The sequence below is a fragment of the Parasteatoda tepidariorum genome, chromosome 12, assembly GCF_982258835.1.
Source record: "Parasteatoda tepidariorum strain Cologne lab strain chromosome 12, Ptep-v5.0, whole genome shotgun sequence".
Lineage (NCBI taxonomy): Eukaryota > Metazoa > Arthropoda > Arachnida > Araneae > Theridiidae > Parasteatoda > Parasteatoda tepidariorum.
This window is the reverse complement of record NC_141766.1, coordinates 33700721-33822911: the sequence shown is the minus strand read 5'-3', so window position 1 is coordinate 33822911 and position 122191 is coordinate 33700721. Positions and strand designations below refer to the sequence as shown.

The 122191-nt window shown below is 28.2% G+C and overlaps 1 protein-coding gene, 1 long non-coding RNA gene and 4 other non-coding genes across 6 annotated transcripts; 1 reads left to right on the top strand and 5 right to left on the bottom strand.

Annotated features, from left to right (window-relative positions):
- Positions 1–5957: 5957 nt before the first annotated feature.
- On the top strand, positions 5958–61603 carry LOC122269162 (uncharacterized). Its single transcript, XR_006225011.3, has 4 exons — positions 5958–6263; positions 18223–18276; positions 18439–18491; positions 60951–61603. It is a non-coding gene; the product is annotated as an uncharacterized LOC122269162 (long non-coding RNA).
- nan (transient receptor potential cation channel subfamily V member nanchung) lies at positions 13042–121018 on the bottom strand. Its single transcript, XM_087155666.1, has 16 exons — positions 120863–121018; positions 119667–119868; positions 119397–119573; positions 118095–118284; positions 117243–117396; positions 116316–116417; positions 113354–113506; positions 112273–112355; positions 111947–112163; positions 108068–108175; positions 107222–107373; positions 93868–93977; positions 33778–33932; positions 31760–31876; positions 16410–16535; positions 13042–13298 (listed from the first exon to the last, which is right to left on the bottom strand). The coding sequence occupies exons 1-16, from the start codon at positions 121013–121015 to the stop codon at positions 13188–13190; spliced, it is 2310 nt and encodes a 769-aa protein (XP_087011792.1). The 5' UTR covers positions 121016–121018; the 3' UTR covers positions 13042–13187.
- Positions 78490–78562, bottom strand: TRNAR-CCU (transfer RNA arginine (anticodon CCU)). The gene has a single exon. It is a non-coding gene; the product is annotated as a tRNA-Arg (tRNA).
- Positions 79069–79141, bottom strand: TRNAR-CCU (transfer RNA arginine (anticodon CCU)). The gene has a single exon. It is a non-coding gene; the product is annotated as a tRNA-Arg (tRNA).
- On the bottom strand, positions 83517–83589 carry TRNAR-CCU (transfer RNA arginine (anticodon CCU)). Its single transcript has one exon. It is a non-coding gene; the product is annotated as a tRNA-Arg (tRNA).
- Positions 85502–85574, bottom strand: TRNAR-CCU (transfer RNA arginine (anticodon CCU)). Its single transcript has one exon. It is a non-coding gene; the product is annotated as a tRNA-Arg (tRNA).
- Positions 121019–122191: the final 1173 nt, after the last annotated feature.

Genomic DNA, 122191 nt, shown 5'->3' with positions numbered 1-122191 from the left:
ATTGAGAGGAGGATAACATTAATTCACATTCGTCGGAACCATGAAACATTACTGTAATAGAGGTAGTTACTGTTGTATCGGATATCGTAGTAGTGAGAGTTCACTGTATTAGACTGTTTTTTTTTGATTAAGAAATACTAAAATATATTTTGCTTGTAATGATAGAGTTAAAAAATTTTTACATGAAAGGGACACTGATGTCCTACTTGCGTCAAAGAGTTAATTACCTTTGGTTTTTCATAATATAAATTTCAGATTTAAAAGAATGCTCGTTTGACTAAATCCAAAAGGAAATCAGCAGTTTAGGTGAGACCAAGATTTATGAGGAAGCCGCGTGGGCACATAAAGTTTCTTTTTCATAAGGAGGTCATGAGGCCCTTTAATGTTCGAATCGGAACGTGGTTGTCGATAAAACGGTTTCTTCTAAAGCCAAACAATTTAAAAACAAATTTTTTCTGCCCTATAGAATAATTTTTAAAGGAAGATATCTCTAATAAGTTTCAAATCTAAGGGCTTTCATATGTATTTTATCGAAATCTGATTTTGCACAGTGCTTTCAATTTTATGCCATTCTGTTTAAAGTTTTCAATTGTCCAAAAATCAAACATAAGAATTTCCAGACATCAAAATTTTCTTGATCTACCGAATAAAAAGTTGAATTGTATCTAATTTGTACGCATTGTTCGCTACGGTAGCAGTTCGTCAATTACACACAATCTTATGTGCTTTTAAATAAAAGATACGTTTGTATGATTCCTTTGGACTACATGACTAGCTGCAATGCTTAAAGTTAGTGAAGTTTTTTTTATTGCTATGCAATCCCAATTGTTTAAACATCGCATTATTTTTTTTTTTAAAGTTTGGATTATAATATAATTGTACTTGTTACGTAATATTCAAGAAAAAAGGATATAAAATGAAAAAAATAAAGGATAAAAAAAATCAGGATAACATACAATTGGTCATAAATAGGGTGATATAAAATTGGTAATAGGGTGATTTATAATCGGTAATAAAAGCTAAGTGCTCAGGATTGTGCATATGATTTACGCATACACGGTCCAATTTTGATATGCCAGATTGAAAATTCCAGCTGGACAAACATTCATTTCTATCCATTCTCTATTCTATTCTAGGTTTCTATTCATTTCAGAAGCCAGTTAACTTTCAAAATGCCTTTCAAGGTTTATTTTAATATGGAACATTTAATTTCGAATTATTAGAATGATTTCTCAGAAGGTCTGGCAATTGAAATCATTATAGATAACACTTTTGCAACAGAGAAATTTTTCACATATAAATATATATATATATATATATATATATATATATATATATATATATATATATATATATATATATATATATATATATATATATATATATATATATATATATATATATATATATATATATATATATATATATATATATATATATATATATATATATATATATATATATATAAAGAGAGGTTAACAGAGAAAATTTAGAAAAATAATAATAAATTTCATTTACTGTTTATATGCTGTAAGTACATAGAACTTATCAAATTAGTTAAAATATAGAGAAAATAAGGAAAAAGATCTAAATATTTTTTAAAGGAGAAAAAAAAATTATTGAAAAATGTTTTTTTGAAAAATATTCACAAATTGAAAAAATTTGAAATTCAAAAAAAATATTTTTTTCTTTTTTCAAATTTCAAAATATTTTAAATTTGTGAATTTTAAAAAAGTTTTTTGTTTTTCTTTTCTAAAAAAATCTTCACAACCTTTTCCTTGTTTTTTCTATAGTTTTTCTTCACTGTTGGATATGTTTAGCGTCTTACTTATTTATTTATTTTTAAAAAATAGGCAGTACAAGCCTTTAACAATTACGATTTATTTTTCTGAAACATGAGAGTTTTACCTATCATGTTATGTAAATAATTTAAATAATTGTATTTGGATCTAAAATGGGAGCACAATTCTTTTTCAAAGCTAAAGTGGTAGGTAGCAGAAAGAAATATCCACTTAGTATAAACAGATGTGCATTGATATAAACACAGGAGTCGTAGTCCCTAACAATGTTTAAAGTGATAAGCGAAATAACAATTAATATAATTTTAATTTGCTTCCTTTTGCCAGCTATTAAACTTCACAGGTCTGATACAGAGTACATAGGACATAAGTACATAGAACTTATCAAATTAGTTAAAATTTAGAGAAAATAAGGAACTAATTAATATTTTTTAAAGGAGAAAAAAAAATTCATAAAAATTTTTTTTTAAAAAAATATTCACAAATTAAAAAAAAAATTAAAATTCAAAAATTTTTTATTTTTTTTTAAATTTCAAAATATTTTAAATTAGTGAATTTTTAAAAAAAACATTTTTAATAATTTTTTTCTGCTTAAAAAATCTATATATCTTTTTCCTTGTTTTTTCTACATTTTTTTTAGCTATAATTTGTCGGGTATGTTTAGCGTCTTTTTTTGTTTATTTATTTATTTTTAAAAAAGAGGCAGTACAAGCCTTTCATTATTGCGATTTATTTTTCCGAAACATGAGAGTTTTATCTGTCATGTTATGTTAATAATTTAAATAATTGTATTTGGATCTAAAATGAGAGCAATTCTTTTTTAAAGCTAAAGTGGTAGGTAGCAGAAAGAAATATCCACTTAGTATAAACAGATGTGCATAGATATAAACCCAGAAGTCGTAGCCCCTAACAATGCTTAAAGTGATAAGCGAAATAACAATTAATATAATTTTAATTTTCTTCCTTTTGCAACTGCATGGTAATGACAGTTTCTTGTAAAAAAGCATTATTTTGATTAATGAAACCAAAATATACTGTTTTGAACTATTCATTTGGTAATTTTTCCCTTCATATTTCAACGGTTACGGAAAATTTTAGTTTACACAAATATAGTTCTTACATTTAGCAAAAAATACAAATCTGAAAAATAAATTAAACAGAATAAATTATTTTATTGCCTTGCTCTAAGGCATTATGATAAAATCATAAAACTTTACCACATTTACCATGTAGATTGAGACCATACTTTTTTCTTCCTGCAAATTGTATGGTTTACTACCTTTTTAAATATTCAAAAAGATTCATCGTTTAAACGGGAGTTGAGATGCATAAATATATATTACAGTTTATTATATAGGCGTTTCTCATATATCGACCACTAATGGTCATATATTGTAGACGGATATGGGTTAAAGCAGTGTTAGGTAAACCAATCATATACAAATAAAAAATTTGCATATTTTCATATTTTTTTAAATTATTTCTAACCAATTCACGGAACATTAAAGGAATACTCTCAGTTCTTTAAAAAAATAAATAAAAGTTATAAATTGCTTGAATTTTTTTTCTCAGTTTAAATTGTACGATTTACTAACTTTTGAAATATTCAAAAAGATCCCCCGTTTAAACGGGAGAAACTGACAGATATGGATGTATACCACTGCTTATTATATAGGTGCTTTTCACATATCGACCACTTTTTATAGCCGGGCATGGGTCAAATTAATCCTACGATTTATTGACTACAAATTAAATGTAGGCATATTTTTATATTTTCTTTATTTATATCAAACAAATTTATGGAATATTAAAGCAATAGTCTTATTTTCCTTATTAAAATAAAATGAAAAGTGATGAATAGTTATGTTTGTGTTCTTAGAAGATGTTACGGTAACATCTGGATTTCGTAAACCTGATAGAGGTCATTAATCTATTATCAAATGCCTAGTTATTTAGAGTTTAAACCATTTAAATGTTTCGAAAATTCCCCAGACTTTTTAAGAATAGAAGAGAAGCGGAGAAGGCATGGCGCCAATCTTTTACGCACTATATAAAGAAGTAAAATCTAGCAAACGATTTTTTTTGACACGTAAAACAATTACTGGCAACGATAAGATCCTTAACTAGATTACCACAATAAAAGAACAAACAAAGCGCATAACTTTCAGTTTAACGTTTTCAAGATCCCGAAATTCTTCTCTTCCTATTTTTAGGAAAAAACATGTGCTAAATGTGTATCCCTATCTTGACCGCTTAAAAGTTAGTTAAAACAAAATTGCGAAAAATATATTTGGGAGGTTAAAACTCAAAAAAAATCGTAAAAATATAGCGATTTTTTTCATTATTTATTCATTTTTTAATATTGGCAAGCAAAATATTTTTATATCATAACTAAAAACACGAGAAAGTTTTTAAAACGAAAGTTTTATTACGTTTTTTTTTTTCGTTACATAGAGCGTAAGTGATATTTAAACTTTACGCTCTTTTTCTTCTGCGATCAGTTTTTTCCATTAGGTTTTATCATTAGCTATATAAGGCAGTTTGCCGGTGAACTATTTATTTTGAACATAGCTCGAAAAGCGTGCTTAAAAAAATAGCCCCAGCTCAAAATGCGTGTTTAAGAAAATCAACACAACGCGTATAAGAAAATGGACACAACTCGAAACGCGTGTTTAACAAAATTGACACAGCTTGAAATGCATGTTTAATAGGGATAAAACTTGAATTGTGGGTTACATAAAATTCTCCCCGGTTCGAAAAGGGTGTTTAAGAAAATAAGCACAGCTCAAAACGAGTGTTTAAGAAAATAAACAGAGCTCAAAATGCGTGCTTAAAAAAATGGACACAGCTCAAAACGAGTGTTTAAGAAAATGACCACAGCTCAAAACGAGTGTTTAAGAAAATAAACACAGCTCAAAATGCGTGTTTAAAAAAATGGACACAGCTCGAAACGCGTGTTTAAGAAAATGAACAGAGCTCGAAACGCGTGTTTAAGGAAATGGATGGAGCTCGAAATGCGTGTTTAAGGAAACGGATGGAGCTCGAAACGCGTGTTTAAGGAAACGGATGGAGCTCGAAATGAGTGTTTAAAAAATGGACAACGATGCATCTCAAGCGATATATCTATTTTGTTAATTCAATTGTAAAATTAAATTTTTTTAAAAAGCTACTCAAAAAAAAAATGTTAAATGCAAATTAAAATTTTTTTTAAGAGCTACTAAGAAAAAATGTTAACAGCAAATCAATATTTTTTTTAAAAGCTAGTAAGAAAAAATGTTAAATGCAAATTAAGTTCTAAAAAAATTTTGGTTAAAATAGATAAAAAATTTAAAGTAAATTTTTTAATGCTTTTAAATATTACATTTCTTCTCAAAATATCTCAGATAAAATTTCTGTGCAAATGTATGCAAATTAAATAGTCAAGAGCACAAATTTATTCTTTTCTTCTATTTTTATTATAAATAAACGATTTTGTGCAGAACTCAAATGTTTTGGAAACAAACTTTTCACTTTAATAAACAATATTTTCCAACGCTGCACCAACACTATTTTTTTGTCACTTTTTCCTCAAAATAGAAATTTATGTAAAATATACAATTAGAAATTAAGAATTTGATTGGTGCATTTAAAGTAGAACGATCAAACTTCATTCAGTAGGAATGATCCCTAAGTTCGTAAAAAATCGCGAACTGTATTTTATTATTCTTTCAGATTTTAAATTTTTTTTCTAGTTATATTTTCTGAATGAAATATTTAAAATATTGATTCACGGGAAAATTATAAATTGAATCAATCAAAAAATCAAAAGTTAAACTATTAGAAACCATTAGCCGTCGAACTAACTTTCCAAAAGTTGATGAAACTTGGAGCAGACTTCAAAAGCTCCTTGACACAGAACAACCCCATTTTAACCACAACTAAACCAAATATAATATAAGAGGCATAATGCTGATAAATTTAAAAACTTTTTGCGAAGTTAAACAAGTTTAATAATTAGTTTACAGCAAAGAAAATTTCAAAGAATTATTTTTAGTGTTTTGTTTACCAGAACACTTTATTAAAACGATTTTCGCCCATAAAAATAAATGTATACACATTTTTCTAAAAACAACACCTTACAACGAAATGTTATTTGATTTCATCTTACTTATAGATTGCGTTGAAGTTTATAAGTGTATATCTACAAAGCTTCCTATGCATAAGCCATATTTGTTGTTGTTTTCTAGCGAAAGAACCGACAACAAACATGCAATAAGTTTTTCTTTTAAATGAAGTAAAACATATTTCATAAAAAAAAAAAAATCGAAGAGGATATGTTTACGACTTAGGAGTGATTCACCCAATAATGGAAATGCGTTGAAAAAATCTTTCAAAGCAATAACAAGATGAAAGGATAACATGCAAGTTACTCATTGTTTTCGTCGGGGCCAAAGCTCGGAATAGTTTCGTCGTTTCTCACAATAGGTAATTTAGTTCGTTTTTTCCCCAGTTCAGTTCTTGTTTCGTTAACTAAGTTTTTGTTCTCTAATTTTATCTTGGATTAGAAAAGGGTTTGAATTTCGTTTTCTGGAATAAAAGATTTTTTTTGGAGAAAAATGATAGAATTATTCTCACGCGGAGTTCGTTGAGAAAAATAATAAGAAAAAAGAAATATTTATTATGTTTCTTTGAATATATATCCAAACTTTTTCAGCGATTTTCACTACTTATTCCTTTTTTTACATTATTTTTTGTTCATTGCAATAAACATTAACCTTCATATTCATGTTAACACAACTTAAAAGACAAGAAGACTCCAGGATCCAATTATTGAATCAAACTGTCTTTCATTGATTATATTTCCGCTTGCATGTCTTTGGTGGATATTTCAAGATATTTTTTGGATATTTTATACTTTTACTTTAGTGGTATAAATAAACCTTGGGTTAGATCCATTGTCATTAGTTAAGCCGGACAGTAAAAAATTCGGGATCAAATTACGCCAAAAAAAAAGAAAATAAAAGCCGGCGCTTAGAGTATTGGTACTTTTTTACCTTAAAATTCATTTTTACCGGAACATGTTACGGTACAAAAAATCTTATGTACCGCAATTTTAAGAGTAAAAATTATCGTAAAATCACTGAATGACTCTAATTAAATAAAAATTGCAGCATAATATTTTACGGTAAAAATGGATTTTATGGATGATGCTTCCAAGGAACCGGTACTTTCCACTATGATTTCATATGGAATTTTTTACAGTACGTGTAAATGTTTCGTGTTTTCTATGTCTTTTATATATAAAGCAAATATAGATTATATATATAAAAAAAAACACTTTTCTCGAAAGCTTAAAAATGGGATACATTGTAAAAGAGTCCTGAAATATTACAGAAAATCAAGAGCAGCACAGCTCACAGAGATTTTCTGATTCAGTGCAGATTCTGTACATAATAAATTTTTTTTCAATATAACAGAGTAGCATAAAATTCTGTACATTGACGCGAAGAAATTTTACACTGATTGCTAACGCATCAAAATATTATATTTTTCGGATTCGGGGAACGAAGTGATCTCTTTAGAGAACGTACTAACAAACTTCCAAAAAATAATTAATTTATCCTCCTAAATTTAGTTTTATTAATTAAATAATATTTATTTCTTGAAATAAAAGGTCTTATTTATAATTCAATTATTAATTTTTTCACTTAGCGGCTTAAAGGAAAAAAAAAGCAGCATTTAATTCCCTTTCTTCTAAAATAGCAGAAAGTAATCTTATTTTTATATTACCTACGAATGTTTTGAATATATTATTCAAAAAGACTTGCTGCTTTACTAAATGTAATAAATTACAACTGACATAGGTATAATTTTCAAATCTCAAATATGAAGAATTGGTTAAAGAATACTTTAAATTTACAATTTAAATATTATGATATTTTCACATTTTTTTTTCAAGGAATTGTTTTACTTCGTCATGAAGAAAAATGAAGGTGTGTGATTTTGTTTTTAAACTTGTTGAAATACAAAAATATGAATATAGATGCAGGAAAAAGATTTTTAAAAAAGAAAAAATATTTAATGATGCCGTATAATGATATGTATAATACATAGAGTCGCTGAAAATAATATGCAAGTAAACCAAACTTCTAAAAAGATAAAATAGCACAAATAATGATGCCTTGTAAGGATTTTGTGCACTATTTCTTGAAAATAAAAAGGAAAATAGTATTTAAGTTAAAAAATCTATCTATACACACTGTGAGAAATTAAGAGAATTTGCAGACTTGGTCGACTATCTCTAGAGCTACTGGACTGATTTTAATGAAATTTGATATGTACATACATTGATACAATACAAAACAAATAACCATTCAACAATTGTAATACACACTCATGATCGTGCATAACACTAATCGGAGTCTGTAGGTATGAAATTGCCGCAGGACGATTCAGGCCAATTTGCTACAAGAAATGATAAACTGAGTAATTTCAAGTATGAAATCACGCTGCAAGGTCTGTAAGAGGGGATCATACCCCCTATTAAACGCACGAGCATGAATGTGCATTACAATTGTTGAAGGGTTATTTATATTGTATTGTATCAATGTATGTACAGATCAAATTTCATTAAAATAGGTCCAGTAGTTCCAGAGATAATCGACCAAGTCTGCAAATTCTCTTAATTTCTGACACCAGTGTATTATATATATATATATATATATATATATATATATATATATATATATATATATATATATATATATATATATATATATATATATATATATATATATATATATATATATATATATATATATATATATATATAAAACTACTAGACTCAGTGGCGTGACAGCCCATAGAGGGCCAAGGCCTACTGTGCCCATCTCAGTTTTCTTGACCTTGGGCTCTGGGGTGCAGGAGCAGATGTTCCAGTCAGGTGGTCAGCCGAACGTGGAACCCCCAGTGTTTAGTGCTTGAGTGCATGAGTACCAAGCATGCTTGGTACTCATTTATCGACCCACTGAAGGGGTGAAAGCCTGATATATATATATATATATATATATATATATATATATATATATATATATATATATATATATATATATATATATATATATATATATATATATATATATATATATATATATATATATATATATATATATATATATATATATATATATATATATATATATATATATATATATATATATATATATATATATATATATATATATATATATATATATATATATATATATATATATATATATATATATATATATATATATATATATATATATATATAGCTTTGGACCATGTGTTCTGCATCATGGGATAATAGTTTGTAAAAGTTTCAGAAGAGAAGTGTTTCAGAGAAAAAAAAAGTTTCTGTTCCGCGCGAAGAAAATTTCTGGTAAAATTACCGTATTGTATGGTAATGGCATTTCTGGTAAAAAAAAAATCATAATTCTGTTTAATAAAACCAAAATATTCGGTATTTAAACCATTCATTTGGTAATTTTTCTGTTCGTATGTTAACAGTTTACCGGAAATTCTTACTTTCGAAATTATAGTTCTTATTATCACATATTAGGTAAAAAATATGAAACGGAAAAGTATATTTAACCGAATAAATGGCTTTTATGCCCTGCTATAAGGTATAATGATAAAATTATCAAATTCTATTATATATTATATTTAACAACTAACGATATTTTATTGTTAATTTTACCTAGCAGTGAAAATTGCCGAGCTTTTTGATGTTCCCATAGAGCCAGAAACACGGTAAATTTTACCATATTCAAATAGTACCATACATTTTTCCTTAGTATATATTTTGTAATTATTGGGATATTTTAGGGTGATCAGCCTAATTGTCAGTCATGCTTAATAAGACGTTTTTGCCTGCATATAAGTCTCAAATTCGGATCATGGTTTCTGCATAAGATAAATAGAAAAATTAAAAAAAAGTGTCATTTCGATATTTTGCAATTTTCGGGGTAGTTAGTCTCATTGACAGCAATGTAAATAAAACATTTCTATCGAGATCAAATTTGAACCACTATGAATTCATATCAGATATAGGGAAAAGCTAGAAAAAATTACATTATGTTATTTTGTAACTATTTTTGTAATTAGGAGTAATTAGACAGAATTGCTAAATTAACAGAACTGCTAAATAATGCGTTTTTAACGAGATAGATGTCTACAACTTACACAATGTGTTTCTTATCAGATATAAGGAAAATCTAAAAATAGGTTGCTTCTGCATTTTGTAACAAATTAGGAGTATTTAATTGAACCCAAATTAACCCTAAATTGAAAGTTATGCTAAATAAAAGTTTGCTACGATGATTGAAGTCTCAAATTTTGACCTGATACTCCTTATCAAATAAAGGACAAAACTGAACAAGATTTGTTTCCATATTTTGTATCTTTGATCAGAGGAAGTGTTGGGAAAATGATATCCCTCAATTGTTTCCAACGCAAAGTAAATTTGAAGGTGAACTTGCTGATCACCGAAGACGGCTAGAAAATAATTTAAATTTATTATTTATTATATTGGCTGGGATAGCCTGATTGGCAGGGCGCTAGACTCATGTTCTTCAGAACGGGAGTTCGAATCCAGCAGGCCGAGGACTCCGCGTGTAGTAAATGGTGACTGGTGCACGATAAATTTATCGGGTCACAAAGCCCTCCATGTTCCCATAACAAATCATACCTCTGAGGATACTGAATTAGAGATTGATCGTTCTCTGATTCAGACCAAAATTACGATCTGTGGATAAATGAACGGATGCGTGAATGGGATCGCCCTATAAACTGGTATGACGTATGGGTGAGGCAGAAGTCGAATTCTTCGCAATAGATGGCGCCACTGGAAAACAAGAACAATCGCACCCCCTTGCCTCAATGGCCTACGACAACAGCAACAACAACATTTATTATATTCTTATTAAGAAAAATGTTACTTATATATTTTTAATTTTTAAAAGAGTAACATTCTGAAAATGTCATTGAAATTTGTAATTCAATTAATAAAACATTAGAAATTTTCGACTACAAGACATCGAATAATTAGTTTGCGAATTGAATAATAATTAATTGAATTAGTTAATAGAATAATAATTAGTAGTGAGTTCTATTTTTAAAAATACATCAGGAATATTTTATTATACTTCTAAACTGCTGTTTGTAGAAAATGCAACACCATGAAGGAATCATCAGAATCAAATGAAATTCGCAGCAAATGTCAATTATAGGATATTATGCAAATTAATAAAGTTTCAGAGCCATCGCGCGTGCGTGGCGCGCGCAGCGCCCTCTGAATTGATGCTGAAAGCGTATAAATAAAGTGCTATAGCGGGACGTTGAAAATAGTCTATGATTATTTGTTAGTGGCAAACGTTTAGTGAGACCTGAGTATGCCTCCACGACGGAAGAATAAGAAATTCAAGCAACTTACGGAGTTTGAACGAGGGAGGATAATCGGCCTTCGAGAAGGAGGATTTTCCTATCGCGCAATAGCAGCTCGTATGCAGCGGAACAGTTCCACAGTGATGCGAGTTTGGAAGCAGTGGACCGACGAGCACCGAACAACTCGAAAAACAGGCACTGGACGACAGAAGGTGACGTCAGAGCGCGATGATCGACACCTGCTCCGCATGGCGGTGAATGATCGCACAGCTTCCTCCAGGCAGCTGGCAGCACATTGGTCTACTGCTACAGGTGTACAATTGTCGGCTTCGTCAATTCGTCGTCGTCTGCTGCGCCGTGGATTGCGTGCAAGGGTGCCATTATACAGGATTCCCCTCACGGCGGATCATCGACGGCTGCGTCGGCAGTGGGCTCTTGAGCACAGAGACTGGCGAGCTGATTGGCACCAAGTTGTCTTTTCAGATGAATCACGCTTCAATTTGTGGACCCATGATGGCCGTGTTCGTGTTAGACGTTATGCCGGTCAACGCTGCCTTCCTGAGTGTATTATTGAACGACATAGTGGTCGAACACCCGGAGTTATGGTCTGGGGTGCGATTTCGTATCATGGACGATCCAATTTGATACGAATTGAGGGTAATCTCAATAGCAACAGATACGTCCGTGAAGTGCTACAGCCCGAAGTCGTTCCTTTCCTTCAAGGCATCCCTGGAGCTATCTTTCAGCAGGATAATGCACGCCCACATGTTGCGCGGACTGTTAGAGACTTCTGTTCAGCACAACGCATGCAACTTCTTCCTTGGCCTGCTTATTCGCCGGATATGTCGCCTATTGAGCACGTGTGGGATATGGTTGGTCGGCGTCTCACTCGTGATCCGCGTCCTGCAGTTTCCAAAGACGAACTTTGGTTGCGCATACAAGCGATATGGAATTCTCTTCCTCAAGCAGATATTCAACATCTGTTTGACTCCATGCCACGTCGTATAGCAGCACTTATTGCAGCGCGTGGTGGCTGCACCAAATACTGATTTCGGACGCTTAATTTGTTTCTTTTGTTTTGAAAATTTCATCATTTATTTGTATCAGTACAAGTCGTTTCTGCATTAAATTTCATTTGATTCTGATGATTCTTTCATGGTGTTGCATTTTCTACAAACAGCAGTTTAATATTGTTGTCATAAAAATGTAAAAAAGTTTTTTAAATGAAATGTATTTGTTTATATTAATGCAGTGAAAAGTGATATTAAAAAAAAAAAAAAAAAAAAAAAAACGAAAATGTATCTCCTTATGTGATATATGTTTTATTTTTAATACTAGAAACACGAAACAGTCTTTATTTTTATGTGACAGATGTTTTATTTGCATTGATGTACTTAAAAGTGATAATAAAACACAAATCAGTTATTATTTTTATGAGATAGGTTTCTTATTTGCATTGATGCTGTTAAATTTGATAGTAACAACACAGAACCGTCTTTATCTTTATGTGATAGGTTTCTTATTTACATTCATGCAGTTAATTGCGATAGTTAAAAACACAAAACAGCCTATAGTTTTATGTGATAGGTTTCTTATTTGCATTGCAATCAAATGTCATAGTAAAAACAGAAAACAGTCTTATTTTTTTATTGATACGCTTTTTATTTATATGTATGCAGTTATAGGAGGTAATAAAAATATAAAACAGTTTTCATATTTATGTGTTATGCTTTTAATATATAGTAATGCAGTGAAACGTAAAAATGAAAATACGAAAAGGGATTATTTTTATCAGATATGCTTTTTATTTATATTGACTCAATTTAATAAGACAATAAAACACTAAATAGTCTTTAATTTTAATGTGATATGCACTTTCATATGCTAAATTAAATTAAAATTTAAGGAGATAGAAATTAAAATTAAAATAGAAAACAGTTTTTTGTACTATTCTAGGTAATATGACATAGTATTAAGCATCCATTATTTTATGTTTCGTTTTTTTTCTTCGAACAGTTTTTTCCTTCGATTCCTACTTTCTAAGTTAGAGGTTCGCATTTCAGAAATACAACGTAGTTCTTCTTTCTCAGCTTCCTAAAAACAAAAACAAATAAATGAGATAATAAATTAAGACAAAATATTTAGTTCAATTTCAAAACAATAAAATATGAAAAGGAAAGAAACGGTAACAGTTGTGAAAAATGTAGTTTTTGTGATAATTTATTTTTGTAAAACTCATGCATATTTACAAGCATCTGGGATGCATTATTTGAATCATTTTTAAAATATAAATGAATTCTTTAATACTGCTAAAACATATAAAGAGTAGTACACAAAAATGCTTAAAATTCTCTATGAGTCTTTTTAAAAAAAATAAAATTTAAAAATTTATAAAAACTGATGTTTATAATTTTTAATACAACTGATGATATTATGCTGCAATATTAAAATTGTTTGATTTATTTTATTGTGTTATTTTATGGTAGTTGGAAGAAAAATAATATTTTCGTCAGATAATATTTTCTAAAATTCCCGAGCCGAAAATTATGCATTTTCTTTTAATTAGAAACATCATTACCATACAATACGGTAATTTTACCAGAATTTTTTTTCTCCCGGCAATTGTTTAAAATTAAGCTTTCATAAAATTGTCTTATTTTATGACAACTGGTAGAAAAGTAATATTTTCATCAGAAAAAATATTTTCTAAAATTCCCGAGCGGAAAATGATTTATAGTTTCTAAGTCTTTAAGAACAGTTTGAAATGATGTTTATTTGTAATGTGTTGGAGGAAGATAACAAAAGAGAGGTCTGACATTTATGAGAAATGAAAAGAGAATATTGTCAGGAACAGAAATATATGAAATGTTGTTATGATTTAATATTTTTCTGTCTTTGTTTGCTTCCATAAAATATAGTAAACAACAATTTCCGTCAAAATGACACGAAGCTAAATTGCTTTTAAGCACAGTAGAAGTAATATGCAATTAAATGCAGATGGGTTTAATTCTTTTCACTTTTATTATTTCATTACTTTTAGGAAATATATTTTTTGTTGTTGTCGTTGATCATTAAAGCAGAGGGAATACGATTGTTCTTGTTTTCCCGTGGCACAATCTAGGGCCAAGAATTTGACTTCTGCCACACCCATATGTCACACCCGTTTATAGGACCGAGTCATTCATACATCCATTCATTCGTCCTCAGATCGTTATTTTGAAGAGAACAATCAATCTCCAATTCAGTACCACCAGACGTATTGATTTGCTATGGGAACATGAAGGACTTTGTGAACAGACAGATTTAATGTGCACCAGTCACCATTGAATACACGGGGAGTTTTCGGCCAGCTGATTTCACGCTCCCGGTCTCACAAAGTGAGTTCAACGCCCTGCTGACCAGGCTAGCCCGGCCAACGTAGAATATCCTCAGTGATAGACGGATCATGGGTTCGAGTCTCCTTGCCTTCAGGCTAACCGTGAGAGGTTTTCATGATTTTCCTCTCCATATAAGGCAAATGTGGGTAAGTTCCATCGAAAAGTCTTCCACGAAGCCAAATTTTTTCCAATATATGATCCAGGAGTTCCCTTGTCTTCTGGATCAGATTCAAAATTACACAGCGACTGAGTTAGTTGAGCATTAGTAGTCGTAAACCCAATAAATTGGGTCGGCTGTTCAACGATGATTATAAAATAAAATAATGTTTTCACTAAGAAACTTTGACTAGCCTTATCGACAAATTCCCATGGCCCCAATATGATGGTATTCTAAGTAACGCAAATGTGGGTTAGTTCCATCAAAAAGTCCTCCACGTAGGCTAAATTTCTCCCAATACTTGATCCAGGAGTTCCCTTGTCTTCTGGATTAGGTTCAAAATAACAAGGCTGAGGAGTTGAACATTAGTGGTCGTAAAACCAAAAAATTGGGTCGGCTGTTCAACGACGGTTATAAAATAAAACTAAATCTATTCAGTTACGCATTTTGTATAAAAACCTTCAGTTGACATTCGCGTCAAATAAGTTGCATATTTTACTAATTTTATTGAGGAATTTTCAAATATTTTTTTACATATCTAACGATATTTTTTTCTTTAAAAAAATATTTTTAAGTTACTTTATTCTATGAAATGCTGTAAGAAAAAAGTTTTATATTACTTGTAGTAAGTCATGTATACCGTATCTTAAAATATACGAAATAAACACTCGCAAATTCGATTTGAAAACGCAAGTTTAATGAGTCATTAAAAATAATATAAGTGTGAAGCTATTACACATTGGTGAAACAACGTAAAAAAAAAATTGACGGCTGAGGTCTTTCTCAGATTTTCCAAAATTAATGTTTTAATTTTTTTAAACAGAAATTCTCTTCATATAATTATAAATTTTTTTTTTAGATCAATGTGTTTTCAGCTGCAAGACGAGGCACATACTGTTATTTTTAGGTCTTATTAGCAATGTAATAATAATAACATTGATAATAATAATAACATTGATAATAATAACAATAATAATTGAAAATTTTTAAAATTTGCTTTACCTCTGTAAGAGGCAAATTGAAAAAAAAAACTATGGTCAAATCTACTAGAATATGGTTAAATTTACCGTATTTCTGGCTCGATAGGAACACCAAAAAAAGCTCGGTAATTTTTACCGAAGAGTATTAGTAATGGTTTTGGTTAAATTAACCATAAAATATAGTGTCATAATAAATGATAAAATTTAATAAATGTGGGAAAATTTGATTATTTTACTATGATACCTTTAAGAATGATATACAAACCATTTATTCGGTTAAATTTACCTCTCAGCTTTTATTTTATTTAAACGTTTGGTTTTAAGGACTACAATTTGAAACCGTTAAACAGTCTCCATATAAATTTAATTATGAACAAATAAATGATTTTTAAACAACAATTACTTTGGTTTTAGAATTATGTGTTTTTATTATTATTATTACAAGAAATGGTATTACCATACAGTGCGGTAATTTTACCACAAATCTTTTCTCCGTGCATGATTTTTTCTTTAAAGAGTCCTCAGGTAAGATTTTTAGTGTAATCTCTTAGTTTATTTAACTTTTTAAAATAATTTACAAAATATAAGTGAAGCATTGCAGCTTGATCATTAATGTTTTAAATATATGAAGTTGATTTAATGATATTTTCAGATAGAGCTATTTTACGTGAATATAGTAAACGGTATTTACATTATGTTCCAATCTCAAAACAAGAGCTCTTCGGCCATCAGCCATTGCCTGAGAATAGTTTCTTTGTTGTTGTAAACAAATAGCAGGTGGTACTCCTCTTTCTACCACAAGAACTATTCGAGCCCACTGTAAAAAAACAATCTGATTTTAATTTCTGAAATAATTTTACTAGGTTATAAAATTATAAGAAGGTAATTTCTGAAATAATTTTACTAGGTTATAAAATTATAGGAAGGTAATTTCTGAAATAATTTTACTAGATTATTAAATTATAAGAGGGTAATTTCTGAAATAATTTTACTAGGTTATAAATTTATAGGAAGGTAATTTCTGAAATAATTTTACTAGGCTATAAAATTATAAGAAGGTAATTTCTGATGTAATTTTACTAGGTTATAAGGTTATAGGAAGGTAATTTCTGACATAATTTTACTAGGTTATAAAATTATAAGAAGGTAATTTCTGAAGTAATTTTACTAGGTTATAAAGTTATAGGAAGGTAATTTCTGAAATAATTTTACTAGGTTATAAAATTATACGAAGGTAATTTCTGAAATAATTTTACTAGGTTATAAAATTATAAGAAGGTAAAATACAATAGAAATTAGACTTTTGTGGAATTTTCTAAATTTTGTAATTTTATTCCACAAAGAGAAAGAAAGATTTTTGTAGAGCAGAGAGCAAAATACTCCATATTCAATAATTGTCGAAATATAATATATTTAACGCTTAGAAGTTTTTGTTTTCCTTTGCCCTTTGCTATGTATAAAGCAAAAAAAAAAAAAAAAAAGAAAAAAAAAGAAAAAGAAAAAGAAAAAAAAAAAAAGAAAAGAAAAGATTTTTGCAGCGTGAAATATAAAATGATCAGAAATAAATAATTTTCGAAATATAATGACTTTGAGAATTGACCTTGAGAAGAGAAAAAAATTTTGTTACACAAAAAACAAAAATTCTTATAAGTCAATTTCTAGAAATTAATTTTTAAAACCTAATAATTGCATTTATTTGTTTCTGATGCATACATAAGCATAGTTTGCTATATTATACTCAAGAATGGAACAAGTTATTTTTATTTATTAAAATTTCAATAAATAAACTCATCAATACATCCTAAAATGTAACGTTAGTCTCTATGAAATGACCCATATATGTATGCATACGGATAAGAATAAGACAAGTCTTCCAGTTGCAAACCTCGATAAACGCAATTCAACACAACATATTTGCAACTTTTTAAACTTCATGTTCATAAGTTATTTTGTTTCGACGCTGTAAAAATAAAGCTTTTCCGTCATATAAATAAAGCCGTTATATGAAATAAAGCTTTTTGGCGAATAATATGCTGTTTATAAGACACTTTAAGTCGGTGGTGTAATATGTCTCCAAATTTGATGACATACTTGCACTTCGGTTCTATTGAAAACTTGTATTTCGCTACTTTGTACCAAGTAGTGTGAAAGAACATTCTAGGTGTTTCACAGTAACAGTAACTTCATAGAGTTTTTGTGCATCTTAACACCACTTTGGTAAAAGTAAGTGCCACCATATTTGGTGTTCAGATACTCGAAAGTTTCTTTTTTTTTTTTCTACAGTGTAAAGAAAAGATGCATAAATAGCCAAATAGTGTAATTTTTTGAGACTAAGACGAATTGCCTCGATTTTTTCAACGGGAATTCGAATTTCTTCGATTAATCGCACATGTCATTTAAAATTGAATAATTTAAATGAAATTCATACAGTATCGATTCTATATATTGCATTCTCTAAAAAATAGAATTACGTAAAACCATAATACCGTATCAATTTTTTGCAGCCTAAAAAAAAACGTTTTGAACCATGCTTCTTCTCAAGATGGAAACAAGTTTATGTAAGTAAACTACTGATTTTCAAAAGTTAGTTGTGATTCTTAATAGTTTCTATGGAAATTCTAAAACTTTAAATGAAATTTATATATGAGCAATTCTACATATTACATTCTCAAAAAATTCGAATTAACGTAGAACCATAATACCGTTTAAATTTTTTGCAGCTTTAAAAAGAGATTTTAAATCATACTTCCTATCAAGATGGAAACAAGTTTATGTAAGTAAACTACTAATTTTCAAAAGTTAATTGTGATTCTTAATAGTTTCTTCCCATTATTTGCTTTTTTTTTTATCTGTATTCACAAGATTAAAAAAAATATTTCCTGAAAATTCCAGTTCTAGATAACCTTGAATGTCAGGTGCTTTCTTAAGCCTTTTCGAAAAACTCGTGTAAGGAAATTTAAGAATTAATTTCTGCGATAATATCGGTTAACCGGATAATATCGGTTTGATTAAAAAGGCTCCAAAATTCAGAGGCGTGGTGGAGAGGGGTCTGAGAAGGTCCGCTCCCCAAGGAAAACCTTTCAAGAGTGAAACTTATATTATTATCATATATTTAGAAATTTTCTAAAAAAATATTTGGATTCCCCAAATATTATATACCAGCTATGTGCCTGCCGAAATTCTAAGTAGTTTACATAGATTTTAAAATTTCTTTAATAGTAAGCACATTAGTTATTTTATTTATTTATGATACTATTCTTTTCAAAGAAAAATACATGAAAGATCTTTTAAATATTTCAATTATATATTAAAAGAATTACGTACTATATTAAAGCAAGCTAAAAAAATATTTGGATTCTCCAAATATTATCAACCAACTACGTGACTGCCGAAATTCTTAACAGTTTACATAGATTTTAAAATTTTTTTGAAATTGGGTACATTAGTGATTTTATTTATTTATGATACTATTCTTTTAAAAGAAAAATACATGAAAGATCTTTTGAATATATCAATTATATATTAAAAAAATTACGCACTATAGTAAAGCAAGCTAAAAAAATATTTGAATTCCTCAAATATTATCAACCAGCTACGTGACTGCCGAAATTCTTAACAGTTTACATAGATTTTAAAATTTTTTTGAAATTGAGCACATTAGTTATTTAATTTATTTATACTATTCTTTTAAAAGAAAAATACATGGAAGATCTTTTGAATATTTCAATAAAAAAATTACGCATTATAGTAAAACAAGCAAATTTAAAGAAAATTAAGCTACAGCAAATAAACTTCAAATAAATAACTGATTTCTAACAGTTATTATGTTTCTTAAGAGTATCTTCTTCCTTTTACTAGAAACTCATTTATATTTTCTTTGTATTTTCAAGATTAATGGAATATTTCATGAACATTTCTGATCTTGATAACCTTGAATGTCAGGTGTTATTCCAAGCAACTTTTGAAACCGTTCATTCTTATTTCACGAAATGTGACATCATAACAAATTGGATAGAACATCTGCACGTTTTGGGTACTTGAGTTACGTATTTCAATTATTTTTTTAAATAAAATTCTATTAATTCTACTAGTATTATAAAACTGTAAAGAAATGATTTAGGTTAAAAATATGAATTTATAGTTCAAATTTATAGAAAAGTAAGCTACAGAAAAGTAGTTACAAGAAAACAACTTTTTATTTTTATTTTTACAGTAAATAGTGTTTTTTAATATCCTTTTCCTTTTATTTGAAGCACATTTGTCTTTTCTTTGTATTCCCAAGATTAATGGAATATTTCAGAAAAATTCCAGATCTTGAAAACTTTGAATGTCAGGTATTATTCCAAGAAATTTTTAAACTACAAATTCCTATTTGACGAAATGTTGCTTTTTAAGAAATTGGATTGAACATCAGTACGTTTAGAGTACTTGAGTTACGTATTTCAATTATTTTTTATTATAAAATTCTATCAAATTACTAGTATTATAAAGCTATTTATTTTTTAAAGAAATGATTCAGGTTTGAAATTATGAATTTATAGTTCAAATTTATAGAAAAGTAGGCTACAGAAAAGTAGTTTCAAGAAAACAACTATTTTCTTTTACAGTAAACAGTGTTTCTTAATATCTGCTTTCTTTTATTTGAAGTACATTTGTCTTTTCTTTGTATTCTCAAAATTAATGGAATATTTCAGGAAAATTCCAGATCTTAAAAACTTTGAATGTCAGTTACTATTCCAAGAAATTTTTAAACTGCAAATTCCTATTTGACGAATTGTTACTTTTTGAGAAATTGGATTGAACATCAGTACGTTTTGAGTACTTGAGTTACGTATTTCAATGATTTTTTTCAAATAAAATTCTATTAAGTTACTAGTATTATAAAGCTATAAAGAAATGATTTAGGTTCAAAATATGAATTTATAGTTCAAATTTATAGAAAAGTAAGCTACAGAAAAGTAGTTTCAAGTAAACAACTTTTTTGTTTACAGTTAATAGTGTTTCTTAATATCTTCTTCCCTTTCTTTGAAATACATTTGTCTCTTCTTAGTATTCCCAAGATTATTGGAAAAATTCATGAAAATTTCAGACCCTGATAACTTTGAATGTCAGGTTTTATTCCAAGCAATTTTTTAAGCTGCAAATTCCTATTTGACGAAATGTTACTTAATAAGAAATTGGATTAAACATCTGTACGTTTTGAGGACTTGGGTGACAAATTTCAACTGTTTTTCATAAAATAATATCAAGTTACTAGTATTATAAAGCTGTTTAATTTTTAAAGAAATGATTCGGGGTTAAAAATATGAATTAATAGTTCAAATTTATGTAAAAGTAAGCCACAGAAAAGTAGCTTCAAGAAAACAACTGTTTTCTTTTACAGTAAATAATGTTTATTAATGTCTTCTTCCTTTTCTTTGAAGTACATTTGTCTTTTCTTAGTATTCCCAAGATTAATGAAATAATTCATAAAAAGTCCAGATCCTGATAACTTTGAATGTCAAGTTTTATTCCAAGCGATTTTTTAAACCGCAAATTCCTATTTGACGAAATGTTACTTAATATCGCTCATTTGGTGAAACAATGACGTAACTGATAGTTTCTATAACATATAAGTTACGTCATTGTTACGTCATTGTGATATCAAGTTACTATTATTATAAATCTGACTATTAAAGAAATGATTCAGTTACAAACTAGTTTTGTTTAGTAGATTTTAGTTTACACTTGAATTTTAAGTGAATTTTAATAATCATTATCTCAAATTACTAATTATTCTATATAACTTATTATCATTTAATATTGCTTAAATATTTTAACGCATGCATAAAATAGGAAAATAGAGCAGCTGAATTCTCTGAATAGAGCTGTAGAAAGCTTCGTTGAAAAAGTCACTAACTTTCGAAGAAAAGAAATTTTTTTTTTATTAAGTGTACCAATTTCTTAGTAAGTGTAGCTAGTATAAGTAATTTCTCATTTTAGTTATTCAATTCTAAGAAGTCATGTCTGGGTAATATCTAACCTAAATTATACATTTTTTAAAATATAAATGTGGCATGTTCATTTTGGCGAAAATATTTTTAAAATAACCATATTTTGGAATGATCATTTCTTTTTTACTTTCTATAAGGTTATAAAAATAGAAAAGGAGATATTTCATTGCTTCGTAAAAAGCTTTTTAATTAAAATATTTCACTTCTTATTCTGCTTATGATTAAGATTAAAAAAAACCTTGTAAAATTTGAGATTTTAAGTTATAAATTGAAGTCTCAAGGAGGTTGTTCCAAAATATCTAAAGTAATTTGTGAATGAAAATAAAATAGTAAAAAAATAGCAAAAATGTAAATTGGAAACATAGGGTATGGGGTAATGCCACCCATAACGGAATTGTTTTGAAATATTCAATGATGGTTTAGTTTATTGTTTAATTTACTTTCCAGTAATGATGAAAAATAACTATGAAAATGACACTGATGAAATTAAAACTGCACTTATTTTTTCATCTAAATATGTCTTAAAATGTTGGCACAAAACACAAAATTTAAAGAAAAAAAAATTGATTTTTGTTTTTATTAAATTAGATAAAAGTTAATTAGTTAAATGAATGAGTTTAAAAATTAACTAAAAAATTCTTTTAACTGGACAAAACTTTCAATAAAGTACACTTTTTCTGTTAGATTGTTATCAAAGTATACAGTAAGGAAAATTTTGACTGACAAATTGCACTTTTCTTTTATCACGCTTATCTTTCTTTTTTTTCTTTGTAGAAAGAAAACATTGCAAATGGATGATAAGGGAGACACGTGGACACGTGGAGTAAAATAAATTTCAAAAAAATTAAAAAGAAAATATTATTAGATGTTCTAATTTAGAAATTTATTGATTGATCCTCGCGCTTCACAGCTAACCATAAATGGTTAAGATATTACACACAAGATATTACATCAACTGAATCATTACACTTTAAGACATAAAAATATGAAATTCTGTTTTCAAAAATTTATTTTAGACATTTCGTTTATTCTATTGAATAAAATAAAATTTAATTTGAAATATAATAAGAAATCAATTAAATTGAAGAATTTAAACTAGCTTTTAAAATTTCTGAATCCCCTATACACATAATAATAATAATAAGCTAAGATGTTCGAAAAGAATGAGCTTTCCCTTATCAGGTAGTCAGAAATATATATAAAGTCATATTTCTAACAAATCGTAAGGTTATGCATTTATTTCTTGAAACGCGTAGCTTATTTTTTGGTGTCTAGTGCTTTAAGAAGTTTAAATAAATAGTTATGCATTTCGCAACAGTTTAATACTTTGAAAATTATCCTTATTCTTGGACTACTTAGTAGATAGTTAAAATTAATAAGAAAACGTTGGCTGTTTTATTAAAAACAAATTATTCAATTCATAATATAAGAATAATAATAATAATAACACTGGGGAACAAATTTTTCGTTGCATTCAGACAAATACTTGATCTTGCCTGATTCGAGTGTGGGGATTTCAAATATAAAATTGGTTTTGCTGCAAAAGTTAGAGATTTCTTTAAAATTCATTTTTAGTCTAATTTTTGTCGAATTGTACAAGTTTATAAGAGTTATATATAAAACGGAGCTGCATATATGTTGCGACCAACTTTTAGAGAAGTCGGGGCACGTAATCAGAATTAAAATTGCATAGAAATCCCTGCTCGGAGATGCCGTCATACGCTGCTAGGGGCTTAATTTTATTATGACTTGTTTCGAAGCATGCAAAGAAACGGTTTATAATAGGGATGCTTCACTAGATACATATTGCGATATTTCCGGGCATAGGTTTCTATGTTATTTTAATCCTCATGATGTGTCCTAACTCCTGTAGGATTTTGTCGCAACATTTATGCAATCCCCCATTAAAAATAACGTTCTTAAGCTCTTATATTTAGACAAAAAATGGTAAAAAAATGTCATTAAAAAAACTGCAGTTTGGAGAAGAAAACCGATTGCACATTTGAGGTCAATGGCTTGAAAATATCCAAAATCCGTCAAAAAAATCTCATGCAACGGAATTTTTTTTTCCAGTGTGATAATTATAATAATAAATATGATAATTATAATTGGAAGATTATTTGTTATTATTTTGATTATTATTTTTATAACAATAATAATAATAATAGAAATGATACCAATAATAATGGTAATTATAATTATAATAATAAAAATAGTAGTAGAAATAATAAAAATAATAATAATAATTATTATAATAATAAAAATAGTAGTAGAAATACTACTACTACTACTACTAATAATAAGAATAATTATAATAATAAAAATAGTAGTAGAAATAATAATAATAATAATAATAATAATAATTATAATAATAATAATAAAAATAGTAATAGCAATAATAATAATAACATTAATAATAATAATAGAAATAATGTTAATAAAAATAATTATAATTATAATAATAAAAATAGTAGTAGAAATAATAATAATAATAATAACAAACGATATATAACTAAATAGTTAGGCATTGTTTTTGCAAAAATGTTGAAACATGTTTTTGCCGTTCGCTGTGGGTAATTGTTAAAATTTATTATATTAAAATTTCAACGCATGCAACAAAATACATTTAATTAATTGTCAGAATATTCATTAACTAAACTCCATTTAAAATAAATTTGTTATTCACGTAAACAAAATGCGTTTTTTGCACTATTTAGTCTTAACTTTTTATTTGAATAAACAATGAAGTGAAATTTCCAAATGAAAAATTTCCAGGAATTTTGACACAGCTACTTTTCATTTAAATGTCGCAGATAAAAAGACATGCTAATTAACAATCATTAATTAGGAGAAAACACAGGATTCGATAGAAAAATAATCATTTGAGGTAATCCTCCCTACCAACAGAAAATTAATTAACATAGAATTTCGAAGCAAATCCGGGAGCTTTATTTTCTATATCTTATAACACCCACTTGACTTAGTAAAAAGAAAAGGCATCTGTTATTTATTTAATTGAAAAAATAAATAAGTAACAAAGCATACTGCAAAGAAAATCAAATAAAATTGTATTTGGTTGTGATAGAATGAATAATAAACTAACTTATTTTCTAAACAGTCAAAGAGATCAGAATTGTTGATTCTAACTACTATATACTAGCAGCTAATCAAATAAAATTCCTGTTAAATAAGAAAAGTACTTTTTTGTTTTGTCAGTGGGAAATAGGATTTACAATAAATCTATTTATGTTTCATTCTTCAAATAGTGTGCGTGTAAACTCTTTGCTGTCATTTAAATATGAAACAACTCAGAGAAATTTGAGTAATGACATATCAAGTAATAAAAACATAATTCTGGTTTACAAAATCAAACTATACGGTATTTAAATTTTGGTATTAAAAATAATTAATTGTTCTGTTCACATAATAACGTTTACCAAAAGCTCTGGTTTCAGTAATTATAGTTCTTTTTACCAAACATTTACCACAAAATTGAAATGTAAATTTAACCGAATAAATGATTTTTACGTTATGCTCTAAGGCAGTGTTTCCCAAACTTATGACTTTTGTGTACCCTTTCTAAATTTTTCGTAATGCTGTGTACCACTAATAAGAAAATGAGTGTATTTTTTACTATAAAAAAAATTGCACAAAAGTTAAAAATCACAACTGGCTGTTGACACCACTAATTATTAACTGCAAACTCCGCAAAAAATAGCAAATAGAAAAATACGTAATCGTAAATTTTCATGGCTAGCTTTGTTTTTAAATAAGTTTGTTTGAAATTTTCGTTTATTGCAAGATATTTCGCATAAGGACGCGTACCCTCGCTAAACTGTTCCCGTACCCCTGGGGGTACGCGTACCACACTTTGGGAAACACTGCTCTAAGGAATCAAGATAAAATTACCAAAATTTTATCTTATTTACCAAATTTTATCCCTTATTATAAAACCATATTTTATTATTAATTTTACCAAAATTTTTGCCATAGTTCGTCGGTAAAAATTACTGAGCTTTTTGGTGTTTCCATAAAGTCAGAAGTATTACCAACTTTACCATAATCTGGTTGTTTGGAATTTTTTAATTCTGGTAATTTTTTTCAGTGTAACAAACAGGAACACCGGAAATAGCAAACAGAAAACAGAAAAAACTAATCGTTAGTCTATTTTCAATTTTATTTTATCCTTGTTAATTGAAAATAATTAAGTAGTGTCATATGATGTTCAATAAAGTTTGCTTTGATAAAATCATGATAAAATTATCAAATTTTACCTCATTTTCCAAATTTTATCCCATATTATAAAACCATATTTAAATATTAATTCTACCAAAATCATTGCCATAGTTCGTCGGTAAAAATTACTGAGCTTTTTGGTGTTTCCATAGAGCCAGAAATTGCGACAAATTTTACCATAATTTGGTAGTTTGGACCATACTTTTTTTCAGTGTAACAAACAGGAACACCAGAAATAGCAAAACTTAACGATATTGCTTTATTTGATAAACACGGCAGAACAGTTCCCTTATCTTTTCTATCTGGTTTAAGGTTATGGAATAAATAGCTCATTAAATGCTTCACATCCAACATATGGATTACTTCTTAAACGCCGGAGACAAAATAGAAAAAACTAATCGTTAGTCTATTTTCAATTTTATTTTATCTTCGTTATTTGAAAATAATTAAGTAGTGTCATATGATGTTCAATAAAGCTTGCTTTGATAAAATCATGATAAAATTATCAAATTTTACCTCATTTACCAAATTTTATCCCATATTATAAAACCATATTTAAATATTAATTCTACCAAAATCATTGCCATAGCTCGTCGGTAAAATTTACTGAGTTTTTTGGTGTTCCTATGCACGACAAATTTTACCATAATCTGGTAGTTTGGAATATACTTTTTTTCAGTGTAGTAAAAAGAAAAACCGGAAGTAACAAAACTTAAAGATATTACTTTATTTGCTAAACACGGCACCCTTGTCTTCTATTTGGTTCAAGGTTATAAAGCTTCACATCCATCCTATGGATTATTTCCTTAACGCTGGAGAGAAATGAAAAAAAAAATAACTAAGCTTTTAATCTATTTTTCATTTTATTTCATCTCTGTTATTTGAAAATAATTAAGTAATATGATATGACGTACAATTGAACTTGTTTTGACATCATCCAGGTGAATGCATTGTCATGAGATAAAATTACGTCAAAAATATTGACAACTCTTTTTTTCCCGCCATACCGCACAATGACCTTACACGTGTTCTTTCTCATGTTTATCAGCCATCTTGGAAAAAACGAAAGTAACTTCTAAATGCGACGCAGTAAAATGCGAAGATAAAAGAAGATAAGTAACTTCATAAGGAAGAGTTTAACCAAAACTAGGTAGTTGAAAGTTGTTTTTGTCACTCATATATCATATTTGAATAGGTTCAGTTGTGCGTGAAAATGCACGACCTGTGCTTATGTCATTACACTACCAGACAGTGAGCAATTGTTTTTAAGCTAGTAGTGCTTTTTGATTTTTTTTTATCTTTCAGAAACCAGACATTTGTATCGGGCATGAGAGCTAGGACATTGATTACTTCTGTATGAAATTTTTTTCCCTAAAATAGAAATAAATAAAATAAGCGTGAATACATACTAAAATTTTGCTTTGTAGAGAAAAATAGTAACTAGATTTATTGTCTTGTTTGTGAATTGTAAATCTGGAGAATATTAAGCGCAAGTCGTAACTGATTTGTCTGTGGTTTGACACTTTATGAGCTATTTCAATCTTCACAAGCTGCTTGGCGGTGAAATTTTGATTTTGGACACAGCTCAAAATGTGCGTTTAAAGAAAATTGACAGAACTCAAAGTGTCTGTTTGGAAAAAAATAAATACATAAACATTAGAAGGAAAGGTCGGGATAGTCTGGTTGGTAGGGCACTGGACCCAAGTCCGAGAGTTCTAGGGTTCGATTCCCACCAGCCGAAGACCGTGAAGTAAATGGTGACGTTAAATCTGTTGAGTCACAAAGTCCTCCTTGTCCCCGTAACAAATCAATACCCCTTGGGGGTAGTGATCCAGGAGTTTCCTTGTCTTCTGGATTGGCTCAAAATTACAAGGCTACGGAATGGAACATTGGTAATCGTAAACCTAAAAATCGGGTAGGCTGTTCAACGACGGATATAGAATAAAATAAAATAAAACATTAGAAGGCATATTACAAAAATGAACGTAGGTGATTTGTGCATTTGAAAAAACAGATATAGCACAATATGCTATGTCGATAGATTAAATAACTAAATAGAGCATAATATGCTGTCAGTATGTTAAAAAACTAGATAGCACAATATCCTAGGTCAATATGTTAAAAAACTAGACATAAAGCAAAATGTGCTTTTTCAATGTAAAACAGTGAACCCACATATTTAACACAGACGTTACTCTGGAAAACTGTTCGCACAAAATAAAGTTTTGTATCACAAAATTCATGTAAAAAAAACCTAGCCATTGCACAATATTCGTGTAAAAAATGGACTAAGAACAAAATGCTATTTTTCAATGCAAAATAATGTACTCAAAATTTAAAATCTAATTTACTCTTAAGAAAGGTGAGCACTAAACAAAATTCTAAATAATATTTAAAAAATTGTTTTTTTTTCTGTTTTTAAACAAAAGACTTAGTTAGTTTAAATTAAAAATACATATCGGGTTACACAGTGCACAAAATAAAAAATTGAACACACTGAATGACTTTTGATTTACAAATAATTATTCAGTGTGCAAAATGAAAAAATCAAAATTAAAACGAGAAATAAAATTTATATGTAGACGATCAGTTAAAATTTGATAATTCGGCATTATCTAGCCGATTTACGTTCGAATTTTGTGTCATTTAAAATGTCATACTTTAAGAAGACATAAATTTTTTTTCACCTTACAAATAAAATATTTTTTCAACTATCATTAAATAAAATAATAAAAAATAATAATTAATTAATAAAAATATTTTTTTACGTAAAAATATCTTTGGACAAAAAAAATTTATAACTGTGTGCAAAAACGTTTCATCGAACTAAAAATTTTTTTTAAATATACCGAAATGCGCAAAAGGAGAAATTAACTTTGTTGACCAAATTTTCAACAGTCAAAAAGCTGACCAAAGTTTTCTGCTCTTCTGTTTAAACTATTGGGACCATACTTTTCGGATTGCGATTCCCTTTCCCCTATTTTCAGGGTCAGGAATCAGGGTAAATTCATCGAAATAAAGACGTGTTTATTAAAAAAAAGTATGTTTTTGTGTCTGATTTCGTAACTTAAAATACAGGGTGTTCCAAAATTCTCTTTACAACTTCAAAAATTCATAACTTCGAAAATAAACAAGATATTTATATTCTGTCTTTTGCATGTATTACTGCAACTAATAAAGTTTTGTTTAGTACACTTCAACGTGCGCACCATTGGTGGCCCCAAGCACTTCCAGTCTGTAAGATAATTTGTAAGGTAAGTTGTAAAGATAATTTTGGAACACCCTGTATAGTCCGCACAAATTAAGGATTAAATCCTAGAGGTAACGAAGATAATATATTTATATTTTAATAATTAGAATTTAAAAAAAAATGTTTATCACTAAAAATAAGTAATTTAAATAGATTATATATTTATATATAAGGTCATATTTTATTTTATAATCAGCGTTGAACAGCCGACCCGATTTTTGAGTTTACGACTACCAAAGTTCAACAGCGTAGCCTTGTAATTTTGAACCCAATCCATAAAACAAGGGAACTCCAGGATCGAGCATTGGTGCAAATTATTCTTTGTGGAGGATTTTTTAATTTTTAATCCGCCTTTGCGTTCACCACTGTTAGCCCGACGGCAAGGTGATCTCATCCATAATCCATCTACTTCTGAGGATATTTTACGTCAGCACTGTGGTTGATGCGAACCAGGAGCAGAATTCGTATCAACCAGCAACCGCTGGAATTCGAACCAGGATCACTTCGCTCCTTCCCATGAGTCACGACGAATGCTAATTCTCCTAAGTTCTAATGATATTAAAAAACAACAACATCTGTTTGTTAAAAAAAATTCTGTTTTAGTTCACTACCGCTGAAAAAAATAATTCGCAACTGCTTCAAATATTTGAAAAATTCTGAAATCCGATTAATAGATTAAAAGTTATTCAGTATATTAATTTTTTTTGTTTAGAGTATTTTAACTCAATATGTGTCAACAAAATATAATGATTTGAAAATCCAAATAATATCCCTCTCGATTTAAAGTTATTGCCGAACTTTTTAAACACAATTATTTCCAAGTTTATGCTTGATTATTATGAGTTGTTTTTTGGTCATTTTAGAAGCTTTCTTTGCGATCCATTTTATTAAGTTTTGGGAGTAGTTTCAGAATCTCGAACTTTTTGTACATCAAGAAAGCTCATTTGTTTTCCAACTGATTATAAAAGCAATTATGACTGCTCAAAATAACTTTGATCATCGATCTTTTTTATCTCTGGATGCACAAGCTTATACTTATGTTGAAAAAATAATCAATATGACTTTTGTGTCATACTCCCCTTAAAACATAAATATTTTAGAAGGTTCTTTTTCCAGCTTGTATATTTTACACAAACCTGTAATTTATTATGGCATTGTGCGCTATCATTTTCTTCTAATATATTATAAATTTTACCTGTTGTTTTTATTTTTTGTAATGCTCATAATGTTTCATATTTTTTTCCTTTAATGAGTACAAATATGCAGTAATATTAATGTAATTATTTTTCAAGCCATTACAATAAGAAAAGAATTGTAAAAAAGAGGTGAATTCTTTGTTTTAATTATCAAGAATTTGGAAATGTAGTTAGATACAATTATGAAAATTGTTTTTTGGGTTTTGCTGCTGTTGCTTTTACTTCTTGTAATGCTCATAATGTTTTATGAGTTCTTCATTTAATGAGTACAAATATTCAAGAATAACGTAATTTTTTTAAAATCGTTATTATGTGTTATAATAAGTGACAATTTTTCTTAAAAGAAAGGGAGGAATTCTTTGTTTTAATAATCAAGAATTTGAAAATGTAGTTAGATAAAATTATGAAAATATTTTTCTTTTATTTTTGCTGCTGCTGCTTTTACTTCTTTTTATGCTCATAATGTTTCATATGTTTTTCATTTAATGAGTACAAATATGCAATAATATTAATGTAATTATTTTTCAAATCATTACAATAAGTGAAGAATTTAAAAAAAAGAGGTTAATTCTTTGTTTTAAAAATCAAGAATATGGAAATGTAGTTAGATAAAATTATGAAAATTGTTTCTTGAGTTTTGCTGCTGTTGCTTTTACTTCTTGTAATACTCATAATGTTTCACATGGTTTTCAATAATGAGCACAAATATACGATAATAATATAATTTTTAAAAGAATCGTTGTTTTGTGTAGCAGTAAGCGAATATTTTTTTTAAAAAAGGGGGGAATTCTTTGTTTTAATAATCAAGAATTTGAAAATGTAGTTAGATAAAATTATGAAAATATTTTTCTTTTACTTTTGCTGCTGCCTGCTTTTACTTCTTTTTATGCTCATGATGTTTCAAATGTTCTTTATTAATTAAGTACATATATGCAATAATATTAATGCAATTATTTTTCGAATCATTACAATAAGAATTTCAAAACGGAGGTGAATTCTTCATTTTAAAAATCAAGAATTTGTTCACAAGTGATCAAATTTCAACATATATTTCAATTTACATCAAAAATGAATGAGAAAAAGTTTAAGCTTACAATCTAAAATTTTTCTTCCATTTTTTTAAAGACTACTCTCGAAAATTTCATATTATAAAATTTAAATACTTATTAATGACACTTAAATACTCGCTTTAATTCATTTCAATATTTTGAACTTTGTAATGATCATTTTTAAAATGTTCCAAAATTCATATTCATTTATCATTTAATAAAAATAATTCAAAGTAATTTTTTAAGCTAACGTCATTTATTAATTTAATTTATTTATTTAATTATTATGAATGATGTTTATTTTGAATGAATAGTACCTGTCTCATCCATTCATTCTTCCTTTCTGCGATATCTTGGTACGTTTTACCCATCATAGCTATGAGCATGTTGATTAATAGTAAAGCTACTATTGCCATATACATGATGAAAATGACCTAAAAATACATGATTTATTGATAATTGAAAATAGGGTAAGCATAGAGAGATTATTAATGTTAAGATAACATTATTAATTTTCAGTTTAATTTGTTCATAACTTATTGGTTAATAAACTATAAAATTTCTAAAAAAATTCTGCTCGGAATTTCAATTTTTTTTTAATATTGGTAGTCTGAATTGTGTGACTTTCTAGCAAATATTGTTTGAGATTGAAGCAATTTATTGAACAAATCTAAGTGAACACAGAATGAGGTGAATATTTATAGTGCTGCCATCTTTCGAGCAGTGAGTGTGGCGCATGTTCATTGTCCGTGGTCATCAATGCAGAGGAAGTGTGAGAGATGTTCTTTGTTACAGACTGGGATCGAACTTTGGAACTTAGTGTCAGCAGCCTGATGCTGTAAACACTATGGAAAATGGGGTATGTTCCCCCATTTTCCATAAAAATATAATTTTTTTCATAGACTTTCTCTGTATATTTGACGATTTAAAACTGTTTTGTTGACAAAACGGTTTTTCTCCATTTTTTTTTATCCTAATCATAATCGGATCAAAACTGTCTGTTCAAATTCTAGCTTTTACTATGCAGTTTCACTTAACGTACGATAACTCAAAACCTTTTTTCAATCATTTTACGATTATTTTCTATACTTGTTCTTTTTCAACAATTATTTTATGGTTTTGAACATCGTATGAATAAAACTGAGATTCGATTTTATTATTAAATCAATACTCTACCTGATTATTATATTTCTTTAGATATAATTTTTTAGTAAGTCAAGTTGCCAGACAATTTTATACGGGTTGGCCACTACAGTTTTAAATGTCTTAACACTTACATATTATTTCAATACGCGTAGCTTTTTTAGGTAAAAACAGTTTAATATTTTTCTTCATACTGCGAAACTAGAGCTGCGGTAGTTCAGAGGACCGAGCGCTCGCATCCTAATGAGGTGACCCTGGTTCGAACCCTTGTGTTGTCTGGTCTTACGAGTGCTACTCTTGGATCGTCCCTTGCCGACATGTGTATTTCATATATTTGTTTGTTAAAATAGTAGAGCTTGTATGCTAAAAAATGGAACTTGTTTGTTATAAAACAGTATTTATCAGTTTAAAAAACAGGCGATAGTTTTTAAATAACAGTATTTTTCTGTGAAATAAATTGCTTTGTACTGGCACACCAGCCGTCCGTAAATGTAACGATTATAATTACGTAATTTAAATTTCTTTCGTAAATTTAACGATATTTTTTTTTCTTACAGTGAGAGCTTGGATCTGAGAACTCGAAATTTCAAATTAAACGAAAAATATAATTTTGAAAAATGAAAAATTCAAACAAAGAATCGCAGGTATTAAAAAAAATCGTATATTTCTTTAAAATGTTTCTAAAATCATCTAACTAAAACGTACAGATAAATATGCGTATTTATATATTAACGAACTTAATAGATTGTACTGGAACTTATTTCCTGAAATAATAAATCATATCTAAATCTGAATCAGAACCCTTGCGTATAATTTCATTTTAGTACTTCGCTATTATAATTTAAAAGAGATTATGTCTAGCAAATGTACGTTACACAAGATTAATTGACTAGGTAAGTTAATTTATAAACGTTATAGTGTCTAGACGGTGAATTTGGATATTATGTAACTAAATTATATTTAATTAGTTACTTGGTTTTAAATCAAAGCTTATTTCCCATTGTTCTAAATAAAATATTCATTAACGTTATTATTGTCAGAGTGTTTGAGTTATTAGATATTATAGTTAGAAATTTCGAAGATTATTTCTAGGACTAATTAAATTTATATCCGTCTGCGTTTGAAGATTGTGGCAATGCACAGTAGAATGCTATAATTTATAGTTCATGATGTAGTTTAATATTTAATTTACCTTTGCAATATTTGGATGCGCAGTGTAATTAAACTGTTCATATGTGTCGCCAAATTCTGATAGGGACATAATAAACATCGCCAAAATACTTTGTATAGGATCATCAAAGAAACTAGGCTTGTCAGCTTTGTAAGATAGGAAAATCACATAATACGCTGCAAAGAAAAGGCATATGAATAATTAGTATTTATGAATATGTTTCCCGCATTTACCAAGCAGGAATTAAATAATTTAGTAAAAATTAAGTATTGCTGGTAAAAGTTATAGGTCACCGTAGATTTAATTTTGCCTTGCACACTCACAAAAAAAGCACTAATATCAAATTTTTAGAATTTCTTCATAGTTTAGCAAATCAATTCAGAGGTTTCTACTATTGGGGATATTAAATACTAACGCAAGCAGTGCAAAATATTTGGAGTTAGAGAGAACCTATACCACGAAAGACAGTACGAAATTATGGTCAAAACTACCAGAATATAGTAAAATTTACCATGTTTCTGGTTCTAGGGAAAAACCAAAAAGCTCTCTAAGTTTCACCGAAGCGTTTTGGTAAAGTTAACAATAAAATATGATTTGATAATATGAGATAACGCTTGGTAACTGACTTAAAATTTGGTAATTTTATCATGATACCATTAAAGCATAGGCATAAAATAAATTTTTTGGTTACATTAACTTATCAGTTTTGTAATTTCTACTTAATGTGGGGTAATAAGAACTATCATTTTGAAAACCAGAGTTTTTAAAAAAATCGTTACCTCATGAAAGGAAAAATTTCCTGACGAATGGCTTAAATACCGCATATTTTGATTTTTACAACCAGAACTATGGGCGTTTTTTGTACCAGAAATTTTATTACCATATAATACGGTTTTACCAGAATTATTTTCTTCGTGTATGAAGAACTTAAGACAATGTAATCCATAAATCATATTTTCAAAATTTTGTAAAAAAGCACAATGGTTCGTGCATTGACAATAAACTGTTCCGGCATGTCGTACAGGTCAATTGCAAATTCAGGAAACTTATATCAAAACTATCTGGAAATAATGCTTAGAAACAGCTTTATAAAAAATTTCCCGATTGGAAAAAAGTAGTTTTTCACTACATTATTCCAAGCTCTGTAACGAAAAATTTTATTCTAATTTCTTCTAATTATAAAAACAATTTCTATTTAATTTTTTGTTTGAAAATGTGTAATTGTACCATAAATAATATTAATAAACCTAAAAAAAAATTCCCGGGTGGCAGTTTCAATAGGCTTATGGTTTGTATTTATTATGTTTAGTTTCTTCAGTCCATTTACATGGGTGAAACCCATGACCATTATTACTTATTGACCAAAATGTATATAATTAGGTAGTAAAACTTTTTTTAAAAGTATTCTTTATTTGCTAAAAAGTATTATTTTTAGAAATCAATTAACACTAAACAAATTTTTTGCGCTTCCAGAAATTATAGGTGTACTTATAAAGAAAAAAAAATCCTACAAATGACATTCTTTCTCGATTACAGTTATGGGTCTTTAAAGTTACTTATAATTTAATTTGAAACATAGATTCTAAACTTTGTTACCATCAAAAGTTTTGAACAGTCTGAGGAGCTTGTTTACTTTATCTTATTCATTTAAGAATATTAAACATTATAGATCGTAAATTTTTTTATTGATTTCATAAGTTCTCAGGTTCAGTCAAGAGACAAAATAACGACAATATAGAATAGAATCCTGTTAAAAGTAGTTATTAAACTTTCCTTTTATTTTATTACTATTTCTTTACTTTAAATGCCTTTTCTAAGAAACATACTTAAATAAAACTATAAAATGTTATGACTCCAAGCTCAAAAATAGTAATAATAATGATATAATAATAGCCCATAATAATATAATAATAGCCACAATGATAATAATAGTCAAGTAGCAAGCCCCATAATAGTCTAAACTAAATTATGATGGTCTAAAAAAATTATTGCTTTCCTGAATTGAAATTTTCAAACTAAAGTCAATGAAATGTTAACAACAATTCAACAAAAATTATAGTTGTAAAAACTAAATGATAATCGTATAAACTAACTTTAAGTCTCCTAGTTAATGTCCAAACTTAAGATAATGAAATTTGAAAAAAATTTGATTCGGATAAAATTATTGTATTTGTAGGGGGATTACATTTCTGTTAAGAAAGCCTAGTTTATTTAGTTAAAACAAAATGTACGGTATTTAAATCATTCATTTGGTAATTTTTGGCGTTCGTATGGTAACGGTTTATCAGAAATTTCAGTTTTCAAAATTATAAATCTTATTACCACACATTTAGTGAAATTGCAAAGCTGAAAAGCAAATTTGACCTAATAAATGGTTTTTATACCATGTTCTAAAGTATCATGATAAAATTACAAAATTTTATAACATTTACTAAATTTTTCACATATTATCTAACCATATTTTATTGTTAATTTCATCAAAAAATCAAAATTCAATTTAATTTAAAAGTCATTACCAAAGTGCTTCGTTAAAAATTACAGTGTGTTTTGGTGTTCTCATAGAGCCAGAAACACGGTAAATCTTGTCCTATTCTGATAGTTCTGACCATACTTTTTTCAGCATACAAATAACTTTATGTTATTGGCATGAAGCATAAAACAAATTAATTGCTAGAATAATACTAGCCAAAACTATCCATTAATTTCTTAAACCATGCCTAAATTAATGTCCAATTCAAATTAAGCCTATACTTAAGTCAACTGTGGTTCTGAAGTTGATCTTCAAACAAAAACGAATCACGGAAGAAAAAAAAAACACAAAAAAGTGTTAAAAACAGCCTGGATAAAAGCATCAGAAAAAAAACCCCCAGCTTCGATAAAAAAGCCTTGAAAAAGAAGTACCGAAAAAAATCACCTCATTAACTAATCCATAAATTTAACTTGTGATTCGATTCGGGCAGTAGCGCGCGAATTGAATGTAATTAAATAGTTTTTCGAACGTAATTCAATGTATTTTTAAAACTTAATTAAGATACGAAAACTAAAGTAAAGTTGTCTAATATTGCAATAAAATCAATCAAGAGTAATCTTTCAGGGGGCTGATCGTTTGATAAGTTAAATATATTAACAAAAATGATATGTATTAACAAAAATGACAAGTATTTCAATTTAATGCAATTTTTAAAAAATACTTGGATGAAAATATATTACTTATGTATTATTGCATCACAATATAATAAATGTAATTATTGAAATTTAGAATAATTTTAAAACTGATTAAGCATCCCAATAATTTTGTTAAGCTAGTTTCCGTAAACTTTAAATTAATTCTTATATATTAATTAATTTAAAAAAAAACAATATCTAATTTCATTCGAATAAATATATAATTACATTAATTCAAATTGAAACAGTTGTTAAATTCATTAAGTTTTCATATAGTATTCATATAGTTTTTTCTCCCGTTGCTTTTTTCCAGTACTTTTTTTCCGGTGCTCCTTTTCCTATTCAGAAATAAGGAGAGAAAAATAATGACTTATTTTGTAACTAAACTATCCCCTCAATATAAACGAAAAGATAGCATGACTCATAAGCCGCATAAAGTACTTTTCCAGTACATTTTTTTCCGGTGCTCCTTCTTCCATCCAGAAATAAAAACGATAGGAGAGAGAAAATAATAACTTATTTTGTAACTAAACTATCCCCTCAATATAAACGAAAAGATAGTATGACTCATAAGCCGCATAAAGTACTTTTCCAGTACTTTTCATCCGGTGCTCCTTTTTCCATCCAGAAATAAAAACGATAGGAGAGAAAAAAATAATGACTTATTTTGTAACTAAACCATCCCCTCCATATAAATAAAAAGATAGCATAACTCATAAGCAGCATAAAGTATTTTTTCAGTACTATTTTTTCCCCGGTGCTCCTTTTTAAATCCAGAAATAAAAACGATAAAAATGACTTATTTTGTAACTAAACTTTCCCCTCCATATAAACGAAAAGATAGCATGACTCATAAGCCGCATAAACAGATCCTCAGGCTCATTATATCTACAAATTCCATTCAGGAATTCATGTGCAAAACTTTAATACATCACAGTCTGATTTTGACCTTCACCCAAGCACCTAAAATCCTAAAAACTTAAAGGAATATAAAAAGAGGTAAGGAGAGGAGAGGGGAAAAAAAGAGGGAAAGAAAAATCCTAACAAACAAGCAAGTTGGCGTTAGGTTTGTAGTTCAATCTGTAAAGAAAGCTACGTGAAAATCATGAGTTCTTAAGCGGTTGTTTAGTCTTGCTTACCTGGAGGTCGACACGTAGGTTCGTCGTCACGTAGTCACTTTTCCTAGAAAGGGGTCGTCTACATAATGTGAATGGAATAAAAAGTAATTACTCAGATATTGTTAATAAATATTGTGCAATAAATTGAGCCTGCACGAAGTTCTTTGTTTTGTATTGATTATATGTTACAGGTAAATGGTTTTAGAAATAGGCTGAGTTTGAATTGCTTAGGTCAATGATTTGATGGTTATTTTTTTCTATTGCAATAGTTGATATTTTTATTTATTTTATATTAATAGTTTTCTTTATTTTCAAAGAAAATAAATAATTTAATAAATAAATTAAAAAAGAAAGATGGCAGGAAAATGAATGAGCTGATTTCTTTAGTAATTTGTTTTATTATTTATTTATTATTTCACTGAGAAAAAGTACTTTTTTTTATGACCGTAGTTGAGCAGCCGACCCAATTTTATGGGTTTACGACTACTAATGTTCAACTCCGTAGCCTTGTAATTTTGAACCCAATCCAGAAGACAAGGGAACTCCTGGATCGAGTATTGGGAGAAATTTGCCTTTGATGGAGGACTTTTTGATGGAGCTAATCAGCACTTGCGTTACATGGAGATGAAGACCACGCGAACTTCTCATGGTTAGCCTGACGACAAGGGGACTCTAACCCATATATCCGTCTACCAATGAGGATATTTCACGTCAGCACTGTCGGCGGTGCATGCCGGATGCGACATTCGTATCGATCAGACATCGCCGGGATCGAACCCCGGTTCACCTCATTGGAAAGCGAACTCTCTATCCCCTGAGTCATCGCAGCTCTGAGAAAAAGTATTGCCAAAAATGCCAGGATATGATTAAATTTACGGTGTTTCCGATTCTATGGGAATACTAAAAAGCTCGATAATTTTTACCGAAGCGCTTTGTTAATGTGTTTTGGTAAAATTAGCAATAAAATTTGTGGGTTTAATAACATGCTGTTTGGCAAAGTTTGATAATTTTATTATGATATTAAGGTATGACATAAAAATCATTTATTCCATAAATACCGTTAATTTTGGTTTTATTACCGAAATAATGTTTTTCTTCTTCTTTTTTTAAAACTAAGCATGTTATTATTATACAAGCATAGTAATTTAACCTGAATTTTTTTTCTCCGCCTAATGATATATTATTAGTAATATTATGAAAAACAAAACTAAGATTAAAGTACAAAAAGAACAGGAAAAACCACTCGAAAAACATTAAAATCGTTTGAAGTATTTTTGAATCAATAAATTTTTTCAGCTTTTATTTAAGAATATTACACGACAAGCATCAATTACTTTTTAATATTAAAAATCAATATTATCTAATAATTATTCAATAAATATTCAATTTAGAAAGTTTTCTTTTTGGTATTGTTTACTTTGACTATTTTTTTATTATTTTTAATTCCTAATTTTTTCCCCCTTTCTTTTTGCATTTATCGAGTTTTTTTTCTCATATTCAAAGTTTTTTTAAAATTTTTTTATTCGGTGCATGTTTCGTTTTGACACCAGAAATATAAATCTTACTTTTAATAAAAAAAACATGAAAGTAATAAATTAATTATGAACCTGAGAAATGTATTAAATCACAGCATATAAATTCTTTCTTTGTTAATGCTATGGTTTAATACATTAAAGAGCATAAAGATATGCGCTAACAGTACATGAAACAATAAAACATATTTTTATCCCCCAAGTAATTAACGCAAGAGTTTTATTTTTCAAATTAAAATCAAACTGCTCCGTTTATGAATTTAGCCTCATGAAAAATCTGGAATTAATTTTTTTCTCTTCCAGTAAAAGTAAAGTATTCCCTTTACAACTCATTGTGGGCCAGACGTGTCTTAGTGGTTAAGACTCCACAATTTCATGAATTAAAGCATAAGGTGGTAATATGATTAGCATTGCGTACCGACCGCTTTTACTTTCCATATAAGTTGGTACCCATCGATCTGAAGTTGAGTGGGCTTCAAGTCACAACTGGGGGTAGAGAATCTGTATTTTACAGCGACTACTCTTTGTCTAAATAGCTGGGCCATGGTGGCTCGTTTTTTTAGAAAATGAAATAATCAATATATCATATGAATAATGTGATGTATAATAATTAGTGTTTAATCCAATTAATGCTTTAAGTTTTTGTAATTATTATTTTCTAGTAAAATTAATGCACCTTATATTTTTTCACTCTAATTCACTGTGGACCAGAAGACCACGATCTTTGGTCAAAAGTCAAAAATTAAATTTTCAACTAAAATATGTGTAGGCAGTTTTAATAAAGCCAAAATTAAGTATTCATAATCATTCCAAACATTATAATTTACTTTTTGGACCGACGAGAGTACAATGTAATGAAAAATATGTTAAAATTCCTTTTTTAAATACAACTTTTAAATTTTTATTTCAGAAATATATATAGGAATTTCAACTGACTGTTACATTTTTATCAGAGTAATTCGTCTGAAATTATAGTAAAATTTTTCAATTCGTTGGATTAGTTAATACTCTTGACAAACTCATAGTTTATCTCTTATCATTTGACATTTTACAATATTTGAATGACTTTTGAAACTTAGTTCCAAAAAGTTCCATGAGGTAATTAGCTAAACTTTTTTGTTGATGTCTTCTTTGATGTTTCTTCTTTCGAAAAAACCTGCCCCATTTTTCCCGTTTTGCAAAGGTGGACTAAATATACCAAGAAACAAAAATTATGTTTTTTTTTCATGTTTTCGCATTATTTTATAATTAATTCGTGTTATTTTCTAATATTACTTCGGAAATATAATTTGCTTTTCATTTTTAATGTGGAATTACGAAAATTATTATACTTTTATTGCTATATTTAATTATTTAAATGCACTATATCATTTTTTTTATTTTTGCTCGCCATATTTCAGCCGCCATTTTGTTTTTTTGGGTATTTTTAGTGTATTTCAAAATTTCAACTATGAATTCAAGTTACCTGCACATAAAAACCCCTAAATAAAACCCCCCAAATTTTGAAACAAATTTTATCTAATTTTGGCCACGAAACCTTGGATGCTGACCCACTGTGTAACTGGAAAAAAATTTAAATATGTAACACTTTTGTATCTCTCTTAGAATATTAAAAAAACGAAACAAAACGTATATTATACTAATGCATAGTCTTTTTAAAAAATGCATAAAAAACGAAATAAAAACGTATATTATTCCAATGCATAGTCTTTTAAAAAAATTCATAAAAAAACGAAACAAAAACGTATATTATTCCGATGCATAGTCCTTTAAAAAAATTCATAAAAAAACGAAACAAAAACGTATATTATTCCGATGCATAGTCTTTTAAAAAATGCATAAAAAACGAAACAAAAACGTATATTATTCCGATACATATTAGTCTTTTAAAAGATACAAGCGAATAGAGATAAAGCTCAATTGAAATTTTTTCCTCTCAAACAATTAAGGAACACACGCTCAAATAATTCGATGTCAATACGACCTTGCTCTTTGTCATTGAGATAGAAAATTATCCACAATTAAGGAATACATTACATGTAAATCCTTCTCGTATGTTTCTACGCATTTAACGAACAGACAAAATTTATTGAGAACGTGACTTGGTTAAATAATAGTTCGAAATTGTTATTCTATTGTATCATTTTCAGGAAACTAGGATTTTGTTATTAGTTAACGTGTTGTGAAACTAGTATAATAAAGTTTTACTGCTTTGGTAATTGAGTTTTTAACTTTATCCAAGATTTTATGAAAATTTTTCTCTATTAATAGCTAAAAAACAATTTCTGGCATGAATTAAAATGCAAAGAAGCTTCTAAAGTTCTTTCCTTAATCTGAAAAAATAGCAGATTACTTTTTACTCATTTTCCTTAGCGTTGCAGATACGAAGTTGAGCCAAGCAAAGTGATTTAATAATGTTATTTATGTCCATTGGTTTGCAAAATAATGCAAATTCTTTAAACAGAAAGCTAATATAGAAATTTTATCTTTAATAACTCCTCAAGTGACTGTTTTATTAATTCCTTCATTACGAGCTCTATGTCTTTTTTAATTTTATTTTATAACCGTCGTTGAACAGCCGACCCAATTTTTTGGGTTTGAGGGTGCTAATGTTCAACTCCGTAGCCATATAATTTTGAACCCAATGCAGAACACAAGGAAAACTCCTGGATCAAGTATTTTGAGAAATTTACATTCGTGGAGGATTTTTTGATGGCACTAACCCTCATTTGCGTTACGTGGAGGGGAAAACCACGAAAACCTTCATCGGTTAGCCTGACTGCAAGGGAACTCTAACCGATGATCCGTCTACAGATATTTCATGTCAGCACTGTGGACTGTGTGAGCCAGGTGCGGAATTCGCATCTACCAACCATCTCTGGGGCTCGAACCCGCTTCAATTGATCACTCTATCACATGAACCATGGCTTGCCACATTTCGCCGGCATCATAACGATGATCTGTGCGTAGGCATGCCGTACTAAGCTGTATCCACGCGATGACCTGTGTGTGGAAGTGCTGTACTAAACCAGCATCACGCGATGACCTCTGTGTAAGAGTGCCGTATTTAGCTTGCGCATCGTGATGCTATTTGATGACCGACGCAATTTGCTTCAAATGGACATTGGCTGATATTTTATTGCCTTTTATTGATTAATACCACTAAAAGTATATTTTGAATGTGCTTATTATGCTTTGTAGATTGGTGGTGGCTCAGGGGATAGAGCGTTCGCTTTCCTATAAGGTGAACCGGGTTCGAATGCCAGCGATTGCCGGTCGATACGAATTCCGGACATAGCTTGCATCGACTACATTGCTGACGAAAGATGTTTTCAGTGGTAGACGGATCGTGGGTTAGAGTCCCTTAGCCGTCAGGCAAACCGTGAGATGTTTTTCGTGGTTTTCTTCTCTATGCAACACGAAAGTTTGTTAGTTCCACCAAAAAGAAGAAATAGTATCTTTATTTGGGCTGGAAAAATAAACATCATGCAGTTTCATACCATTAATAAAACGGGTTTACCACGGCTCTATTTTCTCTGCGCTGTCTCCAGATTTAAACTATAGCAATCGTCTTAGGTCTGACAGTTTGACCATGTAAAAATTTAAAACGTTAATTTCAAAACGTTAAAAATTTAAAATAATTTAGTGAGTGGCAGGCCAAATTCATATAGTAAGAAGTAAAAATTTTTTTTCCTAGCTCATAGCATTCTGCATACTTTTTAGTTTAGTAAAAATGACTCTTCGAATAAAAAGGCCTTATTAAAGAAAACAAAATAATCTAAACTTCTCTAACATTCTACTACGTACTTTCAAATTCTGTTGACATTTTTTTATTTTTTTATTATTTTATAAGCTCTTATCACATTTTTACAATGCAGAATATCATTTTTTGCAAGTAGTTATCAGTTTAATGAATTTTTTTCAGTTGGATATTTTATGCAATATTCTAACAATATTAAGAAAGAAAATGCAACAAAAGTTTTACTACGTTTCAAAGAGATATTTAATCAGTATAACACAAATAATCTGTGTCCACACTATCAACTGCTTACGTAAAGAAAAAAAAAATCGATAAATACACAGCCTTCTGCTTTCTACTTAATAAAAGTGAAAATCAAAAAACAACTGTCGTCATTTTTTACAAGTTAGATATTCAATTTACCGAGTTTATGTTCGAAATAGGTGTAAAAGGTATTCCGTAACGTTGTGGGAGTAGTATTTTATATGTGCCGCACTCAAGCTACGCAATGGGCTATTCGATTTTATTTTATAACCGGTATTGAACAAGCGACCCAATTCCGAGTTTACGACTATCAATGTTCATCTCCGTAGCGTTTTAATTTTGAACCGAATCCAGAAGACAAGGGAACTCCATTGTCAAGCATTGGGACAAACTAGTCTTAATAGAGGACTTTTTGATGGGAAGTAACCGGCGTTTGCGTTATAGGAAGAGGAAAACTCACGAAAACCTCTTACGGTTAGCTCGATGGCAAGGAGATTCTAACTCACGATTCGTCAACCACTAAGTATATTTCACGCTGTGGCTGGTACGAGTCGCTATCAGAATTTATTTCGACCTTCCATCGCTGATATTGATGATCTTATTGGGCGGCAAACGATCCTAATCCCCTGAGCCACCGCGACTCTTCAATAAAGTATTTGTTTTTCTTACACTTTTGCAAAGGTTTTCACTACGAAAATGTTGTCAAAGCGAAAATACGTTGTTTTACACTTGAAATTTCTCACCGCGTATTAGTTGTTCTACATACGCAAGAAAAAAAAATTATAAATATATTTAGTTCAAATGCTGCAAAAAAATAATACCTTATCTTTAACTTTATTTTTCTTTAAAGTATAATAAATTCAATACAAAATCCAATCAAGAATTTCAAAAAGTATAATCTCACGTGGACGCACTCAATAATATTTTCAAAAGAATGCAAATCCTTTGACAGGTGTATTGACAATAGATTAACTTATTTACCGAGGAAAAAGCTTTATAACTTGGGACTGATAAAAGCTTTTTCATAAGACTCCAAATTGGATTCTTCTTAACTTTTGATAAATATTTCATTATTTTATAAAAAATGTTTACATAGCTTTTTTGTTAATAAATAACGGTGCTCTGAATCACAGCAGCTTTTTAATACTTCAAAAGGACACCGCTGGGATTTTGAAAATATTAAAAATGGAAATTATTTTTTGTTTTAAATATTTTATCATAGATAAAAGAGCTAGAAACCTATTCTTTTACATATACAAGAACTTTATTTCTTCAGTTTCATGAAATATTTAGTGATATATTAATTACTACTTTTGCTTTATTAGAAGGAATTAAACATATCCTTAACAAATTTTTTTTATATGGGTCATTCTCACAAAAACAGTCATTTTCATGTCCCCAGTATATTTTGTGCTTGTTTTACAGCTTACGAGAAAAAAAAATTCAGGGAAAGTGTCCTTCAGAATACAAGCTAACAAAAAAATAAAAATAAAATTATCAATTTTTATTTTTTATTCATTTTAGGTAATTAAAATATACCAATATGTCATTCCCTCACTTGTCCCCACTGCTGATTTAAAAAAAGAAAAAAATTGTTTCTGCAATAAATTTTTTTTTTTTACAAATTCGTGTTTTTTATTTCAGAATACTAAAATATAGAATTCAGAAAATCAATTTTAAATTTAATTTCTGATAAAAATATTAACACAGCACTATTTTAAACTTTGTCCTCAGTGTTTCGCGTCATTCCCTCACAACAATGTTTTTATCACCTGCAATCTTCTTAGAATAAAAATATTTTAATAAAAACTTCAGAAGTTAACAACTGGCATCATAGAACAAAATTGCAGTATGTTTCCATCTTCAACTTAAAGAAGCTTTGCTGTGGAATAAATTTGAATGAATCAAACCAGGTAAAATTTTTTACATTTGTCATTCCCTCATGTCATTTTTTAGAGTAAAATAAAATACAACTTCATCGAGAAAATGGTTAATTATATGTTGCTTTCTTGTATGAATATAATTGTATGTGATTGACTTCAGAAATTAATTAGGCCTAACTGTTATTTTTAAATTTTATTGAATTCGTCATTCCCTCACTAGTGTATAAAGTGAGGGAATGACGTTGAAGTGAGGGAATGATTCAAGATGAGCATATTATCAAATTTTTTTTGTCCAATCGTGCCAGCCAATTTTATTTCCCAAACCTGTAAAAACTATTAAATTTATAGGACTAAATTATAATAAATATTAGATATACTTAGTATGTTATCATTTTCAAACTTTAGGTAGATGTAACTTAGATAAAAACATGTATTAAAATAAAATATCATTCCCTCACTGTTAGTGTCATTCCCTCACTTTTTAAATAGTGAAAATAATTAATTTACTTATTAATTAATTTGAAAAACAAATTAAAAAATTAATAAATTAATTTATTAAATTAATTTATTTATTAAATTAATTAATTATTAATTACTATAAATTAATTATTAATTACTATAAATTAATTAATTATAAATTAATTATTTAAAAAATTAATTAATTTAAATATTAAGTATAATTTATAGGATATATACTTTCTTTATAATGCCATTACATAATTCTATTAATATAAAAAGTTTCAGAGCTTTTTATTCAGTTTACTTTTTTGGGATTTTATGAACTGAAAAATGACAGTTTTCGTGAGAATGACCCATATATATAAAATCGTGATTTTTAAATTTTATGTTTAAAATTAGCTCTAAAAGAAATGCTATATAAAATATTTTCAATTAAAAGCACATTTTTTTGAAATGTAAGTCTTTTGTATGAAATTTAATCGAAGCGTATCTATATAAACATACGATATTTACCTAGAGACCAATTTTATAAAAATTAAAATTATTTTAAAAACTTTTAGTGTAATGGTTTTTTTTTAAATAAGATTTAAACATTTGCATTGTAAGGTGTTAGTGCATTGCTGACACGCAAAAAATATGTTTTTAATTCCTCGCGTGCAACTATTTAAACACTATCGTGCTACAATGTAGCATGCCTGCTGCGAATTGGTAATCTATGTTTTAAGTGACAGACAAGTGCAATATGCAACTGTTGAATCTCCAGCGTACTACAACTGTGGTGTGCATGCCTCGAATCGGTAACGTATGTTTAAAGCAGTAAAAATTTGCAATATGTAACTGTTGAAACTCCACCTTGCTACACTATGGTATGCGTGTCGACGATAGGTAATAGTGTTTAAAACAATATAAAAGTGCAATATGCAACTGTTGAAACTTCACTGTGCTACACTGTGGTATGCGTGCCAAGGCTTAATCATAAATGCTTAAAGCAATATAAATTTGGTGTATTCTTTTAAATTGCTTCCTTGGTTTTATGCTATTTTTAACTTCTTTTATTTGACGAACATGTCAAAGCTTTTTTTTTAATGATAACTACCTTTCACTATGGTTAACTGTGGAATTTCCTAATTAACGTTCTTTTTTTTTCTTGAGAAATTTTCTATTAGAAGTTAGTTAGAGCATAAGTAGAATTTTTTATAATTTTTTTTAAAATTAAATATAATGAAGAAATTGTTCTAACTTAAAATGAAACTTCTTAAGTTGTTTAGAAATAGAAACAGCGTTTGAATGGAGAATTGAATAAATTGGAACTGAAAATAAAAAAAAACTCTACCTTCTTTTTTTTTTCTTCATTCGATACAAAGAAAAAAAAGATACGTGGTGTTTTAATCTTTAAAAAAAATAAGCGTAATAGTGTTTCGAAGTATTTTTTTAAAAACTTCATGGATAAAAAAGTGTAAAAATTAATCTAATGTTAGTTCCTAATAATTAATATTAATTAATGTTGAGAATAGTGCTAATGTTGATATTAGTTTCTAATTTCTGTTTGAACACTACCGTGCTGCACTGTGGCATGCGAGATGCGGATAGGTAGGTAATAAATATTTATAGCAATATAAAATTGTAATATGCTAATATTGAAACTCCACCTTACTGCACTGTGGTATAAGAGCGGCGAATTTGTGATATATGTTTAAAGCTATATAAAATTGCAATATTCAACTTTTGAAACTCCACCATACTACACTGTGGTATGAGGGCCATAAATGCTGAACGCAATATAAATTTGATGTAATCTCTTAATTTGTTTTTTTTTTGGTTTCATGGTATTTTTATTTTTTATATTTTTTTCAGAAATCAATAATTAAAAGTTTGTTGTTTGGGCATACGAGGATGTTTGCCGTTGTTTGTTATTTAAAAAAGCGAAGAAATTATTTTAATTTAAAATGAATTGTTTTAAGTTGTATCGAAATGCAGTAAAATGAAAATAGTGTTTGAATTGATTAAGTTGGAACGGAAATAAAACTTTTTCTTCAGAGTTTTTTTTTACAAAAAACGAAATAAATGAAAAAATGTATGGTGTTTTCATCTAAAAAAAATTTAGACGTATAAGCGTTCAGAAGTATTTTTTTTAAAAATGTGTATTTTAAAAATACTTCGGCGAAAGACATTTTACTTAGCAAACAAAACTTTCTTACCTTCTTTTATTTTATGTGAATATTTTTCCAAGTCTTCAATAAATCGATATTCGAAAAGCTTTTACCTGTCTTGCAGCTATTTTTTACACTAAATTCCTTTCAACATTTTCGCAGAATCTAATTTATCAAATGGATCCCGGAATGGGATTTCGTAACATTATTTCTTAGAAGTATTTGTGTCTGGAGTAAGGTAAACAGACAAGGGAAATAACATTCTTACAAGATAGTTTTAATAGGTTTAGATTGGGTCCCTAATTTATTTAAAACATAATGTAAACTTGAAGCTCGCTTTAATTAAATGCATGCAAGATAGTGCCATAGATTATTATTTTTAAACAATTTAAAACATTAGAATGTTATGCACAAATATGATAAATAACTGTAATTCATTAATTTTGATCTTAAGTTAGATTACATTTGTTTGCCTGATCAAAATTACACAGTGATGATGGTTTAAATTGAATCAGTAATTTCACATTTATACGAAATTAAATACAAGTTTTAATTACCATTTTTACATAGCTTAAAATAATTAAGAAGTCATGTTTGAATTATTGAATAAAATAGTCAATAATTTTTCATACATTTTTATCTAAAGCTGGGTGAATTTAGTTTGATTGATTTAAAATACAGGGCATCCCAGGATTATTTTATTTTATTTTATAACAGTCGTTGAACAGCAGACCCAATTTTCGAGTTTACGGCTACTAATGTTTAACTACGTAGCCTTGTAATTTTGGACCCAATCCAGAAGACAAGGGATCTCCCGGATCAGGTATTGGAAGAAATTTGCCTTCGTGGAGGACCTTTTTGATGGAACTAACCAGCATTGGCATTACACGGAGACGAAGACTACGAGAATCTCTCCCGGTTAACCTAGCGGCAAGGGTTTTTCAATCCAAGATCATTCTACCACTGAGGATATTTCACGTCAGCACTGTGGTCCATGCAAGCCGGATGTGGAATTCGTATCGACCAGTCATCGCTGGGATTCGAATTGTATTCACCTTATTGGAAGGCGAATGCTCGATCCCCTGAGCCATCGCGGCTCTATCAGGATTATTGGGACAAACTTTAAGGGGAGGTAGGGGACATCACTGGGATTCAGATTTGCATTGCGACGTATAGTCGGAAACGTCTTCGTTCGCCGCTAGGGTGTGTTGTTCAGAAGATGAATTGGGAGTGCTGGACAGGTTCTTTGGCCACCACGCTCTCCTGATTTAAGCTGCATGGATTTCTTTCTTTAGGGTGAGCTGAAAAGTGCTGTATACGCAATACCTGTGAATTCCGAAATGGACCTGGTTGCAAGAACCGTATGTGTCGCTGAGGATTTTCAACAAAATTCAGATGCATTTGAGCGAGTCTCACAGTTCATGGCCCGACGATATTATACATGCATCGATAGAAATGTGGGAAACTTTTAACATCTTTTGTGATATTTTCACATATTATCTACCACAGCATATGTAATATCTTCGGCTAATAAATACAGTACAGAACCCGTTATCCGGAAATCAGAAAACCGGAAAGCCAAAAAACCGGAACGAAATTCGATACATTTTCCCGCAATTTTTTAAAAAAAAATTTTTTTTTCCTCATCGGATTTTAGGATTTTTCTTTCTTTTTTGAAAGATGTTTACCTTACCATCATTTCAGAAATAATCATTAGTGTATTATTACCTCATCGTTTTTTCTTATTTTTAAGATTATTTCCAAATATTTATTTTTTTTAGTTGGGTTTAACACTAAAAAAACGGCTTTTTGTAGCGATTCAGAAAACCGGAAAAATCAGTTATCCGGAGAAGCGATAGTCCCGATCGTTCCGGATAATCGGCTCTCTACTGTATTTCTAATGATGTGATTTCTGATGATTTTTGATATCTTGTGTCTCATATCTGTCATGCTACTTTCACATGACATTTCAAATCGTGGGTCGCAATGCACTTCTAAATCCTTGTGAGACCCCCTACCTCCCCTTAAAGTTTGTACCAATAATCCTGGGTCACCCTGTATAAAGTAATGATGAGTTAAAAAGTAGTGATGAGTTAAATTGAATCAATTATTTAAGAAAGGTTGAATTTTTCTTTTGAAATTAAATGCAAGCCAAAGGTGTGCCATCAATTATGGATTTTAACCAGTTTAACAAATTAAAATGCGATGCATGAATTATTGAATATGATGAACAATATTAATTCATAACTTATACCACAAACGAAAAGGATGGCTGGGTAAGATTCATGCGTAGTTTCCATGAAACTTGAATAAACTTTGAAAAATCCTCTGCCAAAAATGTGATAAAATTTTTTCGAAAGTGATAGATTAAATTTGTACATTATTTTGTTTTTCAGATTCTTTTCCCTTATTGTTCTTGATAAAATTCATTAATTACAACTCATCATACACTGTAAATAATTCCGAGTCAAATTGCGGTAAAATGTACTGTAATTGTATTTTTGTTAAGTGAAATTTTACGGATCAAATATATGACTTACCGCAATTTCTACTGAAATATTTATTGCAAAGTTACTGAATCACTGTAGTTTAATAATTATTATAGTAAAATACACGGTATAAAACTTCACGTTAAAAATGGATTTTATAGTAAAATTAATTTTACGGATGATACGCCCACTGTTCCGGGATTTTTTACCGTAATAAGGCTCGGAATTTTTTACAGTGTAAGTGATTCGTGATTAACTGTATGAGAAGTGTTTTTCTCAATGTTTTAACTTCCCTTGCCCTTCACTGAAGCTGGTGGTCAACTGTCCTCGACATTAAGGAGAGATGGTCACTAGTAAATTTATTTTCAAATTTTTTTTCACATTCTGTTCTTAATATTTCATTATTTTTTGGTTAAAATACATTAAAGGAATATAAGAGAATTTGTTGTTGTTGTTGTCGTTCGCATTAAGGCAATGGGTGCGATTGTTCTTGTTTTCCAGTGGTGCCATCTATGGCCAATAATTCGACTTCTGCCTCACCCATACTTTACACCCATATATAGGGCTGACCCATTCATTCATCCACAAATCGTAATTTTGACCTGAACCGAGAGCAATCAATCTCCAATTTAGTTCCCCCAGAGGTATAATTTGCTTTGAGAACATGGAGGACTTTGTGATCCGACTGATTTAACGTGCACCAGTCACCATTTACAATTCTCACGTACGTTAGTCCAGCGCCTAGCTAACCAGGCTATCCCGACCATATGAGAATTTAAAATTTATATAACCATTTCTTGCATCTCTATTTTTATTAATTTCATTTTCATTCGAGAAAAAAGAAAAACTATGGCCATTTACCTTAGACTTATTCTCTATGTTTTCATAATCTGAAACAGACAATTTTGTTTCTTATAAATATTTTACATGCCAGAAACTTTTCGTAACTTTCGAGTAATAATTGGAGTAAACTATGTTTGAGTTTTATTCACATTCTCTTATTTTAACCATTACTTACGTGCATTATTTTACTATTCTTTTTTTCATTGGATTACACACATTTCGTTTCCCACTTCTTTTTAGGAAAGGCACTGTGAATAATGAATCTCGTGCACGCACATATTGTGAGGTTAATGTTTTCTCCTTTCGGCATAATATTCTAATTGCTATAAAATTCTAAAAGTTTTTGATATCTTAAATAAAAGAATAATTACATTACAAGTGCTTTTAATTGCTTTAATTATTGCTTAAATTGTTTTATTTTGAAGATAACGCTTTTTTTCAAATTTGTTCAACATATTTTAAGAGAAAGAAAAACTTTTTACAAAAATTTGTAGTTGATGTTCTATCCATGCTTATCGCTCTTCGTATGTATTTGTAGAATTCTTCTCAGAAATGAAATTAAAAAATTTTAATATTTTGAGTCACATATTAGTATTGTAGTAAGGATAAAGCAAAAATTCAATAGAATTGCAGGTAAGGAAGTTGGAATTAATTATACCAAACCAAATATAATTTGGAGGTGTTTCTAATAACCATTACCATTAACCATTAAGAAGTCATAGAACATGAAGATTCGATCATTAGTTCAAAAGTTATTCCGAGTATTTCGGTTCTTTTTTTGCACTGTACTTTATTTCTTGAAGGATACAAAAAAGCATTGATTACTTAAATTACAAATATTTTTATTTCCCAGCATTTCTTAAATCACTGTCCTGTCGAGAAAAGCATTGAGTTTGAAAGTTAAAAGAACAAATTCGTGAAAAATGCTTTAGAATAAAAAAACTATTTCATGTAAACATAAATTAAAACTTCTTAATACCTCCTCATAATTAACCAAGCCAATTCTTTACTTGAAACTATTTTGTTTATTGAAAATAAATTTCTTCTAAAAGTAGCGAAAGTAATTTGCAGTCACTACATTAAAAAAAAAGTAGTTATAGTTTCGGTTAACTACAATTGTAATAAAATGTAGATTTTTGGCATACTTTTGACATACTTTTTTTCAAGTTAAGAAATTCATGTTTTAAGAGATTCTTTGAAAGAAAAAAAAAGAGATTAATTAATGGTTTATTAATGGTTAATTAATGGTTTAATTATGATATTATTTATAAATTTTAAGTAGTACTACGAACCAACGTAAACTTCAAATAAAGAGTTAAGTAAAAATAATAAATACAAATTAAAGAAAAATTAAATATTTAAGTGATTTTTAACTGTTATAACACATAAATTTAAAATAATTCAATTGCAGTACTTTCTTGAACAAATAAAAACTACAAAACGGCTGCGCAAAATCACTTCTCTTTGAAGGTTAGAAATAAATTAAATGGTATTAGTGTGCTAATAAAGTAAATAAATTTGCTAAATTTAAAGACTCATTATGAAGCAATATTTTGTTCATTTTACCAAATTCATTACCAAAGTAGTAAAAATTGCCTTGCTTTTGGTATTCCTATAGAGCCAGAAACACAGTAAATTTTACCATATTATAATAGTTTTGACCATAATTTTTTTCTCAGTGAAGGGATTCATGCTTTAAGAGATTCTTTGAAAGGGAAAAAATTTGATTAATTAATGGAAATTGTAAATAGTACTACGTATTAACCTAAACTTTAAATAAAGAGTTAAATAAAAAAACAATTAGAAATTTTAAAAAATTAAAAAATTTAAGTGATTTCTAACTATTATAAAACAATAATTTGAAGTCATTCAGATGCATTGCTTTCTTGAACAAATAAAAACTACAAAACGACTGCGCAAAATAACTTATCTTTGAAGGTTAGAAATAAATGAAATGGTATCGGTGAGCTAATAAAGCAAATAAGTCAACTGTTCAAAGTAAAAATGCGTTTCATTTCTTAAAAGTGTTAGTAAAACTAAAATAAATATCACAAATTTGATACACAATTTTTTTATGTTTACGTTATATCAACAAAGATTCTTCCGTTTGTATTTGATAAAATATTTTTATGCTTTAATAATTTTCAATGGAAAATACAATATATAAAAATTAAAATACGATAAAGCAATGTATTTTAATCTCGATTGTATTTTATTAAAAATGAAAAAAAAAATCTGTAAATTATTATAAATATTATTTTACTTCGAAAATTTGATTTGATAAAATGGTGAATCAGTTAATCACGTATTCATGAAATCATTATTAAAAGTATCTCAAAAATGAAACTTCAATTTCCTTAGCGCTCAGAATTGTTATATAAAAGGTTATATAAACAAAAAGGTTATATAATCGAATCTATAATGTGGATTTGTATTAGTTTAGGCTCAAATTAATAATTCATGATTAATAATTCGCAAAACATTAATTTAAAGTAATTCAGATACAGTACTTTCTTAAACAAATAGAAATTATAAAACGACTGCGCAAAATAACTTATCTTTGAAGGTTAGAAATAAATGAAATGGTATCGGTGAGCTAATAAAACAAATAAATCTAATCAATTGTTCAAAACAAAAATACGTTTCATTCATAAAAAATGTTAGTAAAATTAAAGCAAATATCACAAAGTTGATACACAACTTCTTTTTGTGTTTACGTTATGTCAACAAGGATTTTAACTTTTGTATTTGATAAAATATTTTTATGTTTTAATAATTTTCATTGGAAAACACAATATATAAAAATTAAAATACAATAAGGCAAATATAATTAAAAATAAAAAATTCATTAAATTTTTATAATTATTACTTAACCTTGAAACTTTGATTTGATAAAATGATGAATCAGTCAATCACATATTCACAAATTCATTATAAAAAGTACGGTAAAAAATGACACTTCGATCTCTCAAAATGGTTATATAAACAAAAAGATTATCTAAACAAATCTATAGTGCTGATTTGTATTAGTCTAGGCCAGTGTTTCCCAAAGTGTGGTACGCGTACCCCCAGGGGTACAGGAACAGTTTAGTGGGGGTACGCGTTCCTATGCGAAGTATCTTGCAACAAGCGAATATTTAAATTTTTTTTTTTAAAAGCAAAGCTAGCTATGAAATTTTGCTATTACATATTTTTCTATTGGCTATTTTTTGCAGAGTTAACAGTTAATAATTAGTGGTGTCAATAGCCAGTTGTGATTTTTAACTTTTGTGCAATTTTTTGTAGTAAAAAATACATTAATTTTTTTATTAGTGGTGCACAGCTTAACGAAAAATTTAGAAAGGGTGCACAAAAGTCATAAGTTTGGGAAACACTGGTCTAGGCTCAAATTTATAATTCATAATTTAAAAATGCTATAATATGAATTGCATATATTGCTGCATATATTCCGTTTTTTTTAAAAAATGTATTTTTTTTTTTTTACACTCTATGTGAGTAGTAAAATGTGCGATTTTTTTTAATGTTGTGAAATTACTATTGCTTTGATAATTTTAAACAAAAATATTTCTTTCGAATTTCGTCAGCATCAAACACATATATTATATGTGTGTTTAGGTTAAATAATTACGATGTAGTTAATATCACACTGAGAAAAAAAACATGATCAAAACTACCAGAGTATGGTAAAATCTACTGAGTTTCTGGTTCTATGGGAACATAAAAAAACTAGGTTATATTAGCCGAAGAGCTCTGGTAATGATTATGGTAAAATTAACATTAAAATATGGTTTAAAAGTATGTGATAAATTTTGGTAAATGTGGTAAAATTTGATAATTTTATCATGATTCCTTAGTAATGGAATAAAATTTTTTTATTCGGTTAAATTTACTTCACAATTTTGTATTTTTTGACTAAATATGTGTGCTAATTAGAACTATTTATAATTTTGGAGGCCCACAACTTCCGGCAAACCATATGAAAGAAAGAATTACTAAATAAATGGTTTAATTACCTTATATTTCATTTTATTAACCAGAATTATGGTATTTATTACCAGAAATGTCATTACAATACAGCACGGTAATTTTACCAGAATGTTTTCCTCTGTGCAGTTCTAACAAATTTAATAAATCAAGAATTAAATATCAAAACATACATTTGCTCCCTATTTAAATGCATAAAAAGTATCTTTCGGATAAAACGGAGGAGTTGGTAACTTCGAATAAAAATAATAATAATAATTATTATTATTTCAATAAGGAGCATAAATTTGCTCCCTATTTCAATGCATAAAAAATATCTTCCGGATCAACCGGAGGAGTTGGTAACTTTGAATAATAATAATAATAAATTTTTTTTTCCAATAGGAAGCATAAATTTTCTCCTTATTTCAATGCATAAAAAATATCTTTCGGATAAACCGGAAGAGTTGGTAACTTCGAATAATAATTAATATTATTATTTTTTTTCTAAACTGCCATTAAAACATTTCTCTAGAGACTTTAGTTTATTATTGGTAACCATTCAGCGTGCTTAAAATAATATTTTTTGTTTGAAGTTCAGACATATAACTACACTTTTCATTTTAAATTATAAGTAATAATAGTTTTGTAACCAAAATTGTTTAACGCTAGACAGAACACTTTAAAATATTTGTGCTCTAACGATTTGGCACGCTATTTCGATATGCTTTGTCAGTGTTCCAGCACAAAAACTAAAACAACAGGGGATATGCATTATGTCTAGAAAAACAACGTCTGCTTTTAAATTCTTTTTCAGTTCATTTTACAAAAGCAAATTATTCCTAACCAAAAGTCTGGATATGGAGATTCTTATCAAAACTTCGTTAAATTTTATGAATATTTTAAAACTCTTAATAATGAGATATGAAAGTTATGCAATTTGAATTACTGATAAACATAATTATTATTAAAAGGTTGATTATTTATAATAATAAATATATGTTCAAATATCTTTCGTTATTACTAATCAAATCAATTTCTTGCTACAGTTATGCGTCGTTTAGACTATTTAATCGTCAACTGATATTTATACTATAATTAGACTTGACTTGACTATAACTTGAAGAAACGTAAATTAGTTTTAAAAATGCACCTAAGTTGTGATTTCAATAAACATTGATCGTGTGTGTGAAAATTCTGGATCAAATTACGTTGTAAAATACCGGCTCTCTGGGTGTATTATTCGTAAAATCCATTTTACCATGGAATCTTTTTTTACCGTAAAATATTATATCGTAGTTTTTACAATATAATTTATTTAATCTGCGTGATTCCGAGATTTTACAATAATTATTACAGCAAAAATTACTGTATATCAGATTTTCTGTTCTGGTAAAAATATATTTAACTGAAAAAAGTACCGGTACATTTAATCGTTACTTGAATTTTTTACAGTGTGATTAAAGAAAAGACCTAAAAATATAAATAATCAGTCGAAAAGGCACTGATTACACGCACTATTGAAGAAAACTAATACTTAATATAAATATTAATACAAACGAATTAGAATTTAAAACAGACAAAAATTTTTTTTAAAAAGATTTATGATAATTACCAAATCTCACAAAAACCTGAAAAATGGGAAAATTTTCTACAGTGTTAAATTTTTAAGAAATGCCACTTTGTATTTTACAGTGTGATAAAAAAGAAAAGAGAAAAAAACGGAGAATATATCGATAACCTCTGAGCTAATATTCGGATTTTCATCGAATCGGAAATTTTTTTTTGGAATTCTACGTAGCTCAATAATGCCTTAAATATGCTGATTAATTTGTGCAGATGATTTAACCAATTACAAATCCCGCACTTTCTGGGAATAACTGTATCTTAAAAATGGGTTAATGTTTTTTAAATCTCAAAACTGGAGCTGCTATGGCTCAGAGGATAGAGCGTTCTCCTTCTAATGAGGTGGACCGAGTTCGAATTCCAGCGATGGGTGGTCGATACAAAATCCGCATTCAGCTTGCACAGATCTCAGTGCTGACGTAAAATATCCTCAGTGGTAGACAGATCATGGTTTAGAATCCCCTTGCCGTCAGACTAACCATGGGAGGTTTTCGTGGTTTTCCGTTCCTTGAAAAGCAAATGCGGGTTAATTCCATCAAAAAGTCTTCGACGAAAGCCAATTTCCCCCAATACTTGATCCAGGAGTTCCCTTGTCTTCCGGATTGGGTTCAAAATTACGAGGCTACGGCATTGAACATTAGTAGTCGTTAACCCAAAAATTGGGTCGGCTGTTCAACGACGGTTATAAAATAAAGAAATAAAAGCTCAAAACTGGAAGTTAGCCGCAATCTGGATAATATGGGCCCAGTGGTTTAATTCGAAGAACTATTGAAATTTTTGATCACATAAATGTTAATTTTACTTTTTGTCTTCTACATTGTATCTTTTTTTTCAGAACTATTTACGTAAATTAAATATTTAAAAAAAAACTTAAATAGGTATACATTGGGTCTGTTTTGTTACGAAGTTTTTGGAGCCGCTCTTAATTTCTTCAACTTTTCAGAGGTTTATCGTTTGATGGTTAACGGTTAATTTTTCCATTCATTCGATTCATAATTTTCACGCGAATCAATGTTTTAAGTATTGTGAAAAATTAAAATACGACAAAAAGGTTTTAATGGTAAAGTGCAATGCTCGATTTTTACAAGTTTAAGAAACTTTCCTACTGATTGATTGCTGTCTGATTGTACTACTTAAAATGCATCAATCAAATTCTCAATTTCTAAATATATATTTTGTATGGAATTTTATTTTAATGAAAAAGGGACAAAAATACTGTCGGTGAAATATTTTGTTTCAAAATAAAAAGTTTGTTTCTACTCAAAATTGTTTATTTATTATTAATTGTTTAACAAAAAGAGAAGAAAAGAATACCTCCACTCTTCTCTTAAGACGAAAACTGATTAAACTTTTCAGTCTGTTTTCGAACGGGATTGACAAAATAATTTGGAGGGAACTCTAAACACTCCATGTCGGGGAATTAATCCATTATTTACTCTAAGAACATACCATAAAAATACTTTTTTTAAAAATTATTTTGAACTATTTCGATTTTTAACTACTACATTTATAATTAACAAGAAATTATTCTTAAATTTTACCCTTTAAATAGTATAATTTTAAATGACAAAATCCAAAATTTGGAAGTAATTGTTCAAATTTCTACCAAATTTCGTTAGAAATCCTCTTAAAATCTTGAATCATAAAGAAATTTCATAAAGAAATTTATCAAAAAGATAATTTGATAAAGCTAATTTCAAACTTTAAGCATTTTAAATGTTTTCTCCAAACTTGAAATATTGGAGATACTTCTTTATATCGGCAGAATAATTCTCACAAAATTTCAAAATACTTTGCTTTCTAGCATAAAATTTCAACACATCTTAATAAAACCTGGCTCTTTTTTTGTCTCATAATAAAATAAAGTTTAAAAAGCTTCAGTATAGTTTATTCTAAAATGGATTTTAGAAGTATGATTAAATTCTAAATCCAGCATAATAATGAAAAAAAAGTTATTCAATTTCCTTTTTAAACTTTGAACTTTTCTTTAAAGAGATAACGCCAGTTTATTAATTTTGCTATTTTTGTAAGGTACTTAACTTTAAAAAAAAGTGAGATGAAAGTTAGCAAACTCAGCTTGTTTGTAAACATTGAGTTTATTATGAAGGTTGTCCGGGTCGTGATGCATTTGCATATTGAGATAAGAACCTATCACTTTCTTCGTAATCTCTTATCTTCATCCTAAGATAAACCTAGGAAAATCTTTGTTTACTTAAAGAGTTTCTTTTCCTGTGTTCCATCTTGTTCGATAGGTTTCAAAGAACCCTTATCTTTGAAAAATATATTTTGACATCAAGGGATGATGTTTATTAAACGTAGAAGCTAACTGTTAATTAAAACAGGATTCTGTTTATATACAAGTTTTTTTTTGAAAAGAAAATGATTTCCTGCTATTTTCTTTTTTTAAAAAAGAAAACGATTTCCTGTTCTGTGCTGACAAATTTTTTTTCTTCAGTTTAGGCTACAGTTTTATACATTTATTCTATCAACAACTTGATATTTTCATTTATATTATTGCATCAATTGTACAATAGAATGATCGAATCATTACATAATCTGTTAGAATAATGAATATTGAGCCGCATGATTGTTAAATCTCGTTTTGTTTCAAGTGCTCTAGTACCGCAGACGGTTAAGGCGTTGAGAGCCAGTAATTGTGAGTTCGATCCTAGCACATGTTCTAATAACCGACATACATGCGCAAAGAGCACGGTGAATATATTGAGGTTGTAAGTGCTCTCGGTCTATTAGTTCACACGCTGTCCACGGCGTGTGACCTGGTCAAAAAATACGAGGCATTCCTGCTCCAGCGATGCCACAGCCGACTATTTATGTGAAACGTGGTAGAAACTCAATTAATTTTATTTATTTATTACCTCTTTAATTATTTAATCGTATCTACCACTATGATTTACAAAGCCATGATAGCCTGGTTGGCAGAGAGCTGGACTCACGTTAGTTAGAACGCGAGTTCGAATCCAGCCGACAGAAGACTGCCAGTGCATTAAATGGTGACTGGTGTACGTTAAATCTGTCGGGTCACAAAGTCCCCTATGTTCCAATAGCTAATTATACCTCTGGGGGTACTGAATTGGAGATTGATCGTTTTCTGGTTCAGGTAAAAATTACGATCTGTGGATGAATGAATGTATGAATAGGTCAGCCCTATAAACCGGTGTGGCAGAAGTCTTGGCCATAGATGGCGCCACTAGAAAACAAGAACAATCACACCACTTCTGCCTTAATTTCCAACGACAACAACAACTATGACTTACATTCATATTCTTCACGTATAAATATTTTTTTGCATTTTCTTTCAGTAGTAAACAGGAAAAATATGCTTTAATTAGTTGCTAATTTTAATTTCTTTTAATGGAATTTTAAATTTCAATAGTTAGCACTTTTTTGTAATTTTAGTCACCCGTGGCAACCTTGCTGATCTAGTTGTTAAACGATAGAACCCTGAAAACGGTGTTAAATGATTAGTCATGGTTGGGTGTGGTGCTTCATTTTGTATTTAAGAAAAAACACAATATTAAACTTAAAAAAGCAATTAAATTCTTCAAGTTAACGGAAAGTTAGCTAAATGATGCGTTGCTTTTTTATTTTTTTGTCGAAGTTTAAATCAAAAATTTTAAAATGTGAACCAACTTCTAAATTATTTTTTAACAAGTCTTTTTTTTCCTAAAATCGTTTCAAAAATAAATTAAAAACTATTCATTCAATTTTCCTTCCACTTTCATGAATTTTAACCAGATTATAAATAATCGTAACCTTATTTTTTATTTTTATGTTTAATATGCATAAAGTTTTACTTTTTACATCGAAGAGTATATGTTATTAAGTTCCTCAATTGAAGCAGATTCTTTGTAGTAAGAAAATTTGATTATTGGATCATTTTTTTAAATACTTTCAATTGTCATAAATATATAACAATTTTAATGTAAGATTTTTATTTTTCAGGACCAAATTCATATATTTTTTTAATGAACTATTTGCATGTATCAGGACTTATTAAAGAATAGAAACAGGAAATATATGTTTGTTATGCCAGAAAGAATTGTGTAAAGAGTTATATATTATAAATAAATTAATTCACGAAATGTATACAAAATTTTACGTTTCATTATAAAGATATTAACATTTGTTGCATCAACTAAATGAAAAAACACAAAGAATATGCTTTTCGTCAAAACTATTAAGATTAAAAACAGAAAATATATGTTTGTTATGCCAGAAAGAATTGTGTAAAGAGTTATATATTATAAATAAATTAATTCACGAAATGTATACAAAATTTTACGTTTCATTATAAAGATATTAACATTTGTTGCATCAACTATATGAAAAAACACAAAGAATATGCTTTTCGTCAAAACTACTCGTATTAAGATTAAAAACAAAAAATATATGTTTGTTATGCCAGAAAGAATTGTGTAAAAAGTTATATATTATAAATAAATTAATTCACGAAATGTGTACGAAATTTTACATTTTATTATGAAGATATTAACATTTGTTGCATTAACTATATGAAAAAAACACAAAGAATATGCTTTTCGTCAAAACTTTCCAATTTGTAATATTACAAAACAAATAATTTTCATTGCAATAAAATTTCTTAATATAAATTATTTACTACCAAATATCGGAAAAAATTAAATTCCTCAATTAAATTAAAAGCAAATTATTTCACTAACGATAGAATATTAAAAGATTATGAAAATTATAATAAAATGTTATCGATGTTAGCTTTATCAGTCTCTTAAAAGTCAGCACACTCATATATATTTCTAGAGTAAATAAATAAATATTTCTGAAAAATGAAATACGTCGTTCTTAGAGATTTATTATTCATTTATGGAAATAATATGTAAATTATATTTCGATCCTCTTTTGAGATGTCAAAACATGAAATGAAGAAGTTTGTCAAGATTTTCATTTATCCTATATTAAAATTATTTATCCATGCTATAATAAAAATATTATATTACGGTAAAATTATCATCATCAGTTTTTTATGTAATTATGTTCAAAGAAACTCTATTTATCCTTTTTATTCATAATTTTATTATCTCTAATTATTTTAACACGATAACAAATGATCAAAATCAGAAAAAATAGTTTTAAAAATTATAGGGTTTGGGGTAATAAGTTAATCTTTCTTCAAAGATGGTATTTTTACATTAAACTGTTCCTTAGTATTGCTTTCAGAAAGCTATTTTACAAAATTTCAGAATATTCGTATGGAAATAGCACAGCATGTAATAACATTTCATTGCTTACATAAAAAGCTCGGGAGCTTTTGAACAATTAAAAACTGAGGCTCATTATTACGTAGTCCCTAGCCTAACTATACAAAGATTGTCCAGGCTTGCATTCAATAAGTAATAATTTCTATCGTTTCCAGCAATATAGCGTTCTAGTAAGAAAATTATATCTAACTTAATGCTAATTAACAAAAAATAAATAAATTATATTTTTAAATCAATCAAAAAATTTAAATAAGTAATTTTAGAGCAGGCGATTTATTTATGGCGATAAAGCTTTCACCGCCTCATGAGGGAACCCAGGTTTGAAACCCAGCGGTGGCTGATTCAGCTCCCGACTCGCACTGACCACAATGTTGACGTAAAATATCCTCTGTGGGAGACGCATGATGGGTAAGGATCTCTTTGCCGTCTCGCTAATCGTGGGAAGTTTATGTGCTTTTCCTCTCCATGTAATGTAAAGGCGAGTTTCTTCCATCGAAAGGTCTCAGATTAAGGCTAGTTTGTTCTAATACTTGATCCAGGAGTTCCCTCGTCTTTTGGGTTGGGTTCAAAATTACAAGGCTATGGAGTTGAACATTAATAGTCGCTAGCTCAAAATTGGATCGTCTTTTCAGCGCCGGTCATAAAATATAAAATAGAAAGGAAAAATTATACTGTGTAAAATATGATTAAATAAAAAAAAAAATTTTCGAAAAAAAGTTATTCCGCTGTTTTCTTCAAACAACAAACTCCTATACTTTTTCCAAAAACAAAAATATTTGCTTAGATTTATAAAAATACATTTAGAATGACTAAATGATAACAAATTATTTTCCGATTTCATTTTCCAGAAAAAGAGTTTTTTTTCACCGCATCTGATTACAAATGACACAGCATCCGCGAATAGAGTTTGTTTACTTTTCCGAAGAAAACAAGTTTTCCTCGAGTTAAATTTACAAACAATCCGATTTTCAACCCAAACACTACGGCTTTTGTACATCAAATTCAAGGCGAAAGTAAGGTGAGGTTTTGGCCTTTGGCTGTATGCCATTAACTGAGAGGCATCTTATTCGCGAGTAAGGCATTGAACTAGTAAAACACATCTTTAAATTCACGTTGTAGGAGCGTGATTAAGCTTGCTTTATGTAACTGCGCTGCGTAGTGAATCAAATTTAGACATTGCTCTTGTATAAGGGAAGGTTCTAGAAAAAAAATTCATTTTCTTTATTAAGTAACAGGAACAAATATGCATAAAAATATGGGCGAACTTTCTAAGCATACCCTAGGAATTAATATGAACCATGAAAAATGATATCTCGAAAAAAAAAAAAAAACAATCAGACGATTTTGGAGGAAGATATATAAAGAATAAAGAAATAAGAAATATAGAAATAAGAAATATATAAAGAATAAGGAAATAAACTTTAAACGTAAGAATAAAGATATATGAAGATTAAAGAAATAAGAAATATAGAAATAAGAAATATAAAGAATAAAGAATTAAGAAATATGTAAAGAATAAAGAAATAAACTTTAAACGTTTAAGATCTATCGTTTTATTTTTAAAAAAGAATCATAATTTCACCTTTCATACCTCGTATCATTTTCAAGATAGAGATAGTAATATCAGTTTTTTATAAACCAGGTTGTAGCCACTTTACTATACCTGGGCACCATTTTTATAATTATAGCTACAACCGTTTGAAAATTAATAGGGTGTTTACAGACTAAGTTGTACAGTCATTTATTACTGATTAATGCTTGCCCCAATCTACTTATTTCTTGCGAAAAGTCTTAATTTGATTGAAAAATTTACAAAAAATATAAATAAGGATAAACACCTAAGACGCATAGCATTCGAAACGCTTATGATCCATTTCATATGTCAAACATTTTTCAGAGGACATGTGTTCATACATTTTTACTGTAATGTTACTAATAATGTTTCGTATCAAATTTTAAAATGCTTTTTAAAATGTTTTCAGAATAATGTAAAGGTTCAGACTGTTTAGAAGAATTATTTTTAATTTTTTGTTAGAAAATGCATTATATTTATGGAAAAATTTAGACATCAGGAAGCAGAAAAATGCGTTTTAAACACCAACTACTGAAATCATTTACTATAAAATTTTCATTCATTAAAATAATTATTTCTTATTAGTATTCAAAGACATTGAGTGTAAGAATAAAGAACGCGTTTCAAGTTATTAGCTGTTATTCATGTAATTTTGTTGTCTAAGCCATAACTTTAAATATTTATTTTAATATTTTTGCTCTCTTTGTAGTTCAATGATTTATTAAAACTCTAGTGTCAATTATTAAGCTGATGTAATCCCTTTTCCAGACAAGAAGTTGTTTGGTAAATATATTATACTAGACTACTCTGAAGATATGAAATAGTCTAGACAAATAGTAGACTAGCAGTGAAATAGTTTGCCAGGTTATTAGATGTGAAAAATAATCAAATTCAGTGTTCTTTGCAGCTTAAAAAATTGCTTTTACTGTTTACTCTCTGATTTATATGCATATATTTTCTTTTTGGAGTTCAGAAGAGCTTTGGAAAAGATGCTATTCCTACCGAAAGGTTTAGAATTTTATTAAGATCTTTTAATATTTCGTTTATTTTTAAAACTCCAGTTTTTGAAACAGGATGCAAGCGCTTAAATATCACAGTTATAGATATCATTAATTTGATTTTTAAAAACATTCAAAATATTGCGCTTGGATTTCAATGAGCTCCTATTAATAATTAAATGGGAAATATCTGGGTGTCGCTTAAAGACCGCCATAAATATATGTATTTTTGGAAACCACCTTCTGAGAAATGAAGACAACAATGTATACACATTAGGAGAATTAATATTTAGGCAAAAAAAAGCAAAAATGTTATTTAGATATGACAAACCACTTTTGAGGTAAACGGGTGCAGGGAATATACAAACCTGTTTGATTGCGAAAGGAACAGAAGAGTTTAACGAGGATTAATAGTAGCACCTTCAAGTTTCTAAACTGTAAGAAATTCCGGATCAAAATACGGTAAAAAGTACTGCCACCCTGGATGCATCATCCTGCACCCCGGCAGACAATCCATTTTATCGTAATTTGATTCGGATTTTTTTAACAGTGTGCCTGCAATCAAACGTATTTTGATTCTCAAACACAATCACCTTCCTTAATTAAATTTTTTTCTTTGAGTGCAATAGCAAATCTCCTTTAAATATTAAATTGTGATCCGTAATAAGCGCATCTTTTTTCCTCCATTCTTATAAAGATTATAAAAAACATTTATTAAGAGCGGACTTTACAGAACACCTTATATAACTATTATTATTATTACGGAATGAACTCCAAAACGGTTAATAATATTTACTTTAAATGATCATCAACCGATAAAAAATTAATTTTTGAGTGATCCTAACTAAATTTATAATTTTTCTTATTGGAGATTTTAATTATTTTTAAAGTTTCATATCTCTCATTTACCTCAATCTATTTTCAGTTTTAAACAACAATGGGAGGGGAGGGGGTCAGATTTTAACAATATTCTAGAGGTAGTTCTATTTTGTATTTAGTTAGATTTTTCTTATGTGTAATGAAAACCAACTTAAAAAGAACTAAAAAAAAACGAAGACCTTATTTGATTGAAAATTGATTCTGAAAAACAAGACACGTGAAGCAATAAAAATGAATTAAAGTTTTTTTACAATTTTTCTTTAAGTAAGGGGAACTTAAAATATTTCTTCAAAAAATTTTAATAGAACCTACATAAAATTTTTAATTGTAACAACATTATGAATTTTTGAATCAGAAAAATGCTGCCTTTGTGATGTTTCTTTTAAGTGAGCCAGATATTTGTTTTCCTATCAGTATGGTATTTGTGTAATTCGCACACATAGTCTCCGTACTCAACAAAATATTAATAAAATTTTTAAAAAATTTTTCTTATTGTAATAATTTTTATACTTCTTTATCTATATGCAATCTTATTCTTTATCTATATGCAATCTTATTCTTTACCTATGTGCAATCTTATTCTTTATCTATATGCACCATTTAACTCCTGCCTGTACAGTGCATGAAAATAAATAGACAATTGGGCTGCCCTGTTAAACTTTTGATCTAATGATCAGATCTTTATGTTCTAGGATTCAATCTTAGTGATTCGGGGGGGGGGTGACTTAAAATATGTTAATTAACTAGTGCAGATGATATTTAAAGTTACAAAATCAGACACAAAAATATACTTTTTCCAAATAAGCATAATTTTTTTTCGATGGATTCAAATTTCCGAAATATGGGGTGAACAATTTTGGAAAATATAGTTCCAATAGTTTGATCAGGAGAGCGGTTCAAAGTTAGGACCCTTTATTGTTAATTTTACTTTTTGCACATTTCGCATATCTCGAGAATATTTTGCACACAATTATAAAATTCATTTATTCAAAGAAAATTTCATGCAGAAATAATTTTTAGTATATTTATCATTTTTTATTATTTTAACTAATGAGATTCGAAAAAATTTTGAATTATAAGGTACACGATTTTTTGCATAATTTTAAAGAATTTAATTTTGCATGTCAAAACCCAAAATTTGAGTGAAGTCGGTCGAAAAGTTAATGAGAAATCTAATTTTAAAAATTCTTAAATTTAAAATTCAATTTTTCAGAACTATACTATCAATTTCCCTCAAATTTTGAATTTTTGTCATGCAAAATTATATTCTTTAAAATAATTTTGCATTTAATTTTTAATAATTTTGCATGTCAAAACCCAAAATTTGAGTGAAGTCGGTCGAAAAGTTAATAAAAGAATTAAATTTTAAAAAATTCTTATATTTAAAATTCAATTTTTCAGAACTATACTATCAATTTCCCTCAAATTTTGAATTTTTGTCATGCAAAATTATATTCTTTAAAATAATTTTGCATTTAATTTTTAATAATTTTGCATGTCAAAACCCAAAATTTGAGTGAAGTCGGTCGAAAAGTTAATGAGAAATCTAATTTTAAAAAATTCTTATATTTATAATTCAATTTTTCAGCAACTATACTATCAATTTCCCTCAAATTTTGAATTTTTGTCACGTAAAATTATATTTTTTAAAATGATGCAAATTTCTTATACCTCGCGGTTAAAAAACGCTTTCGACTATTATTAAATCAAATACCAAATATTTATTAAAATTTATCTTTTGCATGGTATTTTTGGATAAACGAATTTATAATTGTATGAAGAAACTTTTCAATTCAATGAAAAAGGTTTCGTATATATGGTGAAATACCCAAAAAGTAAAATTAACTTTTCGGGTGTTTTGGGTTAAAAGTAACCAAACTTTTGATTCCTCTCTTGAGCAAACTATGGGGACCACATTTCCCAGATTGAGGCTATTCCCTATATTTTGAGGATCCGAAAACTGAATCTATCATAAAAAAGGTATGTTTATTCAGAAAAAGTACGTTTTATTGCCTGTCTGATATCATGATTTAAAATGTAATCTGCACTAATAGTTTGCATATTTGTGGTTCCCCTTCGAATCTAGATTGAGTCCTAGAACGTCAAGATCCAATCATTAGACTTCAGGGTGGTCCGTTTTATTTATTTATTTATTTTTTGGAGCATCGTACTGCTTTTGTATTGTAACTGCCTTTGTAAACTCAATTCGAGACAAACAACATAATTAAAGCAGTAGGTTTAACAATATGCACTTTCTTTTAAAAAACGAAAAATTAAGTCTTCATTCTCATCATTCTTTCATTCTTTAATCAATAATAAGAATCATTCTTTAATCTAGTCACTGGAATTCGTTTAAAAAGAGAGAGAGAAAATTATTTTATGCAATGAACCTAATACCTAGAAGTGTAGAGTGCACTCCAGGGTGTTTTAAAATAACAAACATCTGTTACAAAGTTACGTAAGCTCTAAAACATTAGTGCAGCCTAATAAATAACGAACAATCGCTTTCCTTATGAGATTAAAGACAAAAAGAATCTTTCCTCAAAAGTTGTATACAGCTGCAAAATTCGTATTGAAAACTAGGAATATTTTTCTAGAAATCATTCGAACAATATAAGCTTAGAAATTTTTTTTCCTGCTTTACTTTGATTTCTTTGAAGAGTAAATACCATTATTATTATTTAAAAACTGCGTCATGTAAATATTCGAAATTCTAATAAATCAATAACGAAAACTTACATTTGAAATTTATAACACTGATAAAAAGGTATGATCAAAACTACCAGAATATGGTAAAAATTACCGCGTTTCTCACTCTATGGGTACACCAGAAATCTTGGTAATTTTTACCGAAACGCTTCAGTAATGGTTTGGGTAAAGTAGCAATAAAATATGACTTTATATTATGTGATTAAGTATGGTAAAAGTGGTAATTTGGTAATTTTATTACTTTACCTTACGGTATTAAATCCATTTATTGTGTTAAAGATACTTTTTTGTAATTTTTACTTGATGTGAAAATAAGAACTATAATTTGGAAAACCTGAATTTCCGATGAAACCGTTATCATATGAATGAAAAAATTACCAAATGAAGGGTTTAAATATTTTATATTTTGGTTTTTATTACCAGAAATTTCTTTACCATATAGTACGGTAATTGTACCAGAATTGTTTTCTCCGTGAACTCCGTGAATATTGATAACGAATAAAATTGGAAAAATCTATTTGAAAAGTTTATTTTATTTTTTGATATGCCTTTTTTGCAGAGTTTCATGGTACAAAATATTTAATGGTTTACGATAATACATCATGTTTTATGCATTTTATACCTCATAACACGACATTTTGAAGTAAAAGATGGAAAGAGAAAATGGCCTTAATTTGCGTTATTGTTTTTTATTTCAGCTTAGAAGATAAGAAACGTTCGATTTTTCAACAAAATTGGATTACTGAAGAAGCCATATTTTGTTAAAAGCTTAAAAAGGTTAAAAAGTTTAACGTCAGAGAAAAGCATCAAAAACTTGGCGTGCTTAAAGAAAGTATAGCATTTTAAATGAGAACAAAAATAAGTTTTGCTAGCAAGCGCTTTTCTACTTTTACTTAATAAACTTTATGAGTTAAATTCTCTCGGATTTCCACGCTAGAAGTTTTATTTTGAGCAATTTTCTAAAAGGTATTTAAATTATAATGGCAGCGAAATTCATAAGAAATACATTTCATAAGAAATTATAAAAAAGTATGTTTGCTTAGAAGTGATAAGGAAAATATTATAGAGTGCGAAAAATATTACAGGAGTACAAAATATATAAAAGTGAGACAGACCTTTTTATCCATGAAATTTTATCTCTGTATATTTTATAGTTTTCTAGTATATTTAATATTAATAGTAGTCTCTGTATATTTAATATTCATAGCAAGATAATAATCAATTCATAGTAAGATAATAAACAAACCCAATTATATTTTAATACAAAATATAAAATTAAAAAATGTAATATAAATTTAATCACTTAAGCATTAAAGCTCTATTTCTTGAAGGAAAATGAAAGAACAGCAATTTAAAGTTTTAATTTTTGCTTGCAAACGCATTTTTACTTTTACTTAATATCCTAACTTCATGAGTGAAATTCTCTCGAATTTCCACAATAGAAGGTTTTGCAATATTCTAAAAGCTATTCAGAGTGCCAGTACTTTTTACCATGAAATTTTGACGAACAAAAATCTGATATACCGTAGTTTTTAAAGTAATATTTGCTGTATTGTATTTAAGCAAATATTACTCTAATAATTACAGTATAAGGCTTTACTGTAAAAATGTATTTTAACAGTGAAACGGATTTTACGGATGCTGTACACAAGGTGCTAGTACTTTATATCGTAATTTGATCCAGACATTTTTAACAGTGTACTTGCAGAATATCCAAATTTTCAGGAATTGGAAAAATCCTAGTTAGATTAAATAAAATGTATGTGTAAACTCTTAATAAAACTTGTAATTGAAATTTTTTAATTAAAACTTTAGCATAATTTGACTTTTTTTATTTATTTGCTTTAATTTGGTGCAACTTCTAAATGCTTTTTAGAGCAAGGACACATCTGTATGGTTTCTTACCATATTTTCAATACCTTATTGCTCTGTAAAAAATTCCGGATCAAATTACGCTAAAAAGTACCAGCATTCAAGGTGCCAGTACATTCTTACTGTAAAATCCATTTTAACCTCAAATGTTTTATGTCTGATCTGATGTACCGTATTTTTCATAGTAATATTTTCTGTAAAATTATTGAATCATTGTAATTAATAAATATTGCTGTCAAAATAAAGGTAGGAAATTTTACGATAAAAATGGATTTTATGGTAAAATGGGTTTTACGGATGTTACACTCAGGGTGCAAATACTTTTTACCACAATTTTAGCAGTGGACTTGCGAAATATCAAAATTTTCAGGAATCAGCGAAGAAATACATTGAATGAAATATGCGCGTGAAATCTAAAATAACTTTTGATTAAAAATTTTAAATCGAGAATTTAACATAATTTGATTCTAGTTATTTATCTATTTTAAATTTATACAACCTTTAAATGCTTTTGAGAGCATTGACACATATTCATGGTCTCCTGCATTTATTTTAAATGTTTTGCATCTCCCAGCATAAATTTCACCTTCTTGTGCACAGTGCAAAAATTCCGGATTACCGGGCACTCAGGGTGCCAGCACATTTCACCGTAAAACCCATTTTAACCTCAAAAGTTTACGCAACAAAAAATCTGAATCACTGTAATTTTTACTGTAATAATTGCGGTAAAATCATTGAATCAATGTAATTAAATAAATAATACTGCAAAAATTATGATTAAAATTTTACGGTAAAAAATGAGTATAAAGGTAAAAGGGATTTTACGGATTCTGCGCTCAGGGTAACAGAACTTATTATCGTAATTCTTTACGGTGTGTTTTTTAAAAGAAATTTGGACTAGTGTGCATTTTTCAGACACTTCACGTTAAGAATTATTTAGTGTAAAAATATAGCAGTTTCATAACATCCTAAAATTATGTAGGCCTAGGCACTGATAAAAGCTTAAGTTTATCTAGACGTTGATTCTAAAAGCTTGGAGAGCATTCATGCCCAGAGAAAACTATGCATTGGCAGACTTAAAGATCCTATCCACTAGATGGATGAGAAGTTTGCTATGGAATGTGCTTTGGTCAAACATTTTCTATTGGGTTCAGATTCGAGCTTTGCGATGGTAAGGGAAGATGTTGGAAAGCAGATTGACGCTTATTGAACCAATTTAGAACACTTCTACTATTGTGTACAGTTGCATTATCGTCCATATAACATCACAAGATGTACTTGAACTATTAATATGTCCGGGTCTTAGCTTTTTTCTCCCCGCTTGACTTTTTGAGCTCTTCTGCCACTATATCATTGCATTATCGTCATTGAAGTGTACATCACCTTTTAAATGATAATGTAACATTACAGGATACACTTTATTTATCAATATGTTCAGGTTTGCTTGGCTCTTTGTTTTCCCGTTTCGCTTTTTGAACTCTTCTGCCACTATATAGCTGCATTATCGTCATTGAAGTGTACGTCATCTTTTAAATGATAATGTAACAATGCAGGATGCAGTACCACTATGTTCAGGTTTGCATGGCTCTTTGCTTTCCCGCTTCGCTTTTTAAACTCTTCTGCCACTATATAGTTACATTATCGTCATTGAAGTGTACATCACCTTTTAAATGATAATGTAACATTACAGGATACACTTTAACTACCAATATGTTCAGGTTTGCTGGGCTCTTTGTTTTCCCTCTTCGCTTTTTGAACTTTTCTGCCACTATATAGTTGCATTATCGTCATTGAAGTGTGCATCACCTTTTAAATGATAATACAACATTACAGGATGCATTTCAACTACCAATATGCCCAGGTGTTGTATGTTTTTTTTGTTTTTCAGGTACGATACGGTACTTCTAATTGCGTCACACTAGAGCTGCACAATGGGTAATTGGCGCCGGTCTAGGAAAATCCATGAGGTTGATCAGGAGACAACATACAAATGTCACATTTCAGTTTATAGGAAGGACATTCGCACCTCATTTATCCACAGGTGATAATTTTGACCTGAACAAGAGCAAAAACATCAGTACTTCCCTTTCATACCAGCATAATACGCCCCATATCATAATACTTCCTCTAGACCCTTGAACGCTAGCCAGAATTTAACAAAATCTATCTCGGGTTTCTAATTTATTGACCAGTGTGTGTAAATATATTATGTTAAACGTAAGATATTTTTGTCTTAAAATACACTATACTACAAATATATTAAATACATAATCCCAAGAAACTGAAGCGTTAATGTATTATTTGGTTAAAAACTTCATTCTTCACGAAAATATATAAATTGGAAAAAAAAGTCGACATGATTCAAGTGCTGAAAAACTGGCGCCCATTTGCAAGACTTGACAGACGTGAATGAGCAGAAACGAAAGGGCGCCTCGTTTTGAGAGCTTGAAACATGGCGACTGTTATTTCCAATTTCTATATTTTTGAAGCGAATGATGTTTCTAACCAAGTAATCAAGTATTATAACAAATATATAAATCTTAAATTCACTGGACTTATGGTGAGGAAGAAAGCAGAGTGGAAAACGACTCTAAAGAAGGCCTTGGCCTTCAAAGGGCTGTCGAGTCAATCAAGAAGAAAAAGAAGAAAAATATATATTAGATTTTTCTTCATAAAATGTATTAGTTTATATATATATTATGAAATATTTATATATCCATTATGAAATATTTATATCTTTATAATGAAATATTTATATACATCATATTAGTTATATCTATTATCAATCATATATATATATATATTAATTCGGTGTTCATAAAAAGTTTTTAACCTTTTATGTGTTACGTATTTTTAGTGAATGTTATTTACTAAAAGTATAATAACAGAAATACGTTAGTTTTATTTTCAAAAATAAATTACAATACAAATAAATATTATTACCAACATAATAAGTGTAATTTTTGCTATAAAGAATTTTTGAATTGGTAAAAATATAACCAAGAAAATTATATTATTATGCTCAAAATACATTAAATAAAAAAATATATTAGTTTTATCTTTTAAAATATATGAAGCTGAAAACAAAAATTAAAAAAATATTATTTTCGCTCTAACCGTGACTTTTTTCTTACGCTTGACTCACGTTTTGTTTAGTTTTATTTTACGTCCTCTCGCTCATACAAAACCTATAATCCTTTTCCTTTCAACAGAAACAGATCTAACTAAAAATATGATGAAAAAAATCTTGAGAAAGATTTATTTTTACGAGAAAAATGCGTTTCACTTTTATCTGAAGAAAGTAACGTTTGGAGGATGTTTTAGTACAAACACCATTAAGTGTAGGTAGAACTTTTTCACGCATGAAGGCTAAACGTTAAGGCGTAGGTGCCAGACTACCGATTGATAAATGTTTTTTTTCCCTCCGCACTGCTTTAAAGAGTTTATGTCAAAGTAAAAAGGGATATTTGTGTTAGAAGTATCTTTAAAAGTGTTAAAAAGGATTTATTATGGAGAGAAGGGATTTTCTCTCTCTTAATTTATAAAGTTTTTTTTTAGAACTTCGATAGCTCTGGCTTTTGACAGAGATATTCTTTTTGTCAAAGTTTAAATAAATATAAAAAATAAAACTTTTGTTTTCATGGCAATTAGTTAATTGCTAAAAATAATTATTAGCAGTGTAATGATTAATCCTTCTTGTATATAGTGTATGGTTAATATGGTTAATATCAATGTGTATGGTTTAAATGTTTAATATGAATGTGAAGAATGGATAGAATTAATTTTACGCGATACATTTTGATTATCTACAATTATTAGTGGTTGATAATTTCGATAATTTGAATTCAATTTTATCGAATACGTGCAGTGTGCATAACATTTGTAGCTCTGAAATTCAACAGAGAGATTCTTTCAGTCAAAATTAATTCATATATAAAGAAATAAAACTTATAAATAATATTAATGTGATGAATGGGTAGAATGTATTTTGCGTGATACATTGTGGTTATCTACAACCATTAGTGGTTGATAATTTCGATAATTTCAATCTAATTTTATCGAATGCGTGCAGTGTGCATAACATTTGTAGTTTTGAAATTCAAGAGAGAGATTTTTTCAGTCAAAATTAATTCGTATATAAGGAAATAAAACTTCTGCTTTTATTGTAATTAGTTAAATATTAAAGACAATTGTTAGTTAATTGCTAAAAATAATTCTTAGTGTAAAATTATTCCTTTTTGTCTATAGTGCATTTCAATGGTTAATATCAATGTGAAGAATGGATAGAATGTATTTTACATGATACATTGTGGTTATCTACAACCATTAGTGGTTGATAATTTCTACAATTTTAATTCAATTTCATCGAATACGTGCAGTGTGCATAACATTTGTAGTTCTGAAATTCAACAGAGAGATTCTTTCAGTCAAGATTAATTCATATATAAAGAAATAAAACTACTGTTTTTATTGTAATTAGTTAATTATTAAAGACAATTGTTAGTTAATTGCTAAAAATAATTCTTAGCAGTGTAAAATTATTCCTTTTTGTCTATAGTGCATTTCAATGGTTAATATTAATGTGAAGAATGGATAGAATGTATTTTACGTGATACATTGTGGCTATCTACAACCATTAGTGGTTGATAATTTCTACAATTTTAATTCAGTTTTATCGAATACGTGCAGTGTGCATAACATTTGTAGTTCTGAAATTCAACAGAAAAATTCTATTAGTCAAAATTAATTCATAAATGAAAAATAAAACTTTTCTTCTTTCTTTAATTAGTTAATTATTAAGAACAATTGCTAGTTAATTGCTAAAAAGAATTGTTAGCTAATTGCTAAAAATAATTGTTAGCAGTGCAAAATTAATCATTTTTGTCTATAGTGCATTTAAATGGTTGATATCAATGCGAAGAATGGATAGAATGAATTTTATGTGATACGTGGTGGTTATCTACAATTATTAGCGCTAGATAATTTCCACAATTTTAATCCAATTTTATAGAATATGTATAGTGTGCATAACATTTATTGCTCAGCGATTTTACAGAATGATTCTTTTAGTTAACGTTTAAATAAATATGAAACGAAACTTTCGTTTTCATTGTAATTTGTTATTTGTAAAAATAATTTTCAGCGGTGAAAAAATTAAACCTTTTTGTATATAGTGCATTTTAAGGGTTAAAATCAATGAGAATAATGGAAAGAATGATTTTGATTTGATACGTTTTGGTTATCTACATTTATTAGCGTAGATAATATATATAATTTTAAACCAATTTTATTGAATATGTAACAGTGTGCATGACATTTACAGGTATGAGATTCGAACGAAATATTCTTTTAGTCAAAGTTTAATCAAATATAAAAGCGAAACTTTTGTTTTCATTGTAATTAGTTAATTGCTAAGAATTGTCAGCAGTGTAAAGTTAAACCTTTTTGTATATAGTGCATTTTAATGGTTAAAATCAATGAGATGAGTGATTTTGATTTGATACGTAGTAGTTATCTATAATTAGTAGTGGTTGATAATTTATACAATCTTGATTCAATTTTATAGAATATATAACAGCGTGCATAACACTTGTGAAGTTCATGTTCCTTATAAAAATTTTCTTTTTTAGAAAAAGGAAAAAAAGCAAGCATTTAACATTTCTCAGAAATAATTTTCTTTTAATACTAACTTCCATATATATCTAAAATGAGTAACGAAGCATGTCTGGTAAAAGTATATATAATACTTAAGCAGCTGTTACAATACTTCAGCTGATATAAAATAGAGCATTCAATATTGATCTAGATAAATTTTCTAAGTTTCTTTTCATAATAACTGGAAGTTGAAGCATCTATATATTAAATGTAAACACAAATTTGATAACATAATGGAATGATTACACGTCTATTAAAGAATAGTACTTAAATCGATTTTAAGAGGCAAATAATAACGGCGCTAAAAGAATCAGACAATCGGAAATAAAATCGAATTAACTATTGCGAAACAACACTGCACCTGCGTTAATATGAAGGAGTTATTTATAAATCTATTTATTGGCAGATAATAGTTTTATGATTTATTGGTTTGATGTTTTTATTTTTGAGCTACAAAATTTTTATTCGCAACTTGACGCAATGAAGGAAATCATGGATCCGTAAAATTCCAAATGAAATCAAATCAAGCTCAAATTAAAAAGCATGGTCAAACATTTTGGTTGGGTTTCATATTTTGTACCATTATGGTTTTTTGAATAAGATGTGACCCCACGTCCAAGCTTTCTTCCGATCAAAAAGAGATGTTGCAGTATCAATTTTCCAAATTTAATACAAGTTTTGATACTGGACATTTTTGATATTGTTGAAATTTTCAGGGTTCATTCTTTATGGAAAACTATTAGACGCATGCTTTTTTTCGATTTTTTTTTCTTTTGAAATTTTAGTGAGGGGTTGGTGAGGGGAAAAACATATCGATTTACACATAGCAATACTTTTTGTTCCAAGAGTTAACCATGGCGTTACCACTTATTCGCATTCAACATATAGTATTCAACTACTACATCAACATTAACTACTTATCTTAGACTTATATTAGACTCTTATAGTTTAATATAAGTATAGTCTAATATCTATCTAATGCAAGTATAGAGTCATTATACTTATATTAGACTCTTGACACAACGTTCAAAGCTCTAAGGAATAAGGGTTATTTTAGCTTTTAAACCAACAAAATCTACTTTTGCCGACAGTGGACAGCAAATATCTATATACATATTGTCGTCGTAGGCTATTAAGGCAAGGGGAATGCGATTGGTCTTGTTTTTCAGTGGCGATATCTATGGCTAAGAATTGGACTTCTCAGACGCATCCATACGTCACACCCGTTTATCGGAAGAACCCATACATTCATCCATTCATTCATCCACAGATCGTAATTTTGTCCTGAACCAGAGAAAGATCTATCTCCAATTAAGTACCCGCAAAGGTATTGATTGTTCATGGAAGCATGGAGGACTTTGTAATCCGACATATTTAACGCGCACCAGTTATAATTTACTACACCGGGAATCTTCGACCGGTTGGATTCGAACTGGATTATAGTGAAGAAAAACAATACAAGCGGGGTGAACTTTGGGCATGACGTTGAAACTTAAAATTGATTCAAAATCAATTACTGCTTATCGCAAAAGGTAAGAAATAAGTTGAAAAAAAGTATAAAGTAAGGCAGAAACAAAATTAATTCCAAGAGAGATCCTTAGTAACCTAGTCAACTTTTATATAACGCAGCCCTGAATATTGAGGGCCATTCCTTGGAAGTTGAACACGGAAAAGAAATTGTAAAGCTGGAAAATGTTTTTAAAAGCACTAGTCCAATGCGGATACAAGCAAATAAATCTAAACCAACTTAGCTGGATTAAAAGTTACTCTTACGATCTGTTATTTTGTTATTAATTAGAAAATATATAATAGTTCTTTTAAAAAATATAATTTTAGTCGGTGCTAAAAATATTCTTAAAAATATTTCTAATCAGAAGTTGTTTAGTATAAAAATCAGTACCCTACTCTCATTAATATTGAAAAACAATTCCCAAATTGTCATTTAGTGTGACCCCCCCCCCTGAGAAGGTAAGACGGGTCAAGACAGGTATTAAACCAGATATTCTCAGTTTTGGAGACCGATGTATTATTCATTAGGGAACAAGGGCTTGAAAAGAGCGGAAGAGGTAGCATTTGTTTTTTATAGCTATAAAACTTGAAATAGCATATACATAAATAGATATAAACTATGATTCTTTGTTTCAACATTTTTCCAAGGTACTTAGCGATTCCAGAAAGGATTTTTAGAGCTTCAAAATATATTCTATACAAGAAGAAACGCTATTACTAAAGGAGCATAAATTAAAATCTTACACAAAACGGTACGCTGCATACCCTCGGCGGAACTCGAACCCGCAATCCCCGGTTTAGGAGACCGATGCCTTATCCATAAGGCTACGAGGGCTTTGAAATCGTGTGAGATGTGGCACAGTTTCTTATAGCTATGAAACTTGAAATAGTACATATTGTAATATATATAAACTAAGATTTTTTGTTTCAATATTTTCCAAAGACACTTAGTGATTTCAGAAATGATTCTCAATGCTTCAAAATATATTATAGGCAATACGAAAAGTTATTACTTATGAAGAATGAAACACTGTACAAAAACTTACGTTTTATACCCTCGGCGGGACTCGAACCCGCAATCCCCGGTTTAGGAGACCGATGCCTTATCCATTAGGCCACAAGGGCTTAGAAAGAGAATGAGTATGGCATAGCTTCTTATAGCTATTAAACTTGAAATAGTACATATTGTAAAATATATAAACTATGATTTTTTGTTTCAATATTTTCCAAAAACACTTGTTGATTTCAGAAATGATTCTCAAAGCTTCAAAATATATTATAGGCAATACGAAAAGCTATTACTTATGAAGAATGAAACACTATACAAATACTTACGTTTTATAACCTCAGCGGAACGCGAACCCGCAATCCCCGGTTTAGGAGACCGATGCCTTATCCATTAGGCCACGAGGGCTTAGAAAGCGAATGAGATGTGGCACAGTTTCTTATAGCAATGAAACTTGAAATAGTACATATTGTAAAATATATAAACTAAGATTTTTTGTTTCAATATTTTCCAAAGACACATAGTGATTTCAGAAATGATTCGCAATGCTTCAAAATATATTATAGGCAATACGAAAAGCTATTACTTTAGAAGAATGAAACACTGTACAAAAACTTACGTTTTATACCCTCGGCGGGACTCGAACCCGCAATCCCCGGTTTAGGAGACCGATGCCTTATCCATTAGGCCACGAGGGCTTAGAAAGCGATTGAGATGTGGCATAGTTTCTTATAGCTATGAAACTTGAAATAGTACATATTGTAAAATATGTAAACTATGATTTTTTGTTTCAATATTTTCCAAAGACACTTAGTGATTTCAGAAATAAGTTTCAAAGCTTCAAAATATATTATAGGCAATACGAAAAGCTATTACTTATGAAGAATGAAACACTGTACAAAACTTCCGTTTTATACCCTCGGTGGGACTCGAACCCGCAATCCCCGGCTTAGGAGACCGATGCCTTATCCATTAGGCCGCAAGGGCTTAGAAAGCGAATGAGATGTGGCATAGCTTCTTATAGCTATTAAACTTGAAATAGTACATATTGTAAAATATATAAGCTATGAATTTTTGTTTCAATATTTTCCAAAAACACTTGTTGATTTCATAAATGATTCTCAAAGCTTCAAAATATATTATAGGCAATACGAAAAGCTATTACTTATGGACAATGAAGTACTGTGCAAACGCTTAGGTTTTATACCCTCGGCGGGACTCGAACTTTTAACTTTTAAGCCATGAAACCTGAAATAGCGCGTATATAGTATTGTTATATATATATATATATATAGGGATAAAAACAATTATTTTTGTTTCAATATTTTCCAAAGGTACTTAGTGAATTCAGATAGAATTTTCATGGCTTCAAAATATATTATAGGCAATACGAAAAGCTATTACTTCTGAAGAATGAATTTCGATGGATTGAAAAAACTTAATTTTTATACCCTAGGCGAGACTCGAACCCGCAAACCCCGGTTTTGGAGACCGATGCCTTATCCATTGGAACACGAGGGCTCTCGAGGATAAGGAGTTGTGGCATATGTTCATTTTTGCTATGAAACTCTAAATATCATAACAAATTATTATTTAAATATATACTGCGTTTTTTTTCTGCTTCAACAATTTCCAAAGGTATTTAGTGAATTAGGAAAGAATCGTTAGAACTTCAAAATAGATTATATGTAATACAAAACGCTATTAATTATGAAGAAAAAATTACAATCTATTCTAAAAACAAGCACTCCATACACATACATTCATTCCCATACATTTCGTTTCTTTTCTACCTCCATAGTATTCATTGATGCATTATGCATATACTGGTTCTAGAATGTATTGAGTCGATCAAATATGTCGAAAAATACGTATAGGATTAAATATCTGAAAATACACGTTTGAATACACGTTAAGCATTCATTCATACCAAACTTGATGCTTTCCCAAGTTTTTCCCCCTCATATATAGAATTCAACGCAAGCAGCCTCCAGTCATGGTTCTGAAATTAAAATTTTATAGATTTTTTCAAAATACCTAACAAGTCTTATTTTATTATTTATTTTTTCGATTTGACATGCAGTTCTTAAGATATCTCCATTTGAGTCAATGTGAACTCCATTATAATACAGAGCCGAAATTCATAAATCTGTAGATCATTTTTCTGGTAAATTCAAATCAGCAATAAAGAATGGGGATTCCTTTTTAAGAGTTTGAAGTTTTCTAGTCTTAATCCTGTGGTAGGTCAAGTTTGGTTTTATTGAATGCAGCTCTTAAAATATTTTACATATAAATTTCTAATTTTTGATTCAATGCGCATTTCTGCAGATATTTGATCATTTCCTTTTTACATGCCTTATATAATAAACATATTTCATTTAATAATATCGGTTATTTTAAAAATGTTTCATTTTAGCTAGAAATTAAATTATCTTAGGTTCTTTGAGGTCTAAAGAAATAGAACGATACCGACGAAACTATCACATTATATAGAATTCTTTATCCATATTTGACAGTGAAACATGGAATTTCTTTTATTCATAAGTCAGGCTTACTTTAATACTTTTCCACGAAAAGAAAACCATGAAGGGTGTTAAAGGTTTAGACTTCTATTCGAATATGTTGTTTGTTTAAGTTGTTTCAATTTTTAGAAATGATTTCTGGTTAAAAATTAAATTTTTTAAAATGATTTTTGGTTGCTTACAAAAATGCTAAGTGCATAATTAATGTTTCCCCGGATTTGATTTGATTTTATAACTGTAGTTGTACAGCCGACCCACTTTTTGGGTTTACGACCACTAATGCTCAACTCTGTAACCTTGTAATTTTGAACCCAATTCTGAAAACAAAGGAACTCCTAGATCAAGTATTGGGGTAAACTAGCTGACTTTCTGATGGAACAAACGCGCATTTTGTTACATAACGCGGAAGACCACGAGAACCTCCCACGGTTAGCCTGACGGCTAGGGGACTCTAATCCACGATCCGTCTACCACTGAGGATATTTCACGTCAGCACTGTAATCGGTACAAGCCGAATGTGAAATTCGTATCGACTGGGATTCCAATCCGGTTCACCTCATTGGAAGGCGGAAGCTCTATCCCCTGTGCCATCGTGGCTCTTTCCTCGGATTTGAAGTTTTTCAAGATCAGTAATGTCAATATTATCTGCAAAAAACATCAAGAGCCGTAGTAGCTCAGGATATAGTGCGCTCTCCTCCCAGCGGGGTGAGCCAAGTTGAATCCCTGCGGCGGCTGGTTGATAAAAAATTCAGCACCTGGCTCGCATCGACAAAAATTCTGATGTAAAATATCTTCAGTGGTAGACGTATCATGGACTAGAGTCCCCTTGCCGTCAGATTAACAGTGGGAGGTTTTCATGGTTTCTCTCACCATGTAATGCAAATGCAGGTTAGTTTCATCTAAACGTCCTCTACGAAGACTAATTTCTCCTAATACTTGATCAATGAGTTCCCTTGTCTTCTAAATTGGGTTCAAAATTACAAAGCTACGGAGTTAAACATTGATAGTCGTAAACTCAAAATTGCGTCGGCTGTTCAACAACGCTTAAAAAATAAAAACATTAAGATAGGCGGGAAAAATGAAAATTCTGCAATGAAATCTGCTACAAAAAATTACACGATAACAAAATGTAATTTCCCATTGTAAAGATTTTACAAAATAAAATCTTTCAAAGCATTTAACAATCGAGTAAAAGTACTTAAATAATCAATTTGAAACATTTAATTGAAAAGGTGGCATAATGTTGGTATAAGTTTATAGTTTTTTTATCGTTTTTTAAGAGTAAAAAATACGTTTAAAATTACGCTAGTTTATTGTTCAAATGGGTTTTGTAAGTGTATGAAATAAGCTTAAAATGTTTCGATTCATTATGATTTTATTACTGTTATTAATTTACAAGCAATATTTTTTAAAAAAATAATTCTTATCTATATATAATTGCCTAAAAAATACCACGAATAACTTTCAATCAAATGTCTTGATTAATATACACAAAGTTGTATCTTCTAGACTAGTGAGATCAACGAAAGATAATGATAATTGAATAGTATTGGAGGAATTGAATTAAATCGAAATCTTTATTAAATTAAGATACTGGACAATAAATATTTAATTAAAAATGTCTCTTGTTGTTGGTATAGTTTGTAGTTTCCATGGGTTTTTTAAGTCTGAAAAATACGCTTAAAATGTCTCTATTTATTTTGATTTTATTAATCTTATTGACGTAAGCAATATTTTTTAAAAAATAGTCCTTAGATTTATATAATTGGATAAAAAATATCACGAATAACTTTCAATTAATGATCAGATTAATGTGCACAAAGTTGTATTCTTCTAGACTAGTGAGATCAACGTATGATAATGATAATTGAATAATATTGGAGGAATTGAATTAAATAGAAATCTTTATTAAGTAAAGATATTGGACAATAAATATTTAATTAAAAAGGTGGCTTGATGTTGGTATAGTTTGTGGTTTCTATTTGTTTTTTTAAGTCTAAAAAATACGCTTAAAATGTCTCTATTCATTATGATTTAATTACTGTTATTGACTTAAGCAATATTTTTTAAAAAATAATCCTTAGATTTATATAATTGAATAAAAAATTTCATGAATAATTTTCAATTAAATGATCAGATTAATGTACACAAAATTGTATGCTTCTAGACTATAGTGAGATCTACATAGGGTAATGATAATTAAATAGTATTGGAAGAATTGAAGTTAGTTAAAGTATTCAATTAATTAATTGAATTAAATATTTTATTAAGTTAAGATATTAGAGAATATAAAAATACTTTCTCTGAATAAACATGTTTTTTTTTACTGATTTCGATATGCATCGATTTTTTATAACTATGAATCTTGAAATAGTACATATTGTTAAATATATAGACATAAATTATGATTTTTTGTTTCAATATTTCCCAAAGACACTTAGTGATTTCAGAAAGAATTTTTATAGCTTCAAAATATATTATAGGCAGGCAATACAAAACGCTATTACTTATGAAAAACGACTTACGATGCATTACAAAAACTAATCTTAAATACCCTCGGCGGGACTCGAACCCGCAATCCCCGGTTTAGGAGACCGATGCCTTATCCATTAGGCCACGAGGGCTTGCCTCGGGAGGGAGATGTGGCATATGTACATTTCAGCTATGAAACTCGAAATATCATAAACTATTACTTTAAACAAATACTGTGATTTTTTTCATTTTAACAATTACCAAAGGCATTTGGTGCATTAGGAAAAAATCGTTAGAAGTCCAAAATAGATGATATGTAATACGATTCTTAGATTGATACAATTGCATAAAAAAATCGAAAACCCACGAATAACTATCAATCAAATGATCTAATAATCTGCACTAAGTTACATCCTTCTAGACTAGTGAGATTAATATAGGATAATCATAATTAATAGCATTGGTGGAATTGAATCGGATAGTAGTATTTATTAAATTAGGATTTTAGACAATAAACATTTCATTTCACGTTTGCATTAAAAAGGTGGCTTGAAGTTAGTACAGTTTATAGTTTCTATAGTTTTTTTAAGCGTAAAAAATACGTTTAAAATATCTCTGTTCCTTATGATTTTATTACTGTTATTAACTTAGTAATATTTAAGAAAAAATAATTCTCAGACAAATACAATTAGATAAAAAATACCACAAATAATTTTAAATCAAATGACCTGATGCGAAAAGTTGTATTCTTCTAAATATAAGATAATGATAATTGAACATAAGATAATGATAATTGAACATAGGATAATGATAATTGAACGTAGGATAATGATAATTGAACATAGGATAATGATAATTGAACATAGGATAATGATAATTGAACATAGGATAATGATAGGATAATCAACATAGGATAATGATAGTTGAATAGCATTGGTGAAACTGAATTAAATAGAAATATTTATTAAATTAAGATATTAGAGAATACAAAAAATAAACTTTCTCTGAATAAAATTTTTCTTTTTTTTTACTGATTTGGAGATTCTATTCAGAAAAGTATTGGAAGAAGGGAGAGGTTGAAATTGGAAAAATTGTTCCAATAGTTTAGTTAGGGTTGTTAACGAAAATGCCAATTTCAAAATTATTATTTTTCTTTTCTACATATAATACAAAAAATAAACTTTCTCTGAATAAAATTTTTCTTTTTTTTTACTGATTTGGAGATTCTATTCAGAAAAGTATTGGAAGAAGGAAGAGGTTGAAATTGGAAAAATTGTTCCAATAGTATAGTTAGGGTGGTCAACGAAAATGCCAATTTCAAAATTATTATTTTTCTTTGCTACATATAATACATATTTGTGTAACAGATAATAAAAAAAATCATGGAACTTTTTAAAGCAAACATGATGATTTGTAATAATTATTCATGATTTTTTATGTTTAATTTAATATCTTCTTAGGATTTGTTAAGGCATAAGTTACGGTTAAAATATAAAATTTTTGCATCATCTTAAGCTACAAAATAATTTTTATTAGCTGATATATAATCTGAAATAAATTTGTTGAATAAAAGAAAATGATATAAAAATATTTCAAAAGTCTTAATTTAATTTCTTATTTCGGGAAGTCTATTTAACTGGCTTATTACAAATTTTGTATTTTCCTGATTAAGTTCATGTTTTTTTTTATGAACAAAACCATTTCTAAAATCTGGCTAAATATTATTGAGTGCGTGAAATCCACAACAAAGTGTATAAAAAAGTAATAAGCCAGTTTATTTCTCAAGGGGGGGGGGGAATCACTCATATTTCACTAGGATTTATTTTTTTTATCTTCAACGTAATTTTACCTGGTTTCAAATTATTTTGAAACCTCCTTTGCTTTTATGTATCTTTAAAGCAGTTGATGGAGTTTCGAAAATATTTTCAGGCCTTTTCACTTAAATAATCAATTTTCGCACCCTAATTTACACAGTTAGTTAAAGCTTAAAATAGATTATATGTAATACGAAACACTATTACTTAAGAAGAAAAATTAAGATCGATTATAAAATCATATGATCCGTACCCTCGGCGGGACTCGAACCCGCAATCCCCGGTTTAGGAGACCGATGCCTTATCCATTGGGCCACGAGGGCTTGCCAAAAGGTGAAGAATTGGCACGACTTAACTTTAAAAGCAAGACTTTAACTCTTGCCAAAATATCTCACACTCTTCTAAACTGGATATTATCTTTTCTCACAATGAATTTTATCAAAGCAATATAGATAAATATAGCAATGAATTAATTATAAAATATATTAATATTATGGATATTTTTATTTGGATTTGAAGTCAAAACTCAATGTTTTCTTCAAGCTTAAATGGTAGATAACAGACAGAAGTATTCATTTGATATGAACAATCTGGTCCTACCCCTTTATCACTCATTAAGTTTTACGCATATATAGGTTGCGTTTTGTTTTCGGGCAAATATGGTTAACCGTTTGACGTGGAATTTTTATTAAACATATATTTATGCTTTTTTCTTTATTTGTGTATTAATTTAGGTTCAAAATGAGTGAAAATATTATACTTAGCATTTTAATAGTTTATGGTTATGAAATACAGCGTGGAACGCAGCTGCGTTTTTCTACGTTAAAGGTAAAATCTTTCAAGCAAGGATGATTTCCATACAACAATTCCTCAAATTTGCCCTTATTTGCAAAGAGAAACAGTTGTTCATCATTGAAATTTTTTTTAATTTATAAAATCAATTATTGATTAATTTTGGAATATGAATAAAAAAAAGGTTTTTTTTTCCATTCAAATTCCGAAATTTATCAACGACTTTTAGTACGAATGTAATTCCGATAATCTAACATATTTTTTCGTAACTATTAGACTTTTTTTTATAATACTTGCTTACCAAAATATATTTTTATTTGTAATTAGAGTGTCAGAAGAAAAGTATATAAAGGGACACCGGTGTCCCATCTGCGTCAAAAGGATAATAAAATTTGAAGATGATGTAAATATAAGATAATAATGTTGCTAATAACAATACAGAATAGTAGATAATAATGTAGACAATTTGTTTAAAATTAACCTAATCTAACATATATATGATAATCTAACATTTTTTTTAACTATTAGACTTTTCTATAATACTTGGATACGAAAATATATTTTTATTTGTAATTAGAGCGTCAGAAGAAAAGTATATAAAGGGACACCGGTGTCTCATCTGCGTCAAAAGGATAATAAAATTTGAAGATGATGTAAATATAAGATAATAATGTTGCTAATAACAATACAGAATAATAGATAATAATATAGACAATTTGTTTAAAATTAACCTAATCTAACATATATATGACAATCTAACACATTTTTTTTGCAACTAGTAGACTTTTTTATAATACTTGGATACCAAAATATATTTTTATTTGTAATTAGAGCGTCAGAAGAAAAGTATATAAAGGGACACCGGTGTCCCATCTGCGTCAAAGGGATAGTTAAATTTGAAGATAATGTAAATATAAGATAATAATGTTGCTAATAATAATACAAAATAATAGATAATAATGTTGCTAATAATAATGCAAAATAATGGATAATAATGTAGACAGTTTATAATTAGTTTTTAAACAATTCCGACTAATTTTAAATTCATGCTTCTATTAAAGGAATTTTTTAAGTGTTGTTTTATTTTCTTTAGCCACTAGAAATAAAATGAAAGCAATTTCGGAGCGTGCATGAAATTCATATCTTAGCGTAACTCTTTATTTCTTTATGCTGTGAAATTGTTTACAATTAGTTTTTAAACAACTTAAAGTAATTTTAAACACATACAGCTATTCAAAAAAGTTTCTATAAATGTCGCTTTAATTTCTTCATCCACTAGAAATAAAAGGAAATCAATTTCAAAACGTATGTAAAATTCATATCTTTGCTTAACTTTTTACATATTTAGGACGTAAATTTTTTTACAACTAGTTTTCGAACAATTTAGATCAATTTTAAACACATATATCCATTCAAAAAAGTTTCTATAAATGTTGCTTCATGTTCTTCATCCACTAGAAATAAAATGAAATCAATTTCGAAGCGTGTGCAAAATTCATATCTTAACTTAACTTTTCATATCTTTATGACGTGGCTACTATTTTCGGAATTACTCTGCATCAAAATTGCGTTGACTTATTTTACCCAAACAAATAAATGACCGGAACAGAACAATGGTTACCATGGAAATATGGCAGTAACCCATAGTTAGCTGCGGTTGGAAAAGTCCATTTATCACTGAAGAGAATATTAGAGAATCCCCGTTGCCAGAAGGTTCTGGCATTAAATAAATACATTCAAATAATCAGTGAAGACCATGAAGTTTGTTTTTAGCTTATTTCGGAGGAAATGAGGCAGTCAAACTGTAACCGAGATAAGTAGTTAATTGGGTTACGCGAAAACGCTGCCAAGTTCAAATAATTATTGAATTAAAAATGGCATCTGGTTTTAATAGCTTAGTCGCATTTTAAGGAAGGTTAATGTTGATTAGTTTTTTAGAAGCAAATTTTTTTATTGCAAAAACACTTGATTCTACATCATTAGTTTCCATGAACAAAAAGATAAAACAGTTATAAACTTCATAACAATAACAGTAAATAGATTAAAACAAGAGCAGTAAAACACTAAAACAAGAACAATAAAAAATTAAAACAAGAACAATAAAGCATTAAAAAGGAACAATTAAATATTAAAAAACGAACAATAAAACATTGAAACAAGAACAATAAAACATTAAAACAAGAACAATAAAATAATGAAAAAGAACAATAAAATATTAGAGAAAGAACAATGAAACATTAAAACAAGTATAATTGAAGCATTAAAACATGTATAATGAAACATTTAAACAAGAGGAATAAAATATTAAAACAAAACAATAAAACAAGAACAATAAAACACTAAGCGAGAACCATAAAATACTAAAATAAGAACGATAAAACGTTAATTCAAGAACAATGAAACATTAAAACATGAACAACAAGACAAGAACAAATAAGAACAATAAACATCTTGCTGCTCAATATGGTTTATAAAGGTTTTCTTCATTCAAAGAACACTTTGCAAATGAAGTAATTTAATTTTCACAGTTTGTTTCAAAATTGTGAAAGTTGAATGTGATAAACGAAAAAATGATTTTTTTTCTCTCAAGAAAGTAGTCTCATTTCGTCAAATAACCTGCATATACGTGCATGGTAGTACTTTCGCTTGTGCTTCATTATTTTTCTTTAAAATAATATTTTTACTTGTACTTTGCTACTGTTGAAAATCATTGCATTTACTTGTAACTTCTTTTACTTAACAACTGAGTAAAAATTTCGGTTATTTGTAACAAAAAAGTCATTACATTTTGTTTCCAAAGTTTAATTTTTTAATTTTCGTATCATTTATTTAAAAAAATGTTCTGCTTTGTAATTTTTGTTTAATTTCAGTTTTTTTTCGAAAAGAAATATGCAACCCACCTGAAATATGTTATTTCTGACACTGAAGACAAACAATACTTAATTAACCTATCGTTTTTTGCTGCAATTTATCTGCCCATTGCAAGGCTCTTTAAATTTAACTGTTCTTTTGCAATTCAACGAATTCATTGTTGTATTGTTTTGAGTTTTGCATGAATTTTTTTTTTTTGCATACAAAACCGAATTCCAGTCGTTTTTTCTTTTAATTTAAGAAATATTTTGTATTACCTAATAATGTCAGTGACAAGTCAAAATTCCAAATAAAATATCTGCAATGCAGTGCGTCAAAATATATATTCTATTTAATGTTATTAACCACATTCATCAGGTTTCCCTCATAGACTCACTGCCTCATGGCTCCTTATTGATCACTTATTGAACCGTGGACTGAAAAATATAGTAAATAAAAATATAGCGCATACAAAGTTATTCGTCATATGAAATAAAGCCTTCTGGCGAATAATATTCCGTTTAACACTCTATATCTGTGGTGTAACATCTCTCCGAATTCGATGTTGAACAACTCTAAAATTATGTGCATGAACACTTTTTTTCAAGTTAACACCAAATCGATTTTTCATATACAATTTAAACGGTATATGAAAGCTTTAAATACCGAAAATTTTCGGCTCGTTTTGATTTCGTCTGTAATTGTTTACAACCGATACTAGTTGTCGAGTGTTTGCAGCTTTCTTCAATGTTGCTTTTCATCTGCAGAAAAAGTTCACCATTAAAAATATGTATGAATATTTTTAGTTGTGTAATAAGAATGCTTATATTTTAATTTTCAAGTCTCTGTAAATCGAATAAATTATTTTATAATGTATAATTTCTATCCGCTCCTGTTCTGTTAAGCCTAGTTTGAATTTGTCTTAATTTTATCTTTGCTACGAGTATATTTGCTTTACTAACTCATTTTATTTTTACAATTCGTGAATGTGTGTGTGTATGCAAATAAATTACTGATTCTTACTTCATATTGTCTCTTAAAAATAACTTTACTGACTCTTATGTGTATCATATCTTACTGTAAAAATTTTAGTGATACTTATTAACAGACATGGTGTTAGATAGAAGCTACTTTACACCAAGTAGTGTAAAGGAACATTCTAGGTTTTTCACAGAACTAGGGGCTATCATTGGGTTTTGGTGTCACGGAACATCACTTCAGTGTGCAGTATTTGTCACCATTTTTGGTGATCATATAAGCGATTTTTTCTTGTTCTGTGTTTTTTATAAATTTGAAATAATTATTTTTGGTCCTTAATTTCAGTTTTGTTCATCTTTAAACTGCTCCCTCTCAGCTGATAATAAGAATAGCGAAAATTGACAGTGTTCAGAAAAGCTAAATTTTTTTTAAAATTAAAAGCACTTGTGATCTAGTTTTTTTAACTATTTGAAAAAACAACTCCAAGGCTTTATTGTTTAGACATGTAAAAATATGCAAAACTCAAAAATTGTTTGGTTTTTATAATTTTCCTGTAGACAGGAAAATTTTGATTTCTATAAAAAAAAAAATTATAAATTTTTAAATTTTTGAACTATTTGTCCATTTAAAATTTCATTCAATTCTCATAGGCAAGACAAAAAATAAAGCTTTAAGTTAAAGTTAGTAATAAAGTTAATAATATAAAGTTAATAAATAATACTTCTGGTTAATAAAACAAAAATATACGGTATTTAAGCCATTCATTTTCTAATTTTTTCTTTCATATGGCAATAATATACCGGAAATTCTGGTTTTCAAACTTATAGTTCTTATTACCATATGATTAGTAAAAAATACAAAACTGAAAGGTCTGGTTAATAAAACAAAAAGATACGGTATTTAAGCCATTCATTTTCTAATTTTTTCTTTCATATGGCAATAATATACCGGAAATTCTGGTTTTCAAACTTATAGTTCTTATTACCATATGATTAGTAAAAAATACAAAACTGAAAGTAAATTTAACCGAATGCATCATTTTTTTGCCATGATTTAAGGTATCATGATAAAATTACCAAATTTCATCACATGTTATAAAACCATATTTTGTTGCAAATTTTCTTAAAAGTCACTACCAAAGCGCTTCGGTAAAAATAACCGAGCTTTATGGCGTTCTCATAGATTTAGAAATACAGTAAATTTTATCATATTCTGGTAGTTTTTGCAAAAAAATTTTTTTCTCAGTGCATGAAAAAAAATGCTCAGTTTCCAGTTGGAGGGGGAGAATTTTAATAAACTTGTATCCAAGAGATTGATGTACAAAAGCTAAATAACGTTCTTTTATTTTCCTATAAATTAAGAAAAAAAATGGCCTGATTATTGAAATTCAAGATAAACTATTTAAATACGAAACTTTCTTTAAGCCTAAACCAAGAGAACAAGCTGGAAGAGATGCAATTTTAAAGAATGGTGTGTTTGTTACTCCGATTTAAATTCTTTCATCGCATTCTTGGCCAAAGCGTCTCTAATTGCTCAAACAACTCCCACTTTCAACGGTAAGCGCTTCTGTTTAAACAACTGAAGAAACTTATTTTCTTTCAAAACACATTGTTCCTTTAGAAGTTATAACGAATTAGTCTTACAACATTGACTTATTTTGAATAGAAAAGAATGATGACTTTAATCAAGGTTCTTCGTTTCTAATTAGAAAGGAGTGTATTTTTTACTTGAAAAAAAACAACAACACTGAAATCCTGAGTATGTTTATTGACAAAAGTAATTAACTGCGCAATGATGCTACCATCAGATAAAAATCTTAACAAAATGTAGATATTTTTATACTTATTTCTTAATAGTTAGAATCATTTGCTTACGCAGCTATTTAATGTATTCTTTAAAAATATTTACGGAAAAATTTAGCTTATTGCGATTACTACACCGAGAAAAAAATATGATCAAAACTACTAGAATATAGTAAAATTTAGTATGTTTTTTTTTCATGCCTTATGAGAAAATCAAAATAATGTTTACCGTAGCTCTTTGGTAATAACTTCTGTTCAAATTACAACAACTATATAAGGTTTTTTTATCATGCTATTTGGTAGTAAATTTGGTAAAATTTAGTAATTTTAATAGTTTTAGTAAAATATGAGATAACATAAAAATGTTCAGTTCCATAGTCTCTATTTTATTAAGTTATAATATTATATATATTTTATTAAGTTATAAGTTTAGTTCTTGTAACTCGCTAACAGCGTTTTTGGTGACTTAATTCGTATATATATATATATATATATATATATATATATATATATATATATATATATATATATATATATATATATATATATATATATATATATATATATATATATATATATATATATATATATATATATATATATATATATATATATATATATATATATATATATATATATATATATATATATATATATATATACAATTTAGAGAATTAGATTATTTTGGAAGTTCCGAGATCAAAAACTTTCAATTCTCAATACTTTCTGAGTTCGAAAAAGAAGCTTATTTTGAAAAATAATAAATACTAAAATGAAAAAAAAAAAAAAAACTATATATATATTTAAAAGAAAATGAATTACTTACATTAGTTCAAGAGAAAAGTTTGGACTCGCTTACGAATTTCCGAGCTTGAAAGCTTTTAGTACAATATTTTTTGATTTCGAATAGGAAATTTATTTTTTGAAGATAAAAACAATGAATAATTAAAATAAAGAATTTGTACGTAATTAGAGGAGAATAAATTAAATTTGTAAGTTGTAGTGGTAAGCTGCTGCTTATTTTTCAATTTCGAGAACGAAAATTTTAGCGAGCAATCCAAACTATAGATTAGTTAGATTTTTTTTAGCCTAAAGCTGTAGATTTATCATCTCAAATAAAGACCAAAATTCGTGTAAATATAATACACATAGTTTGAGTTTACCTATTCTTGGACCATAGCAGCTAATACTATTCATATATTTATGCTTAATAAATTAAGAAAATAAATTTCAGTAATCTGTTTAGCTTGGAGGTAAGAAAGTATAAGAAAATAATGTTTTGAGATTGAGCCTGAAAACTTTTTTCATCTTATGAGCCCTTGTGAGATCCCAGCTAAATCTAGGCATCTCTGCTGAACCAACACCTTCCAGAAGAAAGAAAGCCTTTTCACGTGTTACCATAAATGAGAAATCAGATCTTTTAGTAGTCATAACTATGTGACATATTTATAATAAACCCCCGCTGCTCAGTTTTGTAGTCCAGACGTTCTGATACACCCCCCCTGCGCAGTTTATGTTCGTTACATTGATCTGATCGGAGCCTTCACTCTTCTGGGAAGTATTGGTTGAGCTCGTGTGATTGCTAATGGATTTGTAATGTTTCGTCATTTTTTAAAGATCCCGTAGTATTTAAATAAAAGCCAAAATTTCTCGCATTTGTCTAAAACTACTTTTATTTTCCTTTCAAGAAGTTATAGAACAAGGGAGGGGGCAGGATAGCCTGGTCGGTAGGGCGCTGGGCCCACGTCCGAGAGTTCGTGGGTTCGAACCCCGCCGGCCGAAGACTCCCCGTGTAGTAAAGTGACTGATGCACGTTAAATCTGTCGAGTCGCGAAAGTCCTCCATGTTCCCATAGCAAATCAGAACCTCTGGGGGTACTGGATTGGAGATCAATCGTTCTCTGATTCAGATCAAAATTACGATCTGAGGATGAATGAATGGATGTATGAATGGGTCCGCCTTATAAAACAGGCGTGACGTATGATGTGGCAGAAGTCGAATTCTTGGCCATAGAAGGCGCCACTGAAAAAACGAGAATCGCACACTCTGCCTTAATTTGCTCGGTTTCACCAAGCAGGCTTGCCCGTTTGGCAAGTGGCATTAAAACCGACCAACCAACCAACCATAGAACAAAGGAATTTTAGAGTAAGGAATTGGAACGAGAGAGTTCAAACAGAATTATTAAAGTACTTACCTTGAGCGAATCCAAGCACAAACACGATGTAAATTGTCACAAAACACAGTAAATCAGTTAAAATCATTTTGTATATCATTACAACGAAAGGGCCTACCAGTTTGAATCCTCTATAAGAAATAAATAAGAAATTTAAAATCGATATGCACCTCCCTAAATACATAATTTTTAATTCATTTTTTTAAAAACGAAATCAAGAAATTTCCATGTTATTTATTATCAGTCAATCAGAGCAAAAAATAAATAAGAAGCCCCGAATATCAATTTTTCGAAATTGAAATTGAAATGCGAAAATTTCGAAATTGAATTCGAATTGAAAGATCGATTGATTCGAGTTGGAAAATGAATCAAAATTTCTAAATTGAAATGCGTTCTTCTCTCATTACAAAACGACCAAAAATAAATAAGTTTTGTTTTCTTGAATAAATAATTTTCTCAGATTGATCTCCATAATAATTCATATAATTTTAATATTTTTTTCTTGATTAAAATAAAAGTATTTGACTGCTAATTTGTATAAATTTTAAAGGTATATTTCTTTCAAAGAAAGAAAAGATGCTTATAATATTTAATTCCAAATTCCTGAAATACGCTTAAAAATACATCGCACAAATTGAATACAAAATATTACATGAATAAAGGTTTTATACAAATGGAAAACACCTTTAAATAAAATACATCATGTTGGTAGAAATTCTAAATATCTCGTATTAATAAATGAAAAATATTGTTCGTGCGAAGAAATATTTATTATTTAATATAGATAAAATCTTAAAAATTTCTAATATAAATGAATACATATCTAATATATTACGAAATATTGTGACGGAAGTTATTGCTCCAAGAACAACATTATAATTTAGTACTAATATATTAAATGTTAATAGCAACTTAAAATATATCTTTTAATAAATGTAAGTTAGGAAATATTTAAAGACAAAATGTTAAACACTGATAGAAATGAAACAGTGCTTCGATTAAATTATATATATGAATGAAAAGGCTAATACAGACGACCAGCATTGAAATTACATTTGAAATTAAATTATTAAATGTTGAAAGAACTGGAAAATACTTCATATTATTGTATAGAATTATTCTATGAAAAGCATGATATGAGTAAAGGCCTTATAAATTAAATAGAATTATATTTCGAAAAAATTAAATTATATTTTGAAAATAAATTATTAAGTGCTGATAGGAAACTGAAAACATCTTTTATTAATTAAAAATATTATACAAATATAGGATTTACAGTCATCGACAAAGTTATTTAATTTCAACCATTCTAAATATTGATAAAAATGAGAAATGCTTTTGAAATGTTTATTTTAATTAGTTCTACATCATATTTTTTTTCTAAAAAAAGACAAGTCACAATTTTGTTTTATGCTTTCGTTTTTCAAATTAAAATTAATTTCTAAATGCAGACTCACATCGATTTACATTAACTCTAATGAAAATTAATGCAGTTACCTGCTAATTCAATTAATTACTTATCGTAGTGAAAAAGAAATAAAAGTAGAAAAAATATTGCGTTCTCCGCTTCAATTAATATGCTTTTAAATTAATATTTCTTGCACATTAATAAACTCTTTTATCTCAGATGCTATTTCCAAAATTAGATGGAAAAAGGAGTATTAAAAAGAATTTTACCACACGTAATTTTTTACTAAATTAATATAAATTTGTTTTCCAAAAAGAAAATTAAATATTGAACTAATTTATATATTATGAATGCTCAAATTACCTATTGTAATCAACGGTACAGTATATGAACGGTACCTTTATTTTTTCCATTTTAAAACAATAATCATAATAAAGAAGCATCAACGAAATATCTATGTATTAATTAGCTTTTAACATATAATTTTTATTACAAATTTATCTACTATATATTTTAGATTCATTTTTAAAAATTTTATAGCACTCTCAGAAAAATTGGACCAATTCATATGGGTGAATCTCAGGAATCATTAATCGAATTCGATCTATTCTCTAGGTTGTCCAGACCGTAACCCTGTCAAACCGTAACCTCAGGATTAATTAATTGAATTTAACACAATAAGGGCTTCAAAATTTTCGATGTTCACGATTATTTTCTGATATTTTATACATTTTCAAACAATACTGGAGGTGTAAAAATAGTGTGCCTATTATTTTTTATTATTTTTTTTTAGTATCAAAAGTTAAAGGTTTTAGAGATCTGCACACATGTTAGAAATATTAAAACGCCTTGAGCTATACTATTGTACTAATTTACAACAACCCTAATAAAGTGCTAAATTAAATCATATTTTAGTTCAAATTTAACTATAGGATTAAAATTATCGAGTTCAAAAAGTTCGAAAACATGACAAATTCTCTATACTTTGTTTATATTAGAAATTTTTGAACGATATTATTGTTCAACTTGTTCCAAGCCTTTTAAAAGTCTATATTTTGGATAAGTTTTTAAATTAATAGAGTTAAGTTTTGTTCACATATTTAGTTGTTCGTTTATTATTTACAGTTTTACATAAATGATTTCATAATTACGCGTTTTCGTTATGTATTTTACAGCATTTAAAATTATCTTTTAATTTATAGATAATTTCACGAGCTTAAAACCATTTCTATTTCAAGCAGATGGCAAATGTTACGTTCTCGCCATATATCGCGTGTTCTATTTTTAGCAATTTACTACTTAGATTAAATAGGTGTCTGACGAAAGCATTTACCGGAAAATTTTTTTTTTTTTATCAGTTTTCCTCCTTCTTAGAATCGTTAATGCTGAGTACACCTACTATTCGTTCAGTCAAAAGAATGGAAGAAAATTAAAACTTTATAAAGCTACTTTAATTTCATAATCACAATATATGATTGTGCAAAATTATACAAAATTACAAATTTGAATGCAAAAATACTAGTTTTAGTATTTCTTCGAATTTTTTCCTCAAATTTTTCCTGAACTTTTGATTGATTTGTTTTATTTTCTGAAAGCTTTCTTATTTTCTTAGTTTTTTTGGAGCTCCTCTCATTATTTTATCGATTATTTTGCTTTGGCTATATTAATACAATGTTAGAAAGCATTATTTTTCTGCTATAATCATATTAACTGACGAGAAGAATATATCTTTTTGTTGATTTGTTTTCTAGATTTTTTTAAAAAATTTTCTTATTTTCTCAATTAAAAAAAAATTATTATTGTTTCCAATTGTTTTTAAAAATGTTTTTTTTAAGTTGCTGTTTATGCTTATTTAAAATTTATACCTCATTAAAAAATACTTTTTATAAATGTTTTTTAGCTTTGTAAAATTTTTTTAAATTTCTCAAGAAATAGTCAGAGCATTATATTGTAACTTCAGAGTTGTTTTGTGCATGCGATTTTTTCATACTTTGCAGTAAGGTTTAAAGCTTTCATAGGTTTGAGGGGCCTACAGTAAATTACGAAAGAAAATTAGTATTTTCAAACACCCTGTGCTAGATAATCAATCAATGAGCTTGTAACTTGTATCGATTACTTTAATTGTTATTTGCAACAACTGCATATAATTTCGTAATTCTAGCTTACATATTTATCGAGATATGGACATTTTTATTAAAAAAAAATTTTTTTTTGGTCTTTATTTTGCAATAACATAAAAAAATTAAATAAAATTTTCGGAGCAATATAAAATTAAATTCAATTTTCTTTTTAAAATTTGAAAAAAGTTCACCTAAAATTATGCAAGATATGAGTATTCAAAGTAGTGCAAAAATAAAATAAAATGAAAAAATGCGCGATGTGCGAAAAAATTTTTCCCTCCATAATTTTGTAGTCAATCGTATTTTGTAACTAAGGAAAAAAGTTTTATTTTCATTTGAAAACATAAAAAGTTTCGAGCAATTTTCTTGGTAGTTTTTTTCAGCTTTTGTACTTTTTAAAAAGGTAAATAAGAAAAGAAGATAGTTTTAGCAAAGAACGATGTATTTTTTTTTCTTTTCCGAACAGTTTATTCATGAGATTTAATTGTAACTTGAAACTCAACTGCTTCGTTACATGCTTTGTAGTCAACAATATACTTTTCTAAAAAGAAATTACTTTCCTAAAAAGAAAAAAAATGCAAGACAAAAATATCATTTAAAACAATGCTCTCTTTAAGTTATATGATTACTTTCAGAAATTAATGCAAAATTAAATAAGTTCATATTTAAGAAAGGGGGAAAATATTTTTTTATAAAGGGCAAGTTTGGCGACGTTTCTACTTTTTTTATTCCTGAAATATATTTTAAATAATCCTTTGATAACATTTATTTGAAATTTTTTTTATTTTATTATAGTAAAAGAAAGATGAATAAAATATAACAGAAATGAAAAAAAGTACAATAAAGTGCAAATATATTTTCTAATTAATATGTAATCTGAAAAATTATGAGCAAAGCTTTTCTATTATGAAACATAAAATTGTTCGTTATATATACTTAGTGATGAAACTGGCGTGTCTTGTTGTATTTATATAAAAAATATATATATATATATATGTTTGTAAGAATTAAAATAAAGTTTATCAATTTACAATTAAAGGAATTAAAAGAAAAGCAAAGCATAACTTTTACATAAAATTTCATCACATTTACTAATGCAAAGTATTTATATTGAGAATTAAGCTGTATAAAAGTTATAAACGCTTAATGGTAAAGCTAAAAGTTATTTCCAACTACGCCATTATTCCTTTTATGAAAAAGATTCCTTATGACGATAGAAAAAATTGCTTAGATTCAACTATTCTGAATATAATTGGTAAAAATAGATAAAGAAACCCTATCTACTTAATTCTATTGTTTTGAAATCAAGGTAAGGAATTTCATCTGAGGGATTCAAATTTCTAAACCAAAATAAATTAAAGAACTGGTTTGATGTTTCTGATTTTTTGTATAAGTAAAACAAAATAGAAAGTATTTTGCGAACGAAATAATGCATTCTATGGAACGGAAATAAGCTTTAAAAACTTCAGAGCCTCTTATCAAAACACTAAAACAGGTTTCCTGTTTAAGGTCAAAATGACTATCACATTCCTATTCAACACAATAAAGATGACCTAAATGAAAAGTTCTAATATGAATAAAGCTTTTCGGAATGAAAGTTAAAGTTAATTGTATAAATGAAAGTTAACATTAATTGTATAAATGAAAGTTACGTTAATTTTAAGATTTAAAAATTAATGTAAATTTTATAAATGGAAGCTAAGGTTAATTGTAAGAATTAAAAGTTAAAGCAAATTATATAGATAAAAATTAAAGTTAATTTTTAGAATTAAATGTTTAATACGTTAAGAATAACATTAGTTATGAGAATAACATTAATTGGCTAAATTGAAAGTTAATGTAAATTGTATAATTAAAAGTTAACGTTAATTGTATGAATTAAAAGTTAATGAGGATTGTATAAATGAAAGTTAGCGTTAATTGTAAGAATTAAAATTAATGTAAATTGCATAAATGAAAGTCAACACTAATTGTAAGAAATAAGATTAAATGGAAATTGTATATATTAAAGTTAACGTTAACTGTAGTAATTAAAAGTTAATGGGGATAGCATAAATGAAAGTTAGCGTCAATTGTAAGAATCAAAAACTGTTTCAAACTGTATGAAGGACTATTAACGTTAATTGTATGAATTAAAAATTTATTGTAAATTATTTGAATGACAGTTAAAGAAAAGTTTAAGAATTAAAAATTTATGTTAGTTGTATAAATTAAAGTTAATGTTAATTATATGAATTAATAGCTAATTTAAATTGTATGAATGAACGTAAATGCTAATTGTATGAATTAAAGTTAATTTAAATTTCATGAATAAAAGTTAATGTTAATTGTAAGAAATAAAAATTAATTATCGATTTGTATAAATCAAAGTTAACGTTAATTGCATGAACTAGAAGTTAATGTAAATTGCATACTTACAAGTAACCATAAATTTTATAAATGGTAGTTAATTGCAGAATTGGGAAAAAAATGCAACTCGTGAAAAGTAAATAAGGTTAAATTGTATAAATGATTTATGTTCAATCAAACTAAGATCTGTCAGAAAAACTTTTAGGCTAAAAATATGCAGATTATTGTATTACAAAGTTAAAACTTCTTATTTACAATCCTAATAGTTTTGTTGAATAAAACCATTTTATATCAACAGAAAAAAAATTCATTTATTAAAACTCAGTGTTGACTAATTATTTTCTTATTGTAACTCAGTGTTGACTAATTATTTTCTTATTAAAACTCTATCTTGACTAGTTATTTTCTTATTAACTAATTAAAAAATTTTATTCGCTTCAAAAATACATAAAAAAAATAACAGTCGATATGTTTTAAGAGCTTCAAATATAGGAACCCGTTTTCAAGACTTGCTAGACGTGAATGAAAAGAAGAAAAAATTATTTGAAATATAAGAAGTAAAGTTGCCATATGAAAATTGGAAAAATAAAAATGAGAAATAAAGTTAGAAAAACCACAGTAGTCGAGAGAGAAAAAATATGAAAAGCAAAACAAGAAAAACCTCAGTGGCTGAGTGGGACAAATCAGGATAAAATGCATTTCCACGCGCTATAGAGGGCAGGTGATGAACTAATGCCGTTAATTCAGATGATTAAAACAATATTTCCAAGGTGAGCACATGTGACATCAGAATCTTCTTTAATTCTTGGTTAAATAAAAATATCTGAAAAAAATACTAATAAAAAGCAATATATTCCTTTGTTTATTCACGTTGAATAAAATAAATTTAATTACTCTGCAAAAAACTCCGAACCAAATTCCGATGAAAAGTACCGGCACTCAGGGACCGGTACTTTTTACCATAAAATCTATTTTTGCCGTAAAATTTTATGGATCAAAAAAATCCGATATATTGTAATTTTTACAGTAATATTCAGTGTAAAGTTACTGAATGACTGTAATTAAGTAAATATTTTTTATAATATATTACGTGATAAAATTTTATGGTAAAAATGGATTTTATGTATGCTGCACTCAGGGCGGCAGTACTTTTTACTGTAATTTATCTGGAATTTTTTTGTTGTGCATCTGAATCGAAAAATTAAAATGTTCTTCAATTTTTTTATTATTTTTTTTTTAAAATTCTACATAGATCATATGATTTATTGAATTACTTCACAACATCAAGCTCGAGTTTATTTTAACTATTTCTATAATTTTAAAACTATACTATAAGAGAAGTTTCTGAAAAATATCATGTTTATTGTTTTGTTGTCCTTTTATGAGTTAATGTTAAATTAAAATAAAGAATTTTGTAGTGCAATATATATATATATATATAATAATTTTATATTAGAGACATCACCCCTCGATGCATCCTGTTTTTTTTTTTTCGTTTTTTTTTAAACTTTTAAGCAAGATTCTCTGGAGTCTTTCGTCAGATATTTCATTTACAATAAATTATTATAGTTTTATTGTTTTCTTGGATTATTAATTGACATTTTCTCAATAAATGAAATTAAATACGAACTAAAGCGTACAAGTTTTTTTTATTTATTTACATTCTTATTGGCTTTCGAATAAAATGTAACTTTTCATGGGTGTTTTTTTTATTTTTCATTGTCTTCAAGGCTCATTATTATTCCTGAGAAGGTAGAAACATGCAAAACAGTTAACTATTTCCCCCTTAACTATATCCTTCTTTCAATGAATCGGTTTTTAGTTAACTAGTTGTCTACTAGTCATCATTATAAAGCTCTGAAATATTGAAAGTTAGCTCTTCCCGGAAATAAATGAAAGCGATATTTTAAAAACAATATTTTACTGAATTCAGTTCGTCTGTTAGTATTGGAGAAAGAAAACAAAATTAGTTATACTTTTTATTGTTGCTTTAAAGAAAATCCATAGAAACATTGTCATCGGTTATTATTTCGGGCAAGCAGCTGAAATTGCGCGCTTCAGTAAATAGTTGAAAAAATAACTATAGCTCAAAATATGTAAAAAAGGTAAACAAATAACTAAAATAAATATAATATATAAATATGCAGCTTAAAAGACGTGTATAACTCAAAATTTATGCTGAAGAAAATGGACTTAATTTGAAGTGCGTGTATAAAAAAAAGGATTTAATTTGAAGTACGTCTTTAAAAAAATGAACTTAATTTGAAGTGCACGTTTAAAAAGTAAACTTAATTTGAAGTGCGTCCTTAAAAAAGGAACTTAGTTTGAAATACATGTTTAAAAAATAAACTTAATTTGAAGTGCGTCTTTAAGAAAGGAACTTAATTTGAAGTACATGTTTAAAAAAGGAGCTTAATTTGAAATGCATGTTTAAAAAAGGAACTTAATTTGAAGTACATGTTTAAAAAAGGAACTTATTTTGAAATGCATGCTTAGAAAAAGAACTTAATTTGAAGAGCATGTTTTAAAAAGGGACTTAATTTGAAGTGTGTGTTTGAAAAAATGGACATAGCTCAAAATGCCTCCCTAAGAAAATTGAGAAAGATCTTTAAGATAGAGTCCGTTTCTCAAACTGCTGTTATGTTTATTTTGATTTAAAAGGAATAACTTGTGAATAAAGATTTTTCAAAAGTTAAAAAAATATAAGAGTTCAAGAGTAACCTAAATGAGATTCGGATTAATTATTTAATATTGCAAAAGAAAATTTAGAGTAATGTCTAGTTTTTCAAATGTTTATTTCAGGCCTTTATCATAAAAAAATTAACCACCAATTAGTTAATTTTTTAAAATAAACTAATCATAAAAGAAAGGGAAAAAAAATCTAAAATTAGTAAATTTTCATTGAATTCTCTTTCATAGATTAAAAATGCATCAGTAAGTGACAATAGAATTTTTTAAATTGGTTATAACTTAAATTTAACAAGATTTATATGATTTATAAGTTTTATGTTATAACTTCTTTATCATTTAAGTAGTCATTATGGGTCGTAAGCCTTAATTTTTCGATATTTTTACAAACGTTTAAATATTCATTTGATTTAACATTTTATGATTATGAATATAACAGTAAAATTACAATATGATCCAATAGAAAATACTCAGATGAGTAAAATTTCAGTGGATTTTTTTTCCCCGCACAAATGTTACTGAATGTACCGGTGTTTAAACAACTTCACAAATTATTTGATATTTTTTTTAATTGTGGGATAACTTAATTTTAGATTTTTGGAATACATGAAATTTTTACCCATAAAAATAAAAGCCTTCATTTGAAACACATGAAAATATTTCATTGCCATGAAAAAATAGTCTTTTCAAAGAAATACATAATTTTGATTTACAAAGGTTTTAGATATTTTAAGTCATAAGAAGTATTGCAAACACATTAATAGTTTAAAAAAATCAGTTATTAGCATTGAAAATTTATTTAATTTTAAAATTTTAAATTTATTTATTAACCAAATAATTATGTTTATATTTTTTTCGACTAATTTCATACGGATATTTTCTCTTCAAATTTTATTTTCTGATCAGAGAAAATGGGACTAACGTTTGTACTATGATTGAATTGTAGTGCTGCCATCTAGTTATTTAGTTTGGAAAAATAAGAATTTGTCTGGCTAAATTTTTCACGCGTTTAACATTTTTTGTTGCAATGTAACTTACATAAATATATTTCATCACAATGGAAAAATGGGAAAGCGGAGAAAAACTATTTTAATTCAATTTTTGGTAACAAGTTAGTTTCATGAATATTACCTTCCGGATGCATTACTTTATATTTTAACATCTGTTAAAAAGATCCAAGCATTCACTTATTTTAATAATGATGTTTCAATTTAATATTTTAAATTTACTGCTATACTTTCTTAACTTATTATTATTGATAAGTTATTTCAACGTATATATAAGCAGAACCTTCTTACTGATCTGAAAAACCATTGAAAAGTTCAAAAAACTTATCTGAGGAGAGTATTTGTATTTATATGATTCATTGGCAGGTTTGAAAGTTTTAAAAGGCGAAAATTAGCAACTAACAATTAATATTACATCTAATGGTTCAATTAATTAGAAATTAACTGCACTATCAATAGAATTTTATTACTTCATTTTGTTCTACTTTAAAGTATTGAAAATTAATTAAGTATAACTGAAACTTAATTTAAAGAAGATTAAAAATTAGCTTTTAATAATTTTTTTAAGTTAAAAAGCAGTTATTAAAGTTAAGTTAGAGGGCAAAAATTTTTAAAGTTAAACTTTAATTTGTCTACAATTTTAGATATTATAAATTAGTTGATATGATAAACTTTTATTGTTTAACTATCGAAAAGTCATTACTGAACTTTTAATAAAAAATATTTTAGTTTACCACATACTATTAAATATATACATAATAACTATTAAGAAAGCTATTAATTACATATATTTAACTTTTTGCGGTATCATAAAATAATTTGTTTTAAAATTATAAGCAGAACTAGCCCAGAACGACCGCAGGCGCAGCAGATTTAATTTGGCTTCGCAGTTTTACCGACAAAATTGCATCAAAGGTAATAAAAAAAGTAGGCAGAATTATGTATAAGTCATAATACGATTCTCTTTTAAGACCACAAATTCAAAAAATAATATTCAAAATTTATTATTTCAAAGCTTCTTTGCATTATGTCTCATTATGAATTCTAACTAATCCTTAAATAAAAAAATTTTTCTGCGTAAATTCTTCTTTAGTATGCAATAATTTAACTAGGCAATAATTATAAATTATTTAAATAAAAATTTCAATAAATAACTGTCATTAGGCCATAAAACTTATTTATAGTTATGGTATTAAATTAAATTTAATATGAAAATTTAAACTGGAATAATTACATAAACGCAAAAAGAATATTCAAAATGAAATATTCATTAGTTTAGAATAAGGGTACTTGGATAAACGCCTTCAATTTATAGCTAAACTTGGGGCTACTTTTTATTAGATTAGAACAGTGTTTCCCAAAAAGTGGTGCGCGTACCCTCAGGGGTACGGGAACAGTTTAGCGGGGGTACGCGTTCTTATGCGAAGTATCTTGCCACAAACGAAAATTTCAAAAATTTTTATTTAAAAACAAAGCTAGCCATGACAATTTACAATTACGTATTTTTCTATTGGCTATTTTTTGCAGAGTTAACAGTTCATAATTAGTGGTGTCAACAGACAGTTGTGATTTTTAACTTTTGTGTGTAATTAATACATTAATTTTTTTATTAGTGGATCGCAGGGTTACGAAAAATTTAGAAAGGGTACACAAAAGTCATAAGTTTGGGAAACACTGGATTAGAACGTTGATATTTACGATACAATACGGAATTTAATATCAAAACAATGATACAATGTTGCTCTTAACTCAAATCGATTATATTCCCGATACCCTATTGATACCGGAGCTTATATTTATTTAAGTATACCTTTATTTACTAAAGTATACCTTAATTTATCAAGGCATATCTTGATTTACTAAAGTATCCATTGATTAGTATCCTCTTCTGATTTACTAAGGTATACACCTTGATTTACTAAAGTATCCATTGATTTACTAAAGTATACTACAAAAATAAGGGTATTTGAATAAGCCTCCTCAATTTATAGCTAGCCTTGAGGCTACCTTTCATTTTATTAGAACTCTGCTATTTATGATGATACAAGGAAATTTATATCAAAACAACGATTTTTTGTTGTTTCTAACTTAAATCGATTGTTCGCCAAGTTCTTGTTCTTTGCTCGCCAAGGTACCCCCTTTGCACTATTGATACCCGAATTTAAATTGATTTAAGTAAACCTTGATTTACGTATACCTTGAGTTACTGAAGTATACTATAAATATAAGGGTATTCGAATAAGCGTCCTCAATTTATAGATAAATTGAGGCTACCTTTTATTATATTAGAACGCTGTCGTTTAAGATAATGTATAGAAACTAATATCAAAACAACAATATCTTGTTGCTCTATGCTTAATTCGATTATATCCCCGATACCATATTGATTCCCGAGCTTAAATCGATTTAAGTATACCTTATTTTGCTGAAGTATAACTTTCTTTCAAATGGTATTTTAAACACATTTTGTTTGCTAATTTTAAATAATTAAAAATAATGCCTGCTACTTCTTCTTCTATGTTGAATCAGTAGTTTCATAAACTGAGCGGGAAAGTTGCCTTTTTAATTTAACGCTAGTTTAATTTTTTTTTTCATTTGGTAATTGGAAAGTATTGCAAAACAAAAAATACTTACATTCAAAATTAAGAAACTACAGAATCCAGAACTTAGATGGATAGACTCGATTAACGTGGCTTTCAAAACAATCAGAGTATTGAGCTGGCAATATCTGGCGACAAGGAGAACTGCATGGACTGTTGTGATGATGATGATAAAATAACTCACTATTTTTATTTTAGGCTCAAAGTGTATTTAATATTTAAAAAATTAAATCAAGTCCAATTTTTATTTATTTAAAAATTTAAAACGTACATTTTTTGTCAAAAGGTTGTTGGTTCAGTAGCTTTAGTATAATTATCGAAATTTACCTCAAAATTTCTAATCTCAGCAAGTTGAAACATTTTTCCGACTTATTAAATAATAATAACAACACTAGGGAACAATTTTATTTTCTGCCGCATGAGATTTTTCTACAGATTTTAGATACTTTCGGATAGCTGAGTTCAAATCTGCAATCGGCTTCTCTCTTCAAGCAACAGTTTTTTTTTAAACGACATTTTTAGTCTATTTTTTGTCGAAATGTACGAATTTAAAAACGGTACATGTAATAGGTGGTCACATAAATCTTGTGTCAAACTTTTAGGGGAGTTAGGGCGCATCATCAGGATTAAAATTGTACGGGAACCCATGCCCGGAAATATCCTCATACTACCCTACTATGAACTGTTTCTTTTTCTGCTTCTGAACGCATCATATTGGGAAAGCTCTCCTAGCTGCGTACAACGATGTTTCCGGGCATTGTGAGAAATTCTAATCCTGATGATGTACACTAACTCTCCTAGAAGTTTGTCGCAACACTTACGCTACCCCTTGTTATATATAACGTTTTTAAAATTGCATGTTTCGACCAAAAAATGGATTAAAATTGCCAATAAAAAAATCTGTACCTTTTGGAGCAAAACTAATTTCAGATTTGAAATCCTAACACTCGAATTTGGTAAGATCAAATATTTGTATAAAAACTTGTTCCTTTCTGCTGAAAATGAATAAATAAATAAACCTTTACACTCGCATTTTGAAGAACTTTAATTAATATTATCACTAATTTTCTCCCCTGAGAAAATGTCTTCATCAAATTTTATGTAAAGACAAATACCCTTATCATTTTTCTGCATTCCTGTAACAGTAGTTTATAGATATTTACCGCACTAAAATAAAAAATGAGAGAAATTAATGATATTTACCTGCAAAAGAAAAGAAAATATGGAGCTGTAGTTAACATAACAAACACAGCGCTTAAATCTTCTCCTTGGTGTGAACAAGCCATCCTTAGAGGAATCATTATCATTAACATACTACAAGAGCACATAAACAGAACTCTCGAAGGGACTGTCATCTGTAGAACAGATTAAAAAGTAGCGTAAATCAGCATGAGAAAATAATTGTTGTTATTAAAATTTATATATATATTTGCATGAAAAAAAGTACATAGAAATATTAAAACAGTTGATTAGTTATTGTATGCATATGATTACCAGATATTTTATCCTGTGCGTAAAAAAATATCTAAACTTATGCACAGTAATTATGTAATAGATTTGTGATAAAAAATAAAATATTAAGACTTAATATTATTCGAAAGACAAGATGTGGTATTTTACGGATCTGTGCACATACTTAATACATTGAAGACAATTGCTGAGGACGGATGATATTAACAACGATAGCAACAACAAAATTGAATGTAGGAAAAAGAGAAAATTAGCTTATGTGTGAAATAAAGTAAGACGTGTTCTGCTTATGCAAATTTTGGGTTGTCGAACTGGATTGTCACATGACAGCGCTGAATTTATATATAACAAAATTCAATCTATATAACGAATTCTATATGGGGAATATCTAGGCTAAATATTAACAGATAATGGTCCCTTTAGTCCTTATTCGCTCAAGATTCTCAAAACTTGGCCTGGTGACGTCCTTTTCAACATTGCTGCAGGGAAGTTATTTAAGAAAACAGGTGGTAAAATGAAATGTCTGTATTATTGTTGTCTAATTAATACCATAAATTACTAAATGTAATAATTACTCACCATATTTTGCGTAAATGTTTGATAGCCTAAAAATCTAAGTTCTCTGAAAGCATCAAATAAATAAAGCATGGCTCCTGCAAGTGTTAAGAATTCCAATACAAATCGAACCTGCAAAAAACAAAAATTTATATCATTACTTAATGTCAAATAATAAGATTTGCGTTTAAAAAAGTTATTAAAATAAATTTATATTAAATAAGTTAAAATTTATCTAAATAAATTATTAAATTGATTCTAATCAAAACAGTTGTAGAATTTATCAAAGCTATTTACATTGGCCAAACTTAACATACATTTAAAATTTGATTTAATGTACATGACAGGTATGTTTACTGTGTACAAAAAACAGAACATCTTGATAACTTTTGATCAATTGATTTGGTTTTCACCTATTAGTAAGCAATTTTTATTGTTTAAACAGATTGAGATTAAACATTTAAATCAACTTGTACTAACGATATTTATGCTGCGAAATCAGAAACAAAAACACATCGTTTATTATAATACTTATTTTCGACAAGTTTGGATTGAAAAGTTTGAGCCCTAAAATAAAAATTTTTTTGTTTATTAAACAATTAGCTCATCCAATAAATTTGGTACAAATAGTGTTTTCAAAACAACGTTCTTGTTTCCATAGCAGCAGACGGCTCAGACTGTGAGGTGGGGGGAGTTCTTACTTTAGACAAACTATACTAGGATCATTTTTTCAATTTGTGGCTAACACCCCTACGATTTTTGAGAGTCAACAAAAAAAAATAACTAAAAAAATAGATAAATTAAAAATTAAAAAGAGTATATTTATTCAGAAATGGGGGCTTGTATGTCTGATTTTGTTACTTAAAATATTGTCTGAATAATATTTTAGATTAACATCTTAAGCAATTAGGACTGAATTAATGCATGTGCAAATCAGATCATTAAATTAAAAAAAAGCAATATGATGTTGATTTTTTGTGTACTGTATACATGTGATACTGATAATGAAGCGGTATCTTACGGAGAGGGAGCAAAGCACCAAATCAGAAATCATCCAATCAACGACTAAGCGGAATAAGAAAATTATTGAAAAAAAACTTTTATTAGGAGGAAATACAAGTCTATAGCTTAAGGGGCCTGTGGACAATTTGCGAATTTTCGAATTTATTATAATTCCTTGTATTATTTTAAAACTGGATTCATATTAAAATATAGACGACGCAGTTTAGGAAAATGTTTTCCTAATACGCTGTATAACAAAAAAATCGACGCACCAAGAGCGCACTAAGACGCGCAAAATCGACGCTCCATCAGGCTGGAATGATGCCGACTTGGGACGTATAGTCTTTAGCGACGAATCCCGCTTCCAACTCTGTGTCCTGACGATCATCGAAGACGTGTTTGGAGACGCACAGGGCAGAGGGGGGATCCTGCCTTTACTATCGCACGCCACACCGGCCCTCAAGAAGGCATTATGGTGTGGGGTGCCATTTCCTTTGACAGCCGGACCCCTTTGGTCGTCATTAGAGGTACACTTACTGCACAGCGGTACGTCGACGACTTCCTAAGACCTGTTTCGCTACCGTTCCTTTTGCAGCGCCCTGGGCTGGTTTTTCAGCAGGACAATGCCAGACCACATACGGCACGTGTTGCTATGAACTGTCTGCAAGCTTGTCAAACTCTTCCCTGGCTCGCCAGATCACCAGATCTCTCTCCCATCGAGCATGTCTGGGATATGATGGGAAGCCGATTGCATCTGGCACGGAATGTTGATGACCTCGTTCAACAATTGGATCGAATTTGGCAGGAAATACCGCAAGAGGCCATCCGGGAGCTTTATCGGTCTATGCCACGCCGTGTGGCAGCTTGTACCCAGGCTAGAGGCGGGTCAACACCTTATTGAACTTGTTACTGTAACTCTGCAATAAATTATTAAATTGTTCTGAAATTTTAATCATTTACTAATCTGTACATTGTCTTCCTATCCACCAATTTTCGTACAACTTCTTCTTCAATTCGGACAACATTCTTCTTGGTGCGTCGATTTTTTTGTTATAGAGTGTATTTTCCTATTGCTTTACATGGAGGTTTTCGTTGTTTCACCTCCATGTAACGCAAATGCGGGTTAGTTCCATCAAAAAGTTCTCCACGAAAGCAAACTTCTCCCAATAGTTGATCCAGAAGTTCCTTTGTTCTCTGGATAGGGTTCAAAATTACAAGGCTGAGTTGAACATTAGTTATTGTTAGCCCAACAAAATTGGGTCTGCTGTTCAACAACGGTTATAAAAAAAGGCCTACACATGCATCTAAAAATACTTATAGAAAATTTTGTAAAAAAATCTTATTTAGCTCAAAACATGATAAGTCGAAAGTATATAAGTCGACGCTATATAAAGGGTATATAATATATGGATTTTTAATTTTTGAAACACTGAATTACTTTGAAACTGATTTTATATTAAGATATGAGAGTAACATTATCGGAAAATACTTATATATGTTTAAAAATAGTTTTATAAACATTTTTAAAATATCTTATCAAATCCAAAACACGCTGAGTGCAAAGTATATAAGGTACTTCTATCAGGGAAATCTAACATTACGATTTTTTCATAAATTTTTACATTGCAAAAAACTCGTTTCATATTAAAGTATTTGCTTCAAATTTTCCAAAAATATTCAAATATATCTAAAAAAAGTATGAAATTTTTAAAATTTGTTTTTAGAGTAAAATATTCGAATAAATACATTTTTTTAGAATGCCAAATTTATTAAAACTAGTTTTATATTAAAATATGGGTTCATTGTATTTCTAAAATTCCATTTAAGTTTAGAAATGCTTAAAGAATTTTTTTTTAAAAGTTCTTACCTAGTCCCAAAGACGCGAATTCAAAAGAATATATATATATCTAACATTAGGGGGATACTTTGCAATTTTTTTAAAATTTTTTGTAACGTGGAATTTCATTTGAAATCAGTTTCGCATAAAAATATGGGTGTCATTTTTCTTTTCGAAATTACTCATATTTATCTAGAAAATACTTATATAAAAATAGAACTCCATTTTCTTTCGGCACAATTTTTTCTGTCTCGAGGCGAAATTAAAAATATAATGTAAAATTGAAAATTTGGAAAAAAAGGTATACCTCTAGTTTATATCCTTAACAAACAATTAAATTATTCTTTTTTCAAAGTGTTGTTACACTTTTATTAAAAATTCGATTAAATTTTGAATTTTGTAATTATTTTCTATTAAGTTTCATATTAATTTATTAGTAAACAGTAGTTAATAAATGTAGTTAAAAGAAAAACAGCATTATTATATCAGCTAAAATACCTATAAATTCAAGAAGGGTTTTGCGCAGAATCCTTAGAAAAAAAAAATTAAAAAATTTTTTAGGTGAAAAATGTATGGAGAAATATCTTTAAAAAATGAAAATATTGAAATTTTCTGTAATTCAACATTGTAAATCTCTGTTATTCAACATTGTAAATCTCTGTTATTCAACATTGCAAATCTTTGTAATTCCACATTATAAATCTCTATAGTTCAATATTGCAATTCCCTGTAATTCAACATATTAAATCTCTGTAATTCAACATATTAAATCTCTGTAATTCAACATTGTAAATCTCTGTAATTCAATATTGTAAATCTCTGTAGTTCAATATTGTCTTTCTCTGTAATTCATTGTAATTTTCCGTAATTCGAAAGTAAATTAATATATTCATCCTTTGTAATTCTGTTCATCAATTTTTTGGATGAAAACTGTAAAAGTACGGTATTAAGTGATAACATCTAATTCTCTTTAATTCAATACTGTTATTATTTGTAACTCAAAAACGCTTCATTCTTAGTATAATCTAATGCATTTTTAAAAATGATTTAAAAAGTTTACTTACATAATCAGATGGTTTATCAGCGTTCAATAAATAACATTGATCAACGTCAGATGTTAAATTAATATTGATTGGTGACATAGTAGTTGATGTTGAATGCATAAAATGTGAGTGATTATGGTGTTTGTACGACTTTGGAATTGATGGTCCAGGTCTCATAACAAAACAGCTTAAGGAAATTGCAAAATATAAGAAGAAGGTTAAGAATTGGCGAAAGAATCTGGAAAAAAAAAGAAAAAAGAATGAAATTCGTCAAATATAATGCGTTAGCCAGTTGAGTTTTTATCTTTATTTTAAAAAAAATATTGTGAAATATGTTGTGAACTTACCTGAACTTAACAAATTTGTTCCACTTAGCGTTGAGAAGATCAGCTAGGACACCACTTAGCATGTCCAAATGATCTATTTTTTCCTAAAATTGAATTCAAATTAATAGGAATTTGAAACAAGTTTTCGGTTAAGAGTCTCTGACTTTAAAAAAAAATATTTTTTTGAATATAATACTATTACACAGAAATTTCTTGGAAAAAAATGGTCAAATAAAAATTTAAGTAGTTGTAGTAGTAATGTTTGTCATCTATTTTCTAAAAATTATTTTCACTTAAATTAGCTACCTTTTTATCAATGATTGCTCAATGTACTAAATGGGTCAAGCCTCCCCACTGGAAGTTTATTTGGCTAAAGAGTTATTAATAAGAGTTATTAAAGAGTTATTAATTATGGAATCTAAAGAGTTATGAACACTAAACATACTAACATTTTACAATACAATACAATACAATACAACCGATAACCGATCTTATAACTGGTTATGGTACGTTGAATGTTAATATCTAAGAAGCATAATAAAACGTTTAACAAAATTAGTTTTTTTCCTATGCAGATTATATGTTAATGCCAATTATATGTTAATTATATGCAATATGTTGATTATGTTAATTATATTAATTTTGTTAATTAAACTAATTATGTTAATTGTGCTAATTATGCTAATTATGTTAATTATGTTAATTGTGTTACTTATGTTAATTGTGTTAATTATGTCAATTATGTTAATGTTAATTATATGTTCATGACAGATGGTTCAGAAGAAAAGAACTTTAAAAAAAAAGTTGTTTCTGAACGAGAAAGATGCTACGTGTGATTTAGCTTGATTTTACCTGCAAGCAAAGAAAAAATATGGTACTCATCAACTATCTTAATGTTTTAATATAAAAAATAATGGACTGGTCGAGCCTCCCATATTTCCTTGCACGTCGTGGGGTACGTGCCTACAGTCAAATGCAAATTTTGGAAACTTGAAATGCTGCGGACGGGATTATTACGGAAGATTTTGTCTATCTATCAACTAAATATAATTATTTAAATGCAAAGAAAGTATATACAAGATGGCATAAAGTATTATCTCACCCCATACACAACAAGATTAAGAACGGAGAGTTTATTAATTTCTCCAGTTTGACTGTTAATGGTATCAATATCATCCAAAGCATAGGCAGCACATGTAATGTTTCCAAGTTCCCAGTATATTTCTCTTTGTAATGATAATATATGAAAATATATCTGCAATAGTACAAAATACATTATTTACAAACTGATAGTTGAAATATGAACAGTTGATTTGAAACTTATAAAAAATATACATAACTCTAATATTCCAGATAATTTTCATTTTATGTAAACTATCTGAATTATTAATTATTCATTAGTTGAATATCAGTACCGAGGGGAAAAAATAAAGTTACATATATATATATATATATATATATATATATATATACACACAAAGTAACATGAAAAACATGAATAAAATAAAAAACTAAATGGTAGAGAAACAAGAATGGTAAAAGCAAATAGTCGTTATCAAGACACATCTAATTGCTATAAATGCGATATTTCTGAATAAAGAATAATTATCCTAAGATAAAAATTATTCTTTATATGTGTCGATATCGCAAAAAACCTTATGTTGTAAAAAATCATGAAATAAAAGAAAAATGTAAAAAGAAATCGAACTTACCGGCGGGAATTAAGGCGCGGTTTATGTTTAAAAGTACAATAATAAAACAGTTAACAAAAAACGCGAAGATGTAAAATATTGGAAGTTGTGCTTATAGCTTGAATCGAATAAAATAAAATTAAAAAATATATATATATTTGATCGAAGAAGAAGAAAAAATTTTTTAGTAAATATTAGTGCTGCCATCTATGAGAAAAAATTAAAAATTAAAAATTGAAATAATAATAAAAATGTTTAACGGATTGATTAAATTAGCAGACTAAAAAAATATCATTCATAGGGAAATTAATTTAAAAGTCAGTCTGTACAATTGGATAGAAAGCCGTTTATAGACTTTATCCTTCATTCATAAAACCTTACATAATTTTACAGATTACATATATCCATCTTTCATAGGGTGACTTATTTAAAAATCAGAGCCTGCATATAGGAATAGAAAACCGTTTATAGGTTTTATTCTTCATTCATACAACCTTACATAATTTTAAAGTATACACGTATCACCTGCATTCATTTGGGGTGGTTCTTTACGAACCAGAGCCCATTCCACTTATACAAAAATAATAAATAAATAAATAAACTGTTTATTATGCTGGACAATTAAAATTAAATTAATTTTAAGAGGCTACAAATACTAAAAAGTAACTAAAAAATATTTAACTAATCCAGTATGAAAGGTCATACATCCAAACTATTCCGTCCAGTGGCTTTAGGAATAGTTTATCATAATTAGTTCCTACCTTGAAAAAATCAGAGCTCATTCTTAAAACAGAAAAATTAAATAAAAATTAAAAATTAATGTACCAAGTTTTTTAAGATATTTTTAAAATAGAATTTAAGAAATGAACTAGGAAAATGGCTTTTAATTAAATTGTTTTATATATATCAGTATCTAATAAAAACTCGTTATAGTTAGAATTATTCCTGTGAAATCTATGAATTTGATTGGCAATAATATTAGAAAAAACCTTATTGGCTAGGTTAGAGTTAAAATCAATGCATTTTTTAACTGGAAATTTAAAATCATTTCTTTTGTCAAAAAATTTAAATGTAATATTTTTATCTACATTAATATTAAGAGTCAAATCTAAAAAATTTGCTGAAGAATTACTATTATTTGTTTTATTAAGAATTAATTCATTTGGATAAATATGTTTTGCTAGAATATCGAAATCATTAAAATTAATAACTAATAGATCATCAATGAATCAGAGAAAGAGAGAATTAATTGGAAGATTAACATGTGATTTTACAAATCTATATTCTTGTAGTAAAAGAAAAATATTGCAGATGTTAGTACTAAAATTATTTCCCATGGGAATACCATTAATTTGTTGAAAAAGGTGGTCATTGAAAAGAATATAATTATTGTTAAGGTTAATATGTACTAGAAAGTTCCAGTTATCTTCATTAATAATATCACTGAGATTAACATGCTATGAATTTGAAGAAGGTCATCATGAATTTTATTAGTTGGAAGGGAAGTATATAGGTTTTCGAAATCAAAACAGTGAATTGAATCAACATTTTTTAAAGTTTTTAGTGTATTTAATCCTCTCCCTCTATATATCCTCTCTCTCTCTCTCTATATATATATATATATAAATATATATATATATATATATATATATATATATATATATATATATATATATATATATATATATATATATATATATATATATATATATATATATATATATATATATATATATATATATATATATATATATATATATATATATATATATATATATATATATATATATATATATATATATATATATATATATATATATATATATATATATATATATATATATATATATATATATATATATATATATATATATAGAGGGAGAGAGAGATGCATCTATATACAAAATAAAAAATTTATTAAGCATGAAATAAGTAACTTATTAATAGTAAAAGTACTATAAAAACGAAAGTAACAAAAAATAATAAAAAATTTATAGTAAGAATTCTATGCAAATATTGAAGGAAAATTGAACAAAATTATATAAAAATGTTATTACTAAAGCCCAATTCTATAAATAAAATCTATGCCAACACATTTAATTTTTTACATTTCTGTCATATATTTATCGTCTTAAGATAATAGAAATAACATATAATATTCTACTAGTGATAAAAAGAAATTACTGTTCACTCATTATGCTAAGCTTCAATTCATATCGCATTGCATCAGTTAGCAAAACTTATTGAAAAACTATTTTTAAATTTAAAATAATTTTCGTCGTAAACTAAGCAGTCTTTATAGATGACTTTTTTATTAGATTTAGCATATTTTTAAAAAAAGTTCAATATCATTAGCAATAATAAACTACCTACGTCCTTCATTGCTAACTTTGCTGCAAGGGTCAAAGGTGTCAAATTCTGACGATTTTTAATATCTAAAGAAGCTCCACATTCATATGACATATCAAATATTTCCTAAAAAAACAATAGTTTTTTAATTTAATCTATTTCTTAAAAACATGTCAAGTTTATATTTTTAAAACATTATATATTCCACACAGTTTAAGATATTCAACGTAAGTGAAAGTTTTTAAACAATTTTTTATAGCTTACGCTCTAAATTTCATAAACTAATAATAAAAGGACTGAAAAAATAGTTTTTTTTAATTAACATGTTTTCTTACTAAGCGCAAAATTTAATTTTTCCATTCACAAAAAATGTGCCAGAAGTGTAATTTACAAATTAATCACGTTTAAAATATTCACAAAAAAAATTTCTTTCAAACGATTTCTAGTGTGAGTAATAATTAAATTGATAAATTGTTATTATAAAAATGCTAGTAAAATTGCAAGAATTTACAGGAACTTTTGAATTTATAACTGAAAGCAATCGAATGTTTATTCGAATTTTATAATTTATTCCTTTGAATCTAGCATTTTCAAACGTAAACATTAAATTTCCGATTACGATGAAAATTTTGAACAGTCAATAATGCTTTTCGTCGGTAAAATTCTTTAAACGTGACAACGCATTCTGGATAAGAATTGTAGTTTTTGGCATTTTATAACTCAATAATTACGTCGAAATTTGATCAGTGTGACCAAATAAATTTGATGTGTGATGTGATTAGAATTCCTAAAATCTATCTGTAAAAAATATATATAAAGAAAAAAAAAGCATTTGGTGAGTGACGCAGGATAAATTGTTCGTACATGTTAACATGTTCTTTAACATTTAATCAGCCTAAGAAAGTAAAATTATGACTATTCATTAGATAAAAAAATACTTTTAATACTTACGAGTTTGTTTTGTATAACAAGAATATGCAAAACAGTATTTCCATTTGTGTCTTGAATATCAGGATCGGCGCCCTTAGCAAGTAAGAGACGATAACATTCCTCTTGGCCTAAACACGCTGCAAAAGATAATGGATATTCACCCCAATACACGTATCTGAAAAGAAATAAGATTTTGCATAGAGAAAAAAAATTGTGCTGAAATTACGGTATTAAGCGGTAATAATATTTCTTATATAAAACAAAATTCTGCTGAAATTACGGTACTGGGCTGTTACGATATTTCTTATAAGAAAAAAACAATGCACTACGATGATGTTTTGAGTTGAGGAAACATTTTTGTCAGATATTTGAGAGTTCGTGTTTCGTCAAAATCACGTGAATCATGGCAAAATGATTCTTATAATTAATGAAAGGATTGCTAAACCGTCAAAAGTGAGAATTTCATTTCTGAGAGTGTAAGGACTTTCCCTATTTACCTTGCATATTTTTTCAACGAAAAACATAAAGAAAAGACTTTATTATTTGATTAAAAGATAACTTAAAAATAATGTACGACTATAAAAATATTTAAAAGAATTAAGCCTAAATTATGAATTCAAAAAAGAAACATGCTTTAAATATGCATGATTAGTTCTAACTTGATATATTCAGATATTTTTATAATTATAATAATTTTAATTTTTTTAAAAAAAAGATAAAAGTGAAACACTTGGTGCCACTATTCTCTAGATTATTAATATATTTCTTTACTATTTTTACTTACACTGAAAGAATTAAAAATACTTCTTGTAAGTTTTATTTATTATTGAACTTTGTCTAAAAATTTATTTGGAGCTAGAAAAAATAACTTACCCTTTATAATCAGTTTTTATGCTTACATCTACCCACTCATGTTCTAAACTATCTGAGCGACAAAATTTTTGATCTTCAGGTAAAAAGAAACTACCGTTGGCTCTTTCATTAAAATTAGCTCCATGGTCCAACAAAAACTTTACCACTACAGGATCTTCATTCACAATAGACATGTGCAACACATTTTCTCCTAAAAAAGTCACATATTTAATCCTAAGAAATGGTTCAATGAATATATAATTATATATATTAGCAGTTGCCGAGAACAATACGCCTTTAGAAAGTGGGCGTAGTTGGCGTGGATAGATTTCCGGTTGCTTAACGGTATAAGGAAAAAAACATTTAACATATGTTTACAATTTGAACACTATAACAGTTTGAGGATAGCCTGGTCAGTAGGGCGCAGGGCAAATCTGTCGAGTCGCAAATTCCTCCATGTTCTTATAACAAATCAATACCTCTGGGGGTACTGATCCAGGAGTTTCCTTGTCATCTAGATTGGTTCAAAATGTTGCTGGGTGGCGCAGTTGATTTGCTGTCGGCCTTCTGAGCCCAAGTCTGCGGGTTTGACACCGGATTTTCGGGATGCAGAAAATCCTCAGCGGCCATGTCGTATGATTATGCGGCATGTAAAAGATCCCTGGAGTGCCTTATTGGCTCTTGGCATTTCCGGCAAAATTAAATTCCTAGTGCACTTTATCATCCAAATAGAGTCTCGGTGCTGCCATCTAGTGTGGCAGAAACTAGACGTCCAAATTAACATGACCAACGGTATCTCACCCATTGTGGTGGTCCTGAAAAGAGTGGATACCACCTCTGGAGAACGCACTAGGTCTGCTCATCGGCAAGACCGATTGTGCAGCTCATAAGAAGTAAAAAATAATAATAAAAAAAAAAGATTATTTCAAAATTACAAGGCTACGGATATGATCATTAGTAGTCGTAACCCAAAATCGGGTAGGCTGCTCAACGATGGATATAAAATTAAATACTTAACAGCTTGGATACTATATTTTTATGGTTATTTGACTTTTTTGGTTTAATATGGTAAAATAACAATTAAATAAATTGCTATTTAACCATTTTTGGCAAGAAATTTCTAACAGTGTAAAGTTAATATTTTTTTCTAAAATATCATTGGGAATGTTCTGATCATTTTAATTGTAAATCAAATTTAAAAGATGTTTGAAATATTGAATTATTTATTGAGTGCGTTTCATGGCAAAATGTTTGAAAAATACAAATCAGAATTGTAGATAAAATAGACAATTAACCTCGACAAAATGAAAAAAAGGCATTTACCATAAAATTCATCTACTTGATAGACATCATTTATAAGTTTCGGGAAAAGGAGAACAAGGCGTTTGGCAAGCTCAATATGCACTGGTGTCGCATTCAGTAAACATAAATGAAGAATTGTTTCACCAAGAGACCCTCTCTGATCTAAATCCCAACATACTTCTCGAAACTGAGGTGCAACTGTAAAAAAGATTAATCATCATTGTCAAAAGTATAAAACCAAAAATCACAAATGAGTTTACAATAGCAAAGATCATTTTTACGTACATGTACAGTCTTTTGAATGAGGATCATCAACAGGAACTACAACTGATTTGTTGGAGGGTTTGTAATTTGGATCTCGATTTTGAGGTAATTGTTTGTGTTTTGGACGATCCTTATTTCGAGTCACTACCAAATCTTGAATTGGTATCATTTTCCCATCTCCGTTGTTATATAAAAATGGCAGCACCATTTCTCGAAATTGATCATCTAACTATGAGAGAAAAATGATAATACCCGATGATTAAAACCAGGAATTGACATCATTTTTTTTTGTTGATAAATATGACTATAGAAACCTAATTCCAAAAAACAATAACTGCAACTTATAAATGCAATTTTATAGCAACTTATTACCCAAAACTAAAACCATCATGTACAGGTTAGTACTTTTTAATGCATTTTGAAATCAAATAAAAATTTGCATGTATTAAAACTGTGGTATTTAAGTTGTAGGTACAGTGAGCAAAATATAAAACGGACTATCTTGAATAACTTTTGGTCTAATGATCCGTTCTAAACGCTCTAGGACTCAATCTCAATGGTTCAAGGGGGTAAATATAGGACGGTCAGATAGTTCCTTTCGCTCAAATTTTGCATTTTACCATGTAAAATTTAAATCTTTAAAATGGTGTTAAAAATTGTAAACCTCACAATTCAAGATTTTTCTGACTATTAATGAATGAAATGTGAAAAAGTAATTATTTATTACAAAAATCTATTTTTTTTTTTAGAATTCATTTTCCATAAACTAATGTTACTAAATAACAAAAATGGTGTCGGCTACTTTACTCAAAGTAATGTAAAAAAATTGGTGTAGGGAAACATTAGATCCAGGAATTATGTATGGCGTTTCACTTCACTTTGGTGTGAAGTAGCTGCCACCATTTTTGGCACTAAGAAACACTAAAAATTTTTATAGTGTATGAATAACAATATGAAGCTAGAAAATATAAAAATAAAAACATTAGTAAAGGTTTGTTCAGTGTGTACTTAGTTTCATTGCGTTTAATTTTCCCCAATACATGATTGAAATTATCACCTTTCTTAAGAATAATTTACTTTTCTTCGTATGAGAAAAAAAAGACAGATTTATACACTTTCAGTTAAAGCACTATAATTATTAGAAATTGCTAAAATGATCAAAAAATTGGTTTAAAAAATTATAACACTTTATAGCCAATTTAAAATTCAAAACCTGTACTTACATTTGAATAATCTTTGTTTTTTATGGCGTCTTTCATAAGAGTTATTAATTGTCCTCCTCCTTTAACATTTACCAATGAATATATTTTCAAAGATTCACTGTCAGTTTGCTTTTTCACGGCAGAAGAGGTGACATTACTTTCAGCATTTCCCATGATCAAATCTGAAAATATATCCTTTGAAAGGTGGCCAAAACATACAGTGAGCAAAAAAAGCGAACATCTTTAATAACTTTTAAAGAAACGGTCGTATTTTCACGCTCTGGGGCTCAATCTTAGTAGTTCGTTGGGACTGATTTTAAATATGTTTAACCCCTTAACGATCGGTTAATATTCAAGAAAGCGGTCATAAAAGTGCCTATTTTTTTTGCTTTTGTATTTGTATTACGTATTTGATTAGTGTTGCAACTAGTTTAAAATAAACTATCTACAATTACCTTAAAAATATCCTGGTACTGCCATCTGGTGTGCAAAATGAGAAATAAAATGTTTTCCCGGCAAAAGAAATGAATTAGTTTTATTCTTATTGGCGCGTTACTACTGAACACTCCAGCGCGTCAATATCACGGGAGCGAGAAATAGAGGGCGAAACTTCACCCCGTCATTGTCACGGGAGCGAAAAGGAAGGGGTTAATGATTTGAAGCAGTGGTCGGAATTAGTGAAACTACTGTAGTCGTTACTTTTTTTCGTAGTTTGTAGTGTAGTGTGCTGTTTTTTTAAAAAGTAGTGTAGCGAGTCGTTCGATACAAAAAACAATAACTTGTAGTGATTCTTGGCAACTACTTTTTAAGTATAGTTTAGTAAAGAAATAGGGTTCTAACACAACTAATTTTTCGAATTTAATGGGTACAAATCTTCACGGGTCTTAAGTGTTTGCAATTTGAAATTCTCCTGTGACTTATGAGTTAACAGGAATTACTAATTTGGAATCACGTAAAACTAATAATTAAGCTAGCAATTAGAAATAATAGATAATTTATCACTAAGTCGCACTTTCACATACGAATGAATATTGAAGGATTCATGTTATTTCAGAGGAAGGAAAAATATTTTCGATGTTCTTAATTTCTTAAAGGGAATAAAAGAGCATTAATCACTTAACGAAACTGCAAGCATTTGATAATTTCCCAGCATTTCTAAAATTAAATATTCGCTTTTGATAAGGGCCAAAGAAATTAAAGATCAAATGAACAAATTCGAAAAAAAAAATGTTTCAGAATAGCAAACTGGATCCTGTAAACATGAATAAACATATCTAAATAATTCTTCATGTTTAATATAAGTAAATTTTTCATTTAAAACCATTTTGAATATAATATCTAAATTATTTT

What these genes read in the sequence shown, in the direction of transcription:
- nan (XM_087155666.1), bottom strand. Translation starts at nt 121,015, where the DNA reads ATGGGAAATGCTGAAAGTAATGTCACCTCTTCTGCCGTGAAAAAGCAA. An exon ending in AAAACAAAGATTATTCAAAT is followed by an intron (nt 119,869 to 120,862) that starts GTAAGTACAGGT and finishes TTTCTCTCATAG; the next exon opens with TTAGATGATCAATTTCGAGA. An exon ending in TGATCCTCATTCAAAAGACT is followed by an intron (nt 119,574 to 119,666) that starts GTACATGTACGT and finishes TCTTTTTTACAG; the next exon opens with TTGCACCTCAGTTTCGAGAA.